The following is a 130397-nucleotide window of genomic DNA, read 5'->3' as shown; positions in this document are numbered from 1 at the left end:
TTGTGCCTCAAGACAATCCTGTCTCGGAGGTCTGCAGACAATTCCTTGTACTTCATGCTTGGTTTGTGCTCTGACATGCACTGTTAAGTGTGGGACCTTATATAGACAGGTGTATGCCTTTCAAAATCATGTCCAAACAACTGAATTTACCACAGGTGGACTCCAATTAAGCTGTAGGAACATCTCAAGAATGATCAGTGGAAACAGAATGCACCTGAGCTCAATTTTGATCTTCACGGCAAAGGTCGTGAATACTTATGTACATGTGATTTTTGAGGACAAAAATTAATTTATTCCATTTTGGAATAAGGCTGTAACATAACAAAATGTGGAAAAAGTGAAGCGTTGTGAATACTTTCCGGATGCACTGTAGGTTATTATCTTGTACACGAGGGAGTTAACTGTTAAGGGAAAGGAGGTAAGAATACACAGTTTTATTCATAACACTATCTGGTGTGAAACCATCTGCATGTTTATACATTTCAAGGTTCTACAACTCAAAGCTCAGCAGAAATCAGTCTCTGTAATATTCATTTAAAGCTATGAATAACTTAAAGGCACACACCATCTTGTGACAAGATGGAGGCTTATATGGATAGCTTAACAGATTTATCAATATTTATACATATATATATATAAAATAAAGTTCCCAGTTTAAGGGTCTCTGTGTTCGTTCGGGCTAATCTCTTGAACCACTGAACGAGGAAGGTTTAGGTGTAAGAAACCATTCATCTGTGGGAGTGAGCAGTAACGAATTTAGTGAAGCAAAGTCACAGAAAAAAATCTTGCACTAAGATGCTATATAGGAGCTGGCCAGGGTGTTGAAACAGCAAGAGACAGTGAGAGCCAATCATAGATAGCAATGTGCCCTGTTGCTTAGCAGCAGCATAGAGAGGGAAGGTAGTCAGGGACTGAGCAGGGTCACGTCTGAGGCAGACAGAGTGAGAGACAGCCTCCAACTAACCCATGAAGATGCCCTGATGCAGACAGGAGCCAGGGGAGGCATAGCTATCAGGAATGAAACACAACCATTGAAACACCAGCATCAAATGGTAAAAACATTGGATTCCTATGTCCATCCTTACGCTGAATCTGCAGGTGGACTCTGGCCACCACTCCCCCACCATGAAGTGCTCCCTCTCCAGCGTGATGTTCCCTCTTAGCCAAACGCCATCGATGAACAGGAGACACCTCATATGGAAATCAGTGCTGTTCTCGTACAGGGGCACCGCAGTGACAAGCCCAGAAAATACAGGGCACATTGTGCAAAGAGGACATTACTCATCAGCTGGGGAGGGATGCACATGGAAGCTGCAGAAATATGCACAGGAGCCCCAGCCCCGGGGGCATGCTGCTGATAATGCTTACGATAGCTGCAATACAAATCTCTCATCTATGTTCCCCCTGCCCTTCCCAGCACACCCCAGTAACCGGACCACAGCCAGCTGCAGTGGGGGTTGTGGTGACACTGGCGAGATGCACGAGGCTGTGGTGAGATGTAGGGAACTGTGGTGACATGGTGTAGGTTATAAGATGTAGGAGGCTGTGACGAGATGAAACTACTCCCCTGCGAAGTCGGGGTGGGTCGTTAGTTTGATAGAAAAAGATGAACTCTGGCATTATGGCCACACTGTAATTATAATAATGGCAGCTGTGGTAGTGTGGTCCAGCTGTGGACACTCACTGGAGAAGAACAAGGTTAATCTGAACCCCCCAAACACGTTTACTTATCTCCGGATAAGTTTCTCAGAGGTGTATAAGGTAGGTGGGAGACCCTGACTGCTAAATCGGCGCTGTCCAATCACATGGTTCCAAACCTAATGGATGAATCAACTCCTAAAGTGCAAATTCAACCTGTTCCTAAGGAGGACATCGTTTGTAACTCCTTTGTTGCTTGAGACTAATGCTGGGTACACACTAGGTGATATATCATTCATACAGCTGACAAACACTACCGTACCACATACATGCCTACCCTCCCGGTTTTTCGCGGGAGGCTCACGATTTTTCGGGTAACCCCCCGCACCCCCGAAAGGGTAGGCATTTCTCCCGCATTCTGCCCACTTCCTAGTGAAGTGGGCAGAATGAGAAGAATACCCGCGGCGATCGCGGGTCTCCGTGAAGGGAGCGGGGCTTAAGATGTGATTCTGCATGAATCTCAGCATTTGGCCCCGCCGCCTATGTAAATTTCACCCAATCGCGGCAGTTTTGCCGTGAGGGGGCGGGGCTTAATTACGCAAATCGTTAGGCCCCGCCCCCATCGGCCCCCTGCTGCTTCTCTTACCCGGGAAGAGATTCTAAAAGGTAGGTAAGTATGCCGTACCACCCATCCATCTGCATGTGTGTGCACACAATCTGTGAACGACATCTTTTGCAGATTTATATTGCATTAGCCGTGCTGCATGACAGATGCAGTATATCCAATAGCTTTACCTTTCACATCTTATAGTGTCTTCACACGGTCAAATGAGCGCACGTTATATTGGCCGTAGGAACCATTTCAAACTACCTAAAAACTGGGCGGGTATCTTTTAATCGTTCTTCTGGCCAGAAATATCATGTGTGCGATTGGTAAGTGTGTATGCTTACCAAAATCATTACATCGGTCGGTCAGTTGGCCGGTCGATGCATCGTTCTAGGGTGCACCCCACATAAGGTTTCAGTGCTGCATCTTACAATGTAGAAAGATACATGCAATAACTATTACAGTTCCATGGAAAAGATCTACACTGCCATCCGGAACACACGGGACAGGAGCATGCAGGAGATAATAAAGACATTCTGAGTATTAGAAAGCAATATAAAAGCACACACAGCGCTCTGTAACATCCCCACCAGTCACTTATCACTAACCATGGCAAATTAGTTACTGCAGTCCTGAGATAGTACTGTTGTTGTTCTCTTTTATAACACCCTGGCATATTGTTTAGCTGTTTACATTGAGGGACATGAAATTGAAGGTACAGCTGTCCCTGCCCATATGAGCTTACACTCCATTAGGTGTGGAGCACACCCGGATTCCATGTATCAGAATAATAATTGGTGGGTATAGTGTGTGGCTACTTTAAGGGAGAATCGTTGTCAGCCACGAGTACCAGGGAAGCAATTGGTGACTGGCATCTCCATGCAGCCTCCAGAAGTGGCTTACAGCTGGAATATAAAGAGACAATAGACAGCGGAGACTGAAATCTATATAAGCCGATGCTTTATTTATAAGATGGTAAGCTGCAGCTTGGCCAACCATTGGTGATCCATTCATCAGCGTGCACCGAGAAGGTGGTACAGTGCTTGTCCTTTGCACATTGGATGTCTGATGTTTAAACTTTTTTGGAGACTGCTGGGCTTGGTGAATCTTTTATAGGGCAGAAACCCTATTGCCAACCACGCAATGCTGTAACCAAAGTCCATGCTAAGTTACCGGGCCATCACCTGATCATGGTTATAAGATAAACTCCTATATAAAAAAAGTATTTAAACTCTGAAATTTCATAAAGTGCCTTACAGCTTTTATTTACAAAGCGATCAGACTTCTCTAGTTGTGACTGAATACAAATACAGTGAGATTCTGCAACTACTCTTAATGATTTTGTATTTTTTTTTTTCTTTTCTGTTTTTACTCCTAAAGTGAGAGTTTTTAGAAGTGAGTTTTAAAAGTGATGTTGTCCATAGCAACCAATCAGATTGTACTTAACATTTAACTAGCACCTTCTAGAAGATAATAGCTAGAATCCGATTGGTTGCTATGGGCAACATCACTTTTAAACTCACTTCTAAAAACTCTCACTTTAGTAAATTTACCCCCAGATATGGATACGTTGAGAGTGTAAAAATGTTACCTAATAGAGCAGCTGACGATATCGTGGCAGCGTTTGTCGATTTTGTGGATCTTAAAAGTGCACCGAACAAATGGGAGGTTGAGAACGTCGGACGGATTTTATCGAACGCAGCGACTTTATGAGCTCTGCCCGGGCTTTGAATGAACCCATAACCTCCCGTAGTAGAGAGGTTCCCGGGCTCAGAGGAGGTAGCGGGGGGCACCCTTACGTTCCCCCACAGTCACTTCATACGCGAGAAGGACTCAGAGGAGGTAGTGGGGGGGCCCCCTTACGGTCCCTCACAGTCACTTCATACGCGAGAAGGACTCAGAGGTAGTGGGGGGCCCCCTTACGGTCTCTCACAGTCACTTCATATGCGAGAAGGACTCAGAGGAGGTAGTGGGGGGGCCCACTTATGGTCCTCACAGTAACTTCATACGCGGAAAGGGCTCAGAGGAGGTAGTGGGGGGGCCCACTTATGGTCCTCACAGTCACTTCTTACGCGGAAAGGGCTCAGAGGAGGTAGTGGGGGGGCCCACTTATGGTCCTCACAGTCACTTCATACGCGGAAAGGGCTCAGAGGAGGTAGTGGGGGGGCCCACTTATGGTCCTCACAGTCACTTCATACGCAGAAAGGGCTCAGAGGAGGTAGTGGGGAGCCCACTTACAGTCCCTCACAGTCACTTCATACGCGGGAAGGGCTCAGAGGAGGTAGTGAAGGGGCCCACTTACATTCCCTCACAGTCACTTCATATGCGGGAAGGGCTCAGAGGAGGTAGTGGGGGGGCCCACTTACATTCCCTCACAGTCACTTCATACGCGGGAAGGGCTCAGAGGAGGTAGTGGGGGGGCCCACTTACAGTCCCTCACAGTCACTTCATACGTGGGAAGGGCTCAGAGGAGGTAGTGGAGGGGCCCACTTTCATTCCCTCACAGTCACTTCATATGCGGGTAGGGCTCAGAGGAGCTAGTGGGGGGGCCCACTTACAGTCCCTCACAATCACTTCATACGTGGGAAGGGCTCAGAGGAGGTAGTGGGGGGGCCCACTTACATTCCCTCACAGTCACTTCATACGCGAGAAGGATGTTATGAGCGGAGACTTGATGGGTAAGTTGTAAGCTTTCTTCAGGCAGGTATTTTATGCTCTAATTACAACACTCTCTTAGGTCCAATTTTTATATAGTTTGCAGAGCAAACCTTTTTTTATTTACACACACGTGTTGGTGGGGGGTAATCCGGCTGGGTCTTTTTAAGCAGCCAAGTGTGTTTGCTTTATTTCTTACGTTAAACATCCTGGATCATACGCTTATTCTTACTATTTACAGGGATTGTGTGTTCATTCGCTCATATACACTTTCCGTTCTTGCTAAATCTGGGTTGAGACACTTAATTTTTAATCTCCCGCCGAAACTGCTTGCAGCCCCGAGGTCTGGTGCCCGCTCTAAGTCGGCTTTGACTCCAGTAGAGTACGATCCAGACTTCAGAGCAACAGTCATCTTCTGCCACAGTCAGAGCTTTTTGTTTGGTTTGTAGTTCTGCGGTGGGGTTATGATCCCAGGGATACTTAGCAGATTCATTTCAAGTCCTCTGATGCTATATGAAAGGGATACAGGGTCTCTTTCAGACCCGGTCGCAAGCGCTGAGCGCTTGCCATCGGGTCGATGTTAAGACCCTGCGCACGCACAGCAGCCGCAGTGCGCATGCGCAAGCCCTGGAGCGAGAGAGAAATTGTCTCGCTCCGGAGCTCACTACAAAACGGGCGGCTGTCGATGTTGCCGCTACACAAACGGAGGCGTTCCCAAGCAAACACCTGCCGTTTTGTGGGCGGCCGCACTGACATCAGCAGTGATGTCAATGGGGAGCTTACTGCTCGATCAGAGCAGGAAGCTCCCTGGGCCTTGGGGTTGCCGAGACCCAACCTTAGGGTCTCGTCGCAAGACCCGATGGTCTTACCATCACGACCATCACCCTGGTCGGTCGCTAAAGCTGTGGGTGGTAACCCACGGCTTAGCTAGCGACCAGGAGGCCGCACTTAAAAATAGAAGTGGCCGCCCTCATTCTGAATGAGCGCTTGCTTCTTGCGAGTGCCTCTGAATGAGGGCCACAGTGTGGAGTTACTGCTGGGCTTCCAACACTGCTCTGCCGTTACCTTTTGGACCGACTGGATTTGGGGTGTCTTGGGGATATGGTGGCTGTCTATACGGTAAACCTTTGTAGTACATGATTAATCCAACTGTAAAGGATGGTGGATTTCCAGAAACAGCAGAACCTAGGATCCATTGGATGATGTGGCTTGGAGAGAGTTGGAAATCCTTCCTCTTCCTGCAGGACCATGTTCCTCAGTGGATTGCTGCCTTTCTATTATTTATTTTTGGTTCACCAAAAGTGTTGTTTGAAACCCTTGGCCATTTTGCCTAATTGGGAAGTTGGGTATACCTTTAAACTAAAGACCAGATTGCGTAAGTTTTGTTCTGAATTCAGGCCCTGATTCAGAGCCGGACGCTCTGACAGAGCGCTCGCTTTGAATCAGGGCCATCCCTCTTACTTTTTGGAGCGGCTTCCTGGCCGCTCGCGAAGCTGTGGGTGACCACCCACAGCTATAGCGAGCGGCCAAAATGATGGTCGCGATGGTCAAGACCATCGGGCTTGCGACGAGACCCTTGTGGTAGGGTCTCATCTGCCGCAAGCCCTGGAGTGCTTTTGGCTCTATCAGAGCCAAAAGCACTCCCACTGACATCACTTGTGATGTCAGTGGGGCCGGCCCCAGACAGTAGGCGTTCCCATGCGAACGCCTCCGTCTGGGCAGCCACACCCACCAAAGGGGGCGTGCTCTCAATCACCATCGACAGCACGCCCCCTTTGGTGCGAGACCCATAACGACGGCTTGGTCGTCGTTATTCGGGTCTCGCGCATGCGCACGACGGAGCCACCTCCGTCGTGCGCATGCGCACTTGGGCAACATCGCAAGCGGGTCTGAATCAGGCCCTCACTCCCTAGAAAAGGTTGCTATGTGCTGCCCTTAATATAGTCCACCCTTCTACTAAAGTCCTCCTGTATTTCTGCTAACCCTGTAGAACGTAGCAATAGATTCACCGGCAGCTTTGTCAGCTCTTACTTATATATAGATATCTCCCATAACTGTAACGATAAATGGGCCTAATTCACTAACGATTGCAACTGCGAATGCAATAGCGATTATGCACACTGCGATCGTATGCTAATCCATTGCGATCGCTAAGCCGCCACAGCACTACATAAGGATGACCTCTTTACCTTACACACATCCGTAATTTTTAGCAAAACTGCAAAACCATCGGTACAATTGAGTAGCATCGCAGCCTCACGCACACTTGCACAAGCTCTGACCTTACTCAGGAATTGCTAACTTCCACACACGCTAAGAGTCCTCAAGCTGCGTAAGGCATCGCAGTGACAAATTTATGCATGCCCATGCAACGGCATTCAAACACACTGGCACGTCTGTGTTATGCCAACCTCCCCCCTTCACTACCCCCAAACGGCACTTCATGTCAATCACTCTGCGATGGGTCTGCGTAGTCACTGCGATCACAGTCCTGATCGCTGTGGCCGGGTCATGCACGCGCACTGCGATACATACGCATGCGCGGTACGCAACAATCGGACGATAGCGTGCGTATTAGCAGTTGAGATCCAAGATGAATCAGGCCAGAGGGCCTGATTCAGAGCCGCTCGTAAGCGGCCGCTCGTTCGCACCGAGCGATGTTCACACAACTGCGCATGCGTATGGGTTGTAATACGTATGCGCGAACCAGTCATTGCGGTCGGAAATTGTGTGCTCGCAAAATAGCGAATGCCTGCTAATTTGAGTGACAGGATGAGGCGTTTGTGGGTGGTAACAGGGGAAGGTGCTTGAAAACGGGGAGTGGAGATCAGAACGCAGGCGTGCTTAAAGGTCAAAACGGGCGTTTTAAGGGTGTGCATAATTAACAAAGCAGCGTCATCGACCACGTCACTTGGTTGTCTTTTAGCCTGAACTGTTCGCATGATTGCGGTAGGAAAATCCTACCACAAGCACTGCGAGCAGTTCAGATGCCTTTCGATGTACTCGATTAATCTAATAAATAGCGGAGATGACGTAGGATGCGAGCGGCCAGGGGGCGTTTTTTTAAAAATAGCGAGCGCATGTTTCGTTCGCTCGTTCAGACATAGAGGCGTCAACAGACCGCAAAGAGCGAGCGCTCTATTTAAATATCCGGCCCCTTTTTCTGAACGAGCGAGCGCAAATAGCGTCCGGCTCTGAATCAGGCCCAGTGTCCGCACTCTTCTCTGCATTTCTGCTTTCTTAATACATAAAAAAGCAATCCCATTTTGACAACAATCACTGTGCCAAGCTGCTATTAATAATTTGTAAATCCAAGTTACTACAGGCGCATGATGTAGTGAGCAGAGACTCTTTGGAATACCACTATGGGCTCAGTCTGCTCTTAGCAGTGTAAATCTCCGCCTCCCATCACATGGCATACTGAGAACTATGGGCCTGTATGTGCGTGAGACACACAACTATACGTCTCTGTCCTCCAGAGGCTTTGACCTCTGAAAAATCAGATGTATGCTTAATAGGTACTTATCTTGCAAGTTTCACTCCTGGTCACTTCAGAGGGAAGTTCTGACCGTTTGGAATGGTTCCTAACTCCTCATCACGTTGCATCCCATCATCCTCTTTTGGGAAGTCCGCCTATCCCTCTTGTGGTGGCTTCAGGTGTCCCACTTGGACAAGGGCTGCCCCTTTTGGATTCAAGTTTGGGTCCTTCTCACTACTGCCGCAAGCCTGTGTGAGTGGGGTGCCGAGGACTGCCAAGGGTCTGTGGACAGTTAGGGGAGCCGTCTTTTGATCAGCATTCTGGGACCCCGAGCGGTCTCTCGTACTCTGTCCAGCGCAGCTACTCCAGCACCATTCGGTCCAGGTTCAGCCTGACAACACAGCCGCCGATGCCTACATTAACCATTAGGGAGGCACTTGCTGTTGCGGTGCCATGTAGTAGGTGAGTACCATTTGCGGTTGGGCAGAGACTTTTCTTCTGACTTTGTCTGCGTTCTTCATTCCAGGGGTCCAGAGTTGGGAAGACGCCTGGACGATCACTCGGCAAGTGGTCTTTTCATCCAGACGTCTTTCAGCTTCTGGTTCATTGCTGGAGCCTTCTGGACATCGGCTTGATGGTGTCTTGACACAACCACAAACTGCTGAGGTACGGTTCTTGCACCAGGGATCCAGGAGCTCTGCTGGTGGACGGCTTAGCGGTTCGGTGGGTCTTTCGACTCATGTACATATTCCCTTCGATCTCGCTCATTCTGCAGGTTCTCCTCCACTTACACGGGAAGGTGTTACCGTGCTCCTTGTGGCGGCACCATATTGTTCGGATGTCATGCTTCAACTAGAATTTATCACCGGGTTTGGAAGTTTTCATTCTCTTGATATATGACCAGGGGCCTTGGCCCTTGGTCTTTTTGTCTTCCATGGTTTCCCTCCCTTTCCTGCAGACGGGCCTGGATTGGGGTTTTTGCTTTTCATCCCTGGAGGTTCAGGCTTCTGCCCTCTATGTACAGTTTCAAAGATGGATTGTATTGTTGCCTGATGTCATGTTGCCTGATGTCATGACTTTCCTTCAGGGTGTCCTCCATGTGTAACCCCTCTTTGTTCCCTTGGTGGCTCCTTGGGACTTGTCCTTCGTGCTGAGGGCTCTTCAAATCTTCTCCCTTCGAGCCTTTTGAGTCAGTGGCCCTTCGCCCACTCACGTGGAAAACTCTGTTCCTTCTGTCCATAGCTACGGCCCAGTGAGGGTCTGACTTGATCGCAGTGTCATGTTGCACTCAGTTTCTGATCTTTCACCCAGACCAGGACGTTCTTCGGACAGTTAGGCTACCTTCCAAAGGTAGTTTCTTGGTTCCACTTCAACCAGGAGATTGTGGTTCCAGCTTTTCAGTCTCCTGATTTTTCGCCGGAGGTGGCCTCTTTGGATGAGGTGATGGCCCTCCAGCTCTCCGTATGTCCGACCTCTTTTTCGCACTCTATGGTTTTCCGTAAGGGGGCTGGCTGGTTGCAAAAGCACTTGGCCTGCTGGCTCCTTCTGACCACCTGCCACGTATACGAGGCTGGCAGACCTCCCTGCACCGGCCATGGTGACTACTCATTCCACCAGGTTGGTAGGTACTTCTTAGGCAGGTCGCCGGGGTGCCTCAGCGGAGCAGCTTTGTAGGGCGGCTACAAGGTCTTCTGTCCACACGTTTTTTCTATCTCTTATTTCCTGTGATGCCTCCGTGGACCCGGCTTTTGGGCGTCAAGTTCTCAGTGCAGCTCAGGAACGTCCCCTCCCTTGGGGGAATTGATTTGGGACATCCCCAGCATTGTCCCTGTGACCCCTATGGAAAGGAAGAAGAAAGCTAAGGTCCAGTTCCAAAGCTCCCGTGCCCATTGTAGGCGCTATGGACATGGGACAGGTGTTAGCATGGGCACTCTGACTGGTTGGTGACTACACCGCCCCATATGCAGCAGGGAGGATGCATTTTGTGTCCTGACACATTACTTTAGCCATAACATTCAAATTTGTTGTGATTATTTAATCTTAGATATCACTTTTGACTCTCAAAGTTTTACATAGTGTTCCCTGTACGCTCGGAATAAAGATTGTTCCTTAAGAATGTTGCTAAATTTTTATATGCTTACTTAGGTACTAATATTATAATACCCGGGAATTTCAACATTGTGGCCTTGGCTGAATTGGATCGTAGCAGCCAGACCTCTAAGCACTCGAACGCCACACATTTAGGCATAAGTTTTATATGCAACAGTTCATTAAAGCCTTCCAGCTCCCATCTTAACTGGCTGCTTCATGTTCCTTCCTCCCCGTCTGCCCCATCTGTGTCATTCCTGTTTGTCAGCCCCTCACTTTTAGAATGTAAGCTTTTACGAGCAGGGTCCTCTACCCTGTCAAAGTCGAATAATAGCATATGATCGCAATACAATTGTTATCTGACGATTTGGTCGTCTGCTCATCTGATTTATGTTGGTGCAATTCATGACGCACCTTTGCGTGCGCACGCATCCTTGAGTGCGTACGCACCCACACATACGCACAATGCAAACTAGTGAAACTACACAATATTCCCATACTTACATATTCAATTTCTTATAAAAAGGTTCCCAAGCATTAAGCTTAATATTAGAGGTTTTATTAGTGAATACTTATGTTGTGAAATGTAATGTATACGATATTTAAGGTACATAAGCTAGTAGACATATCATGTTTGGTACCATTCTAAATCACTGTTTATTTGCAGATCTCCGGTTCTATCGACAAGGAGATCGCATCATGCGTCTGCAAGTTAGGAACTATATGAAATTAGTGGTTAGAATGTAAAGCTGTATGTAGTGTCTTTTGACTAGTTTAAACCAGTTCTTCGGCAGGAAAACCACACAAAGCAACATCTGATGAACTGGGACATACCCCAAATTACATCATATGAACTGACCTATGACCTGCATCGATACAGAATGTCGGAGCAAGAACCAATGAAAACATGACACCTAGTTTCTTTGTTTGTACTGAACTTTGTAAGGTATATATCCCGAGTACGGATGCCAGTCTCCAGCCATTCTCCTTGGATGACCACAGACCTCTGGATTGATGACTGTAGACTGGTGACCAGTGCGCGTGCGTATGTATCGGCCTGTACCTTGTATTATACTTGCTTTTGGCGCTCATTGTCTAGATCAGTGTGGTATACTTGTACTTTTAACAATATAACTTTTTGTGCGTTGGAAACACAATCAGCTAGGAAAGCAATTATTATCATTATAGCGATTAGTTAGGATTGATAACCCTCTTGTGCTTCTCCTTACTTTACTTTCATCTACTTCTTACTCCCCACTATGGCATCTAACACTTGGTTGCTTATGCTCTGTTGCATATCTAGGTGTTGTCACAAATGTAGCAATGTATATTATCCATGTCCTTGTCCTGTATTGTATTGTACTGTAAGTCACTGGTCACCTATTTGTTTATGTACTTTGGGCCTCAGAGGCGGTCGGAGGATGCAAGCGGTCGCTCAGAAACTGGGCGGCCGCTTGCATCCTGACCGCCCGCCTCTGTTGCGGTCGTTAGGCTGTGGGTTAACACCCACAGCTCTAATGACCGCTCGGGTGATGGTCGCGATGGTCAGAGACCATCGCGACCATCGGGGCTTACGACGAGACCCTAGGGTAGGGTCTCACTTGTCGTAAGCCCCGGAGAGCTTCTGGCTCAGTCAGAGCCGGAAGCTCTCCACTGACATCACTAGTGATGTCAGTGAGGCCTCCCCCAAACGGCAGGCGTTCCCATGGGAACGCCTCCGTTTGGGCTGCCACCCCCCCGGCCCGCCTTCCAAACGGGGCGAGCTGTCAATCAACATCGACAGCTCTCCCCCTTTGGAAAGAGACCCGCTACGACCGGCGCTGTCGGTCGTAGCGGGTCTCACGCATGCGCACAAGGGAGCCGGCTCCCACGTGCGCATGCGCACTGACAAAACATCGAGGCGGCCATGCGGTCGTAGACCGTACGGCCGCCTCTGAATAAGGTCCTTTGTGAGGCGCTGCGGAACACTTGTGGCACTATATATATATAAATGATAATAATAATTTAGTAGATCTGCGGAGAGCCAGAAATCCCATTTCTCGCACATACACCTGTTTATCGTCGCCCCATGGGTCGATGTCTCGCATAGACTTATTCCTTATTTCTTCTAAGCTGGTGCCATCTGTCGATGCCATAGACATAGAACTGATTATACTCTCTGATCATGCTATGGTCTGGTTGTCCACTGAGCCCACAGCTCAGCGAGGTCACCATAGACAATGGCAATTCCCTGTGTACCTGGCATATGTTAGTAATTAGAACTCTTCCAAATCCCATTTATATCTACAGACCAAAGAATCCCTGGCCACTGCCTATCAAGAATATACTGAATCCCCCCCATGCCTTCCAATAAACGAAATTATCACAAACACAAAACCCTTTTCACTACCTTGATATTACAAGAGGCAGCTAAACGCACAATCTCTTCTTATTTATGTCTGTTCAAATCTTATTTATGTCTGTTCAAATCTTAAGGCCCCCATACATCAGAGATTGATTGCAGCACTCGTGCAATTTGCAATCGATTGTGTATAAAAATCTTTCCCTTTTTCAATCGAATGCAGGATTGCCACAATCGATTGTAAAAGGGAGAGATTTTTATACACAATCGATTGCAAATTGCACGATTGCTGCAATCAATCTCTGATGTATGGGGCCTATACTCTTACTAATCCTGCACTATCTTTTCCCACCAGGATTTCTGCAGCAGTTAAATCACTAAGCTGTGTTGGTGATTACCTCCACCTGTGTCGAGGCCTTACAGGCAATCAGTGCAGATCATGCCCCGCATGTCTGCTAGACCACAGGCTCTCAAACTCTGTCCTCAGGATCCCAAACAGTGCATGTTTTCCAGGTCTCCTCACACAGGCCCTGATTCAGAGCCGGACGCTCTGACAGAGTGCTCGTTCTAAATCAGGGCCATCCCTCTGAATTTTAGAGCGGCCCCCTGGCCGCTCGCATAACTGTGGGTGACCACCCACAGCTATAGCGAGCGGCCAAAAAGATGGTCGCAATGGTCAAGACCATCGGGCTTGCGATGAGACCCTGGAGTGCTTTTGGCCGCAAGCCCGGGAGTGCTTTTGGCTCTATCAGAGCCAAAAGCACTCCCACTGACATCACTTGTGATGTCAGTGGGGCCGGCCCCAGACGGTAGGCGGTTCCATGGGAACGCCTCCGTCTGGGCAGTCACGCCCCCGGCACGCCCACCAAAGGGGGCGTGCTGTCACTCATCATCGACAGCACACTCCCTTTGTAGCGAGACCCCTAGCGACGGCTTGCCCGTCGCTATCCGGGTCTCGCGCATGCGGACTGGCCCAACATCGACCCGCTTGCGAGCGCTCAGGCCCAGAATCACAAGTGAAATTATTAGCTTCGCATGTGGATATTTTAAAATGTGTCAGCGAGTAATGACTACACCTGTGCACCTGCTGGGTGACCTGGAAACCGTGACCTGTGTGGGGTCCCGAGGAATGAGTTTGAGAACCACTGCACTAGACATTCCATCATTAAACACACACAGCTTCTTCTAGCGTCTCTAACAACATAAATGCATAAAACACAAACATAAAGCTTGAGCTCGCTTTATATAGATTTTGCGTATTTGTTTTAGACTTCCTACAGAACAAGTTGTTTTAGAGCTTTTTCACAATTCAGAGCTGTACAATTACAACTGAGCTGTATACCTGGGAGTAGTTGGCATCCCAGCGGTCAGGATACCAGCGCCAGAAACCCACTGGTAAGTATTAGGGTTACAGTGCATCCGGAAAGTATTCACAGCGCTTCACTTTTTCCACATTTTGTTATGTTACAGCCTTATTCCAAAATGGAATAAATTCATTTTTGTCCTCAAAATTCTACACACAATACCCCATAATGACAACGTGTATAAAGTTTTTTTTTTTAGCTTTTTGCAAATTTAATAAAAAAAAAAACAACTAAGAAATAACATGTACATAAGTATTCAGCCTTTGCTCAATACTTTGTTGATGCACCTTTGGCAGCAATTACAGCCTCAAGACTTTTTGAATATGATGCCACAAGCTTGGCACACCTATCTTTGGGCAGTTTCACCAATTCCTCTTTGCAGCACCTCTCAAGCTCCATCAGGTTGAATGGGAAGCATCGGTGCACAGCCATTTTCAGATCTCTCAAGAGATGTTCAATCAGATTCAAGTCTGGGCTCTGGCTGGGCCACTCAAGGACATTCACAGAGTTGTCCTGAAGCCACTCCTCTGATATCTTGGCTGTGTGCTAAGGGTCGTTGTCCTGCTGAAAGATGAACCGTCGCCCTAGTCTGAGGTCAAGAGCGCTCTGGAGCAGCTTTTCATCCAGGATGTCTCTGTACATTGCTGCATTCATCTTTCCCTCTATCCTGACTAGTCTCCCAGTTCCTGCCGCTGAAAAACATCCCCACAGCATGATGCTGCCACCACCATGCTTCACTGTAAGGATGTTATTGGCCTGGTGATGAGCGGTGCCTGGTTTTCTCCAAACATAATGCCTGGCATTCACGCCAAAGAGTTCAATCTTTGTCTCATCAGACCCGAGAATTTTGTTTCTCATGGTCTGAGAGTCCTTCAGGTGTATTTCGGCAAACTCCAGGCGGCTGCTATGTACTTTTTTCTAAGGAGTGGTTTCCGTCTGGCCACTCTACCATACAGGCCTGATTGGTGGATTGCTGTAGAGATGGTTGTCCTTTTGGAAGGTTCTCCTCTCTCCACAGAGGAATGCTGTAGTTCTGACAGAGTGACCAACGGGTTCTTGGTCACCTCCCTGACTAGGGCCCTTCTACCCCGATCGCACAGTTTAGACGGCCGGCCAACTCTAGGAAGAGTTTTGGTGGTTCCGAACTTCCATTTACGGATGATGGAGGCCACTGTGCTCATTGGGACCTTCAAAGCAGCAGATATTTTTATGTACCCTTCCCCAGATTTGTGCCTCAAAACAATTCTGTCTCGGAGGTCTTCAGACAATTCCTTGGACTTCATGCTTGGTTTGTGCTCTGACATCTATACTTTACACTTCACTATCACCTTTCTTCCATTTTTTCTGTGATGCCCTGGGAGTGGTCCTTGGCTGGATTCTTTTGGGCTGCCCTGCACCTCGGACATGAACTCCTTAATGTTAGGGACGCCGGTATAGAGGAGCCTTGACGCTGGCCCGGCGCTTAATCATATATTTGCAAATGTATGCAACCAATACCTCTGAATTTCTATTATCATGTAGGATTCAAGTATTTTTGCTAATATTGCTGCAGTGTGCTGGAGGGAATCTTTTTTCTGTGGTTCAGTGGAAACCCCGTCCTTTACAAGCACCTGAGCAATATCATTAAGCTGATGTGAGCGACCACCATACTTTCTATTTGCAGTTGAGAGGCATGAAGTGAGCCAGCATTGGGAGGATGTGCTGCTCCGTATAGTGCCATTTGGAGGTTTTTGGGGTACCTCCTAGTTGAGAGCTCTCAGTTTATACATGTGCTGTTATTATGCAGTACATTCATTGTAATTATATGACCCAGAGTGGGTGCTACTATTTTGTAGCAATAATTATTTTGGGGTGAGCGTTTGGGCGTGGGGCCCCCGGAGTGGCTCTGGCTGGGCCTTTTTTAGGGCATCACCACTTAAATCACATAGATATTTTTTCATCACCTTTCTAGTTGTTTGTTTATTATTTATGTCATTTTAATTCTTTCTTATTATATTAACACATTGATTATCTTGACACATCTATACTTTACACTTCCCTATCACCTTTCTTCCATTTTTCATGTGATGCCCGGGAGTGGTCCTTGGCTGGATTCTTCTGGGTTGCCCTGCGCCTCGGACGTGAACTCCTTAATGTTAGGGACGTCGGTATAGAGGAGCCTTGACGCTGGCCCGGCGCTTAATCATATATTTGCAAATGTATGCAACCAATGTGTGCTGGAGGGAATCTTTATTTTTTTTTCTGTAGTTCAGTGTAAACCCCGCCCTATACAAGCACCTGAGCAATATCATTAAGCTGATGTGAGCGACCACCATACTTTCTATATGTGCTCTGACATGCACTGTCAAGTGTGGGACCTTATATAGACAGGTGTATGCCTTTCAAAATCATGTCCAATCAACTGAATTTACCACAGGTGGACTCCAATTAAGCTGTAGGAATATCTCACGTATGATCAGTGGAAACAGGATGCACCTGAGCTCAATTTCGAGCTTCATGGCAAAGGCTGTGAATACTTATGTACATGTGATTTCTTAGGGGTTTTTTTTGTATTAAATTAGCAAAAATCTAAAAAAAAAAACTTTTTACATGTTGTCATTATGGGGTATTGGGTGTAGATTTTTGAGGACAAATATGAATTTATTCCATTTTGGAATAAGGCTGTAACATAACAAAATGTGGAAAAAGTGAAGCGCTGTGAATACTTTCCGGATGCACTGTAGGTTACTTACCAGCAGGTGTCGGGATCATGTACCCAACCCATATATGGAAATGAGATCTTTATAAGGGAAGAGCTAAGGGCTGGAGGCAAAAATTGGCAAGAGCTCTGAGCCGCACAACATCAGAGAACGATCCACATCCCTAAACAAGGCCATTACGGACCAGAATAACCCTATACAGTTTTCTATCTGGCTATGTAATTACAAGTTATCACGCTCTCTACCACAGCAATCAGTTATTTCTACTATCTACATATGTTTGGAGGACGGAAACGCCACAAGCACCTTAAAACACAAGACTGCAACGCTTGTCTGCCATCTAGGCAGTAGCCATATTTCCTACTCTACTACTGTAACAGACCCCGTTCTATGAGATTGTAACAAGTTAATGACTGCAGTTAGATGGCAATCAACAGGGCCGTCGAGAGCTCTGATGGCCAAATCCGGGAGTGGCCATCCCATCTCAAAAATAAACCCTTAAAAAACGACTATGCATGATGCCACAAACCGGCACCACACACAACAAGGGGGTGGCTCCAGGGAAGGAGTGGGCGATCGGTGCCATCGCCCCCAGCTGTAACTTCTCTGCCCACTACTGCTGGGCCTGTATCGCTGCGCAGCCGCACACTGGGCAAAGAAAGAAGACTGCGGCAGCCGCAGACTTCGATCTCTCTCCCTGCCCACTGTGTGTTTGTGCAGCTATACAAGCGTGCAGGTGCGTAAATATACCTACAGGGGCCCCATAGCAAAAAATTTTATGGGCCCCCCTCTCAGCCCGCGGACCCCAATCTCGTCCCGCTCTTGCCCCCCCCCCCCGGTCTGAGGCCCCCCCGCCAGTGGCGTAACTTAATCCCAGGTGCCCGGAGGCAAGATAAATGTTGGTCCCCCCCAAACTAAAATGTACCACCCCCCAGCACCTATGCCAGCCCCAGCTGCCGCCTACCCCCTTATGCAGTTCCTTTTATTTAATGTAGTGCTCCCCAGTAATGGTCCCCCTATGCAGTACATCCAGTAGTGAGGCCCCTTGTAGTTGCCCCCTGTAGTTGCCCCCAGTAGTGAGGCCCCTGTAGTTGCCCCCAGTAGTGAGGCCCCTGTAGTTGCCCCCAGTAGTGAGCCCCTGTAGTTGCCCCCAGTAGTGAGCCCCTGTAGTTGCCCCCAGTAGTAGGCCCCTGTAGTTACCTCCAGTAGTGAGGCCCCTGTAGTTACCCCCAGTAGTAGGCCCCTGTAGTTGCCCCCAGTAGTGAGCCCCTGTAGTTTCCCCCGGTAGTTGGCCCCTGTAGTTGCCCCCAGTAGTGATGGCCCCCACCGCGTGCGCACACACACAAAAAAAACAAACACTTACCTTATCCTCCAGTGCTGCTGCCGTCCATCCCCGGCGTCCGCTCCTCGGCACTATGGGAGTGACGTCATTACGTCACTCCCATAGTGCACTGCGGGACCCGGAAGATGGAGGGAGCTCCGTCCTCCTGCTACCGCCAGGAGGATAGAAGCCGGGCGCCCGCTGGTAACGCGCTCAGCGGGCGCCCGGCAAATGGAGGGTGCAGGGGTGCGACCGCACCCTTTGCACCCTCCGTAGTTACGCCAATGGAGGTGGAGCGCCGATTAGCGGCGCTCCTTCTCCATACAGCTCCCGGAGCAGGTAAGTGCAGTAGAGGGGAGTGAGGAGGGTGCGTAGGGAAGGGCAGTGGACAGCGGCCTGGCACCGTAGGTGCAGGGGGAAGGCCGGGCCCCGGGTTGGTCCGGGCCCCATAGCAGCCGCACCCACGGTAGTTACGCCACTGCAAGTGTGGCCAGCGGTAGTGGAGTGGGCCCTTCCAATCGGCTCATGTAAGTAGTACCAGTTCCTCCTCACATCGGCCACCACCATTATTATATCTTTCAGGAGATAATTGTTGGAGGAGAAAGCTCTGCACAGTCTCCTCTGTTGCTGGGTTCCCCGGGACTCTGTATCATGCGTTGTACACCTTTCAGACATTTCTTTTGAGTAGCTAATCTTACAGAAAATGTGCATGAATTGCCTTTGGTAGATCCACTTCTAGCCACAAGATGGCGATGTAGTCACAGCCCCTCGTGCGTATTCTGCCTAGTTTCCAGAATAAGCATGTGACCATAATTACATAACCAGTGTGGCCCATATTTATTTTATCCCTGATGTGTGGTTATATTTATCTTCCACTAAGAATCCTGAAAACATCACTACGCAAGGCTGGCTCTGGCTTACCAACTATGTACATGTTGTTCATGTATAATATATGCACTGCACTAACATAAGCTTTATAATAGCATGCTTTTCAACCATTGGTATAATATATATTCAAATAATTAGCAGTGACACGCTAATGTAATATGCCAGCCCACACGCTATGCCACGCCTACGTGTGTCGCTGTCTCCCGAGCTGTGATTAGTCGCATGACGCTACAAGGGGCCTATTTCAGAGCTGAACGCTATTGCTGCCGCAGTTGCAATTTATTTCAGCTGAGGATGTGCGAATACATGCTAATGGATCAGCCGCCGCGACTGAGACGCCTACCGGAACCAATCACATTCTAGCTATTATCTTCCAGAAGGGGCTAGATAAATGTTAAGCAGAATCTGATTGGTTATTATGAGCAACATCTCCACTTCTAAAAACCTGCACTTTAGTAAATATACCCCCCTTAGAATATCCAACGTAATTGAGACGCTGGAGCCCTGTTTGGGGTGTACGGGATCGCAGATGCAGGATTTCACACACCCCTTAAACTGTCAGACACGCCTGCATTTTTTTCCAACGCTCCCTGCATCTAAATCACACTGCGAATACAGACTCGCAGTGTGCGAGTACGGTAATGTAACTTGACGCATGCGCTGTGCGAAGCAGACGTATGCGCAGTGGCAAAAAAATAAATAAAAAATTGCTCTGTTTGCGAAAACATCAACATTGCGTCCAAATCTGAATTAGGCCCAATATGTACAATTTAAATAAATAAATCCTAGTGTAGCCTAGTCCTAAGCGGCTGAATTCCATTTATAGAAAACTTGCTCTGTTACAACTTTTATTTCTTTAAAATACAAAATAAATTCATCTTTATATGGTAAATCATTTCGGCAACCAGCCTGTAGCGCTTATCCCCCTTGGTTATTAACGCAAAAAAAAACGTGGCCCTCTGATTTCAGTACAAACTGACACTTGTCAACCCAAAATAATGTGTAGGGAGGCTGGTTAGGATACTGCGGAGTCAGGGACTGATTCAGCTAGTGCACCGCTGAACGTAGATTTCCGATGTTCGGGAATCTGCGCAGGCACAGGACCCGTTCTGCGCATGTGCAGAACCGGTATGCGATCCCGCTCGCAGTCTGTCAGTGATTGACACAGAATTAAACAAAATCACTTAGCGCACTCCCTTTATGTTAGAGCTGATATAGTATATAGTATATCTTGTAGTTAACAAATATAATAAAGTCCAATAATGTTTGTAAAAAAGTCTTCGGTAAATAATGGAAAATGTTCGCCCCCAGGGTGTCGCTTTCCTTCCCTTTCAGTATGTCCAAGAAGATGAACCTCAAATTTTCCATACAATGTAGATACTCCTTATACTCCCATATAACGAAGGTCCATATGTGAAGGTCGGGGAGATAAAGGAATCCACAATAGTGAAGTACAGTAATTAATAGTAACACCAAATATGTATAAGAAATATATAATAACAATTCCACCATGGATCACCATGTGTGTACAAGAATCCACCATTAATAAGCAATCGAGGCGTACCAGAAGGAATGGGTATAGCTGTATACACCTATACTCGCTTTTCAGTTGTCCAACAGTTTCCGGGACCAGAAATCCGTGAAGCTGAATTGGAGCCAGGTCAGTTCCTCTAACGACCCAAAAGCCAACTAGAGAGTCTTGTGTGTATATCACCAACGCGTTTCAACTCACATGGGAGTCTTTGTCAAGGTGCGTCTGGCCTGCTGGTGGGATCCAGCCTAATTACCCAAACCTGCTTCCTCATTGGCTAATCGTATTAAAGTGATATGTTCCTTTCAGAACTACTTTTAACACTTTATACACAGTATAAAAGCAGATAAATAATACAACACTACATAAAAAGTATAAAAAACACCTTCAAACCATACAGTAAATGTATCCACCGGAGCGCATACACCACTTTCGGTATTGCTATTGAACCACAAAAATGTCACTTCCGGTTCCAGTGTATTGATCTTGCTAGATACAGTTTTTAAGTTTATAATTGTGTTGCTATAGTAATCCATGTCCCCTAAGTGTATCCAGACATATCTCCTCCTAATGGTTATACAGGAGGATGTCCGTTATACAGTTGTCCTCTACCGGAAGTTCGGCTCTTGGACTTCCGGCTTTGCGTTTCCCCTTGTGGAACGCACTCTCCAGATTGCTATGACACGTCAACTGCTAAAGCCGGCGATGTAGGCATTTAACTTCCTGTTATGCGTTCCATTCAGATATACACTTGTCCAATGATAATATCGTATTCCAATGGGCAGAGGGTAGTGGAGGATAGAATTAAAGGTATATCCCATCTTAGTTTAGTGTATTCTATTCCAGACAGGATCGAGTATCAGAGCATACCTTTAAAGATCTATTAATACTTTAAAAACTCTCCTAAAACCATATATGAGCAACTTAGAGGAACTCACCTGGCTCCAATTCAGCTTCACGTATTTCTGGTCCCGGAAAGTGTTGGACAACTGAAAAGCGAGTATAGGTGTATACAACTACACCCATTCCTTCTGGTACGCCTTGATTGCTTATTAATGGTGGATTCTTGAACACACATGGTGATCCATGGTGGAATTGTTATTATACAGTGCATCCGGAAAGTATTCACAGCACTTCACTTTTCCCACATTTTGTTATGTTACAGCCTTATTCCAAAATGGAATAAATTCATTTTTGTCCTCGAAATTCTACACACAATACCCCATAATGACAACGTGTATAAAGTTTTTTTGAGATTTTTGCAAATTTTATGGAAAAAAAAGTCTAAGAAATCACATGTACATAAGTATTCACAGCCTTTGCCATGAAGCTCAAAATTGAGCTCAGGTGCATCCTGTTTCCACTGATCAACCTTGAGATGTTCCTACATCTGAATTGGAGTCCACCTGTGGTAAATTCAGTTGTTTGGACATGATTTTGAAAGGCATACACCAGTCACTCTATATAAGGTCCCACACTTGACAGTGCATGTCAGAGCACAAACCAAGCATGAAGTCCAAGGAATTGTCTGAAGACCTCCGAGACAGAATTGTTTTGAGGCACAAATCTGGGGAAGGGTACATAAAAATATCTGCTGCTTTGAAGGTCCCAATGAGCACAATGGCCTCCATCATCCGTAAATGGAAGAAGTTCGGAACCACCAAAACTCTTCCTAGAGTTGGCCGGCCGTCTAAACTGTGCGATCGGGGTAGAAGGGCCCTAGTCAGGGAGGTGACCAAGAACCCGTTGGTCACTCTGTCAGAACTACAGCATTCCTCTGTGGAGAGAGGAGAACCTTCCAAAAGGACAACCATCTCTACAGCAATCCACCAATCAGGCCTGTATGGTAGAGTGGCCAGACGGAAACCACTCCTTAGAAAAAAGTACATAGCAGCCGCCTGGAGTTTGCCGAAATACACCTGAAGGACTCTCAGACCATGAGAAACAAAATTCTCGGGTCTGATGAGACAAAGATTGAACTCTTTGGCGTGAATGCCAGGCATTATGTTTGGAGAAAACCAGGCACCGCTCATCACCAGGCCAATAACATCCTTACAGTGAAGCATGGTGGTGGCAGCATCATGCTGTGGGGATGTTTTTCAGCGGCAGGAACTGGGAGACTAGTCAGGATAGAGGGAAAGATGAATGCAGCAATGTACAGAGACATCCTGGATGAAAAGCTGCTCCAGAGCGCTCTTGACCTCAGACTAGGGCGACGGTTCATCTTTCAGCAGGACAACGACCCTTAGCACACAGCCAAGATATCAGAGGAGTGGCTTCAGGACAACTCTGTGAATGTCCTTGAGTGGCCCAGCCAGAGCCCAGACTTGAATCTGATTGAACATCTCTGGAGAGATCTGAAAATGGCTGTGCACCGATGCTTCCCATTCAACCTGATGGAGCTTGAGAGGTGCTGCAAAGAGGAATTGGTGAAACTGCCCAAAGATAGGTGTGCCAAGCTTGTGGCATCATATTCAAAAAGTCTTGAGGCTGTAATTGCTGCCAAAGGTGCATCAACAAAGTATTGAGCAAAGGCTGAATACTTATGTAAATGTTATTTCTTAGTTGTTTTTTTTTTATTAAATTTCCAAAAAGCTAAAAAAAAAAACTTTATACACGTTGTCATTATGGGGTATTGTGTGTAGAATTTTGAGGACAAAAATGAATTTATTCCATTTTGGAATAAGGCTGTAACATAACAAAATGTGGAAAAAGTGAAGCGCTGTGAATACTTTCCGGATGCACTGTAACCCTAATACTTACCAGTGGGTTTCTGGCGCTGGTATCCTGACCGCTGGGATGCCAACTACTCCCAGGTATACAGCTCAGTTGTAATTGTACAGCTCTGAATTGTGAAAAAGCTCTAAAACAACTTGTTCTGTAGGAAGTCTAAAACAAATACGCAAAATCTATATAAAGCGAGCTCAAGCTTTATGTTTGTGTTTTATGCATTTATGTTGTTAGAGACGCTAGAAGAAGCTGTGTGTGTTTAATGATGGAATGTCTAGTGCAGTGGTTCTCAAACTCATTCCTCGGGACCCCACACAGGTCACGGTTTCCAGGTCACCCAGCAGGTGCACAGGTGTAGTCATTACTCGCTGACACATTTTAAAATATCCACATGCGAAGCTAATAATTTCACTTGTGATTCTGGGCCTGAGCGCTCGCAAGCGGGTCGATGTTGGGCCAGTCCGCATGCGCGAGACCCGGATAGCGACGGGCAAGCCGTCGCTAGGGGTCTCGCTACAAAGGGAGTGTGCTGTCGATGATGAGTGACAGGCACAAATCTGGGGAAGGTTACATAAAAATATCTGCTGCTTTGAAGGTCCAAATGAACACAGTGGCCTCCATCGTCCGTAAATGGAAGAAGTTCGGAACCACCAAAACTCTTCCTAGAGTTGGCCGGCCGTCTAAGCGGTCGGGGGAGAAGGGCCCTAGTCAGGGAGGTGACCAAGAACCCGATGGTCACTCTGTCAGAGCTACAGCATTTTTCTGTGGAGAGAGGAGCCTAGTCAGGATAGAGGGAAAGATGAATGCAGCAATGTACAGAGACATCCTGGATGAAAACCTGCTCCAGAGCGTTCTCGACCTCAGACTGGGGCGACGGTTCATCTTTCAGCAGGACAACGACCCTAAGCACACAGCCAAGATATCAAAGGAGTTGGTCCAGGACAACTCTGTGAATGTCCTTGAGTGGCCCAGCCAGAGCCCAGACTTGAATCCAATTGAACATCTTTGGGGAGATCTGAAAATGGCTGTGCACCGACGCTTCCCATCCAACCTGATGGAGCTTGAGAGGTGCTGCAAAGCGGAATGGGCGTAACTGGCCATAGATAGGTGTGCCAAGCTTGTGGCATCATATTCAAAAAGACTTGAGGCTGTAATTGCTGCCAAAGGTGCATCAACAAAGTATTGAGCAAAGGCTGTGAATACTTATGTACATGTGATCTTAGTTTGTTTTTTATTAAATTAGCAAAAATCGCAAAAAATTTTTTACACGTTGTCATTATGGGGTATTGTGTGTAGAATTTTGAGGACAAAAATGAATTTATTCCAGTTTGGAATAAGGCTGTAACATAACAAAATGTGGAAAAAGTGAAGCGCTGTGAATACTTTCCGGATGCACTGTATAATTCTGATACATACTTGTTATTGTATATTTTGCAAGTGTTACTATTAATTACTGTACTTCACTATTGTGGACTCCATTATCTCCCCGACCTTTCACATATGGACCTTCGTTATATGGGAGTATAAGGAGTATCTACATTGTATGGAATATTCGAGGTTCATCTTCTTGGGACTCATACTGAAAGGGAAGGAAAGCGACACCCTGGGGGCGAACATTTTCCATTATTTACCTAAGACTCTTTTTACAAACATTATTGGACTTTAGTATATTTGTTTACTACGAGATATACTATATACTATATCAGCTCTAACATAAAGGGAGGGCGCTAAGTGATTTTGTTTAATTCTGTTTTCATTTTGTGGGGTGTTTCAAGGACCAACCCTTCTCACTGTATAGCAGCAACCCGGTGAAGCGCAGGTTTCCATAACTCCGTAATATATACACATTTCTGTCATTGACAGTCTGCTGCCGTTTGTGGGCGGCAATGTCCTCCATTTCCTGAAACGGTGGCGTGTCGCCGCCGTTGGGGGGGGGGGGGGGGAAGAGGCCAGGATCTCCATCGGCTGACGGAGATTTCCTGGTCTCTTCCTACCAACTGCGGCAGCTGGCTGTGTGACTTCATGGGTTACCTTGGCCGGCCAATGTTACGTAGATTATCCGATGCTGCGTTGGACATCGCAGCTCAGATAAGTAATGCAGGAGGAGGCGTGATGCTTCCTGCTGCATTACCATATTTGCAAGGATCGCAATTGCAAAGCTGCCTGCATGCATAAATCATATCTATAGCCTGCATGCATACATCATATATCTATAGCCTGCGTACATACATCATATATCTATAGCCTGCGTGTATACATCATATCTATAGCCTGCGTGCATACATCATATATCTATAGCCTGCGTGTATACATCATATCTATAGCCTGCATGCATACATCATATATCTATAGCCTGCGTGCATACCTCATATCTATAGCCTGCGTGCATACCTCATATCTATAGCCTGCGTGCATACATCATATATCTATAGCCTGCGTACATACATCATATATCAATAGCCTGCGTGTATACATCATATCTATAGCCTGCATGCATACATCATATATCTATAGCCTGCGTGTATACATCATATCTATAGCCTGCATGCATACATCATATATCTATAGCCTGCGTACATACATCATATCTATAGCCTGCGTGTATACATCATATCTATAGCCTGCGTGCATACATCATATATCTATAGCCTGTGTGTATACATCATATCTATAGCCTGCATGCATACATCATACATCTATAGCCTGCGTGCATACCTCATATCTATAGCCTGCGTGCATACATCATATCTATAGCCTGCGTGTATACATCATATCTATAGCCTGCATGCATACATCATATATCTATAGCCTGCGTGCATACCTCATATCTATAGCCTGCGTGCATACCTCATATCTATAGCCTGCGTGCATACATCATATATCTATAGCCTGCGTACATACATCATATATCAATAGCCTGAGTGTATACATCATATCTATAGCCTGCATGCATACATCATATATCTATAGCCTGCGTGTATACATCATATCTATAGCCTGCATGCATACATCATATATCTATAGCCTGCGTACATACATCATATCTATAGCCTGCGTGTATACATCATATCTATAGCCTGCGTGCATACATCATATATCTATAGCCTGTGTGTATACATCATATCTATAGCCTGCATGCATACATCATACATCTATAGCCTGCGTGCATACCTCATATCTATAGCCTGCGTGCATACATCATATCTATAGCCTGCGTGCATACATCATATGTCTATAGCCTGCATGCATACATCATATGTCTATAGCCTGCATGCATACATCATATCTATTGCCTGCGTGCATACATATCTATAGCCTGCGTGCATACATCATATCTATAGCCTGCATGCATACATCTATAGCCTGCGTGCATACCTCATATCTATAGCCTGCGTGCATACATCATATCTATAGCCTGCATGCATACATCATATGTCTATAGCCTGCATGCATACATCATATCTATTGCCTGCGTGCATACATCATATCTATAGCCTGCGTGCATACATCATATCTATAGCCTGCATGCATACATCATATCTATAGCCTGCGTGCATACATCATATCTATAGCCTGAGTGTAGCTTTGCAATACGATCCTTGCTGAATCAGGCCCTCAGCCTGGTGGATATATTGCAGATACAAGACTATGGAAGATTTCTTACAGAATCTTAATTTTGTTTTAGAAACAGAAAAAAACATGTATTTATTTCTCATACTGCTTTATTAAATAAAGCATATATATATATATATATATATATATATACACACATACAGTATATATATATATATATTTTTTTTTTTACAATGTGGATGAAAAGTTTTTGTTATCTAACCTCTTGGTAAAGAAAGACCTAGCTGTAATTTATACGTGAGAAAATAGCAGAATTCCCTGCAGCAGACAGAGGTCTTTTTGCTGCCTCATTAATTAGTTGCAGAGCTGCATTTATCCATCTTCTCGGTGTAATTTCTCATGCGCTTACCATCCTGGGAGCAGCAATGTCATCTGTGAATAAAACAGAATTTTCTGGAAAGCAAGCAGAGAAAGAGCCAGCGGCAAAGTGACAGGGAGGGAGGGGGGGGGCACACAAAGGCGTATGTGCTGGGAGCAGAGCACTATGGGAAATAAATCTTCCCAGCATAATGAACCCGCACATGCAACCCCCTGAGGGCCATGGGGCTAAACTGTGCGATGTATCATTTGATCAGCAACAAAAATCCCTGGTGTGTAATTAGTGAGAACGGGCCCCACGATTTACCTTTTATCTGCTACCAGCAGTCGCTCTGTGTTTATATCGCACATGGTCCCAAAATGTGACGTTAACCACCATTCAGAGGTAATGGCCACACAGAAATAAAACAGGACACAGGGTGGGCGAGGCCGATTACACCGATATTGGGAGAGGACTATTTACTGCTAGCGGCTGGCGTTCAAAGTCTTGTGTCGCGGGGATGAAACAGGAAATTTGGGGGGTGATTCAATTGTTTGAGAGAATTAGCTCCTGTCTAGAGTGGCCGGGAACAGATTCATTTGCTTAGGGCACAGGTTCTCAAACTCGTTCCTCAGGACCCCAAAGTGCATGTTTTCCAGGTCGCCTCACAAAATTGCAAGTGAAATAATTAGCTCCACCTGTGGATCTTTTAAAATGTGTCAGTGAGTAATGAATACACCTGTGCACCTGCTGGGTGACCTGGAAAACGTGACCTGTGTGGTGTCCTGAGGACAGAGTTTGAGAACCATTGGCTAAAGCTGGCCACACACTAGACCAACTTACATCCAACCAGCCAACTAGTTGATTGGTTGGAATGAAAATCTGGTAAGGAATGCAATCAGCAATTTGCTCCCAAAAGCTGGAAAATGGACCAAAACTGTTGTTTGAACAAATAGTTTAGATCAAACATTTAACAAACTTGTCTGAACGACCATTTTCATCTGTTTTCTGGCATTTAGGAGCAAATTGCTGATCATCATTTACTCCCATTCCTTACCAGATTTTCATTCCAACCAATCAACAAGTTGGATGGTTCGATGAAAGTTGGTCTAGTGTGTGGCCAGCTTTAGGGCGACCAGCCCCGGGGCTGCACTTAACGCGGATTTCTGCTCTCGCCCTCCTGAGGTGCAGGCAGAAGTCAGTGTAAGAAAGGGGTTTGGAGCTGGTTGCAAGTGCACTTTGGGCCTGATTCACTACGGATCACTATTCTGTGTATACGCACCAACTGCATTGCTAATATCAGCGGTGCTATTTAGAAGTGTACATTGACATTGCGTACGCTGCCTGACATAAGGACGCCCACTTCCCCTTACTCGCATCCGTATACTTGCGAAACAATAGCGAAACAATCGGTAACATCGGACCCAGACGCAGCTAAGGAAGCCCAGACCTCGCTCAGGAATTGCTCAATTCTGCGCACGCTATGAGACCTCAGGAGGCGTCAGGTATCGCAGTGGCTAATTTATGCACGCCCATGTAACGGCGTTGAAACGCAGCGGCATGCCTGCATACGCCCGACCACCCGTCACCACCCACAAACGTCACTTCCTGTCAGTCACTCTGCTCTGGGTCTGCGTAGCCTCTACAAACGCAGTTTCCATCGCAATTGCTATGCATGTGAACGCAACAAATGATTGCGCGCTTCTTCGTAACTGCGTTCCTTGCTGAATCAGGCCCTGGGAACGGAAGAAACTGCTTAACGCGCCTAATCCCCCATGCATTAGTACACGAGAATGCTGGTTGTGCATATAACTGAATTAGCCCCCAGGCCACTATAGACGGGAGCTATTTCTGCCACACAATTAAAGCTCCCCCTACGGGTCAGAGTGAAGATTAAAATGTTGAGAATTTCTTTCCTCGCTTAGAGGAGAAGGATGCAAAAACACCCCACTCATACTCCAGGGGAATGATGGTTTCGAGGTCTTACAGGACCCCCAATATGGCCTCCTCCACCAGGTACACAATGCCCTGCTCCCCTCCCCCCCAGTCTAAACCTTACCCTCCACCTACCCCCAATACTTCCCGTCGGGATGTCGCTGGCACCGGGATTCTTACTGGTGGGGATCATAACTACATCCCTTGTACCAAGGCTGTTTATTGGCCGAGAAAAGAAGCAAAATGACTATAAAAAAGTGACAGGAATCTATCCGATATCTAATTTAACCCCTTCGCTGCGGACGACTGGGAATCGTTGTCCACATTTACCTTTAAACTGTGAATGATGAGTCCTTTCGTCGTCTGCCACAATGGGGGGTCAGTGAGGAAAAAGTTTACCTTCCACCATCTCTGGAACGTCCCGGGTAATGACAACGTTGGAGGGCGCATGTTCGATGCCACAAGTACTGTAGGGGTTGGGGGAGACTCTGTGTCTCCTATCTCCCCATTATAGCACCCACCTAGATGGGGCACCCACGTCTGAAAGAGGGTGGTCTTCTCTTTCAAACTATCTGCCCTCCATGACAGCTACTGTCAGGTGATCAGAGTGGTCCCGAGCCATCAACCCCCAACACTACAGAATAATAAAGGAGTCACAGATTGGGAAAGATCTCCCCCACTCTGGCTTCCAATAATTAAGGAGCCCCCACATATGAAGGATGGGGTCCCCTAGTGTATATTTCACCAGGCAAAATTATGTTTTCCATAAATGGTGAGAGAGCACATTATGCCCATTCTCCCCCATACTGGCACAAACATGTGGGGGCACCACTGTTGGATGGAGGCGAGTCCCCCTTGACAGACCCTTAGTAGTTATTGTATGGTGGCTTAATCAGTACACACGTAAAATTCTCTACAGATCGGGGGGAGGGGGGGTAAAGCCCAGATTCTCCCATAACTTGTGTCAAATAAGAAAGGAGCCCCCTTATATTAAGTTTTATAGTTTAAAAAAATGGTAGGCCTTGTTGTGCTATTATATTATTCGTATACATTGTTAGCATTTAAATTGAGAGTTAAAATAATCAAAACAACACATAGACATTATCTCAGACACTCAGGGAACAGATATGGAAATGTTTCAGAAATACTCTTTGGTAAGAGACACATGTTAGATCCCCCAATCTTGCTACCTAGTTTATGGTTGGGTACTGATGGTTGCAGACCCGTGCTCACACTGTTCTATTTATTATATCTTATTTTTAGTTAAATCTTATTCATATTTTATTTTTATTTTTTTCTGGATATGCCACTGTGTAATGTGCTGATACTTTGCTATGTTTGAATAATGTTATTATTATGGTGATTACTCTGTAGTTTGCTATATTCTCAACTGAATGTGCTTATTTCAGATTTTATGATGTATGTCTGTTATACTTCAATAAAAAATAATTTTGTTAAAAAAAAAAAAAAAATTATAATAATCAAAACAAATAAATAAATAGTATTTTCAAGTTCAGAGTTTGTTAAGAAAACCTACGCGTAGAATCCTGCTTTTTTTTGCTATTTTGGGAAGGTGGATTAATGGCGAAGCAAGAACCACAAAGTAAATTACTTGTGTGCATTTAAAAATAAGCAAAACACACATTTGCTTATAGTTCTTGAAGTTTGAAATAAACACTTTTATAGCCATCTAAGTAGAGCTATATGACTAAGGAGTTTATCGGCTAATTAAGGAGTTTCATTGCAAGTCGCCAATTTTCTGCGTTTTTTTTTCCTGCAGGTTTTAAAACGCCAATAATGTTACATGCAAAACCAGGGTTGAATTCCATTTCATACTGTTGCCGGTTTAAATTCTCCGGGCAGAACCACCAACAATTGGCGGCTTTAAAAACCTGTTGTATAGTAAATATACACCCCCCCAAATTTTTTTTAGAATCTTGGAATATGAGGAGTGCAAATGTAACACAAATGGGCTCAGCACAGGTGGGAAAACCCTCAGCAGAGAAGGGGTTAAGTCCTATGCACTGTACACATGTGAGCAGCGCCCGCTTACGTCTTTGCCTGTTAATACCCAGCTATTATGGTAGTGATTCCCAACCTCAGTCCTCAAGGCACACTAAAGGTGCCCACACACATAGCGACATTTTACACGATTTGGCCGATTTCGACGTATCGTGACGACGAATCGGGTAAAAAAAGTACAAATCGTGAGTTTATACTCACGAGCACGATGCCGATGCGCGTCCCCGCTCGTCGTACATCGCATCTTCTGATCTGCCGTGCTGTAGGGCAGATTAGCCAATCTGGGATACAATGCACTGGCTGCAAGATAGATCTTTAGTCAGATTGGACATTTTTAACTCCAAATCGTGATCACAACGGCAAGGGAGCTCCCGTGAAAGTTCATGAGGAAATTGGCCATAAAATCGTATCGTGAGCACATCGGTATATGTGTGGGCACCTTAACAGTCCTGGTTTTGGTGATATCCAGGCTTGAGCACAGATTGTAAAATCAAAATAACTGAGGTACTAATTAAGTCACCTGTGCTCCAGTATGGCTATCCTCAAAACCTGGACTGGTGTTGTGCCTTGAGGGCCGTGGTTGGGAACCCCTGTATTATGGTGTTTGTCCCAAACTATAACGTACTGCGGAGCACGATGGTACTTTATAAAACTTCAATAATAAATAATGATTAACTTGCAGAAGAATGATCCATTTGTCATGTAATAAACCCTTCTTCAGTAAAGGGGGGCCCATTGCTGACCCAGAAGCTTGCAATCTACTTCTTCAATTAGTCATTAGGCACCATCACTAGGCTATATATTTTTTTATTTTTACTATAAAACGTCCTAATAATCCTAATAATGAGAATTATGTGGAAACAAGACTCATATTCTACATACGGAACTGAATCCATAAATGCTCCATATATCAGCAACTCAAATGGGTACAGGGGGCATATATTTAGCCCAGCAGGAGCACCGTCCTGTGTTACATATATAGTCTCTCCAGGCTATACTCCATTGTAAGGCTGAATAAACGCCAGGAGGAAAGTATCTCCAGTGACTCATACACACAGCTGCGTCCTATTAATAACAGTGGGTGTAAATCTCCGTTAAAGAAGACTATTACATGTCTTAGGCTCCATAATGGTCACGTACCAGGCACGTCAGACCCAAATTCCCATGACCTCAATCTCCGCCAACAAGTGAACACGCACCTTATTAGAGGGGAGGAGCTTAGCGCATCTCGCAGGTGCTGAGAAGCTGCATAATTAAGCATTGACGTTCCTCCGTGACTTATTCAGTAAGTTATGGCAGAGGTACAATCTCTCCCAGACAGGTATAATTACAATTAAGGACACCGGAAAATTATTGTGGAGTCTTGAGAAGCGAAAACAGAAATCTGCCGCCAGAATTGTACCACAAGATACAAATAACAGCCAGAAGCGTCCATTTCCGTACCGGAAAGGAAAGTGAAAGCAGAGAAGTCATGTTTATTTGATGTCATGTATGTTTTGCTATATGCAGAATATAGGACATGTACCTCCTCAATATGTGGAACATTGTGAAATACAGGATGCGATGTGCCCAACATTCAGGCCACCAGAAATCCTCATCCTGCATTTAGTACATCTGACGGCCGTCGCTGGGTGGTCCCTTCCCTCCTAGTCTCTGGAAGGGCGTATTCTATCAGCGCAGACATGGGTTATATAAATAAAAGATTACAACCACCCGCTACAGGCCTTATTACAGACAACGCTGTACATCCAAACAATGATTTCCCCGGTCTCCCTGGGATGTTGGAGAACGTTGTGACTTTGTGAGCGCATAAACGCACAACAGCAGCTCAGTTAATGAGCAGAACGGCGCCCGCATTCTTAGGACGGAGCGTAAGAATTACGTTATACCTGTACCCATTGGGACCATTGTTGCTAACAATGACTAGCAATTTTTTTCTATGACACATTTTTATGTTGTACCAAAATAATAAGAAACACGGGAAGGATTGGAAATCAACCTGTGGCTCAGGGCGCAATTGGGGACCCAGAATAAAGGCGCACTTGTATAAAAAGTTTCACCTATTTTCTGCCGATTGTCAGTAAAGCCACTACACTGATATGTTGGGAAACATTTGTGTTTTAGCTAATCAGTAAGTTTACTGCCTGGCGACTTTGTACTCCACGGATAACGTGATCGGCTGCACCCAGTAACCTTTGGATCATTGGAGCAGGTTGTATATTCTGGGAGATTTTCCCGCAGTGGTTCAGGTGTAAAGGTGCATATGCCACTACACGAGAGTAGATCGACAACATCGTAATCGTTCCTCATATTGTGCAGTGGATAATGTGCCCACACTGAATGATATGTCGTTCAGTGCAGGCACCCTCCCTCATCCCGGAACATGCACAACCTGTCGATTTATCGGCAGGTTGGCCTGTATGTTCAGGCGATGACAGATGCCGACAACGACCAGCGGGAGCACGCATCGCTGGTCGCTGACGGCATATTCACTGCACGATTGAACGATAACGATGTCGTAATCGATCATTTTTTATCGTGTAGCTGATATGCGCCTTAACACTGGTCTAGGAACCTAATATTCCAGCTTTGAGCGGTATTGGGATCTTCAGCGCAGATAGAAACCTTTATAACGGCTTGTTCTGGTTTCCCTCTACGGGGGCTCTCGTTGAAGCACAGCTACAGATGCCTTTTGCTATTGCAGGCTGTGGATTGACACGTTTGGGAGCCTGCTGGGGAGGGGGAGACATGCAGAGGACGCACAGTGGACGAGGTTGAGGACTGTAGAGAAATCTTTTGGAGCATTGGAGACTGAAAACAGCAAATCGAGTTCTGTATCCATGTGTACAATACCTTGTCAGAGCGGGGAAATGATTAAGGTCTCTGCAGATTATTGCAGCCTTACTCCTGCAGACCAGCACTTTGCAACTGGCATTGGTTGGCAAGAAAAATTCCTAATTAGCCAAACGGCCCAAAGACATGTACTTATAGCATTTGTGGACCCTCTGTGTAAAAACGCCAACAGTATAATAAATGTTCACAGGTTATTAGAATATTGGGAGCAATTAAACACATTTTTTACTAAATTGTGACCAGAAAACTTAGGCCCTAATTCAGAGCCGGACGCAATTAGCGCTCGCTCGTCCAGAAAATAGGGGTGGCTATTCAAATGGACCGTTCGCTCTTTGCGGTCTGTTCACGCCTCTAGGTCTGAACGAGCGTACAAAACTTGCGGTCGTTTTTTGGGAAACTACGCCCCCTGGCCGCTCGCATCCTACGTCACGTCCGCTATTTATTAGATTAATCGAGTACATCGAACTGGGTATGAGCTGCTCGCTATTCTTGTGGTCGGTTTTTGCTTCCACAATCTTGCGAGCAGTTCTGGCTATAAAATAACCCAGTGACGTGGTCAATGACGCTGCTGTATTAATTATGTACACCCATAAAACGCCCGTTTTGACCTTTAAGCACGCCTGCGTTCTGATCTCCACTCCCCGTTTTCAAGCACCTTCCCCTGTTACCACCCACATACGCCTCATCCTGTCACTCAAATTGTAAGGTATTCGCTGTTTTGCGAGCACATGAATTTCGACCGCACTGACTGGTTCGCGCATGCGTATAACGATCCGTACGCATGCGCAGTTGGCCAAACAGCGCTCGGAGCGAACGAGCGGCCGCTTACGAGTGGCTCTGAATCAGGCCCTTAGTTTGTAAACAAAAGGGTTAATAAAAAGCAAAAGCATGTTGTAAGTAACCAACATAAACAGAATGATGTGGAAAGGACGCGTGGTTCCAGCGATACAAAGGCACGGGCGGCTCTCTCACCGCACCCAGCCCTGCCATTCATTTCTATGCAGGCACAATGAACTGCCCTAAGACAGACCCCAGACCAGGAAAACACTACGCTAACAGCCCCCCAGCACACATACGTGCAATCATCCCCCCCCCCACACACATGCCCCAATACGGGCATTGTATGTTGGGGGGTGCAGTGTGTGCACCCAATGCCAGGTATGTAACCCAGAACAGCTGTCCAGTCAGAGGCAAGTAGCGGGAATGCAAGGTTAGGGATCACACAGTAACAAAGCGTGTGCGTGTATGTATGTTACAGACACACTGCCGTGTATAAAAACAGCATTCATCGGCTATCACAGTAAATATTCAATGAGATTACAGAATTCCAGTAGGATGAGTAAGTGTCATATTATAGAGTAGCAGCATGATATATTTAATATTAACACCCTGCATGTAGAACTCCTTGCAGCAAGTGTCCCTCTTTTACATGAAACAAAACACAGGGACAATCATACAGCTGTGAGTGTCCATATACAGCAGAATGGAAGGGGGTAGAGGCCCAGACACAGCTCCCTAGATGTGCCACATCATCATTTGTGGAACTACAGATTCCACCATTCATCTATTGTGGAACTGCAGATCCCAGCATGCCTTATAATCATCCGCTGTGAAACGTAAGATCCCAGAATGGTTTATAGCCATCCACTGTAGAACTATAGATCCCAGCATGCATTATAGTCATCCAGTGTGGAACTACAGATCCCAGCATGCCTTATATTTATCCGTGGAGGGACTAACGATACCAGAATGCCTTTTATTAATTTGGTGTGAGACTAAAGAACCCAGCATGCCTTATATTCATCCACTGAGGGACTACGGATTCCAGAATGCCTTATATTCACTTGCTGTGGGACTAAGGATCCCAGCATGCCTTATATTCATCCACCGGGGGACTACGGATTCCAGAATGCCTTATATTCACTTGCTGTGGGACTAAAGAACCCAGCATGCCTTATATTCATCCACTGAGGGACTACGGATTCCAGAATGCCTTATATTCACTTGCTGTGGGACTAAAGTACCCAGCATGCCTTATATTCATCCACTTAGGGACTACTCATTCCAGAATGCCTTATATTCATTTGCTGTGGGACTAAAGATCCCAGCATGCCTTATATTCATCCACTGATGGACTACTCATTCCAGAATGCCTTATATTCATTTGTTGTGGGACTAAAGAGCCCAGCATGCCTTATATTCATCCACTGAGGGACTACTGATTCCAGTATGCCTTTTATTTGCTGTGGGACTAAAGATCCCAGCATGCCTTATATTCATCCATTGTGGGACAACACATTCCAGCATGCCTTATAATCATCCATTGAGAAACTACAGATGCCAGCATGGCTTTTAATCATCCATTGTGGAACTACAGATCCCAGAATAATTTATATGTATCCTTTGTGGAACTACATAGGCCAGCATGTCATATATTATCCATTGAGGAACTACAGATTCCAAAATGACTTATAGTGATCAACTGTGTGGAACTGCAGATCCCAGCAAGTCTCCCCTCAACGCTCCGTCTCGCCCGCTCTGCGCATGCGCAGTACGCACAACATGTAAAATGGCCGCCACGACTCACAAAATGGCGGCCAGGGATATTCCGGACACACTGAGGCAATATCGGGGCAACAGATCCTAAATACCGGCGGCACCGAGGCAGATGCAGCACATCCGTTCTGAGAAGCGGTTATATATCCCGATTTATCGATCCCTCTACTCCTATGCACAGCCGCTCTCATTCCGGGACCCAAAGCTACCGGGCCGCCGCCGGCGCCACCACCGCCACTCCGGGCGGGGGGAAGGGGGCTCGTTCTCCACACAATAATAACAACCAAACTCCTCAACATGGCACTTTATTACTATCCGCAGCTTAGAGCCCAGTCCCGGGGCCGCCAGACCCTCTGCTCCCGCCCTCTTCTCCTCCTCCTTCTCCTCCACCCGGCCGGATCGGGCAGAACGAACACAACACACACTGCGCTTGCGCCGCTTCCAGCCGCCTGCCGCAGAGGCGAGCATGCGCAGTGACGGGGAGACGGCGAGCTGTCATTCTACGCATGCGCGCTGAGGAGGGAAGGTGAGCCTGGTACTGCACATGCGCATTGTGCCGTCACTGCTGCTGGCGAGAAGTGGTTGCTGAATGCTGCAGGATCATTGCTGGAGCCTTTCCGGCCCCAGGAATATTGTTTTCTTTCCATGTTTCTGAAAGATGCGAAAATACACTAATGTTTTGCGTGCATAGTGCTTATGATGGTTATTAAAAGGTTTCCCAACCTGGTTAATTATATTATTAGCATTACATTTACAATCTATAGATTCCTGTCTACAAATGTATATTAATGAGTTTTACATTCCACATAAGCACATTGCTGTGTTGATAGTTATCTTGTGTGTACTAAATATATATTTTCCACTATCCCCTCTCCACCCGTTGGTAAGACCCATCCTGTGGTTTTATTGTTGTGTAAAGCCCTGCAGAATATGGGCAGGATGTACTAAGGTTGCGGTGACCATTCCGCCAATCACCGCAACCTTACTAACCACATATGTGATTAGTATCGCAAAGGACAGCTATTGCGATAAGAGCTGCCCTTTGCGAAGCAGCCAACGCCGGGTGAGGGGGTCTTCGGGGGACCCTGCCCCCTCCAAGCCCCGGGCACTTGCTGCCCCAGGCTCCTCCTCCCTGCACCCGGTAGAAGATTAGGAGGAGACGGAGGACACAGGAGGAGCATGGGCCGGCGACCAGGACACTCAGGTGAGTGGGGGCCAGTGCTGGGCGACGGCGAAGCGTCGGGTGCGGTAAGAAGCCCATAGGCTTCTTTACGGTAACGCCAGGTTTTAATGGCGTTACCCTCCGCACCGATAATAGGCAGGCTGGGACTTAGTACATATGGAAATGCGGTAAAAACTCTGAAAACAGGGTTTTTACAGCATTTTTCCTTTACTACATCCCGCCCTATGTGCGCTGTATAAATAACTATCAGTAAATGAAATAACCACACATATTAGTCTGTATTACCTACATTGCCTAGTAAACTACATAAATCTCACTATAAGACATGACTGTATCAGGGCCGTAACTAGGGTGGGGTAACGTGTGCCGCTGCACAGGGCAGGGGACGCTGATTGTGCCTGTCCATTTTCTGTTTATAATCATTCTCACTTGTAGCTGCCTTTTCTTTTATCCCCGGCATCTTCTGGCTGCCCCTATCACCTCCCTGGCTACCAACCCCCGATTGATATTTGCTGAACATACACTACAAGCAGCACTCTTTCTGTACTGAATACATACTAATTACCGCAAGAGACACAAGTACGGCGGTTCAGATCCTGACAGCGGCAGGCCGGCACGACTGAAAATACCGATCGTTCCCCAGGTAAGTATGAACTAACCCTAACCTTCCCCCAGTGCCTAAGCCTAACCCCCCCTTCCCCGCCGCCTAAACCTAAGTCCCCTGGGGAGGTGCCTAACCCTTCCCCCCCCCCCCCCCCCCTCGCGGCTGCCCGGCATCACTTCTATCGGGATGCCGGTGTCGGTAAAATGACCGGAGTCTACATCTAGACGCCGGTCATTTCAACCTCGCCGGGATATGACAGTCGGGAAGCCGGCCGTCGGTATAATGTCAGCCGGCTTCCCGATTGCATATCTTCTGTACCTTCAGTCTGTGATCTACACTACACTGCCAGCTCCAGACCTGTGCACGGCTGTTCTGATGGACAAAACTTGCTGCAGATGCAGCTTCACCAGTGCTCTTGTACATATAGGGGGTCATTCAGACCCACTCGTGAGCGGCAGTACGCTCACAAGTGGGTCGATGTTCCCCACTGCACATGCGCACGACGGAGGGAGCTCCGTCGTGTGCATACGCGAGACCCGGCGAGCGAAGGACTTTCCATTGCTCCGGGTCTCGCACCAAAGGGGGCGTGCTGTCGATGTTGATTGACAGCATGCCCCCTTTGGTGGGCGTGCCTGCCAGACGGAGGCGTTCCCATGGGAACGCCTACCGTCTGAAGCCGGCCCCACTGACATCACTAGTGATGTCAGTGGGAGTGATTTTGGCTCTGATAGAGCCAAAATCACTCCAGGGCTTGAGGTTGGGAAACCCGACCACAGGGTTTCACTCGCAAGTCCGATGGTCGCGATGGTCAAGACCATCGCGACCATCTTGTTGGACGCTCGTATATGCTGTGGGTGGTGACCCACAGCTATACGAGCGTCCAGGAGGACGCTCCATTTTAATGGAGGAGGTCCCTGATTCAGAGAGAGCGCTCTGGTCAGAGCGTTCGGCTCTGAATCAGGGCCATAGAGCTGGTTAGTTATACTGCATAATTATCATCACTGCAGCCTTTGGATTCACACTGTATTTAGCAGTAACACCTGGACAACAGTGGTACGACGGGATTGGTGCCCTTTCGTCATCATACGGGACAAATTAGATTTGTCATGCCCCTTCCCCATGAGGCCACACCCCTTTTTTTGCTGCGTATCTAATGTCTCTATTTGAGGGGGGGGCGCCAATGCTCTTTTCTGGCCCAGAAAACCAAAAAGTCTGGACTGTATTCTATAAGTGCTGCTCCTGACGACCATTATTTTGCATATTATGGGTTTGGTTGGTATCAGTTATACATTAGAATCTTATGTGGTATTTGCCTGAACGTGGCGAGTTTTTACCCGCAATGGTTGCTTGCCTGCGGCGTCCCTGTATCTTTGCACCTTGCTGGTGTTCTCTCTGCAGAACTTGTGACTGCTGTATTATTCAGATCACTACTATATGTTGTTTGCTGTGACCTCCCTCCCACTCGCTGCTCTCACTGTTTGTACGCTGTGACACGGGCATCTTGTTGCTTAGCACTGTTACCTGGGACACAGGACCATCATGCTATCTGAGCGATCACCGGGGGTGGGGGCTGTCCTCGTGGGCGACCAAAAGGGTTTTAAAGTAACCATGGTTACAAGGGTAGTTAGGAGCCTGGAAAAAAAAAATGCACGTTACTGTGGGCTTCATCCAACACCTATGACCAGAAATACAGTATAAAGGCTGTGAGGCATGGGAAAGTCATTAACTAGGTTTATACTGGGAATTGCACATAATGCAAGTAAAGGGATTCTGTGCAATTATCTATACATTTAAAAGCTGGTGGGGGGATCTGATCACACAGGAGTTAAATTGAATTATCTGATTTGTTTGTCTTATAGAAGAATTGAACACTGTGATGTTTGTCTTTCTTTGATTCAATGTATTGTTTTACCTTATCGCTGAGATTAAGGGTAACGTGCAGCCCTTGGAGTGTATTAAATTGCCTGTCACTGACGTACACCGATGCAAATCTGTATGCAAAGAGGGCCATTGCCGTGGCAGCATTAATAAATATAAGTGTGAAATCTTAGGCGGATATATAATCGCTTTATCCAAATAGTGGCACAGTATTTGCCTAGTCTCGGGGCCATGTTCGGAGGCTGCAGCTTGCAGACACTGGAGCCTCGGAGCTCCATGAAGCAGAATACCAAATTGTCTGCCAGCCTACCTCTTGGGGTGCGCCACGCCACGCAAGGCAAGACATATGCAGACAATAGGAGAGCACAAAGGTTGGCAGTAAAGGGAAAGCATTTGGCAAGCAGTGGGAATGAGGGCAGGTCACTAACTCCTTTACATTACAACCTTAATGGAACAACGATAGAGCAATAGTCATTATCTTCATTCCGCTAACAGTGACCCTTTAACCTGGATACACTTATTTTCTGGGTAAAAGTCCCTTTCTTACAATTTTCTTTAGGTCTTCTACTAACTAATTTTCTACCAGAGGTCAGGTTATCAGTGCAGAATATTTGCCCTTCATAAAATAAATTCACATATCGATTTTTCCAGCAAACATCTAACGATCTTGGACATACACTAAAGGCCAATATTTCAAATCCTTATAGAGACAATGGCCCTGATTCAGAGATGGACCCTCTGAACGAGCGCTCGCACTGAATCTGGGCGTTTATTTATTTTTTGTGCGGCCGAGCTGGTCGCTCGCATAGCTGTGGGTGACCACCCACAGCTGTTGCGAGCGGTCAGGATGATGGTCGCGATGGTCAAGACTATCGCGGCCATCGGGCTTGCGACGAGACCCTTGTGGTAGGGTCTGGTGGCTGCAAGTCCCAGAGAGCTTCAGGCTCTAATAGAGCCGGAAGCTCTCTCACCAACATCACTGGTGATGTCAGTGGGGCCGCCCACAAACGGCAGGCGTTTGCTTGGGAACGCCTCCGTTTGTGAAACCACCCCCCCCCGCCACGCCTACAAAATGGGGCGAGCTGTCGATCAACATCGACAGCCACCCCTTTTGTAGTGAGCCACGGAGCGAGAGATTTTCTCTATCGCTCCGGGGCTTGTGCAGTGCGGCCGCTGTGGTGCGCAGAGCACACCATCGACCCGCTCGCGAGCGCTCAAGCACTTGTGAGCGGGACTGAATCAGGCCCAATGTTCCTTTTTAATGTGTATGCCAGTGGTTCCAAAACTCATACTTCAAGGCATGCCAACAGTACAGGTTTAAAAGCCCCCATACATCAGCAATTGATTGCAGTAATCGTGCAATTTGCAATCGATTGTGTATAAAAATCTTTCCCTTTTTCAATCGATTGCAGAGATGCCACAATCCATTGAAAAAGGGAAAGATTTTTATACACAATTGATTGCAAATTTCACGATTGCTACAATCAATTGCTGATGTATGGGGGCCTTTAGAGAGATCTCTGGTTGAGCACAGGTGGTTAAATCAAATTGACTGAGGTACTAATTAAGTCCCTCATTCAGAGACACTCGCTAGCGGCAGTACGCTCGTTCCGAGCGATGTTCGCACATCTGCGCATGCGTACGGTTTTTAGTACGCATGCGCGAACCGGTCAGTGCGGCCGAAATTCATTTGTACGCAATATAGCGAGTGCCTGCTATTTTTAGTGACAGAATGAGGCGTATGTGGGTGGTAACAGGGGAAGGTGCTTGAAAACGGGGAGAGGAGATCCGTTCGCAGGCGTGCTTAAAGGTCAAAACGGGCGTTTTATGGGTGTGCATAATTAATACAGCAGCGTCAATGACCACGTCACTTGGTTTTTCTTTAACTCAGAACTGCTCGCAAAATAGCGGTTGAAAAAACCAACCACAAGAATAGCGAGCAGTTCATACGCTGGTCGATGTACTCGATTAATCTAATAAATAGCGGACATGACGTATGGTGCGAGCGGCCAGGGGGCGTTTTTATCAAATAAACGAGCGTATGTTTTGCTCGCTCGTTCAGACTTAGAGGTGTGAACAGACTGCAATGTGCGAACGGATCATTTGCATAGCCACCCCTTGTTTTTGAACGAACGAACGCAAATAGCGAACGGCTCTGAATGAGGGCCCAAGTCACCTGTGGTCAAGCATGGATAGCTTTAAAACCTGTACTGTTGGGGAGCCTTGAGGACCGCGTTTGGGAACCTCTGGTGTATGCATTTAAATATAAATAACAGTAGTGTCATTAATATTTGGTACATGTGAAATGGAAGTATATACATTTTTTTGTTGGAAGCCAACATTCTTATAGGCAGTCCGGAGACAGTCAGGCAGGATAATACTTATTTTTGGCCCTGCTAACACATGTGAGCAGACATTCCCTATCATGATACACATTAAAAACAGCAAGCGGAACAGTCTGACCGTGACAAATGGAATCAGGCCAGATTAACAATGGGGCGGAAGGGGCAACAGCTCCAGGCCTTCACATGCAAATAGGCCTATCAACATGGCAGCAGGATGATAGCCAGCTGCATAGATGGCCACACAATCAGCCATAAATCATAAGTATTTGTTTTTCTAGTTTTCTCACAAAATGATGCAATTTTTATGTATTTAGGGAACAGTGGGACTGATAGTGTAGGTAGTGTACACGCCCATGCGGATCTGGCCACACCCACACAGCACTGGTTACAGCTCCTCCCCCTTCTTACTGTAGGCTCTTCAACGTTTTCAGCCCCAGACTCATGTGGCCCATAACCACTTGCCTGGCACTAACACAAGGGATGCGACTGCAGCCAGGATTGCTTCCCCCGTTTATATGGAGGACATCTGTTCTGCACATTTGCAGAACGAATCTCCTGCTCCGGACCCCTGGTAGTGATGTTGCGGTCTGTGGGCCTGATTCATCATGGATCGCAATCACAACCACGTACACAGATGGGTCGATGGTGCGTACTGCGTATGCACCACAGTGCTCGTACTTGAGTTTGCGTAGATACAAAGCCATCGCAGACAGAGGGTCGGGACATCAGCGTTTGGAGGTGGTGACGGGGGAATGTGGTTGGAGAAATGTCGCCGTGCCTGTCTGTTTGAACGCCGTTGCTTGCGCTTATAAATTATTCAGTGCGACGGCATACGCAGCTTCAGTACTCACTGCGTGCGATGAGGTTAGCAATTTCTGAGTAAGGTCAGACCTGCTGTAATAGTGCGTGAGGGGCTGATGTTACTTGATATTCCCGACGTATACACTGGACTGTAAGGTATTACGGATGTGCGAAAGCGGTAGTGGGCGTCTCTATGCTGGCTTTGGGCGTCTCTATAATAGCATTGCGATTGCAGTCATTAACTTATTTTTGCAAAGGACCTGCGTGTGTAATCGCAGCTGCGATCCGTAGTGAATCAGGCCCTGTGATCGCTGACATCACTTCTGAAAACTGCGCCCAAGAATGCTGTGCAAACGGCACTCTGAGACACCTGCGTCTAAACTAAAAGTGATTCCCCCCCCAGCGCAGATATGCTGATCTCTGCGTATTTTCATGATCAGTTCCTCTTGCCCCACAATCCGCTGCACCGGGCATTAAGGTGAGGAGGCGGGCTATTACACACAGGAGGGGAAGTAAAATGGGGGGGGGGGGGGCGCATCTTTTGGCACTGGGGCTGGGCTATGCTGCCCCACAAAAAAAAGTTTTTTTTGGCTGGGGGGGTTGGAATATATTAAAAATCAAGATATGCATATATAGTGACACATGGGGGGGGGCACTGAACGGTGGGGGACCACTAACACTGGGGGGGTGAGGGTGGGGGCCCAGACACTGGGATCTATTACCAGTAGGTGGTGGGGGTTGATAATGATGAGGATCTCTTCCTATTGAAGGCTATTTTTGATGGGGGGGGTCAGTTAAGTGGTTAATCCGGCCCTCCATTGAAACCTCTATTCCAGCCATACATGAACAAGGTGGTCACCCCAAAGTCGCACTGAATAGGTTTGTTTGTTATACTGTAGCTTGGAATACTGATTTATCTTGCAAATAAATCTCTTCTATGTTATAAAAGATTGGTGCCTCTTTATTTGATTACAGCTCTGGGGCTCCCTGGTGTCAGTGCGTCCGCCCACAAAACGGCAGGTGTTCCTTAAGGGACGCCTCCGTTTGTGAAACCACCCCACCACCACGCCTACAAAACGGGGCGAGCTGTCGATCAACATCGACAGCCGCCCCTTTTGTAGTGAGCTCCGGAGCGAGAGAGTTTCTCTCTCGCTCCGAGGCTTGCGCACGCGCAGTGCGGCCGCTGCACGTGCGCAGGGCCTAAACATCGACCCGCTTGCGATATATGTAATAGGGTGAGAGTTTAGGAAATGTGAGCGTTTACCAGTAACTTCTCACATTGGTGTTGAGTTTTATCTTCAAAACGGGAAAACATCTGGATGAGATTTTAAGTCGTGAGTTTTTTGAGTCCGAAAAACGTGCGAGTTTGCTCTGTTGCTTTTTTCTTGGACTCTATTACATTGGCAGAGTTTAAAAAGTGTGAGATAACTCCCTCCCTATTACATTTTACCCTATGTGTCTGTTACCTAATACAATATGATCTCTTGCACTTACTACTGTAAAAATCTGTAAGGGGGGAAATTCATAACTGGCGATGTGCCGCCAAGTATGTCGGCGATGCTCGACTGCACATGTCAGCCAGTTATGGTAACCGTCAATATGAAAAGCTTTCCTGCACAGCTCTATGGGGTGTCAGGCAAGACTTCCGACACGGATGGATGCGGTGTGCTGTTCGGGAATGGTACGTTGTGTTGAATTGAATTTTCCTCTAAAAATGGAAAGACAAAATAAGGCTACTCGCAACGTACTGAAGTATTTATTATATAAAATGTACAAATAGTAGTAAGTAATGGTTCCCTGATTTGTGACTTTTTTTGCCTGGGAAACAGAGAAATTTACTTACCTCAATCTTTCACAGCTTGTAGCAAACTACTGTACAGCGGGTAAAGCAATATACAGCATGTGTTACTATGGTGATGGTACTTGGTGTATTTACATTGTTCGCTTTGGCTGGTGTTGGACCGATGTTGGACAATACTGCAACACACAGAGCACTTTACTAATCTGACAGAGGGGCCTGAGCTATATACACATTCCTATTATACCAGTACCTGCATCCCAAATACATCAACCAATACTGCAAAACGCTAAGGACTTTACCAATCTGACAGAGGGCCCTGAGCTATATACACATTCCTATTATACCAGTACCTGCATCTCAAATACATCATCCAATACTGCACCATGCTAAGGACTTTACCAATCTGACAGAGGAGCCTGAGCTATATACACATTCCTCTTATACCAGTACCTGCATCTCAAATACATCATCCAATACTGCACCATGCTAAGGACTTTACCAATCTGACAGAGGAGCCTGAGCTATATACACATTCCTCTTATACCAGTACCTGCATCCCGAATACATCATCCAATACTGCACCATGCTAAGGACTTTACCAATCTGACAGAGGGGCCTGAGCTATATACACATTCCTATTATACCAGTACCTACATCCCAAATACATCATCCAATACTGCAACACGCTAAGAACTTTACCAATCTGACAGAGGGGCCTGAGCTATATACACATTCCTATTATACCAGTACCTGCATCCCAAATACATCATCCAATACTGCAACACGCTAAGGACTTTACCAATCTGACAGAGGAGCCTGAGCTATATACACATTCCTATTATACCAGTACCTGCATCCCAAATACATCATCCAATACTGCAACACGCTAAGGACTTTACCAATCTGACAGAGGAGCCTGAGCTATATACACATTCCTATTATACCAGTACCCACATCCCAAATACATCAACCAATACTGCACCACGCTAAGGACTTTACCAATCTGACAGAGGAGCCTGAGCTATATACACATTCCTATTATACTAGTACCTACATCCCAAATACATCATCCAATACTGCAACACGCTAAGGACTTTACTAATCTGACAGAGGGGCCTGAGCTATATACACATTGCTCTTATACCAGTTCCTACATCCCAAATACATCATCCAATACTGCAACACGCTAAGGACTTTACCAATCTGACAGAGGAGCCTGAGCTATATACACATTCCTATTATACCAGTATGGCATCCCGAATACATCATCCAATACTGCAACACGCTAAGGACTTTACCAATCTGACAGAGGGGCCTGAGCTATATACACATTTTTCTATTATACCAGTACCTACATCCCAAATACATCATCCAATACTGCAACACGCTAAGCACTTTACCAATCTGACAGAGGGGCCTGAGCTATATACACACTCCTATTATACCAGTACCTACATCCCAAATACATCATCCAATACTGCAACACGCTAAGCACTTTACCAATCTGACAGAGGGGCCTGAGCTATATACACATTCCTATTATACCAGTACCTACATCTCAAATACATCATCCAATACTGCAACACGCTAAGCACTTTACCAATCTGACAGAGGAGCCTGAGCTATATACACATTCCTATTATACCAGTACCTACATCCCAAATACATCATCCAATACTGCAACACGCTAAGGACTTTCCCAATATGACAGAGGGGCCTGAGCTATATACACATTCCTCTTATACCAGTACCTGCATCCCGAATACATCATCCAATACTGCAACACGCTAAGGACTTTACCAATCTGACAGAGGGGCCTGAGCTATATACACATTCCTATTATACCAGTACCTGCATCCCAAATACATCAACCAATACTGCAACACGCTAAGGACTTTACCAATCTGACAGAGGGCCCTGAGCTATATACACATTCCTATTATACCAGTACCTGCATCTCAAATACATCATCCAATACTGCACCATGCTAAGGACTTTACCAATCTGACAGAGGAGCCTGAGCTATATACACATTCCTCTTATACCAGTACCTGCATCTCAAATACATCATCCAATACTGCACCATGCTAAGGACTTTACCAATCTGACAGAGGAGCCTGAGCTATATACACATTCCTCTTATACCAGTACCTGCATCCCGAATACATCATCCAATACTGCACCATGCTAAGGACTTTACCAATCTGACAGAGGGGCCTGAGCTATATACACATTCCTATTATACCAGTACCTACATCCCAAATACATCATCCAATACTGCAACACGCTAAGAACTTTACCAATCTGACAGAGGGGCCTGAGCTATATACACATTCCTATTATACCAGTACCTGCATCCCAAATACATCATCCAATACTGCAACACGCTAAGGACTTTACCAATCTGACAGAGGAGCCTGAGCTATATACACATTCCTATTATACCAGTACCTGCATCCCAAATACATCATCCAATACTGCAACACGCTAAGGACTTTACCAATCTGACAGAGGAGCCTGAGCTATATACACATTCCTATTATACCAGTACCCACATCCCAAATACATCAACCAATACTGCACCACGCTAAGGACTTTACCAATCTGACAGAGGAGCCTGAGCTATATACACATTCCTATTATACTAGTACCTACATCCCAAATACATCATCCAATACTGCAACACGCTAAGGACTTTACTAATCTGACAGAGGGGCCTGAGCTATATACACATTGCTCTTATACCAGTTCCTACATCCCAAATACATCATCCAATACTGCAACACGCTAAGGACTTTACCAATCTGACAGAGGAGCCTGAGCTATATACACATTCCTATTATACCAGTATGGCATCCCGAATACATCATCCAATACTGCAACACGCTAAGGACTTTACCAATCTGACAGAGGGGCCTGAGCTATATACACATTTTTCTATTATACCAGTACCTACATCCCAAATACATCATCCAATACTGCAACACGCTAAGCACTTTACCAATCTGACAGAGGGGCCTGAGCTATATACACACTCCTATTATACCAGTACCTACATCCCAAATACATCATCCAATACTGCAACACGCTAAGCACTTTACCAATCTGACAGAGGGGCCTGAGCTATATACACATTCCTATTATACCAGTACCTACATCTCAAATACATCATCCAATACTGCAACACGCTAAGCACTTTACCAATCTGACAGAGGAGCCTGAGCTATATACACATTCCTATTATACCAGTACCTACATCCCAAATACATCATCCAATACTGCAACACGCTAAGGACTTTCCCAATATGACAGAGGGGCCTGAGCTATATACACATTCCTCTTATACCAGTACCTGCATCCCGAATACATCATCCAATACTGCAACACGCTAAGGACTTTACCAATCTGACAGAGGGGCCTGAGCTATATACACATTCCTATTATACCAGTACCTGCATCCCAAATACATCAACCAATACTGCAACACGCTAAGGACTTTACCAATCTGACAGAGGGCCCTGAGCTATATACACATTCCTATTATACCAGTACCTACATCCCAAATACATCATCCAATACTGCAACACGCTAAGCACTTTACCAATCTGACAGAGGGGCCTGAGCTATATACACATTCCTATTATACCAGTACCTACATCCCAAATACATCATCCAATACTGCAACACGCTAAGGACTTTACCAATCTGACAGAGGGGCCTGAGCTATATACACATTCCTATTATACCAGTTCCTACATCCCAAATACATCAACCAATACTGCAACACGCTAAGGACTTTACCAATCTGACAGAGGGGCCTGAGCTATATACACATTCCTCTTATACCAGTACCTACATCTCAAATACATCATCCAATACTGCAACACGCTAAGGACTTTACCAATCTGACAGAGGGGCCTGAGCTATATACACATTCCTATTATACCAGTACCTACATCCCAAATACATCAACCAATACTGCACCACACTAAGCACTTTACCAATCTGACAAAGGAGCCTGAGCTATATACACATTCCTCTTATACCAGTACAAACATCCCAAATACATCATCCAATACTGCAACACGCTAAGCACTTTACCAATCTGACAGAGGGGCCTGAGCTATATACACATTCCTATTATACCAGTACCTACATCCCAAATACATCAACCAATACTGCACCACGCTAAGCACTTTACCAATCTGACAGAGGGGCCTGAGCTATATACACATTCCTATTATACCAGTACAAACATCCCAAATACATCATCCAATACTGCAACACGCTAAGCACTTTACCAATCTGACAGAGGGGCCTGAGCTATATACACATTCCTCTTATACCAGTACCTACATCCCAAATACATCATCCAATACTGCAACACGCTAAGGACTTTACCAATCTGACAGAGGGGCCTGAGCTATATACACATTCCTCTTATACCAGTACCTGCATTCCAAATACATCATCCAATACTGCCCCATGCTACGGACTTTACCAATCTGACAGAGGGGCCTGAGCTATAAAAACACATTCCTCTTATACCAGTACCTGCATTCCAAATACATCATCCAATACTGCAACACGCTAAGGACTTTACCAATCTGACAGAGGGGCCTGAGCTATATACACATTCCTATTATACCAGTACCTGCATCCCAAATATATCATCCAATACTGCAACACGCTAAGGACTTTACCAAGCTGACAGAAGGGCCTGAGCTATATACACATTCCTATTATACCAGTACCTACATCCCAAATACATCATCCAACACTGCAACATGCTAAGCACTTTACCATTCTGACAGAGGGGCCTGAGCTTTATACACATTCCTCTTATACCAGTACCTACATCCCAAATACATCATCCAATACTGCAACACGCTAAGCACTTTACCATTCTGACAGAGGGGCCTGAGCTATATACACATTCCTATTATACTAGTACCTACATCCCAAATACATCATCCAATACTGCAACACGCTAAGCACTTTACCAATCTGACAGAGGGGCCTGAGCTATATACACATTCCTATTATACTAGTACCTACATCCCAAATACATCATCCAATACTGCAACACGCTAAGCACTTTACCATTCTGACAGAGGGGCCTGAGCTATATACACATTCCTCTTATACCAGTACCTACATCCCAAATACATCATCCAATACTGCAACACGCTAAGGACTTTACCAATCTGACAGAGGGGCCTGAGCTACATACACATTCCTATTATACCAGTACCCACATCCCAAATACATCAACCAATACTGCACCACGCTAAGGACTTTACCAATCTGACAGAGGAGCCTGAGCTATATACACATTCCTATTATACTAGTACCTACATCCCAAATACATCATCCAATACTGCAACACGCTAAGCACTTTACCAATCTGACAGAGGAGCCTGAGCTATATACACATTCCTATTATACCAGTACCTACATCTCAAATACATCATCCAATACTGCAACACGCTAAGGACTTTACTAATCTGACAGAGGGGCCTGAGCTATATACACATTGCTCTTATACCAGTTCCTACATCCCAAATACATCATCCAATACTGCAACACGCTAAGGACTTTACCAATCTGACAGAGGAGCCTGAGCTATATACACATTCCTATTATACCAGTATGGCATCCCGAATACATCATCCAATACTGCAACACGCTAAGGACTTTACCAATCTGACAGAGGGGCCTGAGCTATATACACATTTTTCTATTATACCAGTACCTACATCCCAAATACATCATCCAATACTGCAACACGCTAAGCACTTTACCAATCTGACAGAGGGGCCTGAGCTATATACACACTCCTATTATACCAGTACCTACATCCCAAATACATCATCCAATACTGCAACACGCTAAGCACTTTACCAATCTGACAGAGGGGCCTGAGCTATATACACATTCCTATTATACCAGTACCTACATCTCAAATACATCATCCAATACTGCAACACGCTAAGCACTTTACCAATCTGACAGAGGAGCCTGAGCTATATACACATTCCTATTATACCAGTACCTACATCCCAAATACATCATCCAATACTGCAACACGCTAAGGACTTTACCAATATGACAGAGGGGCCTGAGCTATATACACATTCCTCTTATACCAGTACCTGCATCCCGAACACATCATCCAATACTGCAACACGCTAAGGACTTTACCAATCTGACAGAGGGGCCTGAGCTATAAACACATTCCTATTATACCAGTACCTGCATCCCAAATACATCAACCAATACTGCAACACGCTAAGGACTTTACCAATCTGACAGAGGGCCCTGAGCTATATACACATTCCTGTTATACCAGTACCTACATCCCAAATACATCATCCAATACTGCAACACGCTAAGCACTTTACCAATCTGACAGAGGGGCCTGAGCTATATACACATTCCTATTATACCAGTACCTACATCCCAAATACATCATCCAATACTGCAACACGCTAAGGACTTTACCAATCTGACAGAGGGGCCTGAGCTATATACACATTCCTATTATACCAGTTCCTACATCCCAAATACATCAACCAATACTGCAACACGCTAAGGACTTTACCAATCTGACAGAGGGGCCTGAGCTATATACACATTCCTCTTATACCAGTACCTACATCTCAAATACATCATCCAATACTGCAACACGCTAAGGACTTTACCAATCTGACAGAGGGGCCTGAGCTATATACACATTCCTATTATACCAGTACAAACATCCCAAATACATCATCCAATACTGCAACACGCTAAGCACTTTACCAATCTGACAGAGGGGCCTGAGCTATATACACATTCCTATTATACCAGTACCTACATCCCAAATACATCAACTAATACTGCACCACGCTAAGCACTTTACCAATCTGACAGAGGGGCCTGAGCTATATACACATTCCTATTATACCAGTACAAACATCCCAAATACATCATCCAATACTGCAACACGCTAAGCACTTTACCAATCTGACAGAGGGGCCTGAGCTATATACACATTCCTCTTATACCAGTACCTACATCCCAAATACATCATCCAATATTGCAACACGCTAAGGACTTTACCAATCTGACAGAGGGGCCTGAGCTATATACACATTCCTCTTATACCAGTACCTACATCCCAAATACATCATCCAATACTGCAACACGCTAAGGACTTTACCAATCTGACAGAGGGGCCTGAGCTATATACACATTCCTCTTATACCAGTACCTGCATTCCAAATACATCATCCAATACTGCACCATGCTAAGGACTTTACCAATCTGACAGAGGGGCCTGAGCTATAAAAACACATTCCTCTTATACCAGTACCTGCATTCCAAATACATCATCCAATACTGCAACACGCTAAGGACTTTACCAATCTGACAGAGGGGCCTGAGCTATATACACATTCCTATTATACCAGTACCTGCATCCCAAATATATCATCCAATACTGCAACACGCTAAGGACTTTACCAAGCTGACAGAAGGGCCTGAGCTATATACACATTCCTATTATACCAGTACCTACATCCCAAATACATCATCCAACACTGCAACACGCTAAGCACTTTACCATTCTGACAGAGGGGCCTGAGCTATATACACATTCCTCTTATACCAGTACCTACATCCCAAATACATCATCCAATACTGCAACACGCTAAGCACTTTACCATTCTGACAGAGGGGCCTGAGCTATATACACATTCCTATTATACTAGTACCTACATCCCAAATACATCATCCAATACTGCAACACGCTAAGCACTTTACCAATCTGACAGAGGGGCCTGAGCTATATACACATTCCTATTATACTAGTACCTACATCCCAAATACATCATCCAATACTGCAACACGCTAAGCACTTTACCATTCTGACAGAGGGGCCTGAGCTATATACACATTCCTCTTATACCAGTACCTACATCCCAAATACATCATCCAATACTGCAACACGCTAAGCACTTTACCATTCTGACAGAGGGGCCTGAGCTATATACACATTCCTCTTATACCAGTACCTACATCCCAAATACATCATCCAATACTGCAATACGCTAAGCACTTTACCATTCTGACAGAGGGGCCTGAGCTATATACACATTCCTATTATACTAGTACCTACATCCCAAATACATCATCCAATACTGCACCATGCTAAGGACTTTACCAATCTGACAGAGGAGCCTGAGCTATATACACATTCCTATTATACCAGTACCTACATCCCAAATACATCATCCAATACTGCAACACGATAAGGACTTTACCAATCTGACAGAGGGGCCTGAGCTATATACACATTCCTCTTATACCAGTACCTGCATCCCAAATACATTATCCAATACTGCAACACACTAAGGACTTTACCAATCTGACAGAGGGGCCTGAGCTATATACACATTCCTCTTATACCAGTACCTGCATCTCAAATACATCATCCAATACTGCACCACGCTAAGGACTTTACCAATCTGACAGAGGAGCCTGAGCTATATACACATTCCTCTTATACCAGTACCTGCATCCCGAATACATCATCCAATACTGCAACACGCTAAGGACTTTACCAATCTGACAGAGGGGCCTGAGCTATATACACATTCCTATTATACCAGTACCTACATCCCAAATACATCATCCAATACTGCAACACGCTAAGGACTTTACCAATCTGACAGAGGGGCCTGAGCTATATACACATTCCTATTATACCAGTACCTGCATCCCAAATATATCATCCAATACTGCAACACGCTAAGGACTTTACCAAGCTGACAGAAGGGCCTGAGCTATATACACATTCCTATTATACCAGTACCTACATCCCAAATACATCATCCAACACTGCAACACGCTAAGCACTTTACCAATCTGACAGAGGGGCCTGAGCTATATACACATTCCTCTTATACCAGTACCTACATCCCAAATACATCATCCAATATTGCAACACGCTAAGGACTTTACCAATCTGACAGAGGGGCCTGAGCTATATACACATTCCTCTTATACCAGTACCTACATCCCAAATACATCATCCAATACTGCAACACGCTAAGGACTTTACCAATCTGACAGAGGGGCCTGAGCTATATACACATTCCTCTTATACCAGTACCTGCATTCCAAATACATCATCCAATACTGCACCATGCTAAGGACTTTACCAATCTGACAGAGGGGCCTGAGCTATAAAAACACATTCCTCTTATACCAGTACCTGCATTCCAAATACATCATCCAATACTGCAACACGCTAAGGACTTTACCAATCTGACAGAGGGGCCTGAGCTATATACACATTCCTATTATACCAGTACCTGCATCCCAAATATATCATCCAATACTGCAACACGCTAAGGACTTTACCAAGCTGACAGAAGGGCCTGAGCTATATACACATTCCTATTATACCAGTACCTACATCCCAAATACATCATCCAACACTGCAACACGCTAAGCACTTTACCATTCTGACAGAGGGGCCTGAGCTATATACACATTCCTCTTATACCAGTACCTACATCCCAAATACATCATCCAATACTGCAACACGCTAAGCACTTTACCATTCTGACAGAGGGGCCTGAGCTATATACACATTCCTATTATACTAGTACCTACATCCCAAATACATCATCCAATACTGCAACACGCTAAGCACTTTACCAATCTGACAGAGGGGCCTGAGCTATATACACATTCCTATTATACTAGTACCTACATCCCAAATACATCATCCAATACTGCAACACGCTAAGCACTTTACCATTCTGACAGAGGGGCCTGAGCTATATACACATTCCTCTTATACCAGTACCTACATCCCAAATACATCATCCAATACTGCAACACGCTAAGCACTTTACCATTCTGACAGAGGGGCCTGAGCTATATACACATTCCTCTTATACCAGTACCTACATCCCAAATACATCATCCAATACTGCAATACGCTAAGCACTTTACCATTCTGACAGAGGGGCCTGAGCTATATACACATTCCTATTATACTAGTACCTACATCCCAAATACATCATCCAATACTGCACCATGCTAAGGACTTTACCAATCTGACAGAGGAGCCTGAGCTATATACACATTCCTATTATACCAGTACCTACATCCCAAATACATCATCCAATACTGCAACACGATAAGGACTTTACCAATCTGACAGAGGGGCCTGAGCTATATACACATTCCTCTTATACCAGTACCTGCATCCCAAATACATTATCCAATACTGCAACACGCTAAGGACTTTACCAATCTGACAGAGGGGCCTGAGCTATATACACATTCCTCTTATACCAGTACCTGCATCTCAAATACATCATCCAATACTGCACCACGCTAAGGACTTTACCAATCTGACAGAGGAGCCTGAGCTATATACACATTCCTCTTATACCAGTACCTGCATCCCGAATACATCATCCAATACTGCAACACGCTAAGGACTTTACCAATCTGACAGAGGGGCCTGAGCTATATACACATTCCTATTATACCAGTACCTACATCCCAAATACATCATCCAATACTGCAACACGCTAAGGACTTTACCAATCTGACAGAGGGGCCTGAGCTATATACACATTCCTATTATACCAGTACCTGCATCCCAAATATATCATCCAATACTGCAACACGCTAAGGACTTTACCAAGCTGACAGAAGGGCCTGAGCTATATACACATTCCTATTATACCAGTACCTACATCCCAAATACATCATCCAACACTGCAACACGCTAAGCACTTTACCATTCTGACAGAGGGGCCTGAGCTATATACACATTCCTCTTATACCAGTACCTACATCCCAAATACATCATCCAATACTGCAACACGCTAAGCACTTTACCATTCTGACAGAGGGGCCTGAGCTATATACACATTCCTATTATACTAGTACCTACATCCCAAATACATCATCCAATACTGCAACACGCTAAGCACTTTACCAATCTGACAGAGGGGCCTGAGCTATATACACATTCCTATTATACTAGTACCTACATCCCAAATACATCATCCAATACTGCAACACGCTAAGCACTTTACCATTCTGACAGAGGGGCCTGAGCTATATACACATTCCTCTTATACCAGTACCTACATCCCAAATACATCATCCAATACTGCAACACGCTAAGCACTTTACCATTCTGACAGAGGGGCCTGAGCTATATACACATTCCTCTTATACCAGTACCTACATCCCAAATACATCATCCAATACTGCAATACGCTAAGCACTTTACCATTCTGACAGAGGGGCCTGAGCTATATACACATTCCTATTATACTAGTACCTACATCCCAAATACATCATCCAATACTGCACCATGCTAAGGACTTTACCAATCTGACAGAGGGGCCTGAGCTATATACACATTCCTCTTATACCAGTACCTGCATCCCAAATACATTATCCAATACTGCAACACGCTAAGGACTTTACCAATCTGACAGAGGGGCCTGAGCTATATACACATTCCTCTTATACCAGTACCTGCATCTCAAATACATCATCCAATACTGCACCACGCTAAGGACTTTACCAATCTGACAGAGGAGCCTGAGCTATATACACATTCCTCTTATACCAGTACCTGCATCCCGAATACATCATCCAATACTGCAACACGCTAAGGACTTTACCAATCTGACAGAGGGGCCTGAGCTATATACACATTCCTATTATACCAGTACCTACATCCCAAATACATCATCCAATACTGCAACACGCTAAGGACTTTACCAATCTGACAGAGGGGCCTGAGCTATATACACATTCCTATTATACCAGTACCTACATCCCAAATACATCATCCAATACTGCAACACGCTAAGGACTTTACCAATCTGACAGAGGAGCCTGAGCTATATACACATTCCTATTATACCAGTACCTACATCCCAAATACATCATCCAATACTGCAACACGCTAAGGACTTTACCAATTTGACAGAGGAGCCTGAGCTATATACACATTCCTATTATACCAGTACCTACATCCCAAATACATCAACCAATACTGCACCACGCTAAGGACTTTACCAATCTGACAGAGGAGCCTGAGCTATATACACATTCCTATTATACTAGTACCTACATCCCAAATACATTAACCAATACTGCACCATGCTAAGGACTTTACCAATTTGACAGAGGGGCCTGAGCTATATACACATTCCTCTTATACCAGTACCTGCATCCCAAATACATCATCCAATACTGCAACACGCTAAGGACTTTACCAATCTGACAGAGGTTCCTGAGCTACATACACATTCCTCTTATACCAGTACCTACATCCCAAATACATCATCCAATACTGCAACACGCTAAGCACTTTACCATTCTGACAGAGGGGCCTGAGCTATTTACACATTCCTATTATACCAGTACCTACATCCCAAATACATCATCCAATACTGCAACACGCTAAGCACTTTACCAATCTGACAGAGGGGCCTGAGCTATATACACATTCCTATTATACTAGTACCTACATCCCAAATACATCATCCAATACTGCAACACGCTAAGGACTTTACCAAGCTGACAGAAGGGCCTGAGCTATATACACATTCCTATTATACCAGTACCTACATCCCAAATACATCATCCAACACTGCAACACGCTAAGCACTTTACCAATCTGACAGAGGGGCCTGAGCTATATACACATTCCTCTTATACCAGTACCTACATCCCAAATACATCATCCAATATTGCAACACGCTAAGGACTTTACCAATCTGACAGAGGGGCCTGAGCTATATACACATTCCTCTTATACCAGTACCTACATCCCAAATACATCATCCAATACTGCAACACGCTAAGGACTTTACCAATCTGACAGAGGGGCCTGAGCTATATACACATTCCTCTTATACCAGTACCTGCATTCCAAATACATCATCCAATACTGCACCATGCTAAGGACTTTACCAATCTGACAGAGGGGCCTGAGCTATAAAAACACATTCCTCTTATACCAGTACCTGCATTCCAGATACATCATCCAATACTGCAACACGCTAAGGACTTTACCAATCTGACAGAGGGGCCTGAGCTATATACACATTCCTATTATACCAGTACCTGCATCCCAAATATATCATCCAATACTGCAACACGCTAAGGACTTTACCAAGCTGACAGAAGGGCCTGAGCTATATACACATTCCTATTATACCAGTACCTACATCCCAAATACATCATCCAACACTGCAACACGCTAAGCACTTTACCATTCTGACAGAGGGGCCTGAGCTATATACACATTCCTCTTATACCAGTACCTACATCCCAAATACATCATCCAATACTGCAACACGCTAAGCACTTTACCATTCTGACAGAGGGGCCTGAGCTATATACACATTCCTATTATACTAGTACCTACATCCCAAATACATCATCCAATACTGCAACACGCTAAGCACTTTACCAATCTGACAGAGGGGCCTGAGCTATATACACATTCCTATTATACTAGTACCTACATCCCAAATACATCATCCAATACTGCAACACGCTAAGCACTTTACCATTCTGACAGAGGGGCCTGAGCTATATACACATTCCTCTTATACCAGTACCTACATCCCAAATACATCATCCAATACTGCAACACGCTAAGCACTTTACCATTCTGACAGAGGGGCCTGAGCTATATACACATTCCTCTTATACCAGTACCTACATCCCAAATACATCATCCAATACTGCAATACGCTAAGCACTTTACCATTCTGACAGAGGGGCCTGAGCTATATACACATTCCTATTATACTAGTACCTACATCCCAAATACATCATCCAATACTGCACCATGCTAAGGACTTTACCAATCTGACAGAGGAGCCTGAGCTATATACACATTCCTATTATACCAGTACCTACATCCCAAATACATCATCCAATACTGCAACACGATAAGGACTTTACCAATCTGACAGAGGGGCCTGAGCTATATACACATTCCTCTTATACCAGTACCTGCATCCCAAATACATTATCCAATACTGCAACACGCTAAGGACTTTACCAATCTGACAGAGGGGCCTGAGCTATATACACATTCCTCTTATACCAGTACCTGCATCTCAAATACATCATCCAATACTGCACCACGCTAAGGACTTTACCAATCTGACAGAGGAGCCTGAGCTATATACACATTCCTCTTATACCAGTACCTGCATCCCGAATACATCATCCAATACTGCAACACGCTAAGGACTTTACCAATCTGACAGAGGGGCCTGAGCTATATACACATTCCTATTATACCAGTACCTACATCCCAAATACATCATCCAATACTGCAACACGCTAAGGACTTTACCAATCTGACAGAGGGGCCTGAGCTATATACACATTCCTATTATACCAGTACCTGCATCCCAAATATATCATCCAATACTGCAACACGCTAAGGACTTTACCAAGCTGACAGAAGGGCCTGAGCTATATACACATTCCTATTATACCAGTACCTACATCCCAAATACATCATCCAACACTGCAACACGCTAAGCACTTTACCATTCTGACAGAGGGGCCTGAGCTATATACACATTCCTCTTATACCAGTACCTACATCCCAAATACATCATCCAATACTGCAACACGCTAAGCACTTTACCATTCTGACAGAGGGGCCTGAGCTATATACACATTCCTATTATACTAGTACCTACATCCCAAATACATCATCCAATACTGCAACACGCTAAGCACTTTACCAATCTGACAGAGGGGCCTGAGCTATATACACATTCCTATTATACTAGTACCTACATCCCAAATACATCATCCAATACTGCAACACGCTAAGCACTTTACCATTCTGACAGAGGGGCCTGAGCTATATACACATTCCTCTTATACCAGTACCTACATCCCAAATACATCATCCAATACTGCAACACGCTAAGCACTTTACCATTCTGACAGAGGGGCCTGAGCTATATACACATTCCTCTTATACCAGTACCTACATCCCAAATACATCATCCAATACTGCAATACGCTAAGCACTTTACCATTCTGACAGAGGGGCCTGAGCTATATACACATTCCTATTATACTAGTACCTACATCCCAAATACATCATCCAATACTGCACCATGCTAAGGACTTTACCAATCTGACAGAGGGGCCTGAGCTATATACACATTCCTCTTATACCAGTACCTGCATCCCAAATACATTATCCAATACTGCAACACGCTAAGGACTTTACCAATCTGACAGAGGGGCCTGAGCTATATACACATTCCTCTTATACCAGTACCTGCATCTCAAATACATCATCCAATACTGCACCACGCTAAGGACTTTACCAATCTGACAGAGGAGCCTGAGCTATATACACATTCCTCTTATACCAGTACCTGCATCCCGAATACATCATCCAATACTGCAACACGCTAAGGACTTTACCAATCTGACAGAGGGGCCTGAGCTATATACACATTCCTATTATACCAGTACCTACATCCCAAATACATCATCCAATACTGCAACACGCTAAGGACTTTACCAATCTGACAGAGGGGCCTGAGCTATATACACATTCCTATTATACCAGTACCTACATCCCAAATACATCATCCAATACTGCAACACGCTAAGGACTTTACCAATCTGACAGAGGAGCCTGAGCTATATACACATTCCTATTATACCAGTACCTACATCCCAAATACATCATCCAATACTGCAACACGCTAAGGACTTTACCAATCTGACAGAGGAGCCTGAGCTATATACACATTCCTATTATACCAGTACCTACATCCCAAATACATCAACCAATACTGCACCACGCTAAGGACTTTACCAATCTGACAGAGGAGCCTGAGCTATATACACATTCCTATTATACTAGTACCTACATCCCAAATACATTAACCAATACTGCACCATGCTAAGGACTTTACCAATTTGACAGAGGGGCCTGAGCTATATACACATTCCTCTTATACCAGTACCTGCATCCCAAATACATCATCCAATACTGCAACACGCTAAGGACTTTACCAATCTGACAGAGGTTCCTGAGCTACATACACATTCCTCTTATACCAGTACCTACATCCCAAATACATCATCCAATACTGCAACACGCTAAGCACTTTACCATTCTGACAGAGGGGCCTGAGCTATTTACACATTCCTATTATACCAGTACCTACATCCCAAATACATCATCCAATACTGCAACACGCTAAGCACTTTACCAATCTGACAGAGGGGCCTGAGCTATATACACATTCCTATTATACCAGTACCTACATCTCAAATACATCAACCAATACTGCAACACGCTAAGGACTTTACCATTCTGACAGAGGGGCCTGAGCTATATACACATTCCTCTTATACCAGTACCTACATCCCAAATACATCATCCAATACTGCAACACGCTAAGCACTTTACCATTCTGACAGAGGGGCCTGAGCTATATACACATTCCTATTATACTAGTACCTACATCCCAAATACATCATCCAATACTGCAACACGCTAAGGACTTTACCAATCTGACAGAGGGGCCTGAGCTATATACACATTCCTATTATACCAGTACCTACATCCCAAATACATCATCCAATACTGCAACACGCTAAGGACTTTACCAATCTGACAGAGGAGCCTGAGCTATATACACATTCCTATTATACCAGTACCTACATCCCAAATACATCATCCAATACTGCAACACGCTAAGGACTTTACCAATCTGACAGAGGAGCCTGAGCTATATACACATTCCTATTATACCAGTACCTACATCCCAAATACATCAACCAATACTGCACCATGCTAAGGACTTTACCAATCTGACAGAGGAGCCTGAGCTATATACACATTCCTATTATACCAGTACCTGCATCCCAAATACATCAACCAATACTGCAACACGATAAGGACTTTACCAATCTGACAGAGGGGCCTCAGCTATATACACATTCCTCTTATACCAGTACCTGCATCCCAAATACATCATCCAATACTGCAACACGCTAAGGACTTTACCAATCTGACAGAGGGGCCTCAGCTATATACACATTCCTCTTATACCAGTACCTGCATCCCAAATACATCATCCAATACTGCAACACGCTAAGGACTTTACCAATCTGACATAGGGGCCTGAGCTATATACACATTCCTATTATACTAGTACCTACATCTCAAATACATCATCCAATACTGCAACACGCTAAGGACTTTACCAATCTGACAGAGGGGCCTGAGCTATATACACATTCCTCTTATACCAGTACCTGCATCTCAAATACATCATCCAATACTGCACCATGCTAAGGACTTTACCAATCTGACAGAGGAGCCTGAGCTATATACACATTCCTCTTATACCAGTACCTGCATCCCGAATACATCATCCAATACTGCACCATGCTAAGGACTTTACCAATCTGACAGAGGGGCCTGAGCTATATACACATTCCTATTATACCAGTACCTACATCCCAAATACATCATCCAATACTGCAACACGCTAAGAACTTTACCAATCTGACAGAGGGGCCTGAGCTATATACACATTCCTATTATACCAGTACCTGCATCCCAAATACATCATCCAATACTGCAACACGCTAAGAACTTTACCAATCTGACAGAGGAGCCTGAGCTATATACACATTCCTATTATACCAGTACCTGCATCCCAAATACATCAACCAATACTGCACCACGCTAAGGACTTTACCAATCTGACAGAGGAGCCTGAGCTATATACACATTCCTATTATACTAGTACCTACATCCCAAATACATCATCCAATACTGCAACACGCTAAGCACTTTACCAATCTGACAGAGGGGCCTGAGCTATATACACATTCCTATTATACCAGTACCTACATCTCAAATACATCATCCAATACTGCAACACGCTAAGGACTTTACTAATCTGACAGAGGGGCCTGAGCTATATACACATTGCTCTTATACCAGTTCCTACATCCCAAATACATCATCCAATACTGCAACACGCTAAGGACTTTACCAATCTGACAGAGGAGCCTGAGCTATATACACATTCCTATTATACCAGTATGGCATCCCGAATACATCATCCAATACTGCAACACGCTAAGCACTTTACCAATCTGACAGAGGGGCCTGAGCTATATACACATTCCTATTATACCAGTACCTGCATCCCAAATACATCAACCAATACTGCAACACGCTAAGGACTTTACCAATCTGACAGAGGGGCCTGAGCTATATACACATTTTTCTATTATACCAGTACCTACATCCCAAATACATCATCCAATACTGCAACACGCTAAGCACTTTACCAATCTGACAGAGGGGCCTGAGCTATATACACACTCCTATTATACCAGTACCTACATCCCAAATACATCATCCAATACTGCAACACGCTAAGCACTTTACCAATCTGACAGAGGGGCCTGAGCTATATACACATTCCTATTATACCAGTACCTACATCTCAAATACATCATCCAATACTGCAACACGCTAAGCACTTTACCAATCTGACAGAGGAGCCTGAGCTATATACACATTCCTATTATACCAGTACCTACATCCCAAATACATCATCCAATACTGCAACACGCTAAGGACTTTACCAATATGACAGAGGGGCCTGAGCTATATACACATTCCTCTTATACCAGTACCTACATCCCAAATACATCATCCAATACTGCAACACGCTAAGGACTTTACCAATCTGACAGAGGAGCCTGAGCTATATACACATTCCTATTATACCAGTACAAACATCCCAAATACATCATCCAATACTGCACCACGCTAAGCACTTTACCAATCTGACAGAGGAGCCTGAGCTATATACACATTCCTATTATACCAGTACAAACATCCCAAATACATCATCCAATACTGCAACACGCTAAGCACTTTACCAATCTGACAGAGGGGCCTGAGCTATATACACATTCCTCTTATACCAGTACCTACATCCCAAATACATCAACCAATACTGCAACACGCTAAGGACTTTACCAATCTGACAGAGGGGCCTGAGCTATATACACATTCCTCTTATACCAGTACCTACATCTCAAATACATCATCCAATACTGCAACACGCTAAGGACTTTACCAATCTGACAGAGGGGCCTGAGCTATATACACATTCCTATTATACCAGTACCTACATCCCAAATACATCAACCAATACTGCACCACGCTAAGCACTTTACCAATCTGACAGAGGAGCCTGAGCTATATACACATTCCTATTATACCAGTACAAACATCCCAAATACATCATCCAATACTGCAACACGCTAAGCACTTTACCAATCTGACAGAGGGGCCTGAGCTATATACACATTCCTCTTATACCAGTACCTACATCCCAAATACATCATCCAATACTGCAACACGCTAAGGACTTTACCAATCTGACAGAGGGGCCTGAGCTATATACACATTCCTCTTATACCAGTACCTACATCCCAAATACATCATCCAATACTGCAACACGCTAAGGACTTTACCAATCTGACAGAGGGGCCTGAGCTATATACACATTCCTCTTATACCAGTACCTGCATTCCAAATACATCATCCAATACTGCACCATGCTAAGGACTTTACCAATCTGACAGAGGGGCCTGAGCTATATACACATTCCTATTATACCAGTACCTACATCCCAAATACATCATCCAATACTGCAACACGCTAAGGACTTTACCAATCTGACAGAGGGGCCTGAGCTATATACACATTCCTCTTATACCAGTACCTGCATCCCAAATACATCAACCAATACTGCACCATGCTAAGGACTTTACCAATCTGACAGAGGGGCCTGAGCTATATACACATTCCTATTATACCAGTATGGCATCCCAAATACATCATCCAATACTGCAACACGCTAAGCACTTTACCAATCTGACAGAGGGGCCTGAGCTATTTATTGTAACACGGGGCATTGACATGAGGATTCTAGACATGCAGGTATTTTTGGTAAAGTATTGGTTTTTTAATAGCAGCAAACACTGCACCTTAGCATACATGAGTTTAGTCCTGGACACATACAGGCACATAACATAAAATAAACAAACATAAAAGTCTCAGCACTCCTTGTGCTAATCTGTCAGCAGTGGCTTGCAGCCACAATTTGGGCATGCTTTCCCAGCATAGCCCTTGGACTCAGGCACTATAACACTGTTGGCCTGATTCAGACCCGCTCGCAAGCGGGTCGATGGTGGCCCAGTGTGCACGCTCGGCCTGTGCACTGCATGTGCGCGAGCCCCGGAGCGAGCGCAAAAAGCGCTCCCTTCAGGACTCACTACAAAAGGGGCGGTTGTCAATGTTGAACGACAGCTCGCCCCATTTTGTAGGCGTGGCAAGGGGGGTGGCGTCACAAATGGAGGCGTTCCCATGCGAACGCCTGCCGTTTGTGGGCGGCCCCACTGACATCACCAGTGATGTCAGTGAGAGAGCTTTCGGCTCTATTTGAGCCAGAAGCTCTGGGGCTTGCAGCCACGAGACCCTACCACAAGGGTCTCGTCGCAAGCCCGATGATTGCGATGGTCTTGACCATCATCATGGCCGCTCGCAATAGCTGTGGGTGATAACCCACAGCTATGCGAGCGGCCAAGAGGCCGCAACTAAAAAAACCTGCGCCCACCCTGATTCAGAACGAGCGCTCGCTTTTTGCAAGCGCCTCTGAATCAGGCCCTGTGTCCCTACTTCCTGGCTGCTACTCAGCATCAGGGCAACGAACATCAGGTGTGTGGGAGTTTTAAACCCTTCCTGTGCTCCAGTGATTATTCCAGCTGGGTCTGTGTAAATGTGAAACCCTGGAATTCCACACCTCCACTGCTAATGCAGAACGCACAGGTTTCACTCCAGTCTCCCTTGGAGGGAGCTGATTCCACCAGAATGCGGGTAATTCAGGTGAGAGACAATCCCACAATATACATTCCTATTAAATAATAATGTTTTTCATTGGGCAGTGCCGGCACGAGAGATCTTTTGTAATAGAAGTGCAGAGAGCACCGCTCACAGGAAACTGAAGTCACCTATATCAGACAGCGTCCTGCTGCCTATTGCTGATCATCATTTAACTGTCGATTCCTGACTGTCTATACTTTCTAAAATCCTTCCTATACCTTCTAATAATTGTCGCTATTTAGCGTAATGAGTCGCACAAGAAATAAATGCTTTCAGACTTTGAGTGTGGTTCCAAAGCACAAAAAGTTATTATTCAATATAAAAACAGATGGTTACACGCTGTGATCTAAAGACAATTAGCGGAAATAAATCATACAGACCCAAGGTACAGTTGTTTCATACACACGCGCTCTGGACCCAGATACCGGCATCAGTATTGAAACCTCCGTCAACAGCACTGCAAGAAGACTGGCATCCAAGTTTAGAGAGCCCACATATATACTCTTACAGGGATAGGCAATACAATAGAACAGTTTGGCATGATTCCATTGGTTCTTCTGTTATAGTATAGTTCATAGGTCAATTCGAATGGACACAAACAGCCTCCAACAGCCCTTTGTGTCCTTTTTCCCGCTGCATAATAAATCTAAGCTGGCTACATTACAGAGTACATTTTAATGTTTAACTCTCTATGGTCCATAGTTTGCAGACACATGTTGTGATCTTCTCACCGATGATACCATAAATCTGCAAAGACACAGTGGATCAGTACAACACCAAACACGGTCTGCTTACCATGTACTAAACCTTAGATATCAAATAACCTTTATTTCACAACATTAATAATTACTGAATAAACTTTGAATATTACACTTTAATGCTAGGGAACCTTCACCAGATGTGAATCTACTCAGTAGCAATATATTAAGCCAGTGGTTCCCAATCTTTCTTGAATCCCAGCGCCCCAGAGTAATGGCACCACTAGGCCAAAATTTTCAAATTTAAATATTTAGAAAAAGTTATTAAATGTAGTAAATTGTGCTGACCTGCCATCCTCAGGGTCAGTTATATGATGGTGGACAGGGTTACGCTTCTGTTTGTCCACATATATTATGACTGACAGCCACCAGCTCTGGTTTTGCCAATTACATTGACCATAAATAATTTGATTTGGTCCTGGCCCATCAACACACGGCACCCCTGCAGGTGCCCCACGGCACTCAGTTTGGGAACCACTGTATTAACCTAAGAATAATGTGATATTTATCTTACGATAGATGCTTATATATTTTGCATAGTCACATAATGTCAATATTGAGTGTCTTAGGAAATCTGTGTGAATAAGCTATATACGTGTGATTCCACCACTTGCATATAAGTTTATGTTGTTTTCCTATTGGAAACCAACCAGAATTAAAATTAACTGGAATTTCACCCAGTTTTTCTAGCTATGTGACACAATGCTGGGAAAATCAATCTACTGAAGACACAGCAGTGACTGGAGACTATAATGTAAGTATAGAAAGATCTATATGAGTGACCTATCCAGCGCTGTTATCACAGCCCTGATCAGGGATGGGGGCTACTCTGAAACTTGTTATTGGGAAGAAGAGTAATGCTGGGTACACACTGGCAGATATATTGGGCGATCAATTGATCAGCCAATATATCTTGTGTGTGCGTTGGCCAGTGTGTACCAGCGACATGTTTGTGCTGCACAGCCGATGGCAGATATATCTGCTCATCGTGCTGTGTGGGGTCGGTCAGTCAATCACCCGTACACTTGCTGCAGAGGCCGCGGGCTATCTGAGACACCATATACCAGGTGTCGGAAGCAGGGCCAGATTAAGACCTTTAGAGGCCCTACGCACTTAAAAGATTTCGGCACCCACATATATATATTTCTCCCCCCCCCAAAAAAAGTTATCTCCAAAATTCTCGCCCAGGGCTTTAAAATCCTCCAAATTTGGAGACCCCCTCCCATTTGGCAACACTGTACTGAGTGCCGATGAAAAGGACAGCCGACATGCCCAAGACGAGAACGGTCACGTGAGCCGCGGTGGACCCTGAGGCAGTTTACCACATACCAGATTCTAATTTTGTTGTATTACCAAGATTAATGTCTGTCATTAACCTCTATTATTACTATTTTATTATTATTGTATATAGGGCCTGATTCAGACCTGCTCGCGAGCGCATAGTGCTCGCAAGTGGGTCAAAGGTCAGGCAGTTTGCGCGCGCGTGCCCCGGAGCGAGTAAGAACATCACTCGCTCGTCTCGGGGCTCGCAGCAAAATGGGGCGGCTATCGATGTTGATCGAAGGAACGCCTGCCGTTTGTGGGCGGCCTACTGACATCACATGTGATGTAAGTAGTGAACTTCGTGCTCTATTAGAGCAGGAAGCTCACTGGGGCTTGCGGTGGACGAGACCCTACCACAAGGGTCTCGTCGCAAGCCCGATGGTCGCGATAATCGCGACCATCGCCAGGCCGCCCGCCCGCACAAGCTGTGGGTGGTCACCCACAGCTATGCGAGCGGCCTGGAGGTGGATTTAAAAAAAAATAATCCGCCCGGATTCAGAGCGAGTGCTCGCAAATAGCGAGCGCCTCTGAATCAGGACCATAGCCCCTTTTTATGGAACATGGGGCCTAATTCAGATGCGCTCGCAAGCGGGTCGATGGTGGGGTACTGCGCGCAAGCCCCGAAGCAAGAGAGAAATTCTCTCGCTCCAGGACTCACTACAATAGGGGCGGCTGTCGATGTTGATCGACAGCTTGCCCCGTTTTGTGGGCGGGGCGGTGGCTACACAAACGGAGGCGTGCCCGAAGGAACGCCTGCCGTTTGTGGGAGGCACCACTGACATCACCTGTGAAGTCAGTGGAGAGCTTCCTGCACTGTTAGAGCAGGAAGCTCTCTGGGGCTTGCGACGGACGAGACCCTACCACAAGGGTCTCGTCGCAAGCCCCTATGGTCGCGATGATCGCGACCATCACTTGGCCGCCCGCAAAAGCAGTGGGTGGTCACCCACTGCTCAGTGAGCGGTCAGGAGACCGCACCAAATAAGAAAAAAAACGCCCTGATTCAGAGCGAGCACTCTTAAAGAGCGTCCGGCTCTGAATCAGGCCCACATTTCAGTTGCACCATTTGCCTTTTGCACCATATGGTCCATGTTAAATCCTGCAAAGGAAGATTTCTGAAGTGACCCCCCGTTGATGCCCTAAGCATGTGCTTATTTTGCTTAATGGTTAATCCAGCCCTAGTCGGCAGCTGGTATGGACCCGGCATGATAATATTTGTAGTTCCACAACATGTCACGCTAAACGAATCTTCATTTATTTTTGAACCCAGCCTGAATCACACACCCCCAGGGTTGGGTTTTATTACCGATATGAAGATTTAATGTCAGAGAAACATTTAATGCTGTTAAATGTAAAATAAAAACATTAACTGACTGTGGGCCTGATTCAGAGCCGAACGCTCTGACCAGAGCGCTCGCTCTGAATCAGGGCCCTCCTCCATGAAAATGGAGCGTCCTCCTGGACGCTCGCATAGCTGTGGGTGACCACCCACAGCTTATGCGAGCGTCCATGATGATGGTCGCGATGGTCAAGACCATCGCGCTTGCGACGGAGACCCTGCGGTAGGGTCTCGCTGTCGCAAGCCCTGGAGTGATTTTGGCTCTATCAGAGCTAAAATCACTCCCACTGACATCACTAGTGATGTCAGTGGGGCCGGCTTCAGACGGTAGGCGTTCTCCTTCTGGCAGCCACGCCCCCGGCACGCCCACCAAATCAACATCGACAGCACGCCCCCTTTGGTGCGAGACCCGGAGCGACGGAGAGCCCTTCGCTATCCGGGTCTCGCGCATGCGCATGACGGAGCTCCCTCCGTCGTGCGCATGCGCAGTGGGGCAACATCGACCCGCTTGCGAGCATCCTGCGCTCGCGAGCGGGTCTGAATGACCCCCTGTATTTGGATGTATAATGTGTTTAGATGGATGCTCTTATCATCATGGTTGTCTACACTCTGGGGATGATATATGTCAATATTTATTAGCAAAAATTTAAATTGCCCCATCTGAGAGGCAGCGTAGCTACAGTTTCACTAACCGAGCGGATCCACGAGCCTCTACCTTTCCAGGGCCCCAGAGGTCAGCCTCTGTTTTCCCATGAAGGGTCAGGCCGGGAGATCCTGTTCCACTACCTCCCCTCCCCCTCTATTGTGAGAACAAAAACAGGCCCCTGACAGGACCCTCAGCTGCCTCTGTCACCACAGTGCATGCTGGGCCTGATTCTATCCACACACAATATGGATGTTCTCTTAGTTAGCCGATGTTATAAACACTGCGCCTGCATCTGAGTCGCATTGTGCGTGCGACATGCGTCCTGATGGTTACAGCAAGGAGACGTAGAAAGAATTTAGGCACAGGGAGTGTGGATTTTAGTGGGTGTACCTGGAATGTAATAGGGGGGTGTTAGGCAGACGCAAGTGTGTCGCTGACGGCAGCTGCGTCCGATGACGGTCAGCTGCTCACACAAGACGCCATGTTCAGATAGAGAAACTGCACCTGCCATAGGCTTGGTTCAAGTTCTCATGGTGGCGTCTAACGAAGCAACCAGACGGATTTCCAGAGGCGCAAGTGGCCGCCTCAGGATTAAAGAAGTCAGCCGCGGAATTATCATAAAATAATATACAGTGCAGGGCTGGTGGGCAGCAATGCACACGGTGTCCGGCATAGTAGTGAGTATATGTTCCCTATATGTCCACTGCACCATTAGTGATGTCACACAGCACTGTATATATCTGTCTCCCGAGTCCCCACATAATATAATATGTATATAGTGAGTAGTGTACAGAGGGTACAGTCCCTGCCTGTGTAATGGTGGCTGCCTGTTCCCTATATCCCCTGTACTATTAGTGATGTCACACAGCACTGTATATACTGTATATATAGCTGTCTCCCCACGTGATATAATTATATAGTATGTATATAGTGAGTAGTGTACAGAGGGTACAGTCCCTGCCTGTGTAATGGTGGCTGCCTGTTCCCTATATCCCCTGTACTATTAGTGATGTCACACAGCACTGTATATACTGTATATATAGCTGTCTCCCCACGTGATATAATTATATAATATGTATATAGTGAGTAGTGTACAGAGGGTACAGTCCCTGCCTGTGTAATGCTGGCTGCCTCTTCCCTATATCCCCTGTACTATTAGTGATGTCACACAGCCCTGTATATACTGTATATATAGCTGTCTCCCCACATGATATAATTATATAATATATATACTAGTGATCAGTGTACAGAGGGTACAGTCCCTGCCTGTGTAATGGTGGCTGCCTGTTCCCTATATCCCCTGTACTATTAGTGATGTCACACAGTGCTGTATATACTGTATATATAGCTGTCTCCCCACATGATATAATTATATAATATGTATATAGTGAGTAGTGTACAGAGGGTACAGTCCCTGCCTGTGTAATGGTGGCTGCCTGTTCCCTATATCCCCTGTACTATTAGTGATGTCACACAGTGCTGTATATACTGTATATATAGCTGTCTCCCCACATGATATAATTATATAATATGTATATAGTGAGTAGTGTACAGAGGGTACAGTCCCTGCCTGTGTAATGGTGGCTGCCTGTTCCCTATATCCCCCTGTACTATTAGTGATGTCACACAGTGCTGTATATACTGTATATATAGCTGTCTCCCCACATGATATAATTATATAATATGTATATAGTGAGTAGTGTACAGAGGGTACAGTCCCAGCCTGTGTAATGGTGGCTGCCTGTTCCCTATATCCCCCTGTACTATTAGTGATGTCACACAGTGCTGTATATACTGTATATATAGCTGTCTCCCCACATGATATAATTATATAATATGTATATAGTGAGTAGTGTACAGAGGGTACAGTCCCTGCCTGTGTAATGGTGGCTGCCTGTTCCCTATATCCCCCTGTACTATTAGTGATATCACACAGCGCTGTATATACTGTATATATAGCTGTCTCCCCACATGATATAATTATATAATATGTATACAGTGAGCAGTGTACAGAGGGTACAGTCCCTGCCTGTGTAATGGTGGCTGCCTGTTCCCTATATCCACTGCACCATTAGTGATGTCACACAGCACTGTATATATCTGTCTCCCGAGTCCCCACATAATATAATATGTATATAGTGAGTAGTGTACAGAGGGTACAGTCTCTGCCTGTGTAATGGTGGCTGCCTGTTCCCTATATCCCCTGTACTATTAGTGATGTCACACAGTGCTGTATATACTGTATATATAGCTGTCTCCCCACGTGATATAATTATATAATATGTATATAGTGAGTAGTGTACAGAGGGTACAGTCCCTGCCTGTGTAATGCTGGCTACCTCTTCCCTATATCCCCTGTACTATTAGTGATGTCACACAGCCCTGTATATACTGTATATATAGCTGTCTCCCCACATGATATAATTATATAATATGTATATAGTGAGTAGTGTACAGAGGGTACAGTCCCTGCCTGTGTAATGGTGGCTGCCTGTTCCCTATATCCCCTGTACTATTAGTGATGTCACACAGTGCTGTATATACTGTATATATAGCTGTCTCCCCACATGATATAATTATATAATATGTATATAGTGAGTAGTGTACAGAGGGTACAGTCCCAGCCTGTGTAAAGTTGGCTGCCTGTTCCCTATATCCCCCTGTACTATTAGTGATGTCACACAGCGCTGTATATACTGTATATATAGCTATCTCCCCACATGATATAATTATATAATATGTATATAGTGAGTAGTGTACAGAGGGTACAGTCCCTGCCTGTGTAATGGTGGCTGCCTGTTCCCTATATCCCCTGTACTATTAGTGATATCACACAGTGCTGTATATACTGTGTATATAGCTGTCTCCCCACAAGATATAATTATATAATATGTATATAGTGAGTAGTGTACAGAGGGTACAGTCCCTGCCTGTGTAATGGTGGCTGCCTGTTCCCTATATCCCCTGTACTATTAGTGATGTCACACAGTGCTGTATATACTGTGTATATAGCTGTCTCCCCACATGATATAATTATATAATATGTATATAGTGAGTAGTGTACAGAGGGTACAGTCCCTGCCTGTGTAATGGTGGCTGCCTGTTCCCTATATCCCCTGTACTATTAGTGATGTCACACAGTGCTGTATATACTGTATATATAGCTGTCTCGCCACATGATATAATTATATAATATATATACTAGTGATCAGTGTACAGAGGGTACAGTCCCTGCCTGTGTAATGGTGGCTGCCTGTTCCCTATATCCCCCTGTACTATTAGTGATGTCACACAGCACTGTATATACTGTATATATAGCTGTCTCCCCACATGATATAATTATATAATATATATAGTGAGCAGTGTACAGAGGGTACAGTCCCTGCCTGTGTAATGGTGGCTGCCTGTTCCCTAAATCCCCTGTACTATTAGTGATATCACACAGTGCTGTATATACTGTATATATAGCTGTCTCCCCACATGATATAATTATATAATATGTATAGTGAGTAGTGTACAGAGGGTACAGTCCCTGCCTGTGTAATGGTGGCTGCCTGTTCCCTATATCCCCTGTACTATTAGTGATGTCACACAGTGCTGTATATACTGTATATATAGCTGTCTCGTCACATGATATAATTATATAATATATATACTAGTGATCAGTGTACAGAGGGTACAGTCCCTGCCTGTGTAATGGTGGCTGCCTGTTCCCTATATCCCCCTGTACTATTAGTGATGTCACACAGTGCTGTATATACTGTATATAGAGCTGTCTCCCCACATGATATAATTATATAATATGTATATAGTGAGCAGTGTACAGAGGGTACAGTCCCTGTCTGTGTAATGGTGGCTGCCTGTTCCCTATATCCCCCTGTACTATTAGTGATATCACACAGTGCTGTATATACTGTATATAGCTGTCTCCCCACAAGATATAATTATATAATATGTATATAGTGAGTAGTGTACAGAGGGTACAGTCCCAGCCTGTGTAATGGTGGCTGCCTGTTCCCTATATCCCCTGTACTATTAGTGATATCACACAGTGCTGTATATACTGTATATATAGCTGTCTCCCCACATGATATAATTATATAATATGTATATAGTGAGTAGTGTACAGAGGGTACAGTCCCAGCCTGTGTAATGGTGGCTGCCTGTTCCCTATATCCCCTGTACTATTAGTGATGTCACACAGTGCTGTATATACTGTATATATAGCTGTCTCCCCACATGATATAATTATATAATATATATACTAGTGATCAGTGTACAGAGGGTACAGTCCCTGCCTGTGTAATGGTGGCTGCCTGTTCCCTATATCCCCTGTACTATTAGTGATGTCACACAGTGCTGTATATACTGTATATATAGCTGTCTCGCCACATGATATAATTATATATGTATATAGTGAGTAGTATACAGAGGGTACAGTCCCTGCCTGTGTAATGGTGGCTGCCTGTTCCCTATATCCCCTGTACTATTAGTGATGTTGCACAGCACTGTATATACTGTATATATATAGCTGTCTCGCCACATGATATAATTATATATGTATATAGTGAGTAGTGTACCTGCCTGTGTAATGGTGGCTGCCTGTTCCCTATATCCCCTTGTACTATTAGTGATATCACACAGCACTGTATATACTGTATATATAGCTGTCTCCCCACATGATATAATTATATAATATGTATACAGTGAGCAGTGTACAGGCTGCCTGTGTAATGGTGGCTGCTTGTTCCCTATATTCCCCCCAAGCCCCCTCCTCTGTAGTTTCCCAGCTCACACACAGCCCCCACCTCAATCACAGGGAAATGTCAATGCGCATGCGCAGTACAGGGAGCCGGCTGCTGGCAGCTGCGCGGTCTGGAAGTGAGCTCAGTGCGCAGGCGCGTCGCGGCCACGCCCTCCTCCACCCCCTCAGCTCCCCATTCACCTCAGTGGCCGCCGCGCATGCGCAGAGCCGGTGTCGGCGCCGAGGGCTGGATGTGAGTGTGTGACCGGGACACGGCGGAGACCGAGAGACGGAGCCCGACAGCCGCTGTGTGTGACAGGAATCCCGCCCAATGACGGGCTCAGCGGCCCGCAGCACTCTCCCCCCTCCCTCCGTCTGCATGAGCCGGGACACCGAGCCAGCATGGTCCGGGAAACCAGGCACCTGTGGGTGGGGAACCTGCCCGAGAACGTGCGGGATGACAAAATCATCGAGCATTTTAAACGGTGAGTGGCGGATTCCTGCCCCGGCCGCTGGCGCCCTTCCACCCTCCCCCCTTTCCTGCCCCCCCTCCCCCATACTCCCTGTACTGTGCCCGGGATCTCACTTCATCCTCTCTCTACTCCGGCCAGGACCCCCTCATCCTCCTCATACTGTGCCTGGGAGCCCCCTCATTATCTCCCCTCCCCCATAAGCCCAGGACCCTCTCTTTACCTCATTCTGTGCACAGGACCCCTCATTCCTTCAACCTGATACTTTTCCTGTGGCTCTTATTCCTTTTACCCCCAATATTGTACCTGGGATCTTCTCCTTGATTCTCTTCCTAGGATCTCCCATTTCTTTTCCCACAAAATCTGCCTGGGGGCCCCATTCCCCGCCCCCCCCCCCGATACTCTGCCAGGGGCCCCCCATTTCTATCCCTCTGATATTCTGTCTGGGATCCCCACATTCCATTGCCCCCGATACTCTGCCTGGGACCCCCCATTTCTATTCCTCTGATTCTGCCTGGGATCCCCCACTTGCCCCATACTCTGTTTGGGACCCCCCCATTATTCCCCCTGACACTTTTTGGGAACACCCCCCATTACTTTCCCCCTGGCACTGTTTGGTAACGCCCCCCCTCCCCCATTACTTTCCCCCTGGCACTGTTTGGTAACACCCCCCCTACCCCATTACTTTCCCCCTGGCACTGTTTGGTAACACCCCCCCTTCCCCATTACTTTCCCCCTGGCACTGTTTGGTAACACCCCCCCCCCTTCCCCATTACTTTCCCCCTGGCACTGTTTGGTAACACCCCCCCCCCTTCCCCATTACTTTCCCCCTGGCACTGTTTGGTAACACCCCCCCCTTCCCCATTACTTTCCCCCTGGCACTGTTTGGTAACACCCCCCCCCCTTCCCCATTACTTTCCCCCTGGCACTGTTTGGTAACACCCCCCCCCTTCCCCATTACTTTCCCCCCTGGCACTGTTTGGTAACACCCCCCCCTTCCCCATTACTTTCCCCCTGGCACTGTTTGGTAACACCCCCCCCCTTCCCCATTACTTCCCCCCTGGCACTGTTTGGTAACACCCCCCCCCTTCCCCATTACTTCCCCCCTGGCACTGTTTGGTAACACCCCCCCCCCCCTTCCCCATTACTTCCCCCCTGGCACTGTTTGGTAACACCCCCCCCCCCTTCCCCATTACTTCCCCCCTGGCACTGTTTGGTAACACCCCCCCCCCTTCCCCATTACTTCCCCCCTGGCACTGTTTGGTAACACCCCCCCCTTCCCCATTACTTCCCCCCTGGCACTGTTTGGTAACACCCCCCCCCTTGCCCATTACTTTCCCCCTGGCACTGTTTGGTAACACCCCCCCCTTCCCCATTACTTTCCCCCTGGCACTGTTTGGTAACACCCCCCCCCCCTTCCCCATTACTTTCCCCCTGGCACTGTTTGGTAACACCCCCCCATTACTTTCGCCCTGGCACTGTTTAGGAACCCCCCCCCCCATTACTTTCCTCCTGGCACTGTTTGGGAACTCCCCCTCCCCCCCCCTTCCTTACCCCCTGGCACTGTTTGGGAACACCCCCATTCCTTTCCTCCTGGCACTGTTTGGGACTCCCCATATTCCTTTCACCCCCCCATACTCTGTTTGGGTCCCCCCCATTACTTTCCCCCTGGCACTGTTTGGGACCCCCCATTCCTCTCCCTTGATACTCTGTGTGGGACCATGATACACTGTTTGGTACCCCCCCATTCCTCTCCCCTGATACTTCCCAGGGTTCCCATCATTCATTCCCCAATAGCCTGCCTGGGGCTGACCAACCATTCTTGGCTCTGCTCTTGCTGCATTGTGTCTGAGGCTGACCGGTTCCCTCACTATTTACAAACCTGTATGTGTTACGTGTCTTATATGTGTATTGCTTAACACTGAGCATTGCGTACATGTAGGATACACAGGAGCCTACATCCATGTAGCTCCTATTTACATATGTGCCAGGTGTATTCATCATGTAGTGTAAGTGCTTTGACCTTAATTTAACGTGTGTGTGTGTGTATGTATATATAATATATATATATATTTTATTTAGTTTTTTTGTTATGGCTGTAGGCTAGACATTGGTACATGTATGCATGTAGATGTGGTAAGTGAGGACACAGATGTGTATTCCTGGCTCTGATTGTAGATTGGTGTACATGTAATACTGACACTCTTATGTGTTACAATGTTTTTATAACAGTCCATGTATTTGTATATACATATGTTCAATGCTGCAGTCGTGGGAGTAATATGTAATGACATTTGCTGGAGAATATATATTGCTGGATGTAGAAATTATATTTATTATACATTGTTGTTTTTTTTTGGTGAATGTATATAGATATTTATTAGTAATTTTATATTCTACTGCTCCTGTGCTTGCTTGACGGGACAGACGGTCGTATTGTTTGTGGCTCTCCTCCTGGACTGGTGAATTATTAAACATTTTTACCCTTCCTCCAACTCCCGTGATATCTGTTGGGGGAGGGGAGCTGAGGGATTTCAATACAACCCATTCATAGTAGCTAATAGTCCCGGTCTTCGTGGGAATCTCAGGGTTGGATCAGTCAGTGCCCTCCTTGGTGGTGATATTAATAGGCACTTTTGTAACGGTTGCAGAAACAAGCTAGGGGTTAACCCAGAGAATGCCACGCTCTGATTTCCTCATTCCAGGGCTAAATTCCAGGGTTAATTTTTGCACAGGGGGGAACGAGGATAGTGACCTCTTCTAGTTCCCATGGAGCATAGGGGAATTTTTAGCTGATTATACAGTGTCTGATCGGTTCCCTCTGGTCTCCTTGTATGGATAATTCCCATCTCTATTTATGAGTCTGCCTGTAGTGACCTCCCTACTCCCACCCATAGCACCCAGCCTGGCTCCTGCAGATCCAGAGCCAAGGGTTCTCCTTTAAAATGGCGCCTAGCACCTTTCTGACTGAGATGCCTCAGCAAAGCCCCCCCTGCAGCTGCGATCCAGCACAAGTTGGATATACAATCCTGGCACCTCGCTGCCCTTTGCTCCACATTCCTCGTTGCACTTTCTGGGTCACGTTTGTGCAGCTTTGGAGGCCAGAGGGGCTCTCCTTACCTTCGGCGCGGGCTATAGTTGGAGCCCCAGATTAATGTGACATTTTGTTCTCTGCTGGGTTTATGAAATAAAGCCTCTTGTGTCGCTGGGGTTCTCTGAAAAGGGCTTTAATATTCTGCCGAAGTTACCAAGGAGATGCTGCTTAGAGATGCATTAGGGGAGGGAGTCCAGCCGCATATATTCACTACCAGCATTTCCCATATAACCCAGTGTGTCTGCTCTGCCTGTGATTGGTGCTTTGTATACAGTCCTCTGAAGCCGTTTCATGTTGTATTGTGAATCCACCATTTCCTGCATAGAACAGGGGCCTAAATTCCTACCATATTCGAAGTAGTAGGATGATAACTGCAATTTGCAGACAATTCTTCTTATTCTCTGCAGGTTTTCCCCGGCATTTGATTGTTGGAATAGATGCTCCTAGTTCCCACCCTTCTCCCCCCCCCCCCCAGCCTGTGAAACACAAACACTTTGCAAACCTAATTAGTCAGAAAACTTCTGCAGAGGCCTGTGTGTCCATACAAGAGGTTTAGTGATGTGCTTTATTTTTAAAAGGTTGGATCTTTTTTTTTTATTTATTATTTTTCCCGTTAAAGCTCAATTGTCATTGAAATTGTGTAAACAGTGCTTTGCCATTGTATATGGTGAGAATGGCATTTATTGTCCAATATGTGCAGTTATCCAGCCTTTTGTTGTGTAAATGCTCTTCTCTTCTGTATTTTTTCCATTTGAATTGCTCTCTGATTGCCTCAATGCTATGTTTACTGTTGTTTCCCACGTGTTAAATACCCTTTTGAGTAGAAAAACACAATCCGATCCAATAGCTCTTGGGAATCCAACATTCACTGGAGCTTCAGACTTGTGATTTGCACAGTGTATTCCCAGGCACCGTATGATCATGTATATTCTATTCTATTCCTTCTTATGTAAGGTGTCATTTGACTTGATTCTCATGCATCGTGCCTAAGGGGAATAGGATCTTGGGGATGCATTGTAATACATCCGTGTGAACGTCTGTATAGAATGTTCCTTTTACCTTGTGTCCGGATGCAGATGGAACGGAGTTTGTCTCCGGGTTATATCGCTATTACTGTACAGTTATCCTGCTGGCCTCACATGCTCTCATATAGAAGCTCTTGTCCGGTCTTGGTGGAGGACGTGTCTTGTGCCGTTATTGTGTAATTGTTTATAAAACAGACCTACTAACTCCTCTCACACAGTCCTGGTCTCCCATCACCTCTGCATATCATGGCAGCTGTAGTCTGCGTCACAAAGCCGCTGGTTACATGACTGCACCACCCTGCAATACTTGCTACTCGGGGCTTTAGATTGGTTCAGGGTAGATTATTTAGGCAAACGCTACGTTCATGAAGGGTATAAATGTCCAGTGACTCACTGTGCAAAATTGCTGGGTGTTTTTCCTTGATGCATTGCTGTGAAATAGTGAATTTGTGTAGTTTTATTTATATTTATGATTTTATAGTATTTAAATAGGTGCGGATGGATGCAGCAAGGTCGGTGGTTCCTCCCATATAAGTTATTTTGGAGCTCTGCATTGTAATAGCTGGTGGGAATGTTGCTTATTATATGGAAAAGCTGGCCACTAATTCTCAAGGGATCGCAAGAAATTCTGAATTTTTCCTAAATGTTTGGCACTAATGTGCTAGGACAGGGTACGACTAAAGGGGCGTCAGGTTATAATTTGGGGGTGTTGCCGGTATCTTTGACAGCCCTGGCGTTGCCGTCCTATTGTCCATGGTGACACGTCCTTACTGTATTGTTACAAAGCACAGACTTTGTTCTGCCTATTATCGTTCCGGGTCTCTTGCTATTGGTCAGATAGAACCCAGTGCTGCCTGTTGGCTCCTTTTTTATGTTTGAGAAAATGTATTTTTGCTTTTTATTAGGAGTTTTCTTTCTGCGTCTCATTCTAAGTGCCGGTCTTCCTCCTCCCGAATCACAGCCGGGTGTTAGGGATGGCCAGCGTGCCCGATTAAACAGCATTCTGTCCCCCCAGCATTTAGGAGTCCCCTTCCATTTGTCTTCTCCCCAGAATGCATGCATTGTTTGATATCAGGTTGGTATTGACCTTACCAGAACAGCCATCTGCCTTGTTTGTCACGGCTGCAGGACCCGGGAGACTATAAAGCTGCAGTTGTGAATCTTACTATGCACAGACTATTACTGTTCCATGTAAGGAATCTACACTGCCGGGCCCGGAGCATGCATGAAATAAGAAGGGCATTCTGGGAAACAGTGAAATAAAGGTTTTCAGTGAAAATAATCTGCCCAGGTTTAGCTGCACGATTAATGAGTGATCCCTGAGTCTGGTGGTGTGTGAAGGCTTTGGCTACGCCTCGCCCTGTTATCCAGCTCCTCTGTCCTCAGTGATAATTCTTCTGCACTGATCTGTTTTACAATTCCCAGTTCTGTTTTGCCAACCCCCCCCCCTCCCCACCACAAACACACACACACTCCAAACACAAGAAAGAGCCGTCTGTCTGGAGGGGGCTGTGGCAGAGCCCCTGTGTATTAGATGCATATCTGGGCAGTCGGCAGTATTGTGGTTAGAGGAGTAACGGCAGATATTTCTCTCTCCTTTGTTTTGTGGAGAGAATTAAGCATGGCCGGCAATAAGTTCCAGATGTGTGGGAGGCAGACGGCGTTGTAGGGTGGAAGATTCCGTCCTCTGCCGTAGTTCAGAAACTCTCACAACAGTGTAATCTAACCATGTTTAATGCGATCACCCCAACCATATTGTAACATAAATATATATATATGTATAATGTAATGCTGTATTCTTAGGGGGAATCCTTCAGTCTTTAGGACATATATATTCGGCCTTAAATTCCCTTTCTGAAAGAAGTAGCACGTTTAGACACGAAACACCCTGGGTGTGGCGTTACCTGCCGCCAGGTGTCTTACACGCCAGGTGTACTGCGTAAAGGCCTCGGAGTCCTAGTGTCAAGCCTTTGGGCTGAAATATTCACATTTCCAGAGACGTCACTGCCTGAACGGGTTAGGACTCGCCCTTAAGAAAGTTCCAATGGTGAAATTAAATTTGTCGCTGTCAATTTAATGATTTGGGATTGTTGGTTGAACATTTTCACTGTTCTAGGTCCCCCCCCCCCCCTTCCTCTCCCAATAAACTAACCTTAGGTGACCTGGACTTGGGTGCTGCTGGTATGTACAGAATATCCTAACATAATTGCAAAACTATTAAAGGGGGCAATGATAATTTCAAAGTCTGAGCATATCTGGAATTGGGGATCCTCAAATGGATGGTTTAAGAGTACGTTCAGGATATTGCAAATCTGTTTAGTCCTAGAAATGGCATTAATTGAAAGGTTTATGTTTCGGCGGCACCTCACACTAACAACAGGAACAATGACTGTGTGAATTGTGACAGTAAAAATTGTGTAAATGATCTTTTATTATTTTGTAATATTTTTTTGCTTTTCTCTTCTTTTTTTTTTTTTTTTCCTCCTCCAGATATGGACGCGTTGAAAGTGTCAAAATTTTACCTAAAAGGGGATCTGATGGCGGCGTGGCAGCGTTTGTCGATTTTGTGGATATTAAAAGTGCACAGAAGGCACATAATGCTGTCAATAAAATGGGGGACCGAGACCTTCGGACGGATTATAACGAACCAGGCACCATTCCGACTGCTGCCCGTGTTTTGGATGAGACAGTTTCCATAACATCTCGTAGTAGAGAGGTTTCTGGGTTCAGAGGAGGTAGTGGGGGGCCCACTTATGGTCCCCCACAGTCACTTCATACGCGGGAAGGACGTTATGAGCGGAGACTTGATGGGTAAGTTGTAAGGTTTCTCTAGGCAGGTATTTTGTATTTTATATGGTGAGAAAAACAAAACAAAAACAAAACTCTTAGGTCCCCTCCGATGGATGTAACACTTTGGGAAATCTGTGTGCTTCCTCTTGGGTTTGGAAACAAGTGAATCCTGTGGCCGGGATCTTGGTGCTCCGTAAGGGAGTCTTCCTGTAGCTGGCTGGATGTATGTCCTGGCGTTCTGTAAGCAGAAGTATGACGTTTTCCCACATGGATTATCCTCTCTATGGGCTAGCACTGCTGTCTGTGTGGATGTATCCTTGGAATTACATGCTACCGCTGGGGTGTTATGTACAGTCCAACCATGCTGGTGGAATTGGCCTTGGACAGGGATTGCTCTCCGCAATGGGACGCGTCCGATAGTCTGTGGATTGTGTATGCATCACAATGGCTTCTGAAGACTGAAGACCGTGCGTTTTGGCTCTACACCGATTGCTTGCGATGGGAATTATTCTATTACAGGGCGATATAAAACCGGTGTGACTTGGAATGTAATATGGAATATGAAACTCTTCCTGAACAATGGACCTACGGATGATTAAAGCAACGACGATGATTAATGGTTAAGGCTCATTGAAATCTATTTATTAAAAGCAAGAAAAGGTGTCTTTTGACATTTGGTAATGTGTGGCTGGTGGATATGACAACTGTCTGGATGTCTGTACAGTAACCATGTGAATTACAGGCTTATTCCAACCAGAGAGGATGGTGGATTTGCAGAAACAGCAGCTAATACAGGAGACTTTTTTTTTTTTTTGTTCCAAAACCCACAGTGGATGGTGCCGATGAGCGGAGTTTGGGGGTTGGAGAGAGGTATAAACGGTTCTTCCCGTAGGATGCTGTTCCTCAGTGGATTGCTCCGTTTTTTAATTTTTTTTTTTTTTTATGTATAGAATTTTTTTCGGTTTGGTTTCCTAAGAATATACATATATTTTTTTTTTATTTTTTTTTTTCTTGGTTCATCAAAACCCTTTGAAACCCTTGTCCTATTTGCCTCATTGAGAAGGTGGAAGGTGGATTTACCCTAAAAAGGGACCAAATTGGGGAAGTTATGTTCTCAAATCACTCCCTAGATTTAATTGGGATTGTAGGTCGTGTTACCTCACTCGGAAAAGGTTGGTATGTCCTGCCCTGTATATATTCCGCCCTTCTCCTAACCCAAAGTCCTCCTGTATTTCTACTAACCCTGTAGAACATAGCAGTAATAGATTCACCAGCAGCTTTGTCAGCACTGACTTCCTCCTCTTCCTCTCTACTGTTAATCTCTATATAGCAGCTGTACTGATGTCTCCCATAACTGTATTGCTAAGTGTCCCCACTCTTCTATGTTTCTGCTTTCCTAATACATAACAGTGAAAATCTGTTTCCTGTTCCCTATGCCTCGGTGCTTTCGCCAATGCCGAAGACATTCTAAATATAAAGTGATATTTCTGTTATAGTGTAAGTGGATGTTCTTAATACTTGGGGCTTAATCTCAGCACTGGGGAATTCTAGACTCTGCTTTGCAAACACGAAAGCTATGATCGGCCCGGGCCAGGAGGTGTAAGATAGGCTGCGCAGACCAGGATAAATTTATTGAAGACCCAGCGTAACTAGGCCGACTCCCTCCTGCAGCCAGTGTGTGACCCGAAGAGAATGAGGGAGGATAAGCAGTCGCTCATTAAGCAGTTGTAGCACCAATGGTCCGTAGTGGACTTGTTGTCCATGTTTTCTCACTGGCCCATCTCTTGCCATGACTGGTGCCGTATAGCTTTCTGAAGAAGCCACGATTTCCGGCCTGAAACACTCCTTACCAATGTGTAACTAGTACACAACAAGTTCTACCGATTCCGCTCGGACAGGTTGCAGACTACTCTGCTCGTTATCTGCAGACCCCGATAAGTGATGAATAATAAGATGAATGATGTCACTAGCGTCACATGGAAGCGAATATGTAGTAGTCCCGTAATTGATTCTCGTTCCGGCCAGCCAGTGTCAGGGCTCAGCAACACTTGGCAAAGCTTTGATTAGCGGGAGAGCACAGCCACTAAATATATGCTAATAGATTTAGCACACAGTAAATGAGTGCTTGTAAGTCTGTCCACATCAGCCATCATTATCTGTACTGTTTGATGGATCCTTACCCCAGCCATGAGCTCAGGTTACTGTAAAGGCTAATAGCCCGCACTTGCTGCCCGATCACTCTTAAGTTTTATTTATATTTTGTAGGGTTTTTATCACATTAAGCAATTAGATTATATAATGTAATCATCTAAAATCCCCTCATGTTCCTCTTTGGGTGGTAGATTTACCAAAGCTTCTAAACATGAAAAGTGGTGTTACCCGTAGCAACCAGTCAGATTCTGTCTATCATTTTGGGATGCAATCAAGAAATGATAGCTACAATCTGGTTGCTGTGGACAACACCACTTTTAATTTTTGGAAGCTTTAGTAAATGCACCACCAAATATCAAGTAAAACAATGTGATGAGTAATGAAATTCCTACCGCACGTACACACTCATGCACGGTGTACACTGTACATAGTGTAGCAGATAATGTTACTGATACACGTTAATGACTGCATGAAAAAATCTCCTAGAAACTCTGACATGACAGAAGACTGAACAGTTTATCCCTTTCTTAACGCAGGGCTTCTGAAACACGGGAGCGATCATATGAACACAGTGCCTATGGACACCATGAACGTGGGACTGCTGGCTTCGAAAGGACACGACACTATGACCAGGATTACTATAGAGACCCACGTGACCGGACCTTACAACATGGAATATACTATAATTCTCGCCGCAGTCCAAGCCGCTTTGATGCTCACGATCCGCGCTACGAGTCTAGGACCCGGGAGCAGTTTACATTACCCAGTGTAGTGCACAGGGATATTTACAGAAACGACATTACCAGGGAGGTACGAGGGAGGCGCCCTGACCGGAACTACCAGCACAGCAGGAGTCGCTCGCCCCATTCATCCCAGTCTAGGAACCAGTCCCCGCAGAGGCTGGCCAGCCAAGCGTCAAGGCCTGCCCGGTCGCCCAGCGGCAGTGGCTCCAGGAGTAGATCATCCAGTAGTGACTCTCTCAGCAGCAGCAGTAGTACAAGTAGCGACAGGTAGGTCCCACAGCCGCTGCGCTGGGATAGAAGATGGTGGATGAGTTGCTTTGGCGGAGTCTGCCTGGTTTTGATTGGTTTAATGATGTCTTTCAGCTCATGTGGCTCTCTATGGTGCAGAGGTCTCTAGTGCATTTTATTCTCTAAACAGTGCTGTCAATAGGAAGAGTATATAGTGAATTATTGCCAGTGACTGATTTGTCTGTAAATGCTGCTGAGGTACAAGGTACAGCTTGATCCTATGACGGGAGGTGGTGGAGGATTACTGTCCGTTTTGTGCAGGGATTAGTGATGTAAGAATGGTACGGTATGAATGAGAATAAGGGCTTACAGTTGTGTTGATACAGTAACCCTCAGACAAATCCTTATTGCATGCGTCATGTGTCCCTGAGCTTCCAGTGCGCACAGATGTGTGTCAGTGTCCTGCGCACAGTCCGAGCCTCCTAAGCTGATGCTTACGTGGTCAGTTGTGCTGGTTGTAATGGTCTGTGCGCCCAGCCTCCTGATCTTTGTCTCTATCGGGCATGCAAGAGATCCATGAGCTTTTCCTTTACTTTCGTAACTGATGACTTGGTCTTTATACGGCTTCTAGCGCCATTTGTAAGTTGTGTTCTCATGGTCTGGTATCTCCAAGTATTCTGGTTTTCCGATTTATGGTGCAAAATATAAAACCAGGAGTGAAATTTACTGCGGTAGTTTCCCTGGCAGCCAATATCTGGTGCCCCTGAGTAGGGGAGTAGGGGGCCTAGTCGGCCTGGTCTGCTGTTTACCTGTAGAACTGCTGTTGTGTCTCATAGGGACGAGTCAATTCAGAGCGATGCTGAATAGCCCCAGGAAGTAGTCCACCGGAACTGTTCAATTCACCGCGCTGTTACCCCCGACTAAAGGATTTCTTCTCCCACCCTCCTGAGGGTGCGAGCAGACATCCGACTAAAGTGTCGACCGCGATGCTGTTTATCAGCTTAGCGCGGCAATAAAAGCCTCACGGTCAGCACTTGAATCAGAGAATGGCGGTTAGCGCAACTAAACACCCGGTTTAAGTCACGCGTCTTAAGTGGCTTTAGTCGGACTTAACAGCGCAGGGAATTAAATGGCTCCAGGAACTACTTCCCCGGGCTGTTCAGCATTGCGCTGAATTGAATCGCCCTCATGGGGTAACTGTAGGGTCTGGTGCTGCGTGGTAAATACATAGTGTGATGCCACCAGCTGCAGTATAATAAGAGGCTCAGTATACGAGTCTCTATAATAACGTTTTACTATAATTCTTTGTCACTTTTGATAAAATTATTTGATCTGTCTGCAATCATGGATATTGAGTTTTAGTGTACATTTTTTTTTTTATGTTGTCCTGTGAGGGATCGGTCATTTTTAATTCTCGCATATATTTTATGTTTATAGTGGGTGTAATTTTTAGCATGCCGTGCTTAGCGATGATGAGATTGGCTGAAAACAGATTCAATGTGCAACATGACCTTGATCAAAATTCCAGCATGCTATTAATGCGCATTATTGCATGGCCTCCTGGCGGCGACCTGTCGGTGCGATCCCGTTAAATAACGTCGAGGGCGAGAAATCTTCCTTGTGGCCTCGGTGAGGGAGGTTTGTTTCCACCGGCTGCCCAGGCCACGTGGTGCTCTCATGTCAGCGAGGAACGTTGCAGGGTTCTGCGGATGACGTTACCACACTCGCCCGTTTCCTCCTCTGCATTTGAATGTGGCAAAGTTTCAAACGTGATGGAAGTTGTTTGAAATGTGCCGATTTATTTTTAGTTGCTCTTTTATTTTTATCAAGCTTTAAAACGCAGGAAGCCGGAGGCGAGGCCCCGCTATCTGCCCTTTGAAGCGTGTCCCCTGTGCGTGGGAATGAACCGCAAGCACGGTCAGATGCATCCCTGCTGTAGGGAGCCTCGGGGAGTGAGCTCTGGCCACACAGCCACACGAGCTGCCCGGAGGATAAGGCCCCTTGTTTGTGTGTCTGCAGCCAGTCTGGGCTGGAATAATCCAGTTTCATTTGGCCGAGTGCCACCTCCCAGGCCGAGCACACTGCACTTCCTCATACTGGCAGCACACAGGGTGGGGGGGAGGGGAGGCTCTGATTAATGCAGAGTGTGAACTGCTTTCCAATTAACCCGGATATGTTACAGAGAGCCCAGGGAGAGGGATTGTGCACTGTCATTAGCAGTTCTGTGTGCACGTACGGCCTCGTTCCAGCATCCCCGCTGTTAGATTCCACACTGTCCTAGGGAACAATACTGTGCATTTCTGTACTTCCTGTATATGCAGCTTCCTCCCAGGCTGACTGATACCGTCAGAGAAAGCTATTGTGTTATCGATTCCTCCTCAGCTGCCGTGAAAACAAAAACCTGGCGATGAGCAGTTTGTATAGATGGTTACGGGCTGCCAGGTGGTTATTACTATAAAGCAGTGGTCTTCAACCTTGGCCCTCCAGCTGCTATGGAACTACAGATCCCAGGATGCCCTGTTACAGTTTAAGCATGCTGTTATATCAAAACGGTGGCAAGGCATGCTGGGATGTGTAGTTCCACAGCAGCTGGAGGGCCAAGGTTGAAGACCCATGCTATAAAGGGTAGAGTTTCTCTTTAATTACCGTCCCACAAGGCAGCATCCACATGCAGCACAGAGTTACGGTGTTCTCACCCTGAAAACTTTGCCAGCCGGGCGGCATGTCGGGAGAGGGCAGTGTAATCTGGACATTGCCCACTTGCTGGCTGGGCACAGAGATAATTGTGCCCAGCGCTGCTCGCTATGACGCCGTACACATCTGCACTCTCCATCTACCCTTTCTGCATGGTTCCCGCCGTCCAAATCGCATCCTGCCTCTTATAGACGAGGGTGGGAATCCTGTTTCTGTGCCTGTCACAGTAGCGTTAGCGTTGCGCGACTCTCATTTTGCCCGTCATACCCCTGGAGTAGGATAGTGCCGGGTGGCATGTTTAAAAAAAAAAAAAAAAAAAAGCAGAGTAGAGCGCCCGTGAAATTGATCCTCGGGAGAACACTGCAGCACTGTGATTGCCTCTTTCCACCCTGCATGAAGAGGCTGTTTCAGTACCATCATTGCCACTTATTAGATGAGTGATTATCTGGGGTCCGTGCAGGTCCCTTGCATACTCGGATGACCCAAATCTCGCTATCTTACACTTAGTATGTTTTGACCTTTTGTACCTAGCTGGTTGTCTTATATAGAACCAAAAACTGGCTGATGAAACTAGAGGGTGGGTGATGAAATCGTATGAGGCCCGGCTGTTGGGCCACTAGGCAGAATAACCTGTGGCTTCATTCCCGCTGTGAGAGACACCACACCAAAGTCCTTTTTCACCATGATGGATACTTGTTTAGGTTTCTATAGGACCATAACCAGATGCTACAGGATCTGCCAGTTGCTTCTATCCCTTTCGATATTACAGGCAGGTTTGGTTTGTGCCACACGGGCTGTAGTAAGCTTAAGCTGTACCTGTCGCCTACGTACAATGAAGGCAGTGGGTTTATGGTCTCAGCTTCTGTCCACGGGAATGTAGCTTTTATATAGTCACAAGGAGCAAATGCCTCATGCCCCAGCCACGTCACCCAGTCATGTAATAGACTGAATAGTGGTTTTCGCACGCTCAGTCTGCTCCAACTGCACAGGGAGCTGGTTTATGTCAGTGTCTCGCCTGATCCCGGCCAGAAGGGTCTGTATAATGAGGGAACAAGTATAGAGGAGTGAGAGGTGTCAGCACGGGGGACACTAACGTGTACAATTGCGGCTCCTTCTCTTGTGTGTGTACTGAGATAATAGGTGAGATGTAGTCATGTGCGGTATATTGCTCCGGTAGTATTCACGTTCACGCATGAGCAATAGGTTGTGCTGCGCACTAAAGTATTCATCCTATTTGTAATGCGGGGTTCAAGCCTTGGCTTCACCATAACTAGTCGGCCATGGCAGAGATGCCTTCATTCACCTTGGTAGTGTAGACACCCATATGATAGACATGGTCAGCCATTTTCCCGGCTCCTTACACTCGGCCATCCCTGGCACATGGCTTCGTATGCTACATGTAAAGAAGTGGGCTGCTGTAACTTGGGTTAGTTTAGGAGCCAGATGTCCTGTCCTGTTACTTTATCCCATCTCCAGGAGAGGTGAAGGCCTGGCACCCAGCTCTATCCATAGTATAAAGTAACAGACCTGTTGTCGAATCCTCTTTATTGTACTGTACACCAGGCGGGATTCTGTCATTATTATCACTTTGCAGGTTACGCAGTCAATTAATCTCTGCAGTCTGCTGCTCCTTGTCCAGGTACAGGGTTGATGTATAACTTGACCTGGCTATTTCATGTCAGTGTGCAAACAGTGTCTCTCACATCCCCCCCCACAACCCCAACCCCACTCGGATTGCCCTGTGTCCTCTGAGTGTAACTGATGAATGGCAGCCTCTGATACTTGAACTCTGTCCTGTATATGTGAGGTCGCCTCTTAAAGGGAAAGTTCACTTTATCCCCTAGTTGATATCAATGTATTGTGTGGTTGTAAAATTGTTAAAACCCCATATGTCTGTGTGATTGGGAACCTATCGCCTGAACCTCTTATAACACACAGGGCGGAATTCAATTGATTTCGCGGCCCGCATCTCCCGTCTAAAGTGACAGGAGATAGCGGGCCGCTATTCAATTGTCCCAGCGTTTCACGCTGATCGCACCCAAAGTGGTCGGGTTTAGCCGCGTAAAATGGCTATCCCCGACCAAAGTGCTGGGCGCGATCACGAAAAGTGATGTTTGGGCGCCCAAACATGTAACTTTTCGCACATTTCAGCTCTCATCCCCCAGGGGCTGCGAGCTGAAATGTAGCGCTTGGCAGCTGATCGCGCCCGACAGGAGCAAGAATAGAATAGCTCCGTCGGGCGCGATAGGGGATGAAAAGAATTGAATTCCGCCCCAAAGATTGTGGAGATGTCTTGCAGCGATCTCACGGGACGTGTATTTGTCTGTGGCATTGTACAGGGGCATTCAGAAAACAAATGGGGCAAGTGCAGTTCCTTTTAAAATGTGCAGAAAACCAAAAGTTCATAAAAATGATCCTGTTACAATGAAATTCACAAACTAACAAGACCCACATTTCCTAAACTTGTGTTCTGTTTTCCCTCATGGCTCCTTCATGAATCGGTCATCACAATGTAGCTGCTATTTTGTAACGATTTCCTGAACCAATGATAAAATGTGTATATTGTATCCCAAATGTGGCTAAAGGATGGTAGACAGGGAAAGGCTGCAAGACGAGTGTATTATGGGCAGAAGGTTATAGAGAGAACCCCCGGGTTGTGCTGGAGATTGCATTGGGATACAGAGGGGGGCAATTCAGTTGTTCATCCGGCGGCTATTTTTTTAAGGTGCCCGACTGAGCAATTCAATTGTTGCTCAGTCTAAATATCTGGAGCTAACATTTTAGGGAATACTGAGTAATATAAATTCTATTCATGCGGGTAAACACAGGAAAGTATCATTTTCTCTCTGCTTTAGGTGTTTATTGTAGCTTCTTGATCAGGTGGGAGCAGGGAGAGGCATTGCGGGGGGGGTGGGGAGCCGCGGGTCTGCCTGCGTCGGGCTATGATCAGCACATTTTAGCCTTTTAAAACCGGGCAGAGCGCGACGCCCCGCTGAAACAGCCCAGCAAGAATGCTAGTTGTGTTTGGACGGTGAAAACGTATATACTGTCTAGGTTTCTCCTCCCATTTATATGAAAACTGGTAAAAGGCAAAGTTCTCCAGCAGCCAATCAGATTCTCTCATTTTGTAGCACAGTTTAAAAGAATTAAAATGCATAGGAGAAAGCTAACAACTGGTTATGTTGAGTAACATAAACCCTTTTTTGTATGTCATAAATTTGTTTCTTCTGTATGACCTGTGTAGTAATAGAGAAATTTCTCCTACACCGTTCACCTGCGGCAGAATGATCACTTCCTGCTCCATCGCAGTCTTAATAGAGGGAGATGGTCAGTCTCATTATAATAATAATCTATGTCTGTACGGCCCAATGTGGCTTCTCACGTTGGCCCAAATGAAGGCACTGTAGCCTTGTACCCACTTTGTGATTTCCCTTTCTGTGATCATGACTTTGCAGAGCTGGGATCATTAGCCAGAGACCAGGCACACAAGGCTTTGGGAGTATGTACCATTATATTGTGGCCTGTGAGGGTTTTATTGAGCCCTCCTGTGGGCTCTTCGTACAGCGTGAGTGTAACATCTGCTGCTGCGATAGAATCCTACATATTGGGCAACAGACCAAAATTGTGCATGCTTTAGTTTAGCAGTCAGAGAGAGAGATTACCAATTATATGGGGCGATTCAATTCAGCGGGAATTAAATGGTGTCAAGAGGGAGCTCCGAGAGCTATTCAATTCACCGCAATGTTTACTCCAACAGGAAGCAGTTAAGCCGGAGGATACCGGTTCTCGCGACCTAACGTGGGTGTTTAGCCGGGAAAATCATCATCCTCCTCCGACTAAAGTGCCGGCCGGGAGGTTGTTAGCGCTGCGCTAAGCCGGAAAACAGCCTTCTGGCTGGCACTGCAGTCTGATTTCTCTCCTGAGGGTGCGAGAAGAAATCATTAGTTGGACTAAACCGCGCTGAATTAAGTATCTCCGGGAGCTCACTCCCGGCGCTGTTCAATTCCTGTTAAATTGAATCGCCTTATTGGGAACAAAAAAAAGTCCAATCAAATGTGCACAAAAGTATATTTAGCAAATTTTGATTATTTCCCCCCAAAAATAATCTTCATAAGATCATGTGTAGCACAATTAACTCAGAGCGACCCCCTAGGCGTAATGCACACCCCCTCTTCTGTGCCCGGCGGGTGTCAGTGACCCTCCCCTGTAAATTTTGTGATGTTGTAAATTACATTTGGGAGAGTCCTCAACGCCATGTCTGCAACTATCCCAGCGCTATGTGTAATAGTGCAGCACAGACCATTACAGGCCACAAAGACCCTGGTGGGTTCAGCAAATAGGGCTGGCAGGTAGTAAAATTTATTTGTGGTGGTCTTTTTTTTTTTCTCTTTCCCTTTCTGCCTCATATTCTGCAATAAGTAGTTGAGGTTCCTGTGTGCTTCTATATTGGTTAAATATCGAGCAGTGAAGCCTCATGTGCAGGACATTATTTTACTGACAGACCAGATACAGGTGGCATCCCGTCCCCTTGCCATGACCTTTGTTCTCCTTCATATATGCGAGTGAGTGGGGGGGTCAACCTGTGAGTGTAACATGCTTATTGTGGGAGGTCCCCACCGACACTGCTTTCTGTACATGTGGCACGTCAGGCCTCCGGATTACTACGTGTGACCTATATGTCATCCTAGATAATGACTGTGTAATGTGATGATATGGGAGCAGATGGGTAACTGATTATGCAGCCACAGCGATGGATCTCGCAGGTCATGACAAGGAATTCTCCACCCAAGGAAAATATCTCTAGGTGCCACCAAAGCACTTATTAGATGATAGCTGTGTCCTACCACTGAGGACATGATCTTATTACCTTTCACCTTGCCTGGAATTTTCTTACTATGATTAATATGAAGAGTTGCCCATTAGCTATTGGGACAAGTTCTCTGCCAGGAAGGGCATCGCACATCAAATGCAAATACCATGTATAGGCGCTGGCTATGTTTATGGTGCTGTCCCTGAAATTGTGCTTAGCAGGCTGTATACACTCTACAGCTCTACCTGTTGTATCATGTTATATAACATATATGGGGGAATTCAGTTGTTGATTGGGCAGCGATAATTAATGGGCGCCGTCAGAGCAATCCAGTTGTTTTTTGGCTCCCATTAATTATCGCACTTATTGCACCCAAAAGCCCCGGGTTTATCCGTGCAAGATGGCTAAGCCTCGGATTATTCGCACATTTCTGCTCGCCACCTCAGAAAGCTGCGAGCAGCAATGTGTCCCCAGGCGCGGCATTCGCGCCCGATCGGAGCAACAATTGAAATTGCTCCGTCGGGCACCCATTCGTTACAGCTGCGATTAAAACTGATTGAATTCCCCCACCTGGAGTCTAGACGTGTAGGGTTCACGGTGTGCGTTCTCCAAATATTTTCTGGGCAAGTTACTCAATTACCTGAGCAGACATCGTGCCCCTGCGGCTAATAACACTAATCACCTCTGACTTACTTCCAGAAGCCAATAAGGAATTTGGCCACCCCGCCTTCTCCTATTGTCCCTCTCACCTGCCTGACAACTTCCACGGTTGCTGTTTATGGTAATGACTCCTGCCAGTTACTAGGTCAAATGAGCGATGGCTCTCAAACTATTTCTTCCTGAAACATTCTTCATGAATGAATAACTTTCCCTTCCGTATAAGTTGCTGCATGGAGAGAGCGAAGCCTCCAGTTAGGTCACTAAACTGTGTCACAAGAGGTTTATTCTAGTCTTTAGTAAGTGTTTTCTGAAGTCTGGGAACACCCGTATATGTGCATCGTAATTGTGCAAGGTTAACAAAAAAGCTATCGAAATATTTTGGTGTAATCCTTTGACCGTCCAGGCGCCCACAGATTATAGACGGAGTAGTGAGTGGCTGCTTGTCCCTGAGTGGATTTACTTAATCACTCCTGGGGATTCCCTCTCGCTGTCGGTAACCACCTGTCACTGACTCCTCCCACTGCGTAGTGATTGAGTATCTCGCTGCCACCACCAGGATCCTAAAATGGCGCCTGGTACTGCTTGTTCCACCCAGGCTCCTACACTGGCACCTCGAACCACTTCTCCCAGATGCCTGGATCCACTTACTTCTGGGTATGTGCAATACTTCCTGGGTAGTGTCGGCTAATTCTCACTGGTCTCTCACTATGGACCAGTCTACACTGGTAACTGGCAGAGGGTTTCAGCTTGGAGACACTGGGCTCAATCCAGAACAGCCGGAGAACGGAATAGCGTTTTTACGCTGTTCTGGTAGTCACAGGATAAAGGGAGATGCAGGCATCTTAAAGGCAAGATGTTTATTGCTCATAAGTATTTAAAGACTAAGGGGTAAATTCAATGAAGTGAGAGATTTTAGAAGTGAGTTTTAAAAGTGATGTTACACATAGCAACCAATCAGATTCTAGATATTATCTTCTAGAAGGTGCTAGTTAAATGTTACGTAGAATCTGATTGGTTGCTTTGGGCAACATCATTTTTAAAACTCACTTCTAAAAACTCTCACTTTAGTAAATTTACCCCTAAGGGTCTATTTCAGAGTTGGGAATAGAGTAAGATAAAGCAAGTAACACTGCATCTTGGTAAAGTCATGCTGCACTGCAGGTGAGGCAGATGTAACATGTGCAGAGATATTTCGATTTGAGAGGGGTCCAAATTGAAATATGAATTGCAGTGTAAAAATAAAGCTGTCCAGGATTTGTGGGCTACATGCAAAAGCAGCCATTCTTTACCCCACATTCACAAAAAATGTATCTATTTGCACCCCTTGCATTGCAACATGGTTTGTCCAGGTGCACAGTTACTTTCTCTATCTTACTCTGTTCCCAAGTCTGAATCAGGCCCGAAGTCCCTTGTGGAAAGTACTTTGGACAGTAAGAGCATACAGATGTCACAGTAGTGCAATGCGTGCACACAGGTAACATTGTCCCTAATGGACAGTGCGCAGTGGTCGCTCCTCTGTACCTGAGACCCAGGTGCCGGTAAGTCTGGTGTGGGGGGATATTTTCCTCTAAAACTGTACTAGCAGGTTACTGCTACTGCTGAGGACCTTTTCACCCTCTCTGGACGAATTTGGGCTCTAGAGGCAAGGAGGCGAGATCTCCAGGCAACAGTCTCTTGACCACAGAGTGAGAGCGCCAAAGAAACAATGAGCTGTCTGTGCTGGCCAGCTCTCCCTGTATCTCCTCATACCACTTTGCTGTAGGAGTCTTCATGGGAGGACATTCTGGTTCCCTGGGAGGAACCAGTTCTAGCGTTCCCGCCAGGCTGTTTTAGCAGGGTGCCGCACCCTGCCCTAACTCTAAAGGACAAAAAGCACCCACCCCTCCGGCGCAGCACCCCGCTGAAACAGCCTGCGGGTGACGTCCCCACCTGCTGGTTGCAGTGTCCCGCGGGTGGGGAAAACTGCGGTGTAGCAGTAGTCGCTGGTGAATGGATGCCAGGCGCATGCGCCCAGCATCCATTCACACTGATAGTGCTTGGGGGCAGCCCGGCAAGTGCCGGGCACGCCCACAAGAGTGACGAAAAGGGGGACGCGCCTTTTCAGGCGCACGCTTAGACGTGCCCTTTCTCTAGGTACTGCACCCTGCCCGGCGCCGGGCCTAGAGTGAACACTACAGTTCCTACTAGACCATTAAAGAAGTAAGTACATATTTACATTTTAAAACACATTATACTTTAAATATACAGTTACACATTTTAAATGGATATACTCTGTGCTTTACACACCACAGCGCTGCAGCTCAGGTACTCCTTTCCCGGCTCAGTGCTGCACATACTTTTTAAAATACATTATACATTTTATCCATCTTCTATGTTTTATTTAGTGTGATCACTAGGCTTTGTTAATACAGCCCTGCAGTGCTGGGGAGCTGGGAACTAGGCTCCGGGTCCTCCTCATGGGGCACTCGGCACTGCAGCCTGGCTGCAGCGACTGTTCATTTACACTCACCCGGTGCAGCTTGGTCTGGGCTGTGGAGCACCTGGTCCCCCCTCCGCACTGGGAGCCAGCTTTCCAGTCCCCCAGCCTGCGGCACTCTTAGCCCTGCAGCCCAGGACTCATAGGGGAAGCTTCAATTGTTTGAACACCCCCTGCTAGGCGAACTATATGATTGGACGCCTGACGGAGCAAATTAATTGTTGCTCTATTCGGACACCTAAAGCTGTGATGGTGGGGGGGGGGGGGGACCATTTCTTCTCGCAGTCTCCTGACGTGCGATAATAAATTTGTGCAAAGTCCGTTGTTTTGGGCATTCTAACCACTTTAGACAGGTTTAGCTGCGTTGCTTGGCTAAACCCGGTGCTTTTGGGTCACGGTAAATACTAATGGGCGCCTGAGCGGAGAAACACTTGAATTGCTCCGTTGGGCACCTACTCTTATAGACATCCAGTGGGGGGCACCCAAAACTATTGAATCGACCCTGCACCCGGCACGGGTCGGCGGAGCTTTAACTTGAGTCGAAGATTCAGTTGTTTTCACCCGCGCCTGTGAGTAATGGGCGCCTGGCATGAATGCTGCATGTGAAAACATTTCTGCTCGCACCCTCCTTAGGCAGTGACCAGAAATGTGCGAAAAGTGCTGGATTTGGCCCCCCTGAACTGCTATTTGGGCAAGCTAACTAGGTCTTTAGATGGGTTCAGTAGTTTTAATTGGCTAAACCTGGTCTAGTTGGGCGCTAAATGCGCGAAAAGGCATGTGTGCCCAAAATCAATTGAAAATCGCCCCCTAACTCCCGGCACTTTAAACGGGAGATCGCGCGCGATAGAACAATCGAATCGCCCACTTGGACTGGTGGGGCCCCGGGAGCTAGGCTCCAGTGTTCTGCAGCCTGGCTCTAGACTCCCGGCTACAGCGACTCTCCCTGCATCGCTGGAGCTTCCTGGGCTGTGGCGCATAGGTAACATTAAAATATTTACACACACGGCGCCTGATGCCGGTAATGCATTTGAAATTGGCACCAAGCGCCGATAGGTCTCTTTTGAAAATGGCGCCGCGATACATGGGTTAACCCCTTCAGTGCAGTAGTCGCCATTTCTCCTTCATCCACTAGGGGACACTGGAAGGCATAGACGGGGTATAGATGGTGCTAAAGTGGAACTGTGGCACTTAAATTTTTTTAATAAGTGTGACTAGCTCCTCCCCCTCTATACCGCCTCCCCCCCCACCTCCTCCGAGCCCCAGTTTTAGCTTGTGCCCGAGTAGAGCTGGTTGTGTATACCAGGTTCTTCCTATGGGTGTTAGGTTTTTTTTATCAGTAGCGCTGCTGCGCTGAAGCTGAGGACAGACAGGCAGCATCTGCCCCTGCCTCTCTGCTCCGTGGGAGACTGCTAACAGGGACCCACTCGCAACTGCTTGCAGTTCGCCTGGGGTCCCTGACTAGAGGATGAGTCTTCGGTCTCTGGGAGTTGGCATGCCGCCGCACGCAGCGTGCACTGAGTCCCCTGCTAGTCACCGCGTCCGGCAGTCAGTGAGTATGCCTGGCTACCTCAATTAGTGAGGTGGCCAGGTTACACAGGCGGTCATTATAGCGGCTCCGATAACTGAGTCACGGCAGACGCTAACAGCTGTGCGGGCAGTTCCCTCTCACAGCGCGCTTATGCTTTATGCATGAGCGCATAGCGGAGGGCGGAGCTTAGCTCTGGAGTCCTACTCCTTCCTCCCAGCGCTTCTCAGAAGTGTGTTGGCTGCCATTATACGGAGGAACAGCGTCTTCTGCAGGAAACTGATAGCCTACCTGTACTGTAAGTAACACAGTGGGGTTTAGGCAGGTCAGGAGACCATTTATGGCAGGATCAGTAACTACTTATCAGTGGTTATTTCCTCCTATGCCCAGCATTTTCTGGCACGGCTAGGAGCGCTATCAGGGCAAGTGTAACTCTCTCCTGACTCTCTCTGTTTCCTCTTTTGACCCTTTTCACTACATTTATATATTGTTTCTGTGGGGTCTGTATGTAGCATGACTGACTAAGGCGTCTCAAAAGCTATTTACCTGCAAAAATTGCTTAGTTAAGTTTACACAGGGGCAGTCATCTAACTCCCGATTATGTGATAATTGCAATTCTGAGCTACAATCTGCAGGGATGTCAGAATCACCGCCTTAAAGGTGACATGACGGGCTTCCCTCTCACCTGGGGGACCCCAGAGTGAGAGCGTGCATCTTTGGGACTTCAGAGAGGTATGGACGAAAGCTTGTACAGACGCTTACTTTGGTACGGGATCTCATCACTCAGAGATACAAGTTCGACTTTCAGTTTCAACCTCCACCTCGGTTTTTTACCACAGGTTTGCCAGATTCCAACGACAGGAGTGTCGTTTTACATCAAACTATAGACAAGCTTCCAGCCGCCAGAGTGGTGGTCCACGTTCCCCGACATCACCAGTCTTTGTGGTTGCGAAGCCAGACTGTTCGGTCAGACCTATTCTGAACTTGAAGGATCTCAATCCTTACTTAAGGATTTTCAAGTTCAAGATGGAGTTCCTTCAGTCGTTGATTGCGGGCCTAGAGGAAGGCGAATTCAGGGTTATCTCTAGATATCAAGGACGCCTTCCTTCACGTTCCTATCTGTCCGTATCTCCAGGCGTTTCTGAGATTCGCAGGTTGGAACTCTCATTTCCAGTTTTAGGCCTTACCCTTCGGCTTATCAGTATTCACAAAGGTCATGGCTGTGATGATCTCTATCCTTCGGAAACAAGGGATCACTATTATTCCTTACCTGGACGATATTCTGCTGAAGGTCATTTCCAGGGACCAATTACTACAAAAATATCAGTGACTCAAAACCTTCTCATTCATCATGGGTGAATCCTGAAGTTTCCCAAGTCTCACCTGCTACTGATGCAGAGGCTACAGTTTCTGGGAATGATCATAGACACCTTATGTCAGCGAGTGTTCCTCCCTACGGAAAAGGTAACATCCATTCAGGAGATGATGACGGTCCTTCGATGTCGTCAAGTCTCTGTACATGTCTGCATTCGACTCCTGGGGAATATGGTTGCGGCATTCGAGGCTGCTTTCACTCCAGGACTCTTTCACTCCAGGACGTTTCAGCTAGACCTCCTCTCTCAGTGGCCGGGATCCCATCTTATCTTTCACCAACGGGTAAGGTTAAGTCCCAGAACTCGGATATTCCTTCTCTGGTGGTTGAACTCTGTACACCTACTGGAGGTAAGGCGATTCGGTCTGTGGAATTGGACTCTTCTCACCACAGACGCAAGTTTGAGAGGATGGGGAGCTGTTCAGAAACATCACTTCCAAGGCCGCTGGACATCACAGAAAGCGACTGCCGAGAATCATATTGGAATTGCGGGCAGTGTTCTATGCTGTTCAGAGAAGGTCACCTGTTGCGGGACCAAGCAGTCAGGGTCCAGTCCGACAACAGGACAGTGGCATACATAAACAGATAAAGCGGCACCATAAGTCGGACGGCTATGAAAGAATTAAGCCGAATTCTAACCTGGGCGGAAAAATTTGTGGAGGCACTCTCGGCAATCTTAATTCCAGGCGTAAAGAATCGGGAGGCAGACTACCTCAGCTGGCAGGACGTGCATCCAGGGGAATGAGCACTACATCCGCAAGTTTTTCAACAGCTGGTCCAATGGTGGGGTCTTCCACAGATCGACCTCATGGCATCCAGACAAAATGATCAACTGCCTCTCTACCGATCTAGGACGAGAGACACAGTGGCAGTGGACGCACTGTTAACACCGTGGCAGTTCCAATTTGTCTATCTGTTCCCTCCGTTTCCTCTACTCCCTCGGATTCTACAACGCACCAAAAGGAAGAAGGCCAGGGTTCTATTGGTAGCTACGGATTGGCCTCGCAGAGCCTGGTGTTCCAGCCTTCAACTTCTGCGGATCGACGATCCTTGGCCTCAGCCTCTAAGAGAAGATCTCTTTCTACAGGGACCTTTAGTCTATCCAGACTTAAAGCGGCTTAGTTTGACGGCGTGGCTGTTGAAAGGGCCATCTTAAGACGTAAAGGGATCCCATCCAGGGTAATCCCTACTATGCTTAGAGCTCGGACGGAAATTACTTCTAAACATTACCACCGTATTTGCAAGACTTATGTTTCAGGGAGTGAATGTAGGGGGGCTCCTCCTATGGAATTCAACCTAGCCCGATTTCTGCTTTTTCTGCAAGCAGGTTCTTTTAGCCGGTTTGCGGTTGGGTTCTCTGAGCGTTCAAATTTCAGCACTAACGGTTTTCTTCCAGAAGTAGCTTGCATTGATACCGGAGGTACAGATTTTTCGACAAGGTGTTATTTGGTTATAGCCACCTCCTCCTACTGATCCATGAGATCTGGATCTCGTACTTTCCTTCTTAGTCTCCTCTGTTTGATCCTTTGGCTTCGGTGAGTTAAAATACCTTACGTGGAAGGTAACACTTCTTCTCACACTGGTCTATGCCAGGAGGGGGTCTGAATTAGAAGGTCTATCCTGTTGTCCTCCCTACTTGGTATTTCACGAGGATAGGCGGAACTCTGGACTAGAATGGACTTTCTTCCAGAGGTGGTTTCAGCTTTCCACTTCAACCAACCTTCTGTGGTACTGTCTTTTCCACATATTCACCTTTGTCTAAATACTTGGGTGTTAGGACTCTTCATATTTATGTGGGGAGGGCGGCAGCCATACGTAAAACAGACTCATTTGTTTTGTATGATGCTGCTCGTCCTGGTTGTTCAGCTTCCAAGCAGTCGCTGGCCCGCTGTATTCGTCTGACAATCACAAAGGCGGATATGGCATCATCTAGAGAGCCTCCGTCTTCTATTACAGCACATTCCACTCGCTCCATGGGCGGTTGCTCGCGGGGTTTCCATGGATTCCACTTGGTCTGGCCGGCCTACTTTTGTTCGTTTTATAGATTTGACAGGTTTGCAGCCTCTGCAGCGTAGTATGACCGGCCTGTTTTGCAGGGTTCTCAGCGCTCTCCCGCCCGTAATGGGCGCTCTGGGACGCCCCCACTGTGTCTGCTCTCCAGTGTCCCCTAGTGGATGAAGGAGAAAACAGGATTTTGGTACTTACCGATAAATCCCTTTCTCCGATTCCATAGGGGACACTGGACGCCCACCCTGCGCCGTTCCTTCCTGCCAGGGTTGTGGTCATGTTATGACTGTTATAGGACTGTTTGATGTCTCTGGTTGTGTTACTGTTATTTCATCCTTTTCATATGTTCTGTGTGCTTGCTTCGCCTCCTCCTCTTCCGTTTTGTTTTTCTCTCAGCTCCCCTCGGGCACAGTTTTCTAAGACTGGGCTTGGAGGGGGGTATAGAGGGGGGAGGAGCTAGTCACACTTATTAAAAATTTAAAGTGCCACAGCTCCACTTAGCACCGTCTATACCCCACTGTCTATGCTCTCCAGTGTCCCCTATGGAATCGGAGAAAGGGATTTATCGGTAAGTGCCAAAATCCTGTTTTTAGCCACGTGGGTCGGGACTCAGGCCACACTTAGGGCAACATTTACTAAGTGGTGTGTTCTAAATCCCGGCGGTTTTGCTATCCGCAAATTTACTAAGGCCAACACCACTGCAAAACCGCCATCAAAACTAATTTGAGAGTAGAACAGGGCTGTCAATTAGAGACCGCCGGGCTTTAGAACCCACTGTCAAACCACCACCAAACCGCCGGGGTTTAGAAGCCGCCGCTTAGTAAATTTTGCCCTTAGTCTATCGGTGGGTGTCATTTATAGGAACACTCCACTGGCTTATCTGCTGTCTGTTCCTGAGCTGTAATCCTGAAATATCTGAAAGACCGATGATAGGAACGTCCCTGGTTCCTGATAAATATACTGCCCACAGGAAGGGATAAATGCGGGGATGCCGGGGAATTGAAAGCAGGGTGGTTCCATTGTATATTTTGTTTATGCATTTATCAGTGATACTAACCAACTAACTGGCTTCAACCACCCGTTCTGATTTTAGGAAAGATGGTCCATAGTGGAGGCAAACGGGAAGCCGACTGCCTAAATACCGGCAGCCGGCTTCCCGACTGTCTTATCCCGGCAAGGGTGAAATGCCGGGCGTCTAGATGTAGACGCCCGCATTTCCCCGACGCCGGGAGACCGGCGCCCGGCATCACGATCGTAGTGATGCCGGGCGCCGCGAGCGGACAGCCGCGGTTAGGTTTAGGGCTCCCGGGGGGGACTTAGGGTTAGGCACCCCCCGGGAGGGTTAGGGGGGTTGGGTTAGGTTAGTGGATACTTACCTATCCACGATTGGAATTTCCAGGGCTGTCGGGCTTCCGCTGCGTCGCACTCTGCTCCTGTCGGGCTGCCGCTGACGGGAATCGATCCGCCGTCCATAGCACTGGTCATTGTTCTCTACCCACATCCGTAATTGGCTGAACGGCGAAGGGGGCGTCCCACTTAGTGGTGTTCTGTGGCAGGGATCCTGTGGATTTATAACATCATTACCTCTCTTGGGGGTTGAATTCAATTCAGTGCGAGTTTAAGTTCCCGTGACGAGTGCCCTGAGCTATTCAATAGACCGCGCTGTAAATCAACGATTAGTGGATTTCTACTCGCACTTTCCTGAAGTGTGAGCAGAAATCTGCGCTAACTAGTGCCTCCTGGCCAGTCTAGGTGTTACCCTACCTGGTAACCGAATCACGCCCTGGGCATTGGTAGCGGTAAACTGCATTTCCCAAATTAAGTGGGTTTACACAGCGCAGACAAATAGCCCTGGGCACTCGTCCCAGGAGCTTAACAAACTCGCTCTGAATTGAATTCTCCACTTGGATTACAGCTTGGAATGAAGAAAACCACTGATTTGGGTTTTTCCCTTTTGAATTACGTATTAAGGTTACTGCACCCAGCATGTATAAACGGGATATGATACCTGGGATCTGCGTGTAAAATACAGGCACGTGGCTTTTATAGGCGTTTCCATATGCAGTAGTGGTAAGGGGATGTAGTCAGCATCCCGGCGTGTGGGATGCCGACGGTCTAGATACCAGCGTCGAAATCCCGACAGGTCGGGACCTCGGCACCGTTATCCTGACCGTTTGCATCCCGAAGGTAAGTATGGGGTGTAGGGGGAGGTTAGCGTTAGGTAGCGGGGTTAGGGCCAGGCATTAGGGGGAGGGTTAGGCATCAGGGAGGGAGTGTTAGGATTAGGGTGTGGGGAGGGGGCGGTTAGGTTAGGCATCAGGGAGGGATGGTTAGGGAAAATACCACCCGTGTTTATGGGCGTCTGGATTCTGAACAGCGGCTTCCCGACACCCGGGATTTCATACCCAACCCGTGGTAAGTACTGTGGGAACATAATGGTGTCCTATAAATAGACCCTGACATATATTGGCTTCTCTATGTATGATGTCTGGTGCGATGGAGAAACCAGTGACCTGTCCTAGTAACCTATTTTCTTCCCAACAAAGGAAACAATGTTTTTTTTATTTCCTATGCAGAGTACCTATATTCTTTCCTTTGATTCGTTTTAAGTTAGTAAATGACGATTTCTCCCTCTGCGGTTGTTGGATCTCTGCTTGTCTCTCCTAATCCACATCCGTCACCACTTGGCCTTGGTTTGTTAGTGAGTCCAGGATTTAGTCTCTTCAGGCGCTACCATGAAACAGGATCCTTTGCAGGGAAAGTCATATTTTGCTAACTTTTATATGTGGAGTTTTTCTCCTCATTTTCATGACGGACCAAGTGTGGGCAGGCTATCGGCAAGCTGAGGGGAGCGATCGGCGAGGGCAAAGGGGATCGATATAGAATACAGACAGTCTGGATCCTGGTGGTCAGAATCCCGACGCCGGGATCCCGACGGGGTTAACTTGTTGGTCTGTATGCTAACCCTTCCTATTGGTGCCTGAACCTAACCTCCTCACCCCCACCCCGCTACTTACCTTCGGCATCTCGGCGGTCAGTATGCTGGCGCCAGGATTCTTACCGGTGTCTCTATTCCGGCGCCGGTAATGTCGCCATCCCGACCGCCGGGGATGCCGGAAACATCCCGCCCAGAGACGTCCATGTGTATGTATCACATTACAACCCCCCCCCCCCTCCCCCCCGAAGTCCTGTGATTTGCCTCCGAAGTCCTCTGTCCATGATAAATCCTGACTGTGTTGCTGATTCCACTGCCTGCAAAGATATCGGAGAACGATCCCTAAGGTAGCTTTGTTTCCTTATCCGTCTTTGTGTATTTCTGGTATAATCTATCCAGGGAAAATCACTAGCAAATGGTGTCAGCCAAACCGGTCAGACTCGTTCTTGTCGATACAAGAAGAGGCCTCTCGCAGGGCTTTAATATTGTGCTCCGCGTTCATCTACTATAAATATCCATGCAGCATAGGTGCAATTTGGAAGCCTGAATATAAACCAGACTAAACACACAGTATAAATAGGTTCACTTGTATAACGGACACAGAGGCATCCAGGAATAGGCTGAACCTGCGCTTGGATGACTCTGCCTGGGAATATTACTTTGCCTGTGGAGCACACACTTGCTCAGAGACTTTTTATTATTATTGTACTGTATTCTGCCTGTAATATATAGGGTATTTATAGGCATTTATACACAGCCATGCTCAGCGTTAGTTATTACCTCACAGAATAACTTTTTCATTTGCTGGCAATGTGCCACCAGCTGCGCACGTATCGTCCAGTTTCCTCCACACCGCTATGGCGTTGTTGATGGATGTGTTTTTCGCTGTTGCCTAATGACAAATTGAATTCATCGCACTGAATTGAATTTCCCCCTTATGGGAGAATATAAAATTGTTTTTTTTTTTTGGACTGTGATAATTAATGGACGCCTAACGGGGCAATTTGATTGTTTTGGGTGTAGACACGTAAAGCGGTTAAACGCATCTAAAGTCCTGGTTTGGGCGCGGAAACCAGACTTTTTGCATATTTCTGCTCGCCACCTCAGGAGGGTGCGAGCAGAAATGTTGGCACCAGCGGCTCTCGCGCCCGAACGGAGCAACAATTGCATTGCTACATTGGGCTCCCAATAGTTAAGGCGCCCACAAAACAGTTGAATTACCCCGTTAAGCTGGGTACACACCTTACTGATATATCTGCAGATGATAATGGTTCATGCACACTGAACAACCATCATCTGGCCGCGGGTCCCGCTGGGGGGGGGGGGGGCGGCGGCGGCGCGTGCCATTGACCGCTCATGCACATAGCACGATGAGCAGATACAGTACTGTGCAAAAGTTTTTGGCAGATGTGAAAAAAATGCTGGAAAGTAAGTGTTAATTAGTTTTTGTATCAATTAAAATGCAAAGTGAATGAACAGAAAATTAATCTTAATAAAATCAATATCTAGTGTGACCACCCTTTGCCTTCAAAACAGCATCAATTCTTCTAGGTACACTTGCACACAGTTTTTGAAGGGACTCGCCAGGGAGATTGTTTCAGACATCTTGGAGAACTGACCACAGATCTTCTGTGGATGTAGAAATGCTTAGAACCTTCTGTCTCTTCATGTAATCTCAGACAGACTGGATGATGGTGAGATCAGGGCTCTGTGGGGGCCATATCATCACTTCCAGGACTCCTTGTTCTGCTTTACGCTGAAGATACTTCTTAATGACATTGACTGTATGTTTGAGGTAGTTATCCTGCTGCAGAATACATTCGGAGCCAATCAGACCCATCCCTGATGGTATTGCATGATGGATAAGTACCTGCCATTTGCTGAAATGCAGCCCCAATATTGCAAGGAACCACCACCATGCTTCACTGTTGCCTGCAGACACACATTATTGCACCGCTCTCCAGCCCTTTGGCGAACAAACTGCCTTCTGTTACAGTTCAATATTTATAATTTTGACTCATCAGTCCAGAGCAGCTGCTGCCATTTTTCTGCATCCCAGTTCCTATGTTTTCGTGCATGGTTGAGTCGCTTGGCCTTGCTTACACGTGGAAGGTATGGCTTTTGGCTGCAATTCTTCCGTGAAGACCACTTCTGGCCAGACTTCTCCGAACAGTAGATGGATGTACCTGGGTCCCACTGGTTTCTGCCAGTTCTGAGCCAAAGGGCTGGAGAGCGGTACAATAATGAGTGTCTGCAGGCAACAGTGAAGCATAGTGGAGGTTCCTTGCAAGTTTGGGGCTGCATTTCGGCAAATGGAGTTGGGGATTTGGTCAGGATTAATGGTGTCCTCAAGGCTGAGAAATACAGGGAGGTGTCTGACTCCAAATTTATTCTGTAGCAGAACAACGATCCCAAACATGCAGTCAATGTCATTAAGAACCATCTTCAGCGTAAAGAAGAACAAGGAGTCCTGGAAGTGATAATATGGCCCCCACAGAGTCCCGATCTCATCATCATGGAATCTGTGTGGGGTTACATGAAGAGAATATGTGATATATATTTAGTGTTAACTCTAGCTCCGGCGGCAGGCAGGGCGCCGGAGCTAGAGAGGGCAATGTTATGCGCGCGCCCGAAAAGGGGGCGTGGTCGTGAAAAGGGGGCGTGTCTATAAGACACGTCCCCTTTTCGTCATACTTGGGGGCGTGCCCGGAGCTTACGGACATGCCGGGCAGCCCCCAAGCGCTGCAGAAAGGGAGAATAGATGCCGGGCGCATGCGCCCAGCGTCTATTCTCCGGCGGTGACCGGGTCACCGCATGTTTCTCTACCCGCGGGACACTGCGTCCCCGCGGGTGAGAACGGCACCCGCAGGCTGTGAGGGCAGGGCGCTTTCTGCCCTCCTCCTGGAGGGCAGGGTGCTTTTTGCCCTCCAAAAGGAGGGCAGGGCGCCGCGCCCCGCTAAAACAGCCTAGCGGGAACGCTATATATTTGTAAACTGTCCTGGTTCTTCATCATCCTTGTATACATGTTTTTGTTTCTGCTGAGCCTAAAATACAAAAACCAATAAATTCTGAGTAATCCTACATCCAGATCTGTGGTCAGTTCTCCAAGATGTTTGGAACAACCTCCCTGCCGAGTTCCTTCACAAACTGTGTGCAAGTGTACCTAGAAGAATTGATGCTGTTTTGAAGGCAAAGGGTGGTCACACCAAATATTGATTTAGATTTCTCCTCTGTTCATTCACTTTGCATTTTAATTGATAAAAAATAAACTATTAACACTTCTATTTTTTTTTTAAAGCATTTTTACTTTGCAGCGGTTTTTGCACACCTGCCTAAAACTTTTGCACAGTATTATACCTGCAGATAAATTGGGCATCGGCTGTGCAGCGCAGACGTCGCGATAGATCTGTGAACGACATTGTTCACATCGCTGTTACACACTGGACAACGCACACAAGATACATTGGCCGATCAATTGATTGGCCAATATATCTGCCAGTGTGTACCCAGCATTAGTGTCTGTGCACGTTGTGGGCTCTGTTATAAATAGCACCGACAGCATTTGCCCAATGGAAATGACAATGGTTCAATTAAATAGATCAGAAAGGCCTCTGAGTGTAGTGTGACTATACACCATGTGTTCCCGTCCTAAGATCAGAGGTTTTAATTATGTTGTAAGAAAACGAAGTAGCGTGGCTGGTTTACATCACTTAGCCACGCAATTTCATTTCCACTCCTGATCACTTCCTCTAAGGCCACGTACACATTAGAAGATCTATTGGATGATCTATGGACGACCTACTGTTTAATGTGTGCGTACGTCAGCGATGTCGTCCCGTTGGCTGTGCTGCACGTCAAATGGGACGATGTCGCTGATGACGGTATGAAGGTAAGTGGAGGATGGGAGGCTCTATCGTGCAGTGGCACATCGCAGTGCGTGCTGCCAACTGATATATCGTTCCATCGGGCCTCTGGTCGGCTGGGATACACATCGATGTGTTCCCAGCCTTACTCTTGCCTTCAGAACTTCTCAAGTGCTGCTTCCGTCCTCTGGAATGCTCTTCCTCGATCAGTCAGGCTTTCACCTAGCCCCCCCCCCACCCTTTTAATCATGTCTTGGAATCTCACCTAGTCACTGAGACCTGCTCTTGCAGGCAGCCCCCCCTCTACTCATATGTTTTGTTGGTAATTATGCATTCTGTGGGTTATAACTATAGATGTGTCATTTCCATCTCAAAAATATTTCTAAGATCAGACCCTATCTCACCCAGGATGCTACTAAAACCCTCATACACTCACTGGTCATCTCCAGATTGGACTATTGTAACCTCCTCCTATCTGGCCTCCCCAAATCCCATCTCTCTCCTCTCCAGTCTATCCTTAATGCTGCTGCTCGGCTCATCTTCCTCTCCAAACATTCTGCATCTGCCTCCCCTCTCCTACAAGCCCTACACTGGCTCCCCTTCCCTTTCAGAGTCCAATTTAAGGTTCTCACGCTCGCTCACAAAGCCCTCACCCAATCTTCCCCCATATACATCTCTGATCTCATCTCCCTTCACTCTCCTCTCCGCTCTCTTCGTTCAACTAATGCACGCCGCCTTTCATGCCAGCTGATTACTTCCTCCACTCCTGCCTCCAAGATTTTGCCCGCACTGCTCCCCACCTCTGGAACTCTCTCCCTCTCCCAATCAGACTCTCCACCTCTTTGCAATCCTTCAAACGGGCTCTCAAGACCCACTACTACATCAAAGCCTTCCAGCTATCATTCTAACTCCTTGCTACATGCACCTTCGTCCCCATCTGTGTCAACCCAGTTTGTCTTCCCCCACCTTTTTAGAATGTAAGCTCTCACGAGCAGGGCCATCTACCCTCTTGTGCTTCTCCTTACTATAGTGTCATTTACTTCTTACTCACCACTAGGGCACCTAACACTTTGTTGCTTACGCTCTGTTGCTTATCTAGGTGATATGGTCGCTAATGTAGCAATATATATTATCCATGTCCTGTATTTTATTGTTCTGTAAGTCACTTGTATACAATTTGTTTTTGTACTTTGTAAGGCGCTGCGGAACACTTGTGGCGCCATATAAATAAATGATGATAATAATAATAATAATAATGTGTGTTCACACACTGAGCTTCCTTTACACCATACGGCACAAGACTGAGATGCTCCGAAACACACAGAATATTCCGGAGGTCTTCAAAGCTCCCCAACAGTTCAGGGTTTAGAGATATCCATGGTTGAGCACAGGTGACTTATTTAGAACCTCAGTGAATTTGATTTAACCACCTGTGCTCAACCATGGCTATCTCTAAAACCTGGACTGTTGGGGAGCATTGAGGACCGCGTTTGGGAACCTCTAGAATACTTTTGTCTTTACATTTTGCGTCTTGGTTGCATCGCAGACACAGCACAAGAGCTGCTCACAGTGTACTAGACGCCAGGCTGCAAATCTAGTTGCACAGGAACTGGTATAACACAGATGAAACGCAACAGAACCCGGTGCGAAGAAAAGCCGTGGCTACTCGCATCGGAGCACTTCTTACGCAGATTGTCGCACACAGATGTACGAACGCGGGAAACCCCAGTGGTCAGTGTGCGCTAGCAACGTAGGTTTGTCGCTTCTACAGGCTGAGCCTCCCATATCCAAATATTCCGAAATACAGAATATTTTTAGCATGACTGAGAAAGTGACAACTTTGCTTTTTGATGGTTCAATGTGCACAAACTTTGTTTAAAGCACAAAATTATTAAAATATATTGTAAAATAGCCTTCAGGCTCTGTGTATAAGGTGTCTATGAAACATAAATGAATTTCATGTATGTACACAAACTTTTTTTGATACACAAAATTATTAAAAATATTGTATAAAATGACCTGCAGGTTGTGTGTATATAGAACATTAGTGTTCACTCCCTTAAGTGAATGTTTTCCAAAGTCCCCTCCGTTGTCTGTAATTGGTTTTGCTTTGTATGTCTGGATAGTGTTACAGGGTTAGCAGGTGAAGACCTGTCAGATTCCTATGGGGCTCTATAACATGTACAGGTATGCAGTGCTTGTATTACACATACATGGTACATGCATTAGCTGCTGGCTGCAACGCTGAGGGACTTTATCAGGCACAGTTACCTGAGTGGTGATGAGGTTTGCTTAGAATAGAAGGTAAATCTAACGACCGTTTGTGTTTTGTCCCCAGACATGACCCATGTCCTCCATGCTTATATAACATGGCATCCCCTCTGTGCCACTGATCCTCCTCCTTCATTTGTGTGTGTGTATAGGAGGAATGTCTGTCTCTGGGCCACGGCTGGAGACCTCTGCACAAGGGATGCTGGGTTGTGATCTCAATGTATTACTAGTCATTTATACAGTTGGCTGTTTGCAGTGACCAATGTGCCGGTTGACCGCCTACGACCTTATTGTCCCCCCTCTGTTGACCACAGCTCACAGTTAATTCCTGAAATGTGTTGCGTTATATGTTGCTTATGAAACTATTGCTGAGCGCTGCAGTGGTAGGAACCTGCTGGGTCTAGCTGCAAGCGTCCGGCTCCCCCTTGTGGATAAACAGATGTCAGCACTTTACATGGATTCAGTTGTTTCATTTACCCGCCTTTACACGTCACGGTCTTGTTTAGAAATGATAATTTTGCCCAAATGACTGTTGATGAAGAAAGATATCGCCCCCATATCCCTTTATCAGACCGGTTGCAGATCTGTGTTGTTGTGCTAGATAGATGTCTCCATTAATTGGAAAAGCCCAAACAGACAGCAGCGTCTTAGAAGTGAATTACTTTCTTCCTATCTGTTTGCGTCTGGTGCCACTTACTTGTATCTGCCTGCAGGTTTGGAATATATTATCGCCATTGTCATGTTGCACCTAGATTAAGAACTTTCCCATTCATCCATTCTGTGTAGATTGGGTTAGTATAAGATGCATGCTAGGACTTGTAGTTCCACTAAAGCTGGTGCCTCTCCAGCAATAGCCAGCCTAACCGGAATTGCTTCTTTTACAGCAGTGATTCCAGCAGTTCTTCCAGCGATGAGTCTCCTGCCAGGTCGGTGCAGTCCGCCGCTGTCCCAGCTCCTCCGTCCCAGCCGCTTTTATCGCTGGATAAGGATGAACCGCGCAAAAGTTTTGGGATCAAGGTTCAGAATCTCCCTGTGCGCTCTACAGGTAGATATGTGCTGTTTCTCTCTAGGTTGGGGGGGTTTGGGACACCCTATACGATATCCATACCTTATTCTTAGCCTATATAGTGGTCCCAAAAGCCACAGAACCAGATACTTTTTCTAAACTTCTACATTTCAAACACAAAACAAAAACTTACGACTGTTACTTTTCAACTATCCAAATTCATTAAATTCCTTGTCCAGATAAACGTGTACGTTCCGTCTGTCCTGTAATGAAGGAGATGGACAGGAGACCATAGTAGGGGTTTGTGTTATTGGATACTTACAGACGGTGTTTTCATCTATGTCACTTTATGTATAGAGGAGTCACAAATACACATGTACTGGCTGTATTCATGGTAAAGGTCTTATTTCCTTTGCAGGACAGTCTTCCTTTGTGTCATACCATTGAAGGGTACACTTACCCAAATATAGGTGATAACGGGGGACATAGTATCTCGCTGTGTGTGGAACAGTCACATGCGTAGGTTACAGACTACTCCTACTGTCCCGTCCTGTGATACGCTTTAGTTTTGGCCCACTATATCCTAATTGGCTGTATTTCCCAGCAGTGTAATGTGACGACGCTCTGATTGGGTTCTCCGGTCCGGTTCTGTAACAGATGTCTGTGTTTTGTTTCCAGATACAAGCCTTAAAGATGGCCTTTTTCATGAGTTCAAGAAGTACGGGAAGGTGACGTCTGTGCAGATACACGGCGTGTCCGAGGAGAGATACGGCCTGGTCTTTTTCAGGCAGCAGGAAGATCAAGAGAAAGCACTTAATGCCTCCAAAGCCAAACTTTTCTTTGGCATGCAGATTGAGGTCACTGCGTGGGTGGGACCAGGTATGTTACCCTGTCAGCCTGATCATGAATGATCACCGATGCTTGGACTGACCTTCGGCCTTGTTTTGGGAGACTGTATCCTCTGCTTATGTCCCAGTTTGCAATTACTGCACTTAGGGCTGTGGGTTCTATTCCAAGCATTGTTCTTTCTATGTGTAGTTGGGGGCTTTGTTTCCCACAAACGGTCCATATGCATAGTTGGATGCTCATGAAAAGAACCCTGGTGTGTGTTAGATTATAAGCTTTGATGCGTGATATGTAGGCACTATATAAATGTTACCCTGTCAGTGCACTATACAGACGCCCCGTCTAGTCCTTGCAGTGCTAGCAGTGACAGCTGATTTTTATATTCCCTATAGAAACTGAAAGTGAAAATGAATTCCGGCCTCTGGACGAGAGAATAGATGAATTTCACCCCAAGGCCACCAGGACTCTCTTTATCGGTAACTTGGAGAAAACCACCACTCACCTCGACCTACATAACGTTTTCCAGCGATTCGGGGAGATTGTGGTACGTCTGCTCTGCCCTGTTCTGTAACCCGTGGTCTGGTCCGATCCCGTCCCTCCCCAGTTATCAGGTCTGTGGGCAGCTATGAAATGCTGGGTAACAGCAGGCGGGGAGTTTAGGCCACTAAATCTGCACACTTACATCAGACTTCCCGCAGTCTCTCCCCAGACCGGCAATCTGATGCCTTGCCATTGGCCCCTTACCTGGCTGTAATTTTGCGTCTGTCCGTGTCTAATCCAGTTTAGTTGCAGCCATCTCAGCTGGGTTTCATGCTGCTATTGATTTGACTGTATTCCTCTCTCCTGCTGTCCAGGATATTGACGTTAAGAAGGTGAATGGGGTTCCTCAGTATGCGTTTCTGCAGTACTGCGACATCACAAGCGTCTGTAAAGCCATTAAGAAGATGGATGGAGAATATCTGGGGAAAAACCGTTTGAAGGTATATAGCACAATACTGAATAGTGTCTGCCCCAACTGAGGTGGGATCTGGGAAAATCGGAGGCGCATGTCACCAATTTCTGCTTCAATAGCTCCTCCAATGCTGTCATTTACATAGCTGTGATAGTATGGTGGTGCTAATTAATCCGCCTGAGATGGTGTGCATGCATCGGTGTCACTAAAGGCTCATGTGAGTTTATCGCCACATAATCGTGCGTCCTTCCTTGTAATTAGCGATCGGTAACTGCCTAATAAATCGGAGGCTGCATCTAAGTAGTCCATTAAATAAGGTGCATCTTGGATGTTAGTATGTTCGATGTTCCATACCACGGTATTTGTGGAAATGTCAACAAGGATTTATCTTTACCGTGTTCAAATGGCTCGTTGCTGAATACGGTCTGCAATCCCATCCGATGGTGCGCCCCCCTGCAGTGCGGTCTTCTGCACGGGTGCTGTTGGGTTTCTGCGACCAGCGCTCCACTGCCCAACACGAGGGCTGGCGTGTCGGCCAGAGACTGGGGTATCACCGCTCGCTGAAAGCAGTATATGGCATCCAGGGGGTAATATGTGCTTCGGGGTATTGTGGTGTTTTGTAATCCACCAACGCGTTTCTTCGCTCTAAGATGACTCTCTACCTCTGATTACTTAACATCACAACACTATCATAGTATAGTACTTGAAATAATATTAACCCTTGATGACACCAGTCATGGTTTTAGATCACGATCGATTATTTTCAATCCGTTACAATCCTTTATCCTGTTGATTGTTTGTTCAGTTCATTGTCTGCTTACAACCTATGCGTACACACCTGCATCACAATGCAATGGCTAGTAACATTAAAGGTGAGCGCTGGGTTATTGAGTCTGCATACATGGAGATTAGACCCCTCACACCACAGCAGACCCGGAAACCAGTGGGGCGAATGTGCTAAACGCTAGTGGGTTCCATTACTGTTATTTGTTGAGCTCCGACGGTCAGTTTTATCTGGTTCTAGTTACCGTCAGTCTCGTTTGTGGCCGGTAGGCCCTTACCTTGTATGCAGTTGAAGCAGGAGAGAGATGGGAAACAGTGATGGTATTCAGTGCTGTGGATTTGTAGAAATAGCCATAGATAAATGGATAAATATGTAGCTGGAGCTTTCAGTGTCTGCTTAACATTAACATCAACAGATTAATGTAACAGTGACTTGTGCAGGCCTGGCCAACCTGTGGCTCTTCAGGTACTCTCAGCATACCCTCCCACCAATCAGCTGGGAAAGCAAGGTGGGTCGTAGTTTCCCAACAGCTGGAGAGCCGCAGGTTGGCCAGGCCTGCCCTAAGGAAACATATCTTTTCTTGTTACCATAATCCCATGTACTCTCGTCAGACCCACTTGTGTGCTGTCATCCTCTCTGAGCGTAGGGGTCCAGCAGCAGCGAATGGGTGTCAGGTCATTAAGTGCATTAGAATGTCTGGGTGGCAGCTTCTTACCCCGACACAGAGTTCTAGCCTATCCCAAAAGAGCCTGACGCGATGCGTAACCTATATGGCCGTCTGTACTTAGGCACAGTTTGAGTGACGTTCTGAGTATAGAGCGCCTGTAATACTACAACATACTGTCCTCTCTGTTCACAGCTGGGATTTGGGAAGAGCATGCCTACCAACTGTGTGTGGATAGATGGCCTGTCCTCCGGCGTCACTGAACAGTATCTAACTCGCCACTTTAGCCGCTATGGGCCTGTACTAAAGGTAGGTTGGGGTTACAATGAGCTGGTAATGTAGTAATTCCTGCATCTTCTTAATTCTTTCCTGTCCTTTCCTCCTTTTTGATTACGATTACATATATCGTCAGACGACATGGTCGCTTACTAAAAAAAAAAAAAGCAAAACAAACAAACGAAAAAAACAACTAGATTACGTCGTAATGAGCTGGTCTGACCGTATTTGTAATAGTCATTGATAGTACACCTATAGACACAACAGCCTGCACCATCTGTATTGCCGATGACACTATATATGTGTGAGCTTCAGCTTTTCCCCGATCAGTGGTTTGTGGAGAGGGTGCGGCACACGTTATACTTTCATATATATCATCGCTCAGTGAGGCTGCTCTCATTTGTGCCTCCGTACAAGCCCACAGCTGTCTTACCAGTAACAATAAATTAGAGGGATTTTTATACGGTATAGCTGATTATTCCTTAAAGAGCCTGGTAATAAATCCTTTTAGAAATGGGGCCAAACCATAGGCAAATTAGCCCACTCACCGTCCAGCCAATAAACGGAGTCCATTTTGCTACGTGGGATACAAGACGCCCCCCTTGAGTCAGAATCCTCATTGAAAACGAGACAAGATGAACACTGATCTTTCACCAAGTCCCCAGTGGACGAGGCTCTTATGTGTCCTTTTTTTGTTTTGTTTTTCTCCCGACAGGTGGTGTATGATCGCTTTAAAGGCATGGCTCTGGTTCTCTACAATGAGATTGAATTTGCCCAAGCAGCTGTAAAAGAGACCAAGGGGAGGAAGATTGGTGGGAATATCGTTAAGGTGTGCAGAGACCACCTTAATAAGTGCATCAAAATTTAAATTCTGATTTATACTTTTTTCTAAACTTTTGGCAGGGGATTAATAATGACCTGGGGGGAGCTGGTAAGCTAAGCACGGCGTCCCCAGCACTTTTTTTAGGCAGAAGTGAAGCCATTTTGTAGCCGAGCGCCAACCTTGTGTCTCTGAGCTTCTTGGTGTTGTCGTTTCTATAAACTTCTCTTGTTACTGGTAAGCAGTTAAAACCTCTACACCAAGATAAATCCGAATTTCCTGGGGTGCGGATTCAGTTTCTGAATTGCGTCCCGTTGTGTTGTATTTTTTACAACATTTCTGTGTGTGGTCAGTGGACAATTGATGACCTCTAATAGACGCTAATTATATAGAGCTCGCCATCCCCGCACATCGGATAGGCTTACACATTCTGCCTCTAAACATTTGTTTCCCGATGTCTGGAACTCCCTGCCTGTACCATACCATTTCCACTTTCCCTGCAGCTGTGACCTTCCTCCTGTTATGTCTTTTTTGTGGCGATCTCTCATGAATAACGTAGCAGTTGCTTCCATCACACGTGCTGTGGAAAGCTCTCATAATGCAAAAAGCAGCATATTGGGTTTTTCTTTTTCACCTGACATCAGGTTTTGTGCATTACACATTTCATATAATTTTGGGGGGGGAGGGGGAGTGCATTTGGTATTAATGTGTCATTTAATTTTGTATTAAACTGCCTACGGTTGACATTCAGTTGACTCATCCTGGGTGAAAGAATGAGAGCCATACATTACGCAAAACCTGATTTTAAGTGATTGCTACGTAAAGTACATGGAGCATTTCATATACTGCCCATTACTTGTAGTATTTACATCCCGACGATCCTCCTGCTTTTGTTTCATCTACAGCGCTCTTTTTCAATTTGAATGCTTTGGGCACGTTCACATAAATTATTGGCATTCTCTATTCTTTTTAAGGTGGATTTTGCAAACCAGGAGAGTCAGTTGGCTTTCTACGGCTCCATGGAGTCCTCGGGACAGGATATACGGGACATCTATGAAATAATATCTGAGAGAAGGTAAGTTGTCACCATTTCTGGGTGTGCCTGGATGTCTGACTGTAAAACCTTGTTTTAGTGTTCATTCTAGCACCCTGCACCTGTCAAAACCTGTGCAGTTGCTCTCTCCTGCCTTGGGGGTGTCTCTCTCTGCTCTGGTTCTTCTAGCACACTCAGCCACAAACTGCTGAGATGGACCAGAGTGTGCTAGAAGCACCAGAGAAGATGGTGACCCCTGGCAGGAAAGAGGAACTGTTCGGGTTTTAAAAAGGTGCAGGGTGCTAGAATGAACATTTTGCTTAGCAAACCTACTTTGTACCTATTTTCTGTCTGTAAAAGCCGATCAATATTTATTGCCAATCTGTTTTGTATTTCCCTTCCTTTATCAGGCTGCATCACAAGATTATGATCAGAAACCAACTTATCGCACTTTCTTTTTTTCAGAGGCGACGAAACGCGGAGGGGTTCCTATCATGAGTTTACTTCAACGGATCGGACTTATTATGAAAGTGTCCGTACAACAGGCACATATACGGAGGAAACGAGAAGGGAGTACCCTGCCAGGAGCAGAGAGTTCTACCCTGAATGGGATTCTTACCAAGGCGAATACTATGAGCAGCGTTACATTGATGAATCAAGAGAATATAGAGACTTCAGGGATCCATATGACCAGGATATCCGTGAATACAGTTATAGGCAGAGAGAAAGGGAGCGGGAACGAGAGCGTTTCGACCCTGATAGAGAGCGGGATAGTGAGCGGAGGCAGACAGAACGCAGCCAAAGTCCAACCCACTCGAGAAGACCCCAGAGTCCCGCAGGGTCACCATCACAATCGGAGAGAATTGCAAGTGACCCAGAACGCAGGATCTACAGCCGTTCTTCTGATCGTAGCGGCAGTTGCAGCTCCGTTTCCCCTTCGAGATTCGATAAAACTGACAAAGCTAGGCCCGAACGATTCATCAAAGGTGAGAAAGTTGAGAAGGAGCGCACTTTTGATTCTGAGAGATCCGATAAAGAGAAGCGACCATTGCGTAAGGAAAAGGCAGAGAAAGTTGATAAAGATAAACCTGATCGGACAAAGCGAAAGTCTAAAAATCATTCAACGAGCTCACAGTCTTCGGAGACGGATCAAGATAATGAAAAGGAGCCCAGCCTAGAAAAACAAAAAGGGAGCAGCAAGCTGCTGGCCAAAGAGAAGAATGACAAAGACTCCGCATCCAAAAACCGCTTGGAGCTCATGCCATGCGTAGTTCTCACAAGAGTCAATGAAAAGGAGGGGAAGGTCTATGATCCGTCTGGAATAGAAAAATCGGCTAAGAACAAGTCTGACAGTGAGTCGATAAAGTCCCCATCGTCGGATCAGAAAATTCAGATGATTAGACTTGAGCAACCCAAGTTTGAGCAAGTGAAAGCTGAATCCGTAAGGAATAAAGTGCCAAAAGACAAGCTTCTCTCCAGCCATGTAGAAGCAGTAGACAAGGAGGGGAAACAAAAACTAAAAAAGCACTTAAAATCAGAGCCACCTACAGAGGGCCCCATGACTGCAGATTTGGACAAGTTAGAGGCGCGAAAGAGGAGGTTTGCTGATGCAGCTTTGAATTGTGACCGGCAAAAACTTGATGTTCGACGAAGTAACCCAGATGAGGAAGATGCTCGTGTAGGCTCAAGGAAGCAACTAGAGCCTGTATCCTCAAGAGATTTGAACTTGCTTCGAGAAGGGAATTTTGAAAGGAAGGGTTCGAGGAAAGAACTTTTAAAGAGAGACATTGGCAAGAACAAATCTGAGAGACTTTTCATTGTCAACAGCCCTAAAGATGGACAAGACCAATTGTCAGTTGGTTCCTCTCTACGCCCTAATTCAGATCTGCAGTTTCGGTTAGGAGAGCCAGTAGATGAACCGTTCGACTCTCCAGAGATCTCCTATACAAAGATCAACTTTATGAAAACTCTTCAGAGACATGTACAGTTGTCGGAAGATGTTGATAAAGACTCTTTGAAATGTGATACAAAAATGTACTGTAACCTTTCGAGAGAGGCACTTGGCCTGGAGAGATCGGAACATGAAGAAAAACTTGCAATCGATATAGATTATACTCAGAGTTACAGGAAACAGATGGAGCAAAGCCGCAAGCTGAAGCAGCAGATGGAGCTGGAGATTTTGAAGTCTGAAAAGTTTGGGAGTCCAAACAAAGAAGCCGAGGAATACGAAAGGCGCAGTCTTGTGCATGAAGTGGGGAAACCACCTCAGGACGTCACGGATGACTCTCCTCCAAGTAAAAAAAAAAAGACTGATCACTTGGAGTTTGAAATCACCAAGCCAGAAAGGAATTATAGAAGTTCACGCCAGATAAGCGACGATTCTGAGAGAACCTCTTTTTCTCCAAGCATGCGGCCTTTCCCATTTAATGAGGATGATTATACCTTAGGGTCCCCAAGATTAATGCCAATCAAAGAATTCAAGGATTCTTCTCAGGTAGATGAGAAGGTGATGTTCCCCAACATAGGTCTTAAAGATGAACATTATAAATTAATAACCCCCGAATTATCCAAGAAGGAACAAATGACTGACTCTGCCAAAGGTAAATTGACCATCAAGAGCCCTGAGGAAGAATATGGTAAATGGGAATGCCAAACCAAATCAGACAGCAATAGAGTGGATGTTTGTTTTCCCAGCAACATAATAAAAAGGGAGGGCATCAGAAAGCGCTCAAGGGACCTAGAACCTGGCGAGGTTCCCTCAGACTCTGACGAAGACAGCGATCCGAAGTCATTCTCACCAAAAGTCTCTTCCCTGCTAGATGGTTCAAGGTTTTCTTTTTTATTACGAGATGGAGAAGAAAAGCTGAGGGACAGGGAAGAGAGGTTGTCTGCCTCTCTGGAGAGGAATAAGTTTTACTCTTTTGCATTAGATAAAACCATCACCCCCGATACGAAAGCTTTGCTTGAGAGAGCCAAATCCCTTTCTTCTTCTCGTGAGGAAAACTGGTCTTTTTTAGACTGGGACTCCCGGTTTGCTAACTTCCGCAGCAACAAAGACAAGGAAAAAGTGGACTCTGCTCCAAGACCAATACCGTCTTGGTACATGAAAAAGAAAAAGATAAAACCTGATTCCGATGGGAAGTTGGATGATAAGAAAGACGACCACAAAGAAGAAGAACAGGAAAAACAAGAACTCTTTGCCTCCCGTTTCCTTCACAGCTCTATCTTCGAGCAAGACTCAAAACGTCTTCAACATCTTGAAAGGAAAGACGATGACACTGATCTCGGCGTCCTGCGACCTTATGGGAGGCAGCTTTCTTCTGACGGCATAAGTAACACCCCTGACTTTTTGCAGGAACCCGTGGTGCTCTTCCACAGCCGATTTGTTGAGCTCACAAGAATGCAGCAGAAAGACAAAGAAAAAGAACAGAGACCCAAAGAAGCAGAAAAACCTGAAGAGAAGGAGAGTCAGCCAAAGACACCAGACTCTGAATGCAAAGAACGAGAGGTTAAATCATTTTTTCCAGTTGTATCAGCAGCTCAACAAGAACCTGTTGCAGTTGTACAAGAGAAGATAGTTGCTGAGAGATCACCACCACCATGTCCTCCTCAGACCACAGAAGAAAAGCCATCAGAGCCCTGTGAAGCACCCCTTGAGGAAACCAAGCTTCCTAAAGTTGCTACTCCTGTGATTGTTTCTGTCCATCCACCAATTCCAGTGGAAACTGTGCAAAATGTTGGTGACATAATTGAAGTACAGCCTGCCCCGCCAATTCCCGAAGTGGTTACACCTGTTGAGCATTCTTCAGATCTGGACACAAAACCACCGACACCTGGTGCATCGTTTTCAGAAGCTGATCCGGCCACGGAGCTAAAAATTGAAACGCCAACATCGTCTCCTTCCAAGCTCGACAAAAAGATAGAAGACTCTATTGAGCCCTTTGAAGAAGTAACTCCTGCCTTCACAAGTACTGATACGGATGCCTGTCAGAAGCACGAGACCGTTCCAGAAGTAGAAGAGCCACAGATCCCTGAAAATGATGTGGAAACAGGACCTCCTATTGCAGTGAGAAACAAAAAGTCATATAAAGGCAAAAGGTCTAACACCACGGATAAACCAGCCACAAGGAAAAGTGTAAGGATTGACCGTGAAAAGCGTAATCGTTCAACTTCTCCACGTGGCGAGACCCCGAAACATGTGGAAGTAAAAAGCGAACATGAAAGAGGATCGAGGAGTGCAGCCAAATCCCCAAGTGCTGTCACAGAACCTGAAGTGTCAGAGCCATGCCTACCTTTGTCTCGAAAGCGCAGAAACGTTAGATCTGTTTATGCTACCACTGGTGATAGTGAAGGACAGTCTTTGGTTAAGGAACCGTCAGAAACTCCTCGATCAACTCGAAAGAGACCAGAGAAAGATGTTACAGAACCTCCTGTTGTTGTACCCAACACACCAAGAAGAGGGCGACCTCCAAAGGTCCGCAAAAAACCTGGCGGGGACCTGTCTCCTTTTAAAGCAGAGGCAGTAAAGCAAGAGACCGAGGACACTGAATGTAAGGAACCAACCGAAAATGCAAAGGCGATGGAGGGGTGGAGGTCTCCTCGGGCTCAAAAACAGAGCCATTCCCCTGTGTCCAGTAGCCAGCAGGGTAAAAGAAGCAGAAGTGAATCCACACCACAAGCACACGAGTGTCTGGAAGACTCAAATGAAGATGTTAATGAACCCACTGTGGAACAGGACTGCAAACCAAAGTTGAGCAAAGATGAAGTGACTGAAGTAGAGCCCGATCTAAAAGCTGTAGAGCCAGATAAGTGCCCTGCGGAAAACCCAACTTCTGATGTCCCTGAAAAGAAGATCCTAACGGAAAAAGCTCCAAAATCTAAAGTTGGAAGACCTAAAAATTCAAAGACCATTCCACGTTTGAAAAACGTGGAGATCCGGCTTAATGCTGATGAGGTAAAAGGTGCATTACGACCACATGAAGATGCTGAGGAATTGGTAGTTTCCCCTGTTAAAATAAAAAGCCCCCAAAAGGAAGATGTTTCTCCACCTTTTGCCAAACCAACTGAGGCGACTTTCCCTGAAACGCCAGACGCAGACGCCCTAAAAGATCCAGAAATTTCACCCGAAGCAGTACAGCTGGCACGGCAGATAGAACTTGAGCAGGCCGTTGAAAACATAGAGAAGATCACTGAGACTGCAACAGTTCCAGCTTATAAAGACGCTCAAGGCGGGGAAGTGTCAGAGGCTCGCTCCGAAGAGGACGGCGATAAACCTGCACACCAGGCCAGTGAAACAGAGTTGGCAGCAGCTATAGGGTCCATAATATGTGACATTTCTACGGATGCAGAAAGTTTTCCTCCAGCACCACCGTATCCACCTGCAGGGGAAGCCGAGGTTCCGTCTGATACTCCTGCGGTTCCTGCTGCTGCCACTGTTGCTCATCCAGACGACTTGGAGCCTGAGACAAACCCGGCAGTAAGCCTACTCCATGCTAATTCTAACCCTGGCACCCAGAGCGGAACACCTGCACCAGTTTCTTCTGGCCGGGCAGAATCGGTGGAAGGCAAAGAACCAGAAGTTGGCCTCGGCGAGTCTGCAGGTTCTGCCAGGGAAGCCGAACCTGTGAAAGACCCTGACATCTTACCGAAACAAAGAGGTCGGACTAAGGCGAGTTCCAAGAGAAAACAAAGAGGCAGCAAAAATCGGGATACGTTGGACAGCAGTCAATTTGTGCATGAGGCTGTTCAAAGCAAATCTCCTCCTAAAAAAGATGAGAAGAGCTCCGAAGAAGGACAAAAGGTACAGCCAGAAAAAGTGGCTGTATTATCGAACCCTGAAAAGCAGGCGATTGATACAAGCATGAATGCTGCTTCTGATGCCATTTCCAAGGCAGGCGATGAAGAATTTAAAGATGAAGATTTGTCAGGCACTATGAATTTATGTGATTCACCCCAACCACTGTACATCGATGATGTTAGCCAGAGCAGCTTCAAACTACGTTTAAGTACTGAAAATGCACCCGTTACCCCACCCGGCATCCCCACACCTTCCGTTCTGTCAGCTACTCCGGGGAAAACTGCAGCACCAGCTCCTTTACTGTCACATTCTGGCTCAGCAATATTACCTGACTGGATGGTGAGACATGAAGAGAGATCGGCTATTTCCACTCCACCTCCTGCTTTACCCCCGGATACCAAGGCTTCTGACGTGGATACAAGCTCAAGCACCTTACGAAAGATATTAATGGAACCTAAATACGTGTCATCGTCCAGCAGCGCTCCTAGTATCGTTACGGCAGCTATTTCTGAGCCGGTCTCTGCTTCACATGTGGAAGAACCTGTTCATCCCCAGGTAGAAGCTATTAAACCATTATCTGAAGAGAAATCGGCAGTTCCACTCACCAACACTGTTATCCCACCAGCAGCTGAGGCCCCTGTTTTTCAAGAAAAGGGAAATATAGTGGCCCCTAAGGCTACCTCCGTTATTAGTAGAATGCCCCACAACTTTGATCCTGATGATTTGCCAAGAATAACATTAGCAAAGCATTCTGCGCAGCCCCAGCCAGCTCCACCTTGCATCCCATCTCAGAAGATCAAGCCAAGGCAGAATACAAATGACAGCCGTGCTTGCATGAAGCCAACAATGACTGTTCTAGAAGAAAGGCCTGCTGAAACTGGTCCTAGCCCAGGCCTGAGAGTCAACACCTCACAAGGAGTAATGCTCTTAAGTTATTCTGGGCAAAAAACAGAGGGTCCCCAGCGGATCAGTGCGAAAATCAGCCAGATCCCTCCAGCAAGTGCGGTTGATATTGAGATTCAGCAGTCTGTGTCAAAGACTCAAATTAAACAGGAACCACTCGCCCCATCACAGATCTTACCAAAGGGGCCTCAAACCCCGACAGGTTACCAACCGTATAATGCATCACCAGTGATCTCGACCATCAAGCAAGAGCGGTTATCTTTGGAAAAGCCTGAATCGAGCCACATCACCGTTCCTAATGCTTCCTCCCAGACTGGAGCTGTTAAAGTGCTAACTCAGAATGCAGCGCCTGTTCTAATGCATGGTCAGATGTTGCCGGGACAGATGGTATCTGCTGCTAAAAAGATTGCAGATGTAAAATTAGAGTCAAAAGTTCTCCAGCCTACAAATATGAGCCCCCACCATTCTTCTTTGTCTGGTAAAATTCAGCCAGAATCCAATCACATAGCTTCCGGAAGGAGCACGCCAACAGATAGGGCCCTACCACACCTTGGAATTAAACAGGAGCCTCATTCTCCCTGTACTACCGGTCATTCGACATCTCCATTTGGCCGGTCTTGTCACCCCAGTGTTACAGCTTCTTCCGCCTTAACTAACAATGCCTCTGTTATGCTTGGCCCAGGAATACCAGTGCCTCAGTACATACCTAGCATGCACCCTGAGCAAACTGTCATCATGCCGCCTCATAGTGTAAGTCAGCCAGTCTCCCTTGGTCACCTGTCTCAAGGTGACGTAAGGATAAATACCCCACCGCTGCAGTACGGCATGAGATCGGAAGCACTTCATTCTCCCAGAGCACCTCAGATGGATGTCCGACCTCAAAGATCCAACACACCTCAGCCAGCACCTGTTCGAGAGATGGTACTCCCCACATTGTCTTCCCAGCATGCTGCAGAGGAGGATATCCATTACCACCACCCTGTCAGCAGAGGTGCAGCCCATGTTCAGTCAGATGTGCTGGTAATGCAACATGACTATCGCATGTCTGCTTCGGGGATGCGCCTGGATCCGTATAGCGTTCCGCAAGATGTCATATTGCCTCGTGATGTTCGTATGATGATGCACTCTCACATTGCCGCTGGTGAACACCATCAGGAGACCAGGCAATCCAGAACTCCTGAGGGTCCAGTAAAGACTCCTCCAGCTAGTAAAACGCCACAGCCGGTGAAAGAAATGGCCAAACAGCCTGATGGGAAATTGTCCCATTCTCAACACACTGATGCCAGAATGCTCACTGGATTAAACTTATCTCAGCCGGTAGTGGTTCCTCATGGAGTGCCTCTCATCCACCCTTCTGGGAGCTCGTTTCATGACTACCGGCCAGTGTACACAGATATTCGGAACTATCATCCTGCCGCTCAGCTTTCTCACCCTCAGTTCCCTAGTGCATCACCCATTGGCTTGCAGTCACGGAACATGACCCCTTCCCAGGTAAGAATACTCAATATCTGTCTGCTAAAACGTCTTTACTCATTTGATAGAATTGAAACGTTGAGAGATGGCTTATGTCTGACCAGTATTCCCACACCCCAGTGTACACTCAGTTACCATCATGGGCTATTATCTGTTCCCTTTCTGATCTTCCTTTCTGTTCCAGGTTGGCCCTGATGGTGAACATTCACATGTAAACCCCCCAGGGCGCAGCAAAACACCGCAAATAAGCCAGGATGCCAAAGTGTCACAGTCATCTGCTAGTGAGCAGGCTCTCCATGCCACCATTAGCCGGCATTCCGGGCAAATGGAGTCCCATATTCAGCACCTCCAGAGAACATCGGTGGATACCCCTCAGACTTCCTATCCATCCCCCGTCACCATCAGCATGAAACCGGAGCTGTCCTCCCCTCACCAGTCTCAGAAGCAATCTGCCTTCTTATCTTCAACAGCAAGCTCCTTACCCAGGACAGAAGTCCAGCCCCTCCCCAAGCAAGACCCCTCCCAGAGGTCTGTGGATATGGTTCAGCTGCTGACGGTGAGTCTGCTTTTCTCGACAGATGTTCATCTGTAGCACATTTTCCGTCCGATATGAGAAATGGAGCAGAGACCTCTCATGCATGAGCTATTATGAGTTGTGTACAGTTATCCAGAACATGGTTCTTCTGATCCCCAACTCCCTCTGATTATAAGTAAAAATGTATTATACATCATTGTTATAAACTAGTTGAGCGCTGTCAGGATGTTTCTTGAAAATGAAACCACCTCTCCATAGAGGACACAGGCTTTAGACAGTAATTAGCCCTTTTTCGTTACATAATGTAAGATTTGTAAAATAGTTCACGGTGACCGCTTTCCTTGCAAGGCTGTGCCTATGAAGAGAGGCAAAATTGTTAAGTTTGATTTACTTCTTTCTTTCAGAAATACCCCATTGTATGGCAGGGTCTCCTCGCGCTGAAGAATGACACGGCTGCCGTACAGTTGCACTTTGTGTCTGGGAATAATGTCTTGGCTCATCGGTCCCTGCCAGCTCCGGAGGGCGGGCCGCCACTGAGGATTGCTCAGCGCATGCGGCTGGAAGCCACACAGCTAGAGGGGGTCGCCCGTCGCATGATGGTGAGAGATCTTTAAACCCGGACCATTGCAATTGTTTGTTGGCCTCAGATGAAGCGACTAGGTCATTGCTTTCTGTGCCGAACCCTCTCCATTCCTGGCATTTGTACTGGTCTGGGGAGGGATGTAGCTTCTAGCTTCCAGTACAAATAACCATCTATGTTCTCGCATGGATGGTGTGACAGTTATAACAAAATTCTGCTGACGCTTGTTTGTGACGCGCTAGACCTGCTGTGTAGTCAGGATGTCGTTGCCAGAATGTTGTGTTATGGTGTCGACACTGTTAAAATGTTAAATATTGACATAGTGAAAATGTCGTCATAAATAGCGTTAAAAACTTCCTGCCAACATTGTCATGTTTACATGCAGACGACATGAACGTGTCGATGTGTTGTCTGTTGACCACCTCATGTCAACTAAACATACCGAACCCGCATGAACGCAGGGCAGAAATCAATTATCCCCGGGAAAAACTGAATTTATTATCAGACTGTACTTACAGCAGTTTCATGTGTGTACGCAGGTGGAGAGCGACTACTGCTTGTTACTCGCACTTCCTTGTGGCCGTGATCAGGAGGACGTGGTGAACCAGACCGAATCCCTGAAAGCTGCATTCATCACTTACCTGCAGGCAAAGCAGGCCGCTGGCATTATTAATGTCCCCAACCCGGGGTCCAACCAGGTACGGCTGCTGCCAGAACTTACTGAGCTCCTATATATCTGGTGCACAAGACTCTGTAGTGCAGAACAAGGAGAGTAGAACCGACGTAAGCACAGACTAGTACAAACAAGTAAAGAATTTCGCATCAATGCATCGTTACAGTGTGTAATTAGCATTATTATTTATGGAAGACAAAAGGGAGAGGGTCCTGCTTGCACAACCAGCTTACCATCTATAGGGGACAGAGGTGGACATAGTAGGGAGAAGGCTGCGGCTGCAGAGTTAGGAGGAGGAATGGAAAACTAGAATGAGAAAGAAACTTGTACTTTCCAAAATGGAAGTCATGGGAGGGTACAAACCCGCAGGGATAGGAGAAACCCCTCAGAAGATTTGGGTACTGTTGTAGATCAGAAAAGTCTGAATAGTTGGGATTGGTTATAGAGCAGTACAGAAGAATCATAAGCTGATCTAGAACATCAGAGAAGAGTTTGGAAGTATTCCAGAAGAGTCGGGACCTGTTATAATGCATTATAGAGTAGTCCAGGAGAGTCGAGCGCTATCACTCGGCAAGATAGAAGAGTCAGGGACTGATCTACAACAAGACAGCATAATCGGGAGCTGATCTAGAACCATGTAGAAGACCGTATTCTGGAATAGTGTAGAATTTGGGAAATATTTTAGAACCGTATGGAAGAGCCAGCAATTCTAGAACAGTATAGGAAAATCGGCAGCTGTCATAGAACAATACCAGATTGTCGTTAGCTGATCTAGAACAGACTAGAGGAGTCAGGAGTGTTAGACGTGCAGGCACTAGCATCAATGTCTCACACAAGCCTTTTGTCCTTCCAGCCTGCCTATGTTCTGCAAATCTTCCCGCCCTGTGAATTTTCGGAGAGTCACCTGTCCCGCCTCGCCCCGGACCTACTAGCCAGCGTTTCCAACATCTCTCCTCATCTAATGATCGTCATTGCATCAGCATGAGACCACTCGCGGTCATTACTGACCACTCCAAGACGCGCTAAACCCGTAAGGAAGAATGGCGCTGAGCGAGTGCCCTCTACCGTCCTGCAGTGCTCGAGGATTCACGATGCCGCTGGACGGAGCTAGCGATGCTGCTTTCCAGGATGTTTACATATTGCTCATGGACAAACTGACGCACACAGACTGCGAGATCCCATTGCCCATCCAATGCGGGATATTCCAAGATGGTTACTATTCGTGTGCTTGTTTTGTTTTTTTCGTTTTGTTTTCTTTTCTTTTTTTTAAGAAAAAAAAGCTGAACCTGCCTTTGCACTAAATTAGTGACTTGTACCCTTTGTACAGAATTCCCCTACCCGTTTTTATTTTGGTGTGTGTCATATTTTTGAGCGACATGCTGTGATATAGGGAAGCCTGGATTCAATGAACTAGTGATCAGGAACCTGTGAATATTGGGGCTCGCGACCGGGAAAGGCTGATTGTTAGAGACTGGAACGGCGGCTGATCTTCCTCTCGCAAGTGCGGCTGATCTCCTCCGAGGACTTCTCGCTAGTCGTCTCTTCATGGGATGTACAGTTTACATTGGGGGGGGTGGGGGGGGGGGGTCATACAAAAGGGAGATCTATTTTCCTTTCCTTGGATATTATAGGACTCCACGGGCGTGTGTAAATAATTATATATAATATATATTATATATATATATAAATATATATAATACTGACTTTAGAGAAATCAAACCCCCACGACATGCATTTTTTTTAATCTGTGCCAAAAATGTGTTTTCAAAAAGAATCTTATTTTCATACTCAGACGTATCGTCCCTCATTTATAAGTGCTTTTCATTGAGACATTTTTCCGCTCATTGCTATCTGTGGGAAAGCGTTCTACACTTGGACAAGACTTTTTAAAACCTCCCATGTTTCCCTCTTTCTTTTTTTATTTTATTTTTATTTTCTTTGCTGACACTTCTTAATTTATGGAACCACCTTCCCTTCCCATTCTGGCGTTTTGTTTGTGTGTGTCCATTGGATTACAAACTTTATTAAAAAAAAAAAAAAATTGATACAAGCCAGACTGGCACGGCTTTTTACAGTTACGTTGATCGCAAGTATTGATTTTCCGTCTGACCTTGTTTTCCTGAGCGATTTCAAAATGTGAAGCTGCTTTGTGCCTCTGACAAATGTCTCGGGGGGGGGGGGGGGGGGGGGGGTTTGGTGACCTAAACAGATCGGTTTTAAAAAAAAAAATCTTCCAAATTTTGTTTGAGGTGGAGCCAAGGTTTTTAGTGGCGTCAGTGTCCGTGTCACCCGAACATGGAAACCATCTAGTGTCTTTCATAATGCGATGAGGGTTTTTCCAGATCACTGTGCATAAAGGCTGGATATGGCCTTTTGGTTACCCTCCTTTAACGCTGCAGTGGCAGATAGGTGATATTGTTTTGTACGCTGCTATAATGCCTGCTGAATTACTTTCCTCCCATCTCGTGTATATACCAGAGGACTCCGAGCAAAAGAGGTGGGTTACACAGGTACTAAGGGAAATAGCTACGATTTAGGGTTTTCTGTAACCTATATCTACTATGTATAGGCAGTGTTTGATGTGCTAGTGAATGGGTTCACTGTCTGACGGGGAGATAATGTCCAGCTCATGGAGCACAGACACACTTCTGAGATGTCCTCCTTCTCCTGTTGTCAGGTTGGAATCTTCTCTTTCCAGCAGATATTTGGGATGATTGATATTTATTTTCCCCTCGTGCACACAGCAGCTTTGTACTCTGAGCCATTGTGCTCTTTTTTTTTTTTTTTTTTTTACCTGTACATATTGTTTTAATGGATCTAGCTCCGGCCCTCAGTGTGGCTGATTACAGTGCATTAGGGTGCACACCGTGGCGATTAGATCACATTTTACAGATTTCTTGAGGGCTGCTCGTGTAACAGGAGAAGTGATGTTCTGCAGGGATATCATGGGATTTGCTTATGGACACCCTAATAGTGAAAAGTTATTCTGTTGCATTGAGACCAGCTGCTCAGATATCGGTGCGCTCTACTGACTTGTTCTATCTCTGACCAGACGGAGCTGCAGTCTCTGCATTCTATGGTACAGGTCTCTGGTCCTTTTTCTTGCAGCTTCAACTCATAACGGTTGTCTATAATATCCATTGCTTTTCCCTCTCAGCCTCAGTGATTTTTTTTCACTTTGCTTTAAACAATGGGGGTCTGCATTGTTACCAATGAGCTGATAGTGCTGCACATAGCTTGGAGAGTCTGCGGCACCCTCATACATGAATAGAACAAGGACAATCTCCGGGTGAGACGATCAGTCTCTCTCCAAGAACTTTGTACAGCAGACTGTGCGCCCTGTTATTTCTAATCTGGGAAGCTTTTATCCAGGATGGTCCAAAAGCTGCAAAGTCATTATTTCTGTCACATACTCAGACCTGACCCCTAAGAAGGGCCTCATTTAGAATTAAGAGCATAACTCCAGCTAAAGGATGCAGATTTGCAACTGAATAAACCATTTTGCAATGCAAGGGGTACAAATGCGTGTTTGCATACAGGAACAATACTGTCTGGACATCTTTGTCTCACTGCAATGTAGTGTTAAGCTAGCACGTGCCCCCCCCCCCCCCTTCTCTCCACTGTGACTGTCTGCGCCTTTAACACCACCCACCCCACATCGCTGTTCCGGACATGTCATTTTGTACCTTCTAGATCAGAGGTGGGCAATCAGCGGCCCTCCAGCTGCTGTTGAACTACAAATCCCAGCATGCCTTGATAGCAAAGCTGGCAGGGCTTACTGGGATGTGTAGCCCCACAGCAGCTGGTGGGGGCGGCTTATTGCCCGCCCCTGTTCTAGCTGAATTCACTCCTATCTCTGTGTG

General features: G+C 46.1%; 1 protein-coding gene across 3 annotated transcripts; it reads left to right on the top strand.

Moving 5' to 3' along the window:
• Window positions 1-75287: 75287 nt before the first annotated feature.
• SPEN (spen family transcriptional repressor) lies at window positions 75288-128602 on the top strand. Of its 3 annotated transcripts, none has more exons than XM_088463246.1 (15): window positions 75288-75563; window positions 82158-82478; window positions 85145-85618; window positions 111080-111237; window positions 111877-112077; window positions 112437-112588; window positions 112899-113024; window positions 114640-114753; window positions 115436-115549; window positions 116515-116615; window positions 117039-124764; window positions 124931-125302; window positions 125686-125880; window positions 126401-126559; window positions 127388-128602. In XM_088463246.1, the coding sequence occupies exons 1-15, from the start codon at window positions 75481-75483 to the stop codon at window positions 127517-127519; spliced, it is 10428 nt and encodes a 3475-aa protein (XP_088319372.1). In that variant the 5' UTR covers window positions 75288-75480; the 3' UTR covers window positions 127520-128602. The 3 variants fall into 3 exon arrangements, with proteins under 3 accessions (XP_088319372.1, XP_088319371.1, XP_088319373.1); XM_088463245.1 differs by having other exon boundaries at window positions 111077-111237; XM_088463247.1 differs by lacking the exon at window positions 115436-115549 and having other exon boundaries at window positions 111077-111237.
• The last annotated feature ends 1795 nt before the right edge of the window (window positions 128603-130397 follow it).

Source organism: Taudactylus pleione, unplaced genomic scaffold (genome assembly GCF_031769625.1).
Source record: "Taudactylus pleione unplaced genomic scaffold, aTauple2 ptg001334l, whole genome shotgun sequence".
NCBI classification, from domain to species: Eukaryota; Metazoa; Chordata; class Amphibia; order Anura; family Myobatrachidae; genus Taudactylus; species Taudactylus pleione.
Note: the sequence above shows the minus strand (reverse complement) of the source record. Positions and strands in the feature narration are given on the sequence as shown.

Bases quoted from the DNA above. Each gene is read 5' to 3' on its own strand.
- SPEN (XM_088463245.1), top strand. From the start codon at position 75,481: ATGGTCCGGGAAACCAGGCACCTGTGGGTGGGGAACCTGCCCGAGAAC. The intron at 85,619-111,076 runs GTAGGTCCCACA...CTTCTTTTACAG, and splicing joins AGTAGTACAAGTAGCGACAG to CAGTGATTCCAGCAGTTCTT. The intron at 125,303-125,685 runs GTGAGTCTGCTT...TCTTTCTTTCAG, and splicing joins ATATGGTTCAGCTGCTGACG to AAATACCCCATTGTATGGCA.